The 143,096-nt window shown below is 39.6% G+C and overlaps 1 protein-coding gene and 1 long non-coding RNA gene across 3 annotated transcripts; one reads left to right on the forward strand and one right to left on the reverse strand.

Annotated features, from left to right (window-relative positions):
• Nucleotides 1-40,690: 40,690 nt before the first annotated feature.
• Nucleotides 40,691-106,304, reverse strand: MKX (mohawk homeobox). Of its 2 annotated transcripts, XM_045874220.3 has the most exons (8): nt 106,089-106,304; nt 103,603-103,869; nt 101,668-101,827; nt 93,853-94,006; nt 93,095-93,433; nt 45,272-45,305; nt 44,962-45,150; nt 40,691-40,997 (listed from the first exon to the last, which is right to left on the reverse strand). In XM_045874220.3, exons 2-7 carry the CDS (start codon nt 103,788-103,790, stop codon nt 44,964-44,966), a joined length of 1,062 nt encoding a protein of 353 aa, XP_045730176.1. In that variant the 5' UTR covers nt 103,791-103,869; nt 106,089-106,304; the 3' UTR covers nt 40,691-40,997; nt 44,962-44,963. The 2 variants fall into 2 exon arrangements, with proteins under 2 accessions (XP_045730176.1, XP_064447941.1); XM_064591871.1 differs by lacking the exons at nt 40,691-40,997; nt 106,089-106,304 and adding an exon at nt 104,855-104,977 and having other exon boundaries at nt 41,007-45,150.
• On the forward strand, nt 63,627-72,095 carry LOC129045803 (uncharacterized). The gene is made up of 3 exons (XR_008506032.2): nt 63,627-63,889; nt 67,148-67,233; nt 71,421-72,095. It is a non-coding gene; the product is annotated as an uncharacterized LOC129045803 (long non-coding RNA).
• Nucleotides 106,305-143,096: the final 36,792 nt, after the last annotated feature.

Raw genomic sequence — 143,096 nt, forward strand, 5'->3', positions numbered from 1 at the left:
CACATTTCCTGTCAGCCCCTAAGATGATGATGATTTATCTTGTGCCCAAACTTCAGGGCCGAGCACGCCTAGGCCAGAGGCAGGCCATGTACCCCAGAGCCCTCCTCAGGCTTCCCCAGCTGTACCTCCACTTCCCTCTGACTCCCCAGTATTACCCAGAGTCTGGCTCAAATATCTTCTCCCTCAGATCTCTCCGATTTCTACCTCCTCGATTCCAGTGGCTCTGGGAGTTTGTCAACTCACTCAGCTTAGATACTGTCTAAGTCTTTTGGGGCCTCGGTATGGGTACCATAGACTGGGTGGCTTATAAACAACAGAGATTTATTTCCCACAGTTCTGGAAGCTGGGAAGTCCGGGATCAAGGTGCTGGCAGATCTGGTGTCAGGTGAGGCCCTGACTTCTGGTTCATAGATGGTTGTCTTCTCCCTGTTTCCTCAAGTGGAGGAAGGAATGAAAGAGGTTTCTGTTACAAGGGCACTAATCCCATTCACGAGGGTCCCACTCTCATGACCTGATCACTTCCCAAAAAACCCCACCTCCTAATACCCTCACCTTGGGGGGTTTGGATTTTAACATATGAATTTGGGGAGGATACAAACGTTCAGTCCCATCCAAACGCATCAAGAGCCAACCAGTACCAGGATCTCTGCTCTTAAAGAGCTTATGAACCTCTGTGGGGGGAAGAAAGACAAGTAACCAATAGGGTGTGGTCACTGCTAAGGCCATAGTCAGCACAGGGGGAGGAAGAGGACCCAAAAGGGAGTATTTAGCTTGGTCTTAAGAGGTCAAGGAAGGCTTCCTAGAAGAAGGGGAGCCTAAGCAGGGACCTAGAGGACCAGCTCGGAGCCATCCACATGAAGGAGCAGGTGGTAAGGAGAATGAAGCTCAAAGCAGTGAGAACAGCATGTGCAAAAATGGGAGAAAGGCGAGAAGCAAGGTGGGAGAGATGAGCTGTGATTGGTGACCTTATGTCCCAGTTTGCCCTGGGGTAATCTCCACCTACATGTGTTGCCCCAGCATAAAGACCACCCCCGCCCCTCCTTCACTCACAGTGGTGATTGGCTTGGACACAAAAGTGATATGGTCACCCATTCAAGCCACATCAAAGAATCCAAATTCCATCCTGAAGAACCCAAGGAGCCAGCAAAGGCCTTTGAGGAGGGCAGAAACATGATCCCATCTGCAGTTTAGAAATACTACTTTGGTGGCATTAAAGAATGTTTTGAGGAAAAGAATACCGAAAGCAAGAGATATTTTAGATTACTGCTTTAATCCAAGGTAGAGATGATGGTGGCCAGGGTTAAGAGATTGATGGTGATGGTAGATGAATCCATGATATATAAGAAGTACAGAGAGAGAGGAATCACAAGAGCTTGGTAGTTTTATTTACTCTATGTTCATTAGTCATTTATATGCTGCCTTTGGAGATTTAAAACTGGATTCTGTTGGCAGCTTGGCGCTTGGGTTCCAGGAACACAGAACCCTTTGGAAAAGCTGGAAGAAGAGAATGACCAGCCCAGCGTGGTGTTTTCCCTCTCTGGAACGCAGAGCTTTCTTTTGCTGAGCCGGGTCCCAGCAGTGCCCTGGGGTGAAGCCAAGGTCAGGGCCTGGGCAGGGCGGTGCTGGTTCAGGGTGGTACAGACAGCTTGGTAGCAATGGGGTTCTCTGCAAAGACTTCGCCCTTTGACTGGGAGGCGGGTTCACATCCTGTAGGGTTGAGGAATGTTACAGGCTTGTGAATTACATTTTAAAAAATATTTTATCAACACCTCTAGCATAGAACAAACTCCAGTCAGTGCCACATGTGTTTTCCATGTGTGTTGCGACTGTAGGAAGTAACCAAACAACTCTGTATTGAACTTGTCAGAATATAATCAAAAATTCCGCTAACTACTTCAGCATGAAGCCTACCGAGCGCTCTCCCTTAATCATCAGAAGCAGGTCCTATTAGCGAGCACTGCAGCTCAATAACACCACTTTATTGTGTTTCTTGGACAACTGCAAAAGCCTATCTTTCACGCAAGGTTTTCTCATTTTTGGAACCTCTATCCCCATAACAGTCATCATTACTAACTACATCAAGAGTGTAGTTCTGGGAAAAGTACTGTGCAAAGAAATTCCTGAAATGGGAATGGACATTCATGTTGAAGTGGTGGTTTTGCCAGAAAGTTAAACTCCAGCAAATGAATTGATTTTTCTAGGCGGCTGGCTTCATTGCCTGAGAGCAGCGAACAAAACTCTGCCGTGTGTACATGCTAGTTAGCACGTTTGTTTTATCTCTGAGAAGCCAGTAATAACCACAGAACAAAGTTAAAGGAGCTCTGAGCCCAGGCAGAAGAATTAAGAGGCTTATAACATTTACAAAGAAAAACATTGTTTCTCTTTAATCTTTCTTGTTGTTCATTTCAGCTCCCTTTAAGCATCTGCGAGGTCTGAGGCTAGAAAGAGAAAGAAGAAAGAGAGGCAAGTGAAAGCAGGGAAAAAGAAAGAGTAAGTTCTCAAATAGAGAGAATGCATAATTATGTCTATGGATAGGAGAGCCTTAGTGCAGAGTCTGTAAGTGTTTATATTTGGTTTTTAAATGAAATATGGTAAGCCCCATTTACTATTCAGAAATCCAAATTTATAAAACAGATTTTTTTATTGTTGTTATTGTTGTTAGCGGGAAGAGGAGGTGGAAATGGGCTGGGATAGGAGTTTGTTCACATTGCATAAAAATTCTTTACTTTGCAAAATGATTCACTGAATGCTTCCTTTAAATAACAACTCTGCTGGTGCATTTAATTTACCAAAAAAAATCAATTTTAAACAGAACTTTAGGAATACAGTCTGTGTTATGTGGTGAAAATGCAGTAAGCATTTAAAAATAAAAACAGACTGGGGTGAATATTAAAATAAATTTGCATTCTTTGAATAAACTCTTACTAGGCAAGTATCAGGATGTGGCTTAAGACCATGATGGGAGGGTCAAGGCGGAGGGGGGAGTGGAGAAGGTTGAGGGAGTAAATTAGGTAGGATTAGGAAAGGGAAGATGGATTTATACTTTAAATGGACAAGAAATCATATAAGGAATGAGTTTTAATAGGAGACCTTGCTTCAGTAATTGTAAACAAGTGGATTTCTAGTTCAAGATGCAGATAAGCTTCCCTGCATTTAAGCACGCAGGTGATTTCCCCTCCCCCTCCAAATTCCCATTGAAATAAGCAAATAAATACACAACCAAGAAATCTGCATCAGTGTTTACCTAGTTTCTACAAAAGCAGGAATGACAGAAAAGAGCAGTGATGGGAGGGGCAGTGGATCCTAATATTTTAGGTTGCTACTCCTGGGAAGATAGATAGAAGTGACTTCAAAGGTCATATACATAATGTAAAAAAACCTAAATATTAGTAATTTGGGGGCACCTGGGTGGTTCAGTCAGTGAAGCATCTGCCTTTGGTTCAGGTCATGATCCCAGGATCCTGGGATAGAGTCCCGCATCGGGCTCCCTGCTCAGCAGGGAGTCTACTTCTCCCTCTGCCTCTGCCACTCCCCCCGCCCTGCTCGTGCTCTCTCTCTCAAATAAATAAATAAAATCTTAAAAAAATATTAGTAATTTGGGTCTAAAAGTTTGCATTATGTCAACAATAACGTGGAGCTGGGGGATATGAAGTAATAGGCTGTTTCGAGTCTTGTTTTACATGAAGGACAGCAAAGACTTCTTGCCTGTTTGTGATCAAGAATTTAGGTTCAAATATTAAAAGGCAACGTCCTATAAAATAAACAAGAATATAGAGATATAAAAAACATTATAGCGTAAGTCATGCCAAAAGGAAAAGAGAAGTCTTCATAATATACTATGAATATACATATAATATAATATGAATATATTATATATGTATATTATATATGTATATATATGAATATATTATATATGTATATATAATAATATAGAGAGACAATTTGGGGGAAAGACAGAAACTTAAAATCATATGCAAATACTTCGATGCTGGTAAACATAGGATCCAGAAAACATATGCCCCTTTTCTAGCACGCTATGTTAATGAGCTTTGGGGAGTTACAAGGCAAGCTGACTTGAATAGGGGTGAGAAGCTAACATGTTACCCAGGTCCAGTGAGAGAAAGAAGTCAACTTTACATGTTGGGAGAATAGTCACCTGTGGAGACAGGTGGCTCGTAAGAAGTGTCGACTGTCACGATGATCAAAGAACTTTTTTTTTTTTTAAGATTTTATTTATTTGTCAGAGAGAGAGAGCACAAGCAGGGGGAGTGGCAGGCAGAGGGAGAAGCAGGCTCCCCGCTGAGCAAGGAGCCCGATGTGGGACTCAATCCCAGGACCCTGGCTCAGTAGGTTAAGCTGCTGCCTTGGGCTCGGGTCATGATCAAAGAACTTTTAAGAAGATGTTTGCCCCATCTGATATTATGTTTCTTAGGCTGCTGTAATTCACTATCCCTTCATCACCTCCAGTGTTCAGTAACCTTTGCAGAAGGTTTAGAAGTAATTAAAAGCTGGGGCGCCTGGGTGGCTCAGTCGTTAAGCATCTGCCTTCGGCTCAGGTCATGGTCCCAGGGTCCTGGGATCGAGCCCCGCATCGGGCTCCCTGCTCAGCGGGAAGCCTGCTTCTTCCTCTCCCACTCCCGCTGCTTGTGTTCCCTCTCTCACTGTATCTCTCTCTGTCAAATAAATAAAAAATATTAAAAAAAAAAGAAGTAATTAAAAGCTTATGTAAGGTCTGGAGCGACAAGGACGTTGAGGGGATTAAAGGCAAAGGGATGGGCTCGGCTCCAGGAAGTGTTGCAAAAGGTATTGAGGGTGAAAGACAGACGATCTGAGCAAAATTCACCATGAGAATTTAAGTTCCTAGAATTTTGCCAAAATCTGGGAAGGGATGTTAGACTTCTCATTGAATGTGGTAGAGAGGGTCCGTGGTTTTGTTTTTAGATATAAAGGAGCCATGTGACAGCTCGGGTACATAGTGTCTATATTATTAGAGTTAAAAAGTTACATCTATGAAAAAATAAAATGAGCAACAGCCACAGTGCATTAAATAAGATACACAAGGTTGGATCAAATAAAGCAGTTTTCACATTAACTTACTATTAAATGACAAAGACTCAGAGACTTGGCATCACAGCAGGATGTAGTAGGTCACAGAAGCCCAATGTTCTCCCTGCCAAGAACTAGAAAGATCCAGAAAATTTCCAAGATTTTATGTTTTCTTTTAAAAAAGATTTATTTATTTTTATTTGGAGACAGAGAGCACGGGGAGGGGCAGAGGGAGAGAGAGAACCTCAAGCAGACTCCCCACTGAGCACAGAGCCCAACGCGGGGCCAATCTCACAACCCATGAGATCATGACCTGAGGCGAAATCAAGAGTCAGACATTTAACCGACTGAGCCCCCCAGATGCCCCTCCAAAATTATATGTTTAAAGACATAGCAGAGTTGTGGAGACAGACAGAACTAGATAGGTTGGAATTCCAGGTCTGAGGTGATCAGGCAATTACTAGCTATTCTCTTTGCTGAAACTATTTGCCAATTTGGTTAAAAATAAGAAACTGTGTGCCATTTATAAGAGACACACTTTAAGCAAAATACCATTTGGAAGAGACTGTATTTATAAGGACACAAGAAGATGGAAAAACCGGAAGAAAAAAGATATGCCATCCAAACACTAACCAAAACCTAGCTGAGGTAGCTGCATTGATAGCAAACAATAGGATGTAAGACAAGAAATGGTAATGGCGCCTGGGTGGCTCAGTCGTTAAGCATCTGCCTTCGGCTCAGGTCATGATCCCAGGGTCCTGGGATCAAGCCCCGCATGGGGCTCCCTGCTCCGCGGGAAGCCTGCTTCTCCCTCTCCCACTCCCCTGCTTGTGTTCCTGCTCTCGCTGTGTCTCTCTCTGTCATATAAATAAATAAATAAATAAAATCTTTAAAAAAAAAAAGAAAAGAAATGGTAATAGAGACAGAGGGATTTCCATAATGACACAAGAGCCAATTCATCAAGGAGACATAATAATTTTAACTCTGTATATACCTAATAGTTATAAAAGATATAAAACAAATGTTGATAGAACTAAAAGTAGTAATTGATAATCCACTATTTTAGTTGGAGATTTTAATACATCATTCTCGATAACTGATTATAATTGGTAGTAATATGTAGAGAAAAAAATTAACGAAAACATGGAAGATCTGAACCTAACTGACACATATAGAACATCACACCCACCAACTGCAGAACAAGCATTCTTTTCAAGGTTACATGAAACATTCACCAAAATAGACCATATGCTGGATCATAGAGTAAGTCTCAAAAAATTTCAAGGGACTAAGGATATAGAGAAAATGTTTTTTGACCACAGCAGAATTAAACTTGAGACGAATAATGGAAAGTTAAGAAGAAAATCTCTAACTTTGAATAACACATGTATTGAAGAAGAAATCATGGTAGTAGTTATGAGATATTTGGAACTCAAAAATAAGAATGTGGCATATCAAAACTTGTGGAATGCCATTTCTGACCAAAGAGAAATGTATAGTTGAAGTGAATATATTAGAAGAGGAAAAATCAATGATTTAAGCCTCCTTTTTAGGAAATAAAGAGCAAATTAAACCCTCAGAATATGGAAGGAAAAATAAAGCTAAAGCAGAAATCAGTGACGGGAAGGAAAGATACAGCAGAAAGGAAATCAAGTTACAAGTACACACTAAGAAAACTTCTTAGCGATATCTATTAAAGCTAAATATGTGTATATCCCATGACCCAGTGATTCCACCCCTGGGATACATACTAAGAAAAATGAGTTCTTGTGTCCTCCAAAATTGGATATATGCACAAGGCATGGACTAGGCAGATCCTTTCCCTGACCTCACAGGTCGTGTCTCTACTTCTCCCTATTTTCAGCAGGAGATTGGAGGTTTTCTCCTGGGAGAGGGCGAATCTGACAGATTCTAGATTTGGCACACCAAGAAAGTGAGTGAGGTGCCATAGTGAAAATAGAAGGTCAAAGGAAAGTTGACAGTGTTTGTGAAACCTCTGGTCCTCTTTCTTCATTTGGATCTCCGAAAACCAACAGCCAGCTTCAACTCTCTAACAGAAAATTGACTCCTTCCTGAGAAAACCTCTTAGCTCAAATGAAAAGGCTACTCCAATCCTTTCTTGCAAGAGCTCTGTGTTCTTAAAGCCCAAACAACGGGCTTTCAGCGGGACCCCAGTGAGTTAGTCAGCTGGAGTCTAGGCAATTGGTTCTCGACATTCTGCACATCACCTGGGGGGCTCATAACCAATATCCCAACCTGTCTTCGAGGGCTCACCTAATCTGGGGTTCCCACTGCATTTGGGGGAGGAGTCAAGACAATTCAATTTGAAAGGTAAAAAAATGAGCAGAGTGTAGCTGACATCTGGATTATACCTATATGAAGAAAACAGTAAAAAAAAAAAAAAGAATATTTAGAAAAATAAATAAAATTGCAATGACATTAAGTGCACCCTAATTTAATAAATAAGCCCTAATATAGGTGTTTAACAAAAGCAGTCCAATGGTTCTAAATTTCACCGAGAGTAATATATATAAAGGACAGTGATTTTTAAAGGGCAAGGAAAGTAGACTTATTATATAAGATATTAAAATTAATCATAAATTTACAGGAAGTGGCATTTTACATCAGTAGGGAAAGAATTGATTGTCCAATGAATTGTGTTGATGACCACCAGAAAAAGGAAAGAGTAATGATTTTATGTCTTTTTCAGTGGTTAATTAATGAAGAGTTTATGAGAACACTGGCCATCCCCAGTCAAAGATGGTAACCGCGACAGCTCCCAGTTTGCCTATCTGCAAAGAACCCGGGATTGACATGGTTGCTTGCTAAGATCCCTCTCAGCTCAAATCTAAACTAAGATGGTTCTGCATTTGTTTGTCTTTTTTCAAAGCTCAGTTGAGTGGTGGCATTTGGTAAATGAAAATAGAAAGACAAAAGTAAAAATAAACTTGTCTGGCTTTCTCTCTTGAAAGAAGAGGAAAGATGTCTGAGATGGCCCACTCTGGCCTCGGGGGCCCGAGGGACTCCTGGAGCTTTCTGACATGCACTGTTTGTTTTCAATGGGAAATTACTCAAAATGTAATAAGGAAATATTTTGCTGAGTAAATAGATTCGTTTACATCTTGTGGTGTGGACGGCTAAAAAGAATCCTGGCCTTTTAGTTCCCTTGGCTGAAATCCCTCGTGGAAGAGAGGGATTTCTCTTTTCACTAGTATTTCTTTCTTTCCAAGGGGTTCTTCCTCCTCCTTCTTTTGAAATCAGATATTTTAAGACACTTGAAATCCAGGGAGGGAAAAGAGACTTTATTCTACTGTAATGGGGAAGAAAATTGTTAATGTTTTGTGGTCACAGCCTTTCCCGGACCTCCTGGGCCTCTCTCAAGAGAATTCTAGCTTTGTCAGCTCAGAGCCTGGGTTTATGATGCAGAATGGAGGCGGAGACAGACACACAACCTCCTGTTGATGCTGGAAAGGACAAGATTATTCCTGAGATGAAAGGGAGGAGGGGTGGACGTGGAAGATGAGGAGTAGCGGCCGACTGGGCCACGGAGAGGAGCTGAGAGGGAGGGAGCCCTGGTGGGGTCAGCTGCCATGGGTGTGGGGGGGTGAGCACTGAGCGTGGGCAGCCGCCAAGACGGGGTTCCAGGGCTCTGCATGACCGGCCACACTGAGAGAGTAAGCTCTCTCCACGTTTCTTGGCAATTTTTCTGTAAGTGAAAGTTGGAACTGACTTCATTTATATTTTTCAGCAGAGTGTGGTTCTTTGAATCAAAACGTATGTGCCGAAGCAGGGCCAAGTAGGTTCCAGTTATATTTGGGTTACGCCACAAAAGCCAAAGGTTGGATCACTCTTGGCCCCTGTCGCTCACTTTTCTCTTGGCCTTGCCCCATCTTTTTGCCTCATATGACGGTTCTCCCGTTCCTTGCTCGTGGGCCTTCTCCCTGTTCCAGCTGCCCTTCCCTGATTCCTTTAATCCCAGTACAGGTAAAAATACATTAAAAAAAAATCAATCTCAAATACTACCAATGTCACCTCATCTTTGTCCTCATTTGCAGTCTCTGAAGAAAATTTCTGTTTGGAAATGATTAGTCGTTTCAAAATGACTGCAGGATGCTCCCCACCAACTGGCTATCTACCAACATAACGATATTATTTTTGCATTGCAAAACCCAAGTCTCCCGTGGAAATGCGCGATGCCGGGTCCTTGCTTCCTCACATATCTTCCCTCTGCTTCCAAACACACAAGCACTCACTGAAAGGCAGTTGTCAAGTCTGACGTGCTATATGCACGCATCAGTTCCACAAATGGTCATTGGAAGTCTGGGTGCCAGCCACTCTCCTGGTGTGAGGATACAGCCGTACAAAAAGACGTAACGAAACAGGCCGAAGGGATCCTGCTGTCCTGTGTTTACAGTCTGGTGGCTATATAGGAGACAGATTGTCGTGAGTGCTGAGACTGATGACTGAAGCAGGTCTAGAAGCTATCAGGATGGATGGCTGTAGTTGAAATGTTCGATGGGGTGGCCAGGCGCGTTCTCACCAAGGAGGTGATATTTGAATAAAGACCTGAGGGACACGAGAAGGAGAGCATCTCAGTGGGAGGAGCTTGGGGGAAGGCTGTGAGGGAAGAAGGTGCCTGCCAGAGTGACTGGGGACACAGCACAAGATGATTTCTGAGAGGTTGTGGGGGTTGGGGAAGATCACCCAGGACCTTGCAGGTCATAGCGAGGACTTGAGCTTTTCATTTATGTGAGATGGGAACCCACTGGAGGAATTTGAGAAGAGAAGGGACATGATGTGGTAAATTGTAACAGGATCGTTTTGGCTTCTGTTTTGAACACAGAGTGAAGACGAGGCGAGGCGGAAGCGAGGAGACCAGCTATGGAGCTACGGCAGTGATTTAGATGAAGCAGGCTGGAGGCTGGCACCAGGGCACTAGTCGTGGAAATGGGGAGAAACTAGATCCTGATGCACTTCTAAGGAAAAGCTGATGAGACCTGTTGACCATCTGAATTCAAGAGTGATTCTAGATTTTTGGTGGGTTAGAGTCGCCCTTCACCGAGAAGGGGGAAAGCTCTGTCTGGAGCAGACCTGGGTGGGAATGTCAAGAACTTGGTTTTGGACATGTTAAGTTTTAAGTTATTTAGAAGACATCACATGGAGGTATCAGGTAGGTAACTGTTCAGATGAGGTCAGGGCAATGGTGTGGGCTGTGGGTATAGATCAGGGCGTTGCCATTACATAGTTGCTATTTAAAGCCATAGGACAGTTTATGATCAACAGGGGAGTGTCTGCAGATAGACAAGAGAAGATACCCAAGGATGGGGAACTGGAGCACATCACTGTTTAGAAGTCAGGGAGATGAGGAAGAGCCAGAAAAGGAAACTTAAAAAGTCTGGCCGCAAAGAGGTTGTCTTGGAAGCCCAGTAAAGAAAGCACTTTGGGAAGGACCACATGATCAGATGTCAAATGCCACTGGTGACTCAAGAAAACTTGAGGATGAAAAGTTTGACCATTGGATTTAGCAAAGTGGAGATTGTCAGTGGCATGGACAAAAGCAAATTCAGTGGCATGATATGGGTGAACATCTTATTGAAGTGCTGCACAGAGAGAGGAAAATTATAGAAAGAGGGAAGAATTGTTGGAGCAATGTCCTTTCATACTCAAGGGAAGGCAATATCAAGCGGACCAGTAAAAGGGTTGGCTTCAGTTAGGTGTATGATCCTCACAGGAGAGAAAGTAGAGAATATGGGAACAAAAGTAAGTTTGTGGTGGTTGGAACTAGGGGAAGATCTTTTTGATTGCTTTCTTTTTTTTTTTTTTTGGTGAAATAAGAAGTAAGATCATAAGCTGGGAGGGAAGATGGAGAAAGCATGAGGTGGTTTCTAGGTTTGCTGGGATAGTGGGAGAGTGAACAGACTGAAAAAAAAAAATTTGTTTAACCAACAGACAACATGTTAGTGCTCACGAATTAAAACAAGACCAGTGAACATGGTGGTGCTTTTTAAAAAATCTACCCCCGGACAGCTGTTCCAAATAGCTAGAGTTGGATTTAACCACAGTTGGGATTTTGCCACGGGAGTACCCTGAAGTAAGAGAAGAGCCAAGGCATTGTGGGTATATATGAGGGTGTGAGTGAAATTTTAGTTGACTGAAGAGCAAAGTGAGAACATGAAGGAGAACAGTGGAAAAGATGGTGGAATTCATGGATGGAAAGTTCTACTGTCTAAGAACTTGCTGGTTTGGGGGCAGCTGGGAGGAGGAAGTGGAAGGAGGGGAGTTGTTGGATAGAGGGCAAGAGCTTTGAACTTGAGAAAGAGGATTTGAAATTTCTGTTAATGCCAGGGTAAAGCACGTGACCAAAGGAATGAGTGACTGAGATTGGGTGGTGACAAGACCACTGGAGACGAGGCACTGAAGGAACTGGATTACAGGGCTTTTGGAATGATCCTGGTAAGGATTGAGGGTTAGGGAACAGGGGGAGAGGATGGCTGCAACAATGAGGAGTAGGAAGAAGGGCTGTGGGAAAGATAGCAGCCACCCCCCTGGGACACCCCCCTTCCCGCCCAGGGTCCTCAGGGGAGAGCCAACTTTTAGAAAGAGGAAGAAGGTGAAGAAAATGTCCATAGAAGAGGCATAGGGCTGAAGGAGCTTTGCTGATGATTGACCTTGAGTTCTAGAAGATAGGGATGTAGAGATGTGGGAGGTGGGAGATGGGCTCAGAAGGGGCAGTTTGCAGAGAGAGATTCATGTCCGAAGGAAGAGGGAATACCTGGGGGTCTTGTGGTGACTGACATAAACAAGGATAAGGGGTATAGGAAGATGAATCCTGCTGGTGCCAAGGCAGCTGTGAGTGCTAGTAGGAGCAAGATGTGGGGTCCAGGTTTCCAGGAGCTCACAGAGTTGTGGGTAGTGGTGTGCCGGAGATCTCTAACTAGCTCTCTAAAGAAAAGTATGCATGGATGTATATACATACGTACATTTATTATAGATTTTACTCACATAAAGGATATGTAGTAGTATACAATTCATAAAGCATAATAAAATATAAATATATAATAATATAAAAATATTCTTTATTCTAAATTACATTCACCTGTCACTTCAGTGTGACCTTTTTATCCTGCAAAATCTACTATCAGTTATTTTTTTTTATTTTTTATTTTTTATTTTTTTAGATTTTATTTATTTTTTTGACAGAGAGAGATATAGCGAGAGCAGGAACACAAGCAGGGGGAGTGGGAGAGGGAGAAGCAGGCTTCCCGCAGAGCAGGGAGCCCGATGTGGGACTCGATCCCAGGACCCTGGGATCATGACCTGAGCCAAAGGCAGACGCTTAACGACTGAGCCACCCAGGCGCCCTCAGTTATTTTTTATTGTGGTAAAATATACATAACATAAAATTTACCATTTTAATCATTTTTCTAAAGATCTATTTATTCATTTGAGAGAGAGAGAGAGTGAGTGGCGGGGGGGGGGGCAGAGGGAGAGACAGAATCTCAAGCAGACTCTGTATTGAGTGCAGAGCTGAACTCGGGGCTCAATCCCACAACCCTGAGATCACAACCTGAGCTGAAACCAAGAGTTGGACGCCCAACTGACTGTGCCACCCAGTTGCCCCCCCATTTTAATGATTTTTAAGTATGCAGTTCATTGGCATTAAGTACATTTACATGGTGCAACCATCACCACAATCCATCTCCAGAATTTTTTAATCATCTGATACTGAACTCTATACCCATTGAATAATAACTCCCTATTCTCTCCTCCCTTTAGCCCCTGGGACCATTGTCCTACTTTCAGTGTCTATGAATTTGACTCTTATAGGTCCTAATATTAGTGCAATCATACAATATTAATCTTTTTGTGTCTGGCTTATTTCACTTAGCATAATGTGTTCAAGTTTCATCTGTTTTGTAGCAGGTGTCAGAATTCTATTCCTTTTGTAAGGCTGAACAATATTCCATTGTATGTATATATCACATTTTGTTTAGTCACCCCTGAATGGACATTTCAGTTGTCTCATCTTTTGGCTATTGTGAGTAACGCTGCTATGAACATGGGTGTACAAACATCTGCTTGAGTCCCTGCATCTGATTCTTTTTGGTAAATATACAGAAATGGAATTGCTGGATCATATAGTAATTCTGTGTTTAGTTATTTGAGGAACCAACATTCCATTCACCACAGCAACTGTACCATTTTACAACCCAACCAGCAGTGCACAAAGGTTCCAGTTTTTCTACATGCTTGCCAACACTTGTTTTATTTATTTATTTATTTATTTTTGGTAATAGACAACCTAGTGGGTATGAAGTGGTATCTCATGGATTTGATTTGTGGTTCCCTAACCATTAGTGATGTTTACATCTTTTCACGTGTTTATAAGCCATCTGTATATGTTCTTGGGGGGGAATGTCTATTCAATTCCTTTGCCCAGTTTTAAATTACATTTTTGTCTTATTTTGTTTTGTTTTGTTTTGTTGCAGGAGTTCTTGATATATTCTGGTTATTAATCCTTTTCAGATACATGATTTGCAAATATTTTCTCCCACTCTGTGGGTTGCTTTTTTTCTCTGCAGACATGTCTTTTGATTCACAAAAGCTTTAAATACTGATGAAGCTCTGTTTGTCTATATTTTCATTTCTTGCCTGTGCTTTTGGTGTTATACCCAATAAATAATTGCCAAATCCAATGTTCTGAAGCTCTCCTTATATTTTCTTCTTAGAATTTTATAGTTTAGCTCTCATATTTAGGTCTTTGATTCATTTTTAGTTAGTTTTCATATATGGTGTTAGGTAAGGAACCTACTTCATTCTTTTGCATTTGGCTATCCAGTTTTTTCCAGCACACTTGTTGAAAATTTTGCCATTAACTGGTCTTGGCATCCTTGCTGAAAATCATTTGACAGTGTATGCAAGGGTGATTTCTGGGTTTCCCATTCTGTTCTGTTGGTCTGAATGACTGTCTTTATGCCAGTATCACACTCTTTTGATTACTGTAGCTTTGTACTAAGTTTTGAAGGCAGGAAATATGAGTCCTCCAATTTGTTCTTTTTCAGATTGTTTTGGCTATTGAGGGTCCTTTGAGAATTTTAAGACGGATTTTTCTATTTCTGCAAAAAATGACATTAGAATTTTGGCAGGGATTGTACTGAATTTGTAGATTACTTTGAGCCATATTGATATCTCGACAATATTAAATCTTCTATCCATGAACATGGGATGTCTTTCCATGTATTGATGTCCTATTTAATATCTGTCAGCAATGTTTTGTAGTTTTCAGTTTATAAATCTTTCACCTCCTTGGTAAACTAATTCATAAGTATTTTGTTCTTTTTGATGCCATAGTTAATAGAATTGTTTTCTTAATTTCCTTTTGGAATTGTTGATCATTAGTGTTTAGAAATGCAACTGACTTTGTGTGTTGATTTTGTATCATGCTGAATTTGTTTATTAATTCTAGCAGTTTCTTATGGAATCTTTAGGGTTTTACATACATGATTACATTTTCTGCAGAGATAATTTTATTTCTTCCTTTCCAGTTTGAATGCCTTCCCCCCTCCTTTTTTGTCTAATTGCTCTAGCCAGAAGTTCCAATACTAAGCTGGACAGAAGTGCCAAAAACAAGCATCCTTGTCCTTGTGTTAGAAGAAAAGACTTCAGTCTTTCACCATTTAGCATGATGTTAGCTGTGACTTTTTCATATATGGCCTTTATTATGTTGAAGTAGTTTCCTTCCTTTTCTAGTTTGTTGAGCGTTTTTATCATTAAAGAGTTTAAGTTTTTCAAATTTTTTTTTCTGCATCCATGGAGATGATCATGTGGATTTTGTCTTTCGTTCTCTTAATGTGGTGTTTTACACTGATTGATTTTTGTAGGTTTAACATCCTTATATCCCAGAAAAAAATCTCACTTGGTCATGCTGTATAATCCTTTTAATATATTGCTGGCTTTAGTTGCTAGTACATTTTTGAGGATTTTTGCATCAGTATTTATCAGGGATATAGGTCCATGGTTTATTTGTTTCCCTTGTAGTGGTGTCTTTGTCTGGTTTTGGTATCACAATAATGCTAGCCTCATAGAATGAATTAGGAAGTGTTTTTCCCTCCTCAGTTTTTTAGAAGCATTTGAGAAAAATTGGTATTAGTTCTCTTTATATGCTTGTTTTACTTCACTAGTGAAGACATCTGGTGTGGGGAAATTTTTATTACTGGTTTTATTTCCATGGTAATGATAGGTCTATTCGGATTTTCTATTTCTCATCAGTTAGTCTTGGTAGGTTTTATGTTTCTAAGAATTTGTCATTTCATCTAGGTTATCCAATTTGTTGATATACAACTGCTCATAGTCCTCTCTTATAATCCTTTTTATTTCCATAGAATCAGCAGTAATGTCCTTGCTTTCATTTCGGATTTTAGAATTTCTGCCTTACCTCTTGTTGCTTAGTTGTGTGGTTAAAGTTTTGTCAAATTTATTGATCTTTTCAAAGAAACAACTTGGTTTTGTTGATTTTCTCTATTGTTTTTTTTAGTCTCTCTCTTATCCACCCCCCCCCTTTTTATGGTACAAAGAATTTTTTTTTTCTTTCCAAAGAAAGAAAAAAATTTAAATTCTAGTTAGTTAACATTAGTGTAATATTGGTTTCAGGAGTATAATTTAGTGATCACTTACATATAACACCCAGTGCTCATCATAACGAGTGCCCTCCTTAATTCCCATCACCCATTTACCCCATCCCACCCACTTGCCTCCATCAACCCTCAGTTTGTTTTCTATTGTTAAGAGTCTCTTAGGGTTGGGGTGCCTGGGTGGCTCAGACAGTTAAGTGTCTGCCTTCGGCTCAGCTTGTGATCCCAGGGTCCTGGGATCGAGTCCCGCATTGGGCTCCCTGCTCTGCGGGGAGCCTGTTTCTCCCTCTCCCTCTGCCCCTGCTGCTTCCCCTGCTTGTACACTCTCTCTCTCTGTCAAAAATAAATAAAATCTTAAAAAAAAAAAGAGTTTCTTAGGGTTTCTTTTCTCTCTCTTTTTTTCCCTCTTCCCATATGTTCATCTGTTTTGTTTCCTAAATTCTACATATGAGTGAAATCATATGGTATTGTCTTTCTCTGACTGACTTATTTCACTTAGCATAATACACTCTAGCTCTGTCCACATTGTTGCAAATGGCAAGATTTCATTCTTTTTGATGGCTGAGTACTTTTCCATTGTAGATGTATACCACATCTTCTTTATCCATGCATCAGTTGATAGACATTGGGCTCTTTCTGTAGTTTGGCTATTGTTGATAATCCTGCTATAAACATTGGTATGCATGTACCCCTTTGGATCTGTTTTTTATTTTATTTTATTTTATTTTATTTTATTTTATTTTATTTTATTTTATTTTATTTTATTTTATTTTATTTTATTTTATCCTTTGGGTTAGTACCAAGTAGTACAATTGCTAGGGCATAGGGTAGTTCTATTTTTAACTTCTTGAGGAAACTCCGTACTATTTTCCAGAGTGGCTGCACCAGTTTGCATTCTCAACAGTGTAAGAGGGCTCCCCTTTCTCCACATCCTCACCAACATCTGTTGTTTCTGTTGTTGTTAACTTTAGCCATTCTGACAGATGTAAGGTGGTATCTCATTGTGGTTTTGATTTGTATTTCCCTGATGATGAGTGATATTGAGCATCTTTTCATGTGTCTGTTAGAATGCTGTCTTCTTTGGAAAAATGTCTGTTCATGTTTTCTGCCCATTTCTTAACTGGATTATTTGGTTTTTGGGTGTGAGTTTGATAAGTTCTTTATAGATTTTGGATACTAATCCTTTATCAGATATGTCATTTGCAAATATCTTCTCCCATCCCATAAGCTGCCTTTTAGTTTTGTTGATTGTTTTATTCTCTGTGCAGCTTTTTATCTTATGAAGTCCCAATAGTTCATTTTTTATTTTGTTTTCCTTGCCTCTGGTGACGTTTCTAGTAAGAAGTTGCTCTGGCCTAGGTCAAAGAGGTTACAGCCTGTGTTCTCCTCTAGGATTTGATGGTTTTCTGTCTCACATTTAGGTCTTTCATCCATTTTGAATTTATTTTTGTGTATGGTGTAAGGAAATGGTCCAGTTTCATTCTTCTGCATGTTGTTGTTCAGTTTTCCAACACCATGTGTTGAACAGACTATCTTTTTCCCATTGGATATTCTTTCCTGCTTTGTTGAAGATTAGTTGACCATAGAGTTGTGGGTCCATTTCTGGGTTTTCTATTCTGTTCCTTTGATCTATGTACCTATTTTGTGCCAGTACTCTACTGTCTTGATGATGACAGCTTTGTAATAGAGCTTGAAGTCCGGAATTGTGATGCCTCCAGCTTTGCTTTTCTTTTTCAAGTTTCCTTTGGCTATTTGGGGTCTTCTGTGGTTTTGTACAAATTTTAGGATTGTATGTGAAAAATGCTGGTGGTATTTTGGAAGGTTTACATTAAATGTGTAGATTGTTTTGGGTAGTATAGACATTGGGTAATATAGACAATGTTTGTTCTTCCAATCCATGAGCATGGGATGTTTTCCCATTTCTTTGTTTCCTCTTCAATTTCTTTAATAAATGTTCTATAGTTTTCAGAGTACAGGTCTTGTTTACCTCTTTGGTTAGGTTTATTCCTAGGTATCTTACTGTTTTTGTGTAATTGCAAATAAGATTGATTCCTTGATTTCTTTTTCTGCTGCTTCATTATTTGTGTATAGAAATGCAACAGATTTCCATACATTGATTTCATATCCTGCGATTTTGCTGAATTCATGTATTAGTTCTAGCAATTTTTTGGTGGAATCTTTCAGGTTTTCTACATAGAGTATCATGTCATCTGTAAATGGTGAAAGACTGACTTTTTCCTTTCTGATTTGGATGCTTTTTTATTTCTTTTTGTTGTCTGATTGCTGAGGCTAAGACTTCCAGAACTATATTAAATAGGAACAGTGAGAGTGGACATTCCTGTCTTGTTCCTGACTGTAGAGGAAAAGCTCCCAGTTTTTCCCTATTGAGGATGATATTAGCTGTGGGTCTTTCATATATGGCTTATATGATGTTGAGGTATGTTCCATCTATACCTACTTTGTTGAGGGTATTTTTTTTTTAATCAAGAATGGATGCTGCATTTTGTCAAATGCTTTTTCTGCAGCTATTGGGAAGATCATATGGTTCTTATCCTTTCTTTTATTAAAATGGTGTATCACGTTGATTGACATGCAAATATTGAACCATCCCTGCAGCACAGGAATAAGTTCCACTTGATTGTAGTGAATAATTCTTTTAATGTTCTCTTCGATTTGATTTGCTAGTATCTTGTGGAGAATTTTTGCATCCATGTTCATCAGGGATATTAGCCTGTAATTCGCTTCTCCTTTTTAGTGGGGTCTTTGTCTGGTTTTGGAATCAAGGTAATGGTGACCTCATATAAGGAGTGTGGAAGTTTTCCTTCCATTTCTATTTTTTGGAACAGTTTGAGAAGAATAGGTATTAACTCTTTTTTAAATGTCTGGTCTCTTTTTGGAACAAAAGAAGGTGCTCTGGGATGTGATGAGAAAGGAGACAGTAGCCTTTCATCCAGGGCTTGCTGTCTCTAATCTGAATCTGGTCAACTTCTTTGGAAAAGAAAAGAACCCTGGGATGTGAAGAGAAAGGAGACAGTAGCCACACACCCAGTAAAGGAAGAGGTACAGATACAAGAGTGAGAAATTCTACAGAAGTCTGATGAAAAAGGGACCAGACAGATCATTCCAGTTATCAAATTTTCCAAGGTTCAATATTCACATTCACGTAGAGAGGACTCAGCATGATTGTGGACTATCTTTTTGTGAAAAATAAAATCCAACATACTCACTAGTGTCTGCCATGTTCCTTTGCATAAAATGTACAATGTATGCTCCGCAATTATTAATGCTTTATCCACTGTAATGTATTTAATGTTCTTGATTCTATGTGTTAGTGTTATTACTATTGTCCTTTTACGGACAGAAAGGATTTAGATAAAAGAAGGTTTAGTGAGCCTCTCAATATTGGTAGAGTCAGTGTTTAAATATGGATACCCTAAAAGTCAACATGGGGCAGCCAGCTCAGATGCCCTTCCAGAAGGTGACCTGTGTTTGGATTCTCTTTCCTCTTTAAAATTCAATGATTCACCCAGACGTCTTCACACAGAACAGCTTCCATGAACTGAGACTTCAAACTGAAAATTCCAGGCCACACTACACACATATAGCCTGAGTGGCTTTCTGGTTGACTACTCTAAACACACAGGAAAGGCCCAGCAATGAGTCCACTTTCACACCTGGAGAACCAAGACTATATACCTGTGTATCTGACTACATTTTGATAAGGCTAATACCTTTATGAAGAACACAACTATAAATATGTCCTCAGACATTGGTTCTCAACATCTCTTCCCTAGACAGGCACCTGAGATTGGGTAAGAAAGGTAAGTTGGGGCGCTGTACCCCAGAACTATTGACATGGTAATGTGGGGATAGGCACAACAATCCAAGATTTACAGATCCTCCAGGGGAATCTGACTCAGGCTAAATTTGACAACCTCTGCAGGAACTAAGTCACGGCCAATCTTGAGTTATCCAAACAGAAGTCACTCTTAGAAACCCTCTATGCTTGGGGGTGCCTGGGTGGCTCAGTCGTTAAGTGGCTGCCTTCAGCTCAGATCATGATGCCAGGGTCCTGGGATCAAGCCCCGCATTGGGCTACCTGCTCTGCAGGAGGTCTGCTTCTCCCTCTCCCACTCCCCCTACTTGTGTTCCCTCTCTCACTGTGTCTCTCTGTCAAATAAATAAAATCTTAAAAATAAATAAATAAATAAATAAATAAATAAATAAATAAATAAATAAATAAATAAATAAATAAAGTTTGGTAAAATTCCCCTAGGAAGCCATCTGGCCCTGGACTTTTGTTAGTTGGAAGATTTTGATTATTGATTCAATTTCTTTGCTGGTATGGGTCTGTTCAGGTTTTCTATTTCTTTCTGTTTCAGTTTTGGTAGTTTGCATGTTTCTAGGAATTTGTCTATTTCTTCCAGATTGCCCAGTTTGTTGGCACATAATTTTTCATAATATTCTCTTATAATTGTATTTCTGTGGTGTTGGTTGTGATCTCTCCTCTTTCATTCATGATTTTATTTATTTGGGTCCTTTATCTTTTCTTTTTGATAAATCTGGCTAAGGGTTTATCAATTTTATTAATTATTTCAAAGAACCAGCACTAAGTTCCATTGATCTGTTCTGCTGGTTTTTTGTTTGTTTGTTTGTTTTGTTTCTATATTGTTTATTTCTGCTCTAATCTTTATTATTCCCCTTCTTCTGCTGGCTCTAGGCTTAGTTTGCTGTTCCTTTTTCTAGCTCTTTTAGGTGTAAGGTTAGGTTGTACATCTGAGACATTTTTTGTTTTTTGAGGTAGGCCTGTATTATAACATACTTCCCTCTTAGAACTGCCTTTGCTGCATCCCAAAGGTTTTGGACTGTCATGTTTTCATTTTCATTTGCTTCCATGTATTTTGTTATTTCTTATTTAATTTCCTGGTTAACCCATTCATTCTTTAGTAGGATGTTCTTTAACTTCCATGTATTTGTGACCTTTCCAAATTTTTTCTTGTGGTTGACTTCAAGTTTCATTGTGTTGTGGTCTGAAAATATTCATGGTATGATCTCAATATTTTGTACTTGTTGAGGGCTGACTTGTGACCCAGTATGTGATCTATTCTGGAGAATGTTCCATGTGCACTTAAAAATGTGTATTCCACTGCTTTAGGATGAAATGTTCTGAATATACCTGTTAAGTCCATCTGGTCAAGTGTGTCATTCAAAGCCATTGTTTTCTTGTTGATTTTGTGCTTAGATGATCTGTCCATTGCTGTTAGTGGGGTGTTAAAGTCCCCTACTATTATTGTATTATTATCAATGACTTTTTTAAGCTTGTTATTAATTGATTTGTATATTTGGGTGCTCCCAAGTTGGGGGCATAAATATTTATAATTGTTAGATCTTCTTGATGTATAGAGCTCTTAATTATCTATAATGTCCTTCTTCATCTCTTATTACAGTCTTTCATTTAAAATCTAGTTTGTCTGATGAAAGTATGGCTACTCCAGCTTTCTTTTGATGTTCATTGGCATGATAGGTGTTCTCTATCCCCTTACTTCAATCTGTAGATGTCTTTAGGTCCTAAAATGAGTCTCTTGTAGGCAGCATATAGATGGGTCTTGCTTTTTTTTAATCCATTCTGATACTCTATGTCTTCTGATTGGAACATCACATATAATAATTGTGTAGTTTTTAAAGAAACTATCTAACTTTTTCAGACTGCCTGTACCATTTAGTTTCCACCAGAGACTTATGGGAAACTGAGTTTCTCCTCATCCTCACCAGCATTTGGTATTGCCTTTTGTTTTTCATTTTTGTTTTTGTTTTTTAGCTGTTCTACAAGATGTGTAGTATTATCTTGTCATGGTCTTAGCATTTCCCTAATGGCTAGTGCTGTTGAACATCTTTTCATGAGCTTATTGCCATCTGTATATGTTCTCCAGTGAAATGTCTCTTTGTCTTTTATTCATTATGTTCTAATCAGATCACTTTTTTTTTTAAAGATTTTATTTATTTATTTAACAGAGAGAGACACAGTGAGAGAGGGAACACAAGCAGGGGGAGTGGGTGAGGGAGAAGCAGGTTTCCCACAGAGCAGGGAGCCCAATATGGGGCTTGATCCCAGGACCCTGGGATCATGACCTGAGCCCAAGGCAGATGCTTAATGACTGAGCCACCCAGGCACCCCAACAGATCACTTTTTTTAATGTTAAGTTTTGAGAGTTCTTTATTCTCTTTAGATTCAATCTCTAAAATGACTGAATATGTAGTATGCAAGTATTGCCCCCTTCTGTAAGTTGTTTCTTCATCCTTTTAGTAGAATTTTGATAAGGTCCACTTTATCAATGTTTTCTTTTATGGGTTTTTTTGTTTGTTTGTTTGTTTGTTTTTAAAGATTCATTTGTTTATTTTAGAGAGAGAGAGTGCAGGGGGAAGGGAGGGGCAAAGGGAAAGGGAGAGAGTCTCAAGCAGACTCTGTGCTAAGTGTGGAGCCCAATGTGGGGCTTGAGCCCATGACCCTGAGATCATGACTTGGGCCGAAACCAAGAGTCAGATGCTTAATCAAATGAGCCACCCAGGAGCCCCTTTATTTACTAGAGATGGATTTCTGGAGATTCCTACTCTTCCCTGACATCAGTCCTCCACTGTCAGGTTTTGTACCATTTCCAGCAATATCATCACAAAATCAGGCTAGAAATAATGCTTGAATACTGTATGATTTAGCAAAGAAATCACTCACATCATTAATGTTGGTTGATATTTTTGTTTATTTTGCTTAAGAAGAAAGTGAAGCAACAGAAGTATGACAAAACTTCACTTGTTTGGTAACAATGTGAAAGATTTCTTCATTGAATTGGGTAATAGTTTCCAAATACTGCGAAACTATTTCCTCATTTTTTGTGCTATTCATAATGTAACACTAAGAGACACAACACTCTTAATTTTAATGTTTAAGAATCTGCATTTTTAATATTTTCGTCTCATTTTCCTAAATTTAGACCAGATCAGAAAACTATTTCTGTAAAGAACCACATAGTAAATATTTCTGCTTTGCAAGCCATACTCTCTCTGTGGCAATGACTCAACTTTGACAACATAGCACAAATTAATGATAGACAATACATAAACATGGCTACGTTCCAATACAGCTTCATTTATGGGTGCTAAAATTTGAAATTTTTTGTAATTTTCACGTGCCATGAAATATCACTCTCTTCTGTGAAATGTATGAATTAAACATTCCTGACTACTCTTCTAACTGAACACCCTGCCCCAGCTCCTCACATTCTTCCATAAACCCTCCATTCATAGTTCTTCATACTGCTCAGCACAAGCTGAAATTATTTTGTTCATTTATATGTTTTCTTGTTTACTCTCTTTCTCTCCACATTAGAATGTGAGCTTGAGAACAGAGAGACCTTATCATTTAGCTTCTTATCTCTAGCATCTATAAAGGTGCCTGGCATCTAGTAAGTGCTTATAATTCTTTTTTTCTTTTTTAAAGAAAGAATGAAATTCAGTAGTAGATTCGTATTCACCTTACCATCACTTTTATTCTGGCATGTATTTTTATGTAACGGAGCCAAAGAATATTTCACATTACAAATGATGTGGAGAATTCCAACTCCATTTTGTTCCTAGAAAAGCTGCAAAGAGCCATGCCCTTGAGAGCATGCTCATCTCTGCAGGAGGTCCTATAGGAGGTCTCATAGAACGAAAGCAGTGTTTCAGCCAGGCCAGCTGTATAAGGCAATGCTCTGTTGGAAGTTGGTTAAAAAATATTTGTGAGAAATGTTTTCCTGAGTGTTCACAGCTTAATGGAAAGTTGTTATTTTAAAGGTGCTGTACGAAGCCAGTCATGTTCTGCGAACGGGTTCTCTATGAAACAGCTCTAAATGAGTTTCAGGCTCCCTGGGGACTTTTTTGATAGAGACCAAATTTCACAGTTCCTGACTTGGCCATGTTTGCTCAGGGAGACAGTCTTGTTTGTCCTGCTCAGTAATTGTGAGGCAGAGCTTCCTGAGAAACCAGCCAGTTTCACGAAGGACTACTGTGCACATGGCTGATGCTTCTGCCTCCTCTCAATGGTGTGTGTGTGCATGTGTGTGTTTAAAGATTTTATTTATTTATTTGACAGAGAGACACAGCGAGAGAGGGAACACGAGCAGGGAGAGAGGGGGAGGGAGAAGCAGGCTCCCTGCTGAACAGGGAGCCCGATGTGGGGCTCGATCCCAGGACCCTGGGATCATGACCTGAGCTGGAGACAGACGCTTAACGACTGAGCCACCCAGGCACCCCTCTCTCAATGTGTTTTAAATCTGTCTTCTGCCTCAAGGTGGATCTGCTGACCTGTGAAACTTTGAATAGCTGTCACTACAGGACACACTCTAATAAAAATTGCCATCTTTAAAACTGACCTGTGTCCCTGTCATGATCGTGGTGGAAACATCTGGAATCATATCCAAATAGAGCATTTTCAGTATTCTTTGCCATTTGTATCATACATACATAGAATTTATAGGGTAACACAATCTTATTAGTTGGAACGTCATTACCCAGATGAACAAGCATTCTTAGAATTTGTAGGTAACAACTGCACTCCAGAGCCATTCTAGCTTAAGCAGATTTTCCACAGTGTTTCAGACTCATTAAGTTAGAAGAAGAAGGAGGAGGAAGAGGAGAAGGGGGAGAAGGAGGAGAAGGAGAAATCAAATCTTCCCTCCCAGTCCTGCTGACCTGGTTTCCATTCAATGCTTGCTACCTCAGTCTTTCTTTTATTCTTCCGGTCACCCAAGTCAGCAGGGCCACAGTGCTGTTCCAGTGACTACTCTCTGACATCCCACATCCAATAAACACTAAGTGCTGTCCTTGCTCTGGAACCATCCATCAGAGGCTCCCTACCTGCTCAACTCTCTGCCCCTCTCCCGCCCCACAGACCCGCCCTCACTCTGGCCTTTCTGCCACTTTCAGGCCTCTGTTGATGCTCTGCCCTCTACCTTAGAGGCCCCTCCTTCCCCTGTGCCTCCCTTGTCCAGCAGTAGTCCAACCTGCTTCTGCGATTTCCCTCAGGTCTCCCCTCCACAGTCCCCACACGGGAACCTTCCCTGACCACTGCACCTCTCCTACCTGCATCCTCTGTTTAGCTCTTCTTCTTCCTCTTTGTTTCCCTGCTTCCTGGTGGGGCAGGGACTTTGCTCTGTCCATTTTGTGTCCTTGGCGCTTCATGGAGTCCCTGGGTGTGATGGCCTTGCAGAAAGTAAATAAGAGAGGATCTCAGACTGCGTGAATATCCTCTGCATCCAAGGGCGAGGAGAGGTGGCCAGAGAAGGGGTAGCTTGTCACAGTATTTTGGCCAGCCTAAAGACGGTTTGGTCCCCCGGCCCCGGACAAAGGCAGCCATAGTAAGGGCCGCGGGACCCGGACAGCAGCGTCGGGGGAGGAGGCCCCTGCAGAAGCGGTAAGGGTCTTCGGCTTCGGAGCTGGGGCAAGGCGAAGTGTGTGGTTCTGGGAGCACCGCCAGGCCATGGTCTGCGGTGGGCATTACAAGGTTTCTCAGGCTGCAGCAACAGGCAGAAGGCCAAGCAAAGAGCCTGGCTGGGCTGGGAGGCCGCGGACGCGCCGTGGCCCGCAGGGGCCAGCGGCGGCCGCCGAAGAGGCGGCCTCGGGAGGAAGCTCAGACACCGGGCAGCTGGGGAGCCCCGAGCCGGAGCCCGGCGGAGCAGCTTCGCCGGAAGCAGACGGGCGATCCACGGCCAGGAGCACCCCAAATCCTGTCCACAGCCCCCCTACCCCACCCCGGGTAGCGAAGCGCACCAAGCTTAGGATGTAAGACGCCTTCCGAGAGGAATCCTTTGGGCGCAAATACCAAGCCTGTATAGAAAGAACCCTCCTTGTTCGAGAAACAATGGAAAGGAAACAAAAGCAGCCAACACTGTGCAGGTCGTTTTTTCCTGCTTGCTCTCAGATCCTGGCCCCAGGCGACTGCTCCGTATCTAAGGCGTTCTTGCTCTCCCGGAGGCTCCGGCCAGAGCCCGGAGGGCGGGAGGAAGGGAGAAGCCAGGACATTCCCTCGAGGCTTCAGAAGGCGCCCCGGCAGTGACCCCTGGGGCTCCAGCTCCCACCGGACAGGTCGTCCTGTCCCTCTGTGGTCCCAGCCCCCGATGCGGCCACTGCCAAGGAGCCTGGGCTCTCATCTCGTCCCTCACCCCTGCAGCCGGTTCCCTGGATATAACTTCCTTATTTAAAATATCCAGGGTGTTTACGCTTTCCTGATTGAACCCTGACTCATACAGGCCTCGGGAGAAATTCTCCAACACAAGAAGGAAAACTTAGTACTCAAAAGGCAGAGGGAACATAATTTTGTAAAAGATTTACTGCAGAAAAAGGAAGTCGTATGTAGGCAGCATCTGCTATGGACCCAATCAAATTTAAGAAAATATGGACTTTATGAAATGGGACTGAAATCAGTCATCCAGCTAAGATTTTCTTTTTAAAGATTTTATTTATTTATTTGAAAGAAAGAGTGAGTGAGCACCAGCGGGAAGGAGGGGCAGGCAGAGGGAAAAGCAGGCTTCCTGCTGAGCAAGGAGCTTGATGTGGCTCGACCCCAGGACCCTGGGATCATGATCTGACCTGAAGGCAAATGCTTAACGGACTGAGCCACTCAGGTGCCCCAAGATTTTCTTGAAAAGCTAAATGGGATGAGGAAGGAATGCTATGAAATACAAAATGAAATAAAACTCTGAACTGCTATCTTGGAATACCAACTTAGTAATATGGAAGACAGGCTTTACAAAACACCTTCACAAACTCAAGAGAAAAGGGGGAAAAATATTCTGAGAGGCGAAAATAGTTTTAGAAGCCATCTTTGTAAACTTAGTAAAGGGTTTTATATTTTGGTAAATACAAGATGGATCACTTATTATAAAGCCAAGGGACATTTGGTTAAATTTTTTTGAAGTTGGATTTTGAACAAAATATAAATGTGTGTCATAGTTGGTATCAGGAATTCTAAAAACCCGTTGTGAATCAGATTCACCTGAGAACTGTTGAACGAACAAAAATTTATGAACCTTGTCCTCAGACCTTTATTGAATAGGTCTGGGACAGAGCCTGAGAATCTGCAATTTAAAAGATTATCTCAGTTCATTCTGACACAGCCGGTCCTGCCCGGGGTTGTAAAGCTACTGGTTTGAACAAAAAGTTAAATTACTGCACCACCTGGCGGCAGTATACCCTAATTGCAAATTCTGTGTGTCTGACATGGTGGGGGTGGTTCCTGGCTAGAATAGGACCTGATCTTTATAGTATTCCTCTTCTTCTTTTTAAAGTTTATTTATTTATTTATTTTTAGTAACCTCTGCACCCAAAATGGGGCTGGAACCCATGACCCAGAGACCAAGAGTCCCATGCTCTTTCCACTCAGCCAGCCAGGTGCACCAGACCTGATTTCTTTTAACTGAATTAATTCAATTGAGCAAAATTTAGTAACTGGCTGCAAATGTGGGAAGGAAGAAGGAGGTTATTAAATGAATTGGGCATGAAAAGGCAAAAGAAGTACCAACTGCCATAATGAATTGAGGCCCAAATACTCTTCAGTTGGTGTTAGGATGGACTCTCTTTTTTGAGGGAAGTCCTAAGCCTGTCTCTACCACAGACCCTCCTCTGTAGGGGCATGCTGACCCCGGGGACTCATTGCATCCTTAAGACACTCGGACCTAAACAACGTCAAAGAGGTGTTTTCTTGACTCCCTGAGAATAATCCTTTAATCACTGACAGGTAGAGTGTGCGGCCCAAAAGTCACAGCCGCTGGTGGGATATCTGACTACCAAATCCAGCCTTGTTTTGAGACTTTCCTTTCTAGGTGTCAGTTGGAAAGTGCCATATTTAACAGCCACCATTCAGGAGTGGGGTCTTCCTCCCCCGCAGACGTTAGACCCTGTGATGTCAAGACCAAGAAAAGCTGAACCCTATTTCACACCTACATAGGTCCATGTTCTTGGTTCCAATTTCCTTTTTGAAGCCAAAGCTTCTTTCCTAAAAAAGCTGGCCCAGGAATCGCTCCATCTTTCCAGTGAGACTCCACCTACCAACGAGGGTGTAGTCCAGCCCTTGTAGATTCAACAGTAAAACCATGTTAAAACACACGACCATGTCATTTTCATTCTACAAGATACCCAAATACCGTAAAGAGCTGTTTTCAGAAAGAAGTTTTCACATCGGGGCTGTTGGTGTGTGTGTGTGTGTGTGTGTGTGTGTGTGTTGTTTGTTTTTAGTATCAGAAAGCTGACTTCAACTCAGAGACAAATTACCAAGTAGCTACATGAAGTTAAAAAAGGAGAGAGAAAGAAAGGGAAAAGAATGAATTAAAGAGGGCGCCTGGGTGCCTCAGTTGTTAAGCATCTGACTTCAGCTCAGGTCATGATCCCAGAGTCCTGTGATAGAGCCCTGCATCGGGCTCCCTGCTCAGCAGGAAGCCTGCTTCTCCCTCTCCCACTCCCCCTGCTTGTGTTCCTGCTCTCGCTATCTCTCTCTCTGTCAAATAAATAAATAAAATCTTAAAAAAAAGAGAGAGAATGAATTAAAGAGGGGTTAGAAAGTAAAACAAAAGTGTGGGGTCCGGTTGGAGAAATCGTGTGCTTGTCTAGGATATTTCTGAGGACAACAATGTCAGAAGAGTGAAATGTAATTCCAACTACACTTTGAGCTAAGAGTGCACTGCAGGAAGCAGTCAGCTCCGTTCTGGTTTAACGTGATCAGGACCCTTCCCTCTGGGATGAGATGCTAAATCCACTGGCTCCTTTCTGAAAGGTCTTAATGAGCCAGCTCCAAGCTGAGGCTGTTTCTCCATTGGTCAATAGCAAAAGTATGGAAAATTCCAGACAGTGGATAAACAAAAACCTTCCAATGTATTTGGCTTTGGGGGTGCATGATATACGATGGTAGAATTTTCAGTAGCAGATTTCCTTCCTAATGCTGTTTTTCTTAGGCTAATAAGGCAGTTCCCCTCTATGCACCAGCACACTTGTGGCTGCACCAGCCTGCACTGCTCAGAAGTTCTGTCACTCTGGTTTTTGCCTCTGTCACCTGCTCATGTGCAAGTTCCTCTGATGATTCTTAACACATGTAAGCAGATAAATGCAGTTAAGCTCTGCTTCTCGTGTTCCCTGGAACCTGGAATTGTCTGTTGTGACTAGGTAAAATAACTTAAATATTTGGTATATATATATATATATATATATATATATATATATATATATATATGCGTGTTATCTTTCTCTCTTGCTTGTGTCTATGTGATGAGTACTATTTTCTGAGAAATCTGAAAATAAACTTTATATGAACCATTATCGGTTCTAACTGGGAGTCACTGGGTGGAGACTCCCATGACCTGAAAGCAAATTCACTAAACATCAATTCACTTAGTGACCAATTTCCTCAATTGGTGAGGATTTCTCCCCAAGTTCGGTTTTGCTTTGGCTTTTCCACAGGTCTCTGACCCTGCCCACCTCTGTCCTTGTCCCTGCCATTTTGTATACGAATGGGTGCTTTTCAGGTAACTACACAAGACGCTTACTGTCTTCTACACCAACGGATTTTGCTCCTGGCCTGGTTTTTGCGTTTTCAGCAGGATCTGTCCCTGCCTCTATAGTGTTTTAGAAAGAGGAGCGATCTTTCCTTAAATGCTGTTTGGGGCCTTCTCCATTTTTGCTGATTCGGCCATGCAGGTACCTGTACCTGTCCCCTGCCTCTGGCAGTGAACTGGTCACCTGGCGTGAGGGATTAGGGCAGGGCAGGGGTGACACCCTCCACAGCTCACTACGTGATTTGGAACACTGGTTGCATGCTTCCTAGCCCGCCACCTGCCTAGGTTGCTGCCCTTCCCGGTCACAGCTGCTCCGAGAGCCATTTCGGCAGGGGCTGCAGAATGATGTCCACTGCCCACACAGAACCGGGAGCATGCTTTTGTTAAATCTCAGCTGGTATTGGTGGGAATTGTCACACCCACCTTCCACCGAGGGGAGGTCTGCTGAAGGGGGTGTCACAGCCTGCAAGTCCGGCAGAGGGACCTGGAGTCAGACTCTTCCCAGAGAGAGGGAGGGAGGGAGAGGGAAGGCAAGGCAGCCCCTCCAGGAGGGGGGCCCAAGACTGGAGAAACGAGGAGCCGGGTGGAGAGGCATCCACCTAGACATAGTCGAAGGGCCTCCCATTCTGCGTGAGGAGAAAGGATTCCTGGGCAGGACCCCAACGTCATGCATTTACTCAGGTTCGCTCAGACAAGGTAAATGTGGAGGAAGTAGAAGTCCTGAAGTTACTTTCTGATTTCTTTTTTAAAGAGTAATATATATCTTTTTTTAAAAGCCATGTAAATACCATTTCTAAGGGTACAATTAAGTGGCATTAAGTACATTCACAATGTTCTACAACCATCACCACCCTCTATCTCCAGCATTTCATTACTCCCAAAAAGAAACTCTGTACCCATTAAGCCCCTTCCCCAGCCCCTGCCAACCTTTAATCTACTGTCTCTGTGAATTCATCTATTCTAGGTACCTCAGTTAGGTGGAATCATACAATTTTTATCCTTTAGCGTTTGGCTTATGTCACTTAGCATAACGTCTTCAAGGTTCGTCTATGTTGTAGCATGTGTCAAAATTTCGTTCTGCTTTATGGCTGAATAATATTCGATGTCTCTTTTTTAACCACTGGATTTCTCCCACTTTGCAAAAACACAGAGTGTTCCATGGCATACACGAAGCCATGCGTCTCATCAAAGGCTTTGTCTTAAAAAAGACACCAGGGCTGTTGGAGAAGTGGCCTCTGGCAGCTTAGGCTGGGAAAGAGAAGAGTTGCCGTCTTAATGAATCCACTTTTTCTTTCCACGGATGTCTCCTCCCCATCAAGAATTGACCACATTTAACCTTTTTGAGTTGGACAAACTTGGAAGAATGACCCGGCAAGGAGTTAAATATATGGAGCAAGATGATTCAGCATCCATTTTAATTTTTGCCTACACCTTAAAGGAAAAGAAATGTTCCTAATTTGTGGTTATTTACAGCACTGTAAATCAAGCAAATGCCATGAAGTGCCAATAAAAATTTTTAAAAATCAGCCTTAAACAGCTAAACTCTCAACAGCAGCTCATAAAGTGAGGCTTGGCAGTTGTTAGGTAGTTATGGTTAAATTGACAGTCCTTTGGGGAGTTAAGATATCCAAAAAGCAGAGGTAGTTAAGACTATAGTGATAAATGGTTGGGCTTGTTGGTTGAGGAGATTTTATAGCACACATTTAAGCTTAACCGCCTGTGAGAAGGTGAACAGGAAATCGAGGTTATCACTTCTTCACAGCCACTCCGTTCATTATGGACCTCAGGGGGTCTTACAGCACACTGGGAAAGGCAAGATGGAGGCTATCTAGAGGAGGAAATCATTTCTAGGTAATATGATATTGTCAGGCAGAGAGAGATACGCGGAGGGACGGAGGGACGGAGGGAGAGAGAGAGTGAGTGGTGCAAATCTAGGAAAGGTACCAAAAAAAAAAAAAAGTCAAAAAGAAAAGAAATATCACAAAAGGAATTTTAAAGACCACAATAAAGAAAAATAACAAGAATGTAATTTCCCCCGAGACTTCTGACAGAAGATGGAGGTGCAAAGTTACACTTCCTCCACTCCCTTTGCCAGAGCCTCCCCCAAGTACCAACAAGAAGAAAAGCAGAGGGCAAAGTTCCATATTTGATGAAACTTGGCTTGGGCTCAACCACCGAATATGATGAATATCTATTGTAGGCAGTGACATTTTGGCCAAATGAGTTCGGCATCTCAGGCAGGGTATAGATTGCTCTAAAAGTAAGTGAAACAAAATCCTAAAATAGCCAACCGACAATCCCTTACTTAGAAAGACAAGGACTTGGGTCATGAACAGACCACAGGAAAAGGGGTAAATCCTGATGGGCATTTATTTTCTTAAAGAGGGAGAGGGTGCTGCAAGACTTATTTTCCCCTATCCAGAAATGGATTAGAAGTGAGACAGGCCTGAAAAAAAGACAGAAAGCAAGACCTGGTTTGCAATTGCTGACCTGAGTCAGTGGAACAAAGAAGTGATCGCTGAGAGCTGCCATATTTCACTCTGAGCCTTTCCAAGTCCTGCCTGGGAGACATGGTCATCCCAGAGAGAGGAGTTCTGCCCTCAACACGGACAAAGAGCAGATTTGTTGAGAAATATGAGCATGGTGTTGTTTTGAAGCAGATACCTGCACTGAAACTGCCAGGGACACTGTGCCCTCCCCAGTCCCACAACCATTTTTGAGCAAAGAGTAGCAGTAAATATAAAGGCGGAACCTGAATGTTATTTTCAAAAAGGACAAAATCAAACATAACAAGCAAAAAGCAAATGAAGAACCTATATGAAAAGAAGTTTTCCAGGAAAAGAATACTTATGACAAATATTACTCTATGTTCTCTATCTAGATGCTAAAAAGAAATAGATTTTGAAAAGCAATCTCTAAGAGGACATAAACGATTTAACTATTACAACAGAGAGTAATAAAGACATGAAAAGTGAGCCTCCTAAGGGCAAGAAAGAAATACCAGATAATTTAAAAAACAAAACAAAACACAGAGATGTGAAAACAACAAAAGGAAAACTCGATGCCACTAAACTTAGGTATGAAAGACTGACACAGGAGATTTATCTGGAATTCTACTCTTCTGCTAGTACTGATACCCAACACCTAGCAGAGTGTCTGGTGTAGTACAGGTGTATAGTTGAATAAACGAATAAGGCAAATGGCAATTTTAAAGAAGCAAACAGAAAAGGGAACTTAAAAAATAATTTAGATATAAGAACTTTTTTCCTGAAATAAATTAGATTTCAGTCTGTAGATCCAGAAAACATGGAATGCTCCACAATACGTCAAATACATTCTGAACATTAAGTATAAACAAAGAGTTGTATGGGATTTGGGCAAAACCAAAACCAAAATCAAAACACGCAACGTTTTGGGGGGAATATAAGGCTGCACAGAGTTTCCCACAACAACATCTAATTGGTCTGTTAGTGGTGGAGCAGTAACAAGAGTTCCAAGCGTGAAAGTAAGACTCAGACTTGCATGCTTTTCTAGGTTTTATAAATGTATGAAGGACAGCTTCAACCTCAGGGAATACAACATTCATGAGCTCATCTTAAAAAAACAATAACAACGTCTATCCAATCAAAAAGTAAACCAGAATAGAGAACTCAGGAAGGGGAAGTAGCGTATGAAAGGACTCATACTAGCCCCATTTCTGTAACAGTGGAGGTTAAGATTTCAGAGAATAATTTAAGTAGCACAAATATCGACAATGCAAAATTAATAAGAAAATTGTTTAAATGGCATGTGAGAATAAAAGGAAGCATAAGAACTTTAGGGACTTCATCTTTCATATTGAGGATTCAGCAGGAAGTACTTAGAGTGTGTAGCTTGAGAAATAGAGATGGGGAAATGGCAGTCCATGTGTGCATCTCAGCTGCCCTGTCCCTCCCTGCCAGTTCCTATTCAATGCCTCAAGAAGATGCTCTTAAGTCATTAGGCAGAACCTATGGAGTTAAGAGGACAGAGAGAGAGAGAGGGGAGTGCAAGGAGAAGAGAACCAAGAAAGAATAGGAAGGGGAGTAGAGAAGGAAGATTGGAAGAAGATTATTTATTTGTTTCCTTTTGTCCAGACTAGAAGTGGAGAGCTGTAGAGAAGAGCCCCAAAGTGAGCATGGAGCTCTAAGTTCTTAGAGAAAGTGTAACTTGTGAAAATAGATCTCTGAGAAGAAGGCAGCTTAGCCAGGGTGCCGTGCTGACTCTCAAAGCGCTGTGGGACTGTTAAGCAATTAGCCAAGGTCTTCCTACTTTTTGCAGTTCTGCAGGTCTGGAGAGCAGAAGGGATGACTCTGGGTGCCTTAACAGGGGATTCCAGCTTGCCAGCTGGTCTAGCTCCTGATCACGAGGGCTGAAAGCATCTGCCCCACCCCCCTCCCTACTCATAAGCTTTCCACTGCCTAAGATGAACTTGGGCTTCATGTTAAAGAAAATCTTGAGCACACAATGAAAATGGTGATTGAACAGCCGGAGAAAGAATAACAAACACAATAAACAGAACAGGCAGTTTCTACTGAAATGATGGATGGAGGAGAACTATCACAACTGGATAATAGACAAACAAATGCATTTAAAGAGATTCAAGCATAGTATTTTACAAGATATTTTCTGGAAGATACTTGCTATATACACACACACATACATATGAGCACGTGTGTATGTATACATCTGATAAAGTATTAAGAAATACTTTGAAAGTAAGAAAAGAACAGACGACCCAATACAACAATGGGCAAAAAAGTTGAACAGGCACTCCACAATATCCAAATAGGCCATATATATCAAAACCACAAATTACATATTAATTAAATTTAATATTACATAGTGTTAATATTAAATAATACAAATATATTTAATATTATCTTGTTTTAATGTTAAAAACACAAATTAAAACCACAGTGAGATGCCTCTGCAAATCTACCATAATGGCTAAAACTTTAAAAACTGCCAAGTTTGCACAGTGATTTGAAGGGGCACCTGCACTCCAATGTCCACAATAGCCAAACTATGGAAAGAACCCAGATGTCCATCAACAGATGAATGGATAAAGAAGATGTGGTATATATAATGGAATATTACTCAGCCATCAAAAAGAATGAAATCGTGCCATTTGCAACATGACGTGGATGGAACTAGAGGGTATTATGCTAAGTGAGATAAGTCAATCAGAGAAAGACAATTATCTGATTTCACTCACATGTGGAATTTAAGAAACAAAGCAGATGATCATAGGGAAAGATGGAAAAATAAAATAAGACAAAATTAGAGAGGGAAACAAACCATAAGAAACTCCTAACCAAAGGGTACAAACTGAGGGTTGCTGGAGGGAAGGTGGGTGGGGAGATGGGGTAACTAGGTGATGGGCATTAAGGAGGGCACTTAATGTAATGAGCACTGGGTGTTATATACAACTGATGAATCACTAAACTCTACCTCTGAAACTAATAATATACTATATGTTAATAACTGAATTTAAATAAAATAAATATAATAATAAATATATAAAAAATAATTTAAAAAAACCTGGCAAGTTTGTGGAGCAAGTAGGTATCTCATATCCTACTTGTGGAGATGTAAACTGGTATCACTATTATGGAAAATTGTTTGAATATATTCACTAAAACTAAAATATAACTCAACAAGTCCACTTCTACCTAGCAGAAATACATACATAAATTTATCAAATGTATAAGAACGTGTTTATAGTAGCATTATTTGTCATAGCTCCCCAAATGGAAAACAATCCAAATGTCAATCAAGAATAGGGTGTATTAATAATTTGTGGTATATTCTTATAATGATGTAGTAGTATATAGCAATAAAAAATGAATTGCTGCTGTATGCGATGAGATGGGTGAATCTCACCAATCCAATATTTTTATTTATTTATTTATTTATTTATTTATTTTATTTTATTATGTTATGTTAGTCACCATCCATTACATCGTTAGTTTTTGATGTAGTGATCCATGATTCATTGTTTGCATATAACACCCAGTGCTCCATGAAATACGTGCCCTCCTTAATACCCATCACCGGGCTAGCCCATCCCCCCACCCCCCTTCACCAACCCAATATTGAGCAAAAGAAGGCAAACAAGATTATAACTCTATGACTCCATTTATTTGAATTTCAAAAGTAGGCAGAAGTCAGAAAAATGTTTACCTTTAAGGGGGATTTCTGGAATACTTCTAATGCTTTTTATCTTTATCTCTGTGTTGGTTATACAATTATATTCCCTTCATAAAAGTTTGTTGAATATACATCTGTGATTTGTGAAGTTTTCTATGCTACAATTTAATTAAAATGTTTAGAAAAAATTAACATCTGTTTATAATAAAATCCTCTAGTAAATCAAGAATGAAAGTATATTGTTTTAAAATATAAAAAAGAGTAACACCTCAAATCAACATCTTTTATTACATATAATATTTAAACACTAGAGGTGAGACCATTAATGGGAGAAAAAATACAAGAAAGCTCACTATCATCTCTATCCTTAAAAAATTATTCTGGAAATGTTAGTCAATGCCACAAGGGAAGAGAAATAGAGTACAAATATTAGAAAGGGGTCAGTAAATTTTATTATTTAGAAATAATATGATTGTAGGCCAGGAAATCCAAATGATACATCTGGAAAATTAATTTGAAGAATAGAATCCTAATTGAGGTGACTGTGGCTAAGAAAAACATTTAAATATCAATAGTTTGCCTATAAAAATGATAATTAAGATTATAAAAAATGGAAAAATCCCATTCACAATATAATACAAAAATAAATACCAATGAATAAAAATTAAGATACATGAAGGAAAATAAAACTGTTGAGGATGAAATGAAAGAAGAAAATTGGACAATAAAACTCAGTATTGCAACATGTCAATTGACCTATATATTCATACAATCCACAAATGCCCACACAATTTTGAGGGGAGTGGGGATCTGGTAAAATAGTTTATCATGTATATCTTTAAAAGTTAAGATGAGGAAAGAGGCAGGAAAATCATAAGAAGGAATCATAGAAATGAAGGACTCTATACACACTGCCATAATAAGAAACTGAATAAAGACTTCAAAAGTAACTATTTAGATCAGTGGATTATCTAGCAAATAATTTTGAGACACCAGCTATGTTTCCTTCTGCAGGATGGAGGCGGGGGTGTTCAGTGAAGAGCCAGAGAACTAGTACATTTTTTAAAATAAAAAATTTTTTATTTAGACTTTATCTTTTTTTTAAAGATTTTATTTATTTGTTTATTAGAGAGAGAGAGAGCACAAGCAGGGAGAGTGGCAGGCAGAGGCAGAGGGAGAAGCAGGTTCCTTGTGGGGCTCGATTCCAAGACCCTGGGATCATGATCTGAACTGAAGGCAGACGTTTAAACGACTGAGCCACCTAGGTGCCCCATAAACTTTATCTTTTTAGAACAGTTTAAGTTGACAGCAAAACTGAGAGGAAGGTACAGAGATTTCCCACATGCCCCATGTCCCTATTTTTATTTATTTATTTTTTAATTAATTTTATTTTATTATGTTATGTTAGTCACCATCCATTACATCGTTAGTTTTTGATGTAGCGATCCATGATTCATTGTTTGCATATAACACCCAGTGCTCCATGAAATACGTGCCCTCCTTAATACCCATCACCGGGCTAGCCCATCCCCCCACCCCCCTTCACCAACCCAATATTGAGCAAAAGAAGGCAAACAAGATTATAACTCTATGACTCCATTTATTTGAATTTCAAAAGTAGGCAGAAGTCAGAAAAATGTTTACCTTTAAGGGGGATTTCTGGAATACTTCTAATGCTTTTTATCTTTATCTCTGTGTTGGTTATACAATTATATTCCCTACACATGCATATCCTCCTTCATGTTCAACAACCTCCACCAGAGTGGTATATTTGTTAAAACTGATGAACTGGCATTGAACACATCACTGCACCCAAAGTCCATAGTTTACACCACTCTTGGTAGCATTCTGGGGGTTGGACAAATGTGCAATGACACCTGTCCATCATCATGGTATCACACAGAGTATATTAAATGCTCTAAAACTCTTCTGTGCACTGCCTATTCATTCTTCTTCAACCCCAACTCCTGAAACCATTGATCTTTTTGCTGTCTCTGTAATTTCACCTATCCTAGAATATCATATTGCTGGAATCATACAGGTATGTAGCCTTTTCAGATTGGTTTCTTTCACTTAGTAATATACATTTAAGTTTCCTCCATGTCTTTTCATGTCTTGATAGCTCATTTCTTTTTAGCACTGAATCATTCCACTGTCTGGTTATACCACAGGTTATTTATCCATTCACCTACTGCAGAATATTTTGGTTGCTTCTAAGTTTAGACAATTATGAATAAAGCTTCACCTTTATGTGTAAGTTTTTTGTGGACATAAGTCTTCAACTCCTTTAGGTAAATAAGAAGGAACATGATTACTGGTTCACATGGTATGCTTAGTTTTATAAGAAACTGTCAAACTGTCTTCCAAAGTGGCTGTTATCATTTTGCATTTCCACGAGCGATGAATGAGACTTCCTGTTGCTCCACAGTCTTGCCAGCATTTGGTGTGGTCAGCATTCTGGACTTCAGCCATTCTAATAGGTGTATAGTGGTATCTATTGCTGTTTTAATCTGAACTTCCTGATGACATATGATGGGGCCCATCTTTTCCCATGTTTATTTTCCATATGGATATCTACTTTGATGAGTTTTCTATAAAGGTCTTTGGCCCATTTAAAAACAGATCAAGTTTTCTTATTGTTAAGTTTTAAGAGTTCATTGTATATTTTGGATAACAGTCATTTTTCGGATGTGTCTTTTGCAAATATTTTCTTCCAGTCTGTGGTTTGTCTTCTCTTTCTCTTGGCATTGTCTTTCAAAAGTTTTTAATTTTAATGAAATACAGTTTACCTTTTGTTTCATGTATTGTGCCTTTGGTGTTGTATTTAAAATGCCATTGTCATCCCCAGGGTCATCTAGATTTTCTCCTATGTTATCTTCTAGGAATTTTATAGTTTTGCATTTCACATTTAGGTCTGTGATCCATTTTGAATTAATTTTTGTGAAAGATGTAAAGTCCGTGTCTAGATTCATTTTTTTTTTGCATGTGGATGTCCAGTTGTTCCAGTAATTCTATTTTTTGAATTTTATCTTTTCTTTCAAAAATTCTTTTTGAATTTTACCGTTTTATTTTTTCTCCATTGTATTGTCTTTGCTACTTTGTTAAATATCAGTTGTCTATATGTGTGGGTTCTGTATTCTGCTTCATCGTTGAATTTGTATAATCTTTCACCAATACTATGCTGCCTTGATTACTGTAGCCTTATAGTAGGTCTTGAAATTGGGTAATGTCAGTCCTCCAACTTTGTTGTTTTTCTTCAATGTTATATTGGCTATTTTGGGTCTTTTGTCTCTCCATATAAACTTTAGAATCAGATTGTTGATATCCACAAAATAACTTGCTGGGATTTTGAGTGGGATTGCATTGAATCTATAGATCAAGTTGGGAAGAACTGACATCTGAGAAGTATTGAGTCTTTCCATCCATGAACATGGACTATCTCTCCATTTACTTAGTTTTTTAATTTCATTAATCAGAGTTTTGTCATTTTCCCCTATGGTTCTTATACACGTTCTGTTAGATTTATACATAAAGATTTCATTTTTGGGGGGTGCCTAGCTCATTTTTTATGCCAAAATAAATTTGCCAATGGATATAAGGTTTAAACATACAAAAGTAAATCATAATACTAACAGCAGAAAAGATGAATGGATTTTTTTTTTTACAAACTTGGCACTGTGTAAGTACAAGGTACTATGATTATAAGTGCTTTATAAAAAATAACTAATTTAATCCTCACAACACTATCAAGTAATTATTATAATCCATATTTTACAGATGAGGAAACTGAGGCTAGATAGGTTAAATGTCTTGTTCAATATTGTAAAAACAGTAAGCAGGAGAGATAAGATTTGAATCTCAGAAGTCTAGCTCCAGAGTTCATGTTCTGAACTACTATACTACAAATATATGCAGTACCCTCCTAGACAATTCTATGCATATGTACAGATTACATTTAAGCTTCTGAATTTAAAAATATTGTAAGTGAAGTAAAAAGAATATAAAAACAGTCTTGGAAAATATTTACAGCATATATTATAGATGGAATAGAATAGAATTTTAAAATATACAAATAATGTACAAATCACTAAAAAATGGATGAAAGGAAGGAGAGAAGGAAAAAGAAAGAAAGAAAAAAACAAAACAAAACAAAAGACATGAATAAGCAGTTCATTGAAAACAAATACCAATGACCAATAAGCTTATGTGTGTCACTCATCTTGAAAAAGTACCAGTTAAAAGAATGACAAAATACCACTTTTGCCTATCACATTGTCTAGTATTGAAAAGTTTAATAATACTCAATGTTTTGAACAAGGTGAAGAAAAATGGACACTCACATCCTACTGTTGAAAGTGTAAATTGATAGACCTTTTACTTGGTAATTTGGCAGCATCCATCAAAAAATTTAATTTACCTATCATTTGACCCATTAATTCCACTTCTAGATATTTATTCCATAGACATATAAGTGGCTGAAGACACATATATACAAGAATGTTCACTGCATCAGTATTTGTATCAGTGATGTTGATATATGGTCTGTATGATGATGACAATTCACCAATTGTTTGTTATTAGTCTGTGAGGAGATAAGGGGTCAGAATATAAATCAACTAAAAGCACTGTGAGTTCAGGTGACAATTTTTATTCATAGAAGTTTTTCTTGTGGTATGCTAATTTATATTCTGGTGTAAGTTCCTTATCTCAATGTAAAACAGCACTTTAGAAAAAAATTTTTTTAAAAGATTTTATTTATTTATTTGACAGAGAGAGACACAGCGAGAGAGGGAACACAAGCAGGGGGAGTGGGAGAGGAAGAAGCAGGCCTCCCACTGAGCAGCGAGCCTGATGCAGGGCTCGATCCCAGGACCCCGGGATCATGACTTGAGCTGAAGGCAGACGCTTAACGACCGAGCCACCCAGGCACCCCATAAAACAGCACTTTGAATAGCACTAGTTTATAATAACTAAAAATTGGAAATAATCCAAAAGTCCACCAAGTAGATATTTGCTAATTAGAAAAGATCCGAAATAAAATCCTATGCATTCATTTAAATAATGAAATCTACATATATATAGATATGATACATATATATACATACACATGATGGAATGGAAAAAATATTGCAGAATAGTATTAATATGGTAAGAAATGCAAGATGAAAAAGTACAAGTTTGTATATGCATAGAGTTTCTGGAAATAGACACAAGACATTGTTAACCATGGTTATCTTTGGGATGTGGGATTGAGATCATGGAGAGATAGGGTATGGGTTTTTTTTTTAAATCTTATGCCCTCCTACACTGCTTAAATGTTTCTACTGCTAGCATAAGTTATGTTTATACTTTTTCAAAACATGAATTAAAATTTTAAATTTTGTTTAAAAGTCATGAATACAAGTCAGATTAGACTCACTGCAGATCAAATTTCCAGAAACTGGCTTTGGGCTGAAATTTATTTCAGAAGACTTACTGAGACAAACTTTACATGAATTTCCATGGCGTCATCCGTGTAAAGATGTAAAAAGCACACCAGCTTGTTTTTCCAAACTTAGAAATTGGTTTTTCTTACCTTAAAAAAAAAAAAGAGTTTATTATGGGCAATACATACACTTCTCAAACCAAATTTTTAGTCTACCTCTAAGATGTGTCTCCAACCTAGGAAGTGATGAAGTTAGGATTCTGTCCCTGCAGTGTAACTATCAGTCACCTAATTCTGACCGTAACTGTTAAAAAGAAGTAAAGGACCAGAAGACTCTGCTCAAGAAGGCCCAAAGATGGTAGATCACAATATGAACTTGACAGAATCTGGGGGTCTTATATGCTTCATGGAAACCACAGTTTATATTGCCAAAAATATGGGATATTTGGCCTTACAGAGTCATCTGGAACACATTAATAATCATTAACATTTGTACAGTACATGCAGTTTGCAAAGTACTTTTATATTCACTGCCTTATTTAATCCTCACAATAGATCTTTGGAGTAGGTAAATTTCATAGATCAAATTTTATAGATGCAAACACTGGGTACACAAGATTTATGCTTATTCCCCAAAGTCACCAAGCAGTGAAGAGGCAAAGCCAGGTTATGCCAGTCCAAGTCCTTACCACCACCCCACACTGCTTTCCAAGGCATGGCCGACCTAAGCTGCCCCAGACAGAAGAGTCTGGGTGGCTTGCTTACTCTCTGTGTTTATTTGCATGATGTTATGCTGTTGAGCTGGCTGAGTTTAAAAGCAGACCATGGCTGTTGCCACTGTTTGTTAAACATTGCTACTTGGAGCAGGCAGGGATACAGACAGCAGCTTGAGTTCTTAGTCATTTTCAACAGGATCAAGCAGGATGAATAGAGGGAAATGCAATTCTGGTTGATATGGATGAAGGAAGCTCTCCCACATGCTATGTCTTCTATTGGCATGTCTGTTCTTTCCTACCTTTGTTATACTTTATCCTTTTCTCTAGGAAGTTCAAGGTAATAATAATAAAATGATCTTTCTTGAAGGTCTCTCCAACTCTGATCCCAACTATTATTACTCCACAGCAGTCTTTCATGTCAGATATCTTTCCTTTCCCAAGGCTCTTCATTAAATTCTCCATATCTCATATGCTATGTGTATTTCTACTTTCTTGCACACAAACCCTATATAGAGGAATTATAATTATGTGATAATACCTTCCACTTATTAAGCACCTATTAAATGCCAGGCATTGTGGTAGGCACTTCATGTATTGTATGTGATCTCTAAACCTTGTAGCAAATCTACAAGGTATGACTCATTCCTCTCACTTTGCAGATGAAGAAAGCCAAGCGCAGAGTGACTGAGTCTGGATCTTATGCAGTGAGTGGCAGAGCTGAGATTCAAACATAGATCTGTCTAACTTCAAAGCCAGTAATAATGCTTATTGTATTAGCTTCTCAAAGAAGGTGTTTAGTGAAAATGTTCATTTTAAAGCTATGTATTTTAACAGTTAGCATCATACTCTCTTTTCCTCGGCTCTTAAAAGGTAGGTTGGTGGTCTAAGGTGATGAAAATCAAACCTAATACAAATGCAGTGCTCCCATATCATATCCCTTACCAACCTAAAGAGACTTACAGCATATAATGGACCCTTCTGTTCTACTTCTTTCTCCACCTGGTCAACTCTCAAAGGAAAACAAAATTCATATGATCTTGAGGTCTAGAAATTAACTTTTATTTTCAATCTGTCAAGAACTCCTGGCAGTTATTAATTTTATTAAAATGATTACATATGGGAAAACAAAGAATAGAGGTAATTCTATTTCTCTACAACATAAATTATGAGTTAGATTCTTAGCTGCTGGCTCAGCATTGTTCAAGATTCTTTTAAAGGATTGGGGGGACTTTAATTTCCAGAAAACGTTAAAGCAGCAAAAGAAAAAATAAATTAAAAGTAATTGCAATTGGAGATATTGCCAAGGATGTGCTAATTATAAAATCTTCTTGATGTATTTATAGGCCAGATTCCAAGCTTTGGTATTTAAAAAAAAATCATGTGAAAGCTCTCCTATATTGCCTTGTCATCCATAGTTTATAACATAGAACAAATTTGCTGATTCTTTTCAAAAAGATGGCAAAAATGAATTATGACTAATTCAAATAAAAAACAACCAGCATCCATTCATCTAACTGAAATATGTCAAAACAAAATCAATTTTATTAAAATATTTAATACCAGAATAACTTATAATAGTATGAAAAAGAGTGAAGTACTTGTCCTTAGCTTTCTTTGACATGATCACATTTTGACAAAATTCATTTATAAAGATTCCAAAGTTTTTATCATGGATCTCTAACTATTTAAGGATGTAAACCAAAAGAACTCATACTTCATCTGATCATACAGTCATAACTTAACATATCTTGCTTTGCATTTACTGTTACTGCAAACAGCAATTTAGAAAACAAAGTAAAAATATATATATACAAAATATTTTTATATCAAATTATTTTCATTACACTAAATAAACCCAATCCCCAAATGCTATGTTACATGAAAAAGTGTCCTACAATTTATATCAAGATTGATATTGTCCATATATCAACTATAGCAGCCTTTGGTTTTAAAAGCGTTTTGCAAAATAAAGAAAAATATCACCACATGGCTGCACTATTGGCTCTCATTCACACTCACAAAAAAGCTTTCCAGTTTAAAAAAAAAATTACAAAATAGATTACATACCCAGAAAAAACATCCCACCATAAGAGTCAAATCCTTTTTACTTCTCTGTAGCACATATACTCTGTTATATTTGGCATCTCCACTGTTTATTCAAGTTTCAAGTCTCCCCAAGCTGATTAGAATATTATTGTCTGATTGAAAACTATATTCTTCTTTCTTGATATTGATTATTCTCACTCAATGATAGTTTAATTTAGAAACAAAATGTTCTTTCTTTTAATGCGTGATTTCACTTAATTTTTACTTATTTAATGTCCTACTTGGCAAAATTCAAAGACTGTCAATGTTTTGTTTTCCATATGTTTTAAATTTAAAGACCAATTGTGTGTGTGTGTATGTATATTCACAGAGATACATTTCTTTCATTGTCTTGTTCTCGTTGCAATACAAATTGTCCATTAGCAATTATAATTTGAAATGAACCAACTAAACGGTTTTTCAACCATTCCGTATGAAACAGTTTCCATCACAAAAAGCACTGAACTCTAATGCAAACAGGATCATGTGTTAAAACTAAACTATAGGTTTAGTTCTACACAGGAACATTTTGAGTTATTTATATAATAAAATTTTTAAAAACTTCAGCGAAACTTAAGAAAAAGAAAATCCAAATTAATTCTAAAAGGGCATTGTGGTATTTTTCCAGCAATGCTTGGAAAAAGTTTTTCAGATCACAATGTATCACTGGGATTCTTCTTACGTGTACATATTATGTGATCGCCGCTCCTTTTGTTTTGGACCTTTGTTGTGTGTCAGATAGGCAGGCAAGAGACATGCATGAATTTCTCACTGTCACTCTGAAAAGCATGCTGAACAATTTTAAATGCAGAAGGTTTTTTTTTTGTTTTGTTTTTTTTAGAGGAATGTTTCATTTGGGCTGAATAGACTTCCAAGTTTTAACATGTGAATTACTGAATACATCATGAGGGCTTTCAGCGAGTGTGGTTTCAGTCCTGGAATGGTTACAGGCCCGTCTGGAGTGACACACGCAGACTAACAAGCATGGTGGTGCTGTCATTTGAGGCATAGCTACTCCGCTATGCCCACGTTGTTGCTGATTTTTGGGAAGCAAGGCACTTACTGTAATGGCAATGCAGACACTTGATGCATAGTTTGAGTAACATAAAATAAGTTACTATTTTTGATTAAAGTGAGGTTTTTATAATTTATATGTCTTTTATAGAAGCAACTAAATGATCTAGTTAGGATAATTAAAAATAAGAAGTGGTTTGAAAGGGAGTCATTTCCACTTCTGCTTCGGCTCTTAAGGAGGAGGATTTAGGGGAAAACACTGACGTGAAGAACAGCCATTGGTCTGAAAAGCGACAAACCCTTAAAACTGCTGGGCCAGTGGCACTTTGACGGTCTTTACTTCTGCTATATGTGACGACTTCTGGATGATGCAGCTGGTAGTTCCCTGCAGGGTGTCTTTGCCCTGTGCAAGATTGGTTAAGGCCATAGCTGCATTAATCTCCTTCCAGTAAGTGTCATCCTTGCTTGGTCCCTTCCTGTTGGCTGCACTGGATTTAAGCAAAAAAAAAAAAAAAAAAGAAAGAAAGAAAATGATCAAACTCACTGCAGTGTACATGGAAAATGCCATCAGTGAAAAGCACAAATGGCAGATAAAAACATATTTCTCACCTGTCGCCCTTATTGGATCCATTTTCCAGAGTGTCTGTAAAGACAAGCAAAAATTCAATTATTTTTCTTTTTCTCTTTCTGTTTTAATCTCTGGAGTTGCATCATTAATGAGCGGGAATAGAAGCTCATCAGGAAATATGGTTGAAAATCAGTTAATTTTTTTTTCTACAAAGATAAAGTAGTTTAAATTAAGATACAAAAGAAATCTCTCTGCAAATGAGAACAGGTAATATAAAGTACAAAATAGCTTCCGTAGATACACAAAAGTCTGACGTTGATTTATTCTGAGAAATTGGGCTCTTTCATGAGGAGGCAAACAGTATAGGGACAAGAACGCTAACTTTTCCTGTGGTCACTGGTCTCACTTCCCCACTCACCTGCTGTGTACCTTTGGACAGGCTATGATGCTCCCACAAAGTCTGGGATGCAGTTTCCTCAACTATAAAATAAGGGAGTTCCTAGAACTTCAGGGTGCCTCTGGTTCAATATTTTATGCATGACTTCATATGGGAATCAAACCTTTCTCTCAGAAAAAGTACTGACAAATAGTTCTGTCTGGCTAGCTAGCAAATGAGCGACAGATTCAATGTAGCAGCACAGGACTTCTGGCCCTATTAGAATAATAGGGCACCAGCCTTCTAGTGGCAAAGGAACCCCTCATATTGCAGGAAATGAGCATTACGGTGTGAGCTTTGCTTATGCATTCTCTCTTTTGGTGTAGATTTCCTCCCTCTCTCAAGCACTAATGTCTACCAATGCAAACATCAATATCAAGAAAGACGAAATGGGCTATTGATCTTGATTAACTCTCCCTAGGTAGCTTTTAGGCTAAAAGAATATGGTATTGGGAACACAAAAATAGACATGCTGGAGGGAAAGATATAGAGAGGGTGAAGAGGATCTGCTAGCATGGCATGGGAAGTGGGGACAAAGGAGCAGGGTTGGGACTCCCCATCAACCTACAAGACTCCAAAACTAGGTTAAGTCATGACGACCACCACCACCACCACCACCACCATCATCATCAAAAACAACAATAAATATTACCAAGTAGTTACAGAATGAGGCACTTTGCCCTACACAGGAAACATGAAAAACACAATATTTACTCAAGGCCTTCTACTGGTTCTATGGCTTTTGGAAAGCTGTCTTTCCTGCCCTCCATCCTCTCCCTTTGTTTTACCTTCCCCAACCCAATATATTTGAAGGCATTTTTCCCCCCTCTACAATACCCAAGGCTAGTAAGGCCAGGCCGCATAATTTTCCAGTTCTGGGCTCTAAGATAGTCATGGGACTTGAGAATAAGAACATCAACATGATCATAATACAGTGTAACCAGGGTAAAATTTTCCAAGGAAGATATGGTCAAGAGGAAATCATTATATGTCCATGGAGATGAGGCAGCTAAACTCCTGTGTCCTCTAAGGAAAAGAATTAGGAAAGCCTGTTAGTGCATACTGAGTCAGGCATCCTGGTGTGGACCTGGGTAAAATAATGGGTCACTATGGGCTCTTCGTACAACCTTTCCCAGGGACCCAGGGAGCTTAAAAAAAAAAAAAAGAAGGCAGGCAAACAAAACAAAAACAGTGCATAATTGACAAGGCTGTTATGAAGAATAAATGAGTTGCTATGTGTCTGGCCCAAAACAGAACAACAAACATTGTCCCTTTCTTTGATATCCTTTCATTTAGGGGTCCTTTGAGGGAAACAGCTCAATCTGTGAGAAGTTGGATGGTCACCCTCTGGATCTTCTGGTCCCTACTAGGTTGGCCTGGATGGTTAGCTATATTTCTGCTGCTCTTGATATTTTTGGAATCATACAATTACTTATGTAACTGAAGGAAGAGAAAGACAGTTTTTAATTCACAGAACTCTAATAATCCTAGTTTACAGATCACTTCCTATGTGCCAGGCAGTAGTCTAAGCACTTTGTGTCTTAGCTTATTTTGTATTAGTGACTCTGTATGTGGATAGCATGTCTCTGTTGTGTCTGTTAAGTCATTCTTTGTTTCGTACTATTATCTGTAAATCTTTACTCAGGAATGACAGAGTCAAGGCCTTTGTTTAGGAGGAGGAAAGCCAGCAACACTGGCTATTTTACAGAAAAAAAAAAAAAAAGAGTTAAGCCTTTGCTCAGTTTTGCCCACAAATTACAACAATTCTGTTGCCAAAGTGAAGCAATAGGTTATGGAGATATTTATTCAATGGAAAGACTTGGCAAAAGCAGAATAAGTTCCATGAAGCTTAAATAACATTAGGGAAATAACAAAACATAATTTAGAAAAGACCATGTAACTGATGCTCTGGCTTACAAACAAAGCAGTCTCACATATTCAAAGGGGACCAGAGTTGGATTCCCTACCTGAATGGTCAACCCGAGAGTGATTACCGCACAGACGACAAGAAGGAAGCCTGTGGCTATCAAATATGTAATGGGTTACAGAACCCAGAAATGCCATAAGTGAGTGGAGCCTGCCTGCGAAAGGAGAACATGGAATTCACTGTGAAGGTCCACGGAGAGCTTCTATTTAAGAGGATGCATGAACTTGCATGTCCTGCAGCCCCATCAAAGGCGGCTGCTTCCCTGAACTTGTTCCATGGAGAAACAAGTTGACTACAGCCAACTGTGAAATTATAAAATTCTGCTTACTCCTTGGGTGTATGTGTTTTACAGTGTGGTGCCTATGAAAATACCTTTGAAGTGTAAAACATAGATTCCAATCCCTGTTCGGGTGTTCTTAATTAGTTTCACAAATTTCAACAATGTCCCCAGCAGCGTTCAAAAGATTGCATCCTGCGTTTTATTTCTAAAGCTGACGGGTACATTCAATGTCATTAGGTACGGATTCAGGTTCTTTTCCCAGCAATGGAAGAAAGGTCTTCGTAAAAAGCAATGAATAGAAGAGACATTTTGCTTCTCTATCAATAGCAATGCGAAAACAGTGTGTAACAAAGCTCAATGTCAAACATTTCAAACCAACAAGAAAGAGGTGACTACTACTATTTGGGGCGGAGGGGGGTGGGGAGAGTCTCTGTGTCCAGGGTGCTTTTGGTTCAAAACATAAACTGGTGTTAGAAGGGCATGCTTTTGCTGTTGCTGTTATTGGTGGGTTGCCCGGTGTCACTAGGATATTAGGCGTCCAAGAGCCACCTCCTGCAGAGTAGTGTGTTCTAGTTCCCAGAAGAACTAGCAGAAGGAAGATAGCAAACAGGGGCCCTTTTACTCTGAAACATTTGTGCTTTTGCAGGAAAGCAAAGGACAATAAAGATCTGGTGGTTTGGGAAGATTATTTTTCTAGTCCTTATGCTGGGATGAAATCTGGGGAAATACCCCAGCTATTTTAGAGAACTGATATCATTTGAGGGGAACTCAGAAAATGTACAATCTAACTCCTTATATTAAATAACTCTATTAAATGTGAAGACGTTTTTTTCTTATGCTTTTTTTCTTTTTGAAGTGTAAACTTGCTGGCTCTTATCTGATCCAAGTATTTTGTGTCTTTTCAGCCAATAGATAGGTGTGGTGGGTCTACTGACCCACCACCAGTGCTCAGGGGGCTCATACCACTTCTGTCCACTGCAGACAGGTGGTCTCACTGGCTCCTGTCCAGGAGCGGCATCCAGTCACAATCTGACAGGAGAGGGAAGGATTCAGAATCCTGCTGAAAAGACAGAAATCTTAAGTCTGAGTAAGAGCAGACGTTTCACTGCTGTTAATTAACATGCACAGACAACTTAGGGTCTGATTGCCCTACATTCAGCTCAGCTGTATCTCTCACTCTGCAAGTAGCTTGGCTGGGCCTCTCCGAAGTCTGGGCTATAAAATGCCTTTTTAGATTCTAAGGTTCCAAAAATCAGCTACGCTGTCAATTACCATAAAAGCAACTGGTTGGCAGGAACAACTTATTGAACCAGCCAGAAGAGCATGTTTTAAGACCAAAAAAGAAAAGGAAAGAAAAAAAAAGAGGTGCGTAGTTAGGAAAATCTTGGATGCCATAAAACCCAAACCATGTTGAAACTTAAAGTGGGGCTATCCTCAGTTTGGACATGTGTTTCCTTATAAAGTTACGTTGAGAAACAATTATACGGAAAACCACTTCTATTGCAATTCAAGACGTGTAAGCACCAAGCTCTGTGGGCAAAGTGTCCACTCAACTTTGATAAATGCAATTTAGAAACATATTAGTTCTGATATATATTCCTGAAGTAAGAGTTACCGGTCATAGAAAGAGACAAAAATATGGCCAAATATGTTTCTCTGAAATTTTTTTTTTCAAATTTAATCAATAAGCCCTAAAGTTAGGAATGTTTAAAAAATATTCCACAAATGTGGAGCAATAACTCACATCACTGAAATGTAAATAAAGAATATGAGGATTTTAAAAAATTAAATAATCTAAAAATCGCATACTACATATTTCCCTAAATTGAAATGGAGTGAGTCAGAGCTCCAGACGCTTGACAACTACGCCCCCTCACACTGTGTCCGTTTTGGGGTCATCACTAGGGACAGCTGATGTGGACAGCCAGGGTTTGGTGTGTTTCTGATCTCAGAGGTCCCAAGAGCTCCCAGGACACCAGATCAATTTCTGGAGTTATTTACATACTTGGAACAGTTGAGATAAAGAACAAGACTCTGGTGAACCGGGCAGATGGAAAACCTCTCTGAAGCTTACGAAATGCCGACGGCTCTAAATCTACAGGACCTTACCCCAAATGGACAAAGCGATCCCTGGGGTTCCCTGCTCCCACCTCCACAGTCTCTATCTTTATCTCCCCGCATACTGGATCCAGGCGGGGGTCACACACACACATACAGATTGGTTCCACTCTGACTCTACACTTTCCTTTTAAAAATAGCATATGCTGTTTCTCTAATAAGAAGGTCATACAGGTTCACTGCGGAAAATCTGGGGAAAAGTGTAAAAGAGAAAATAAAGGCAATTTAGGGATAACTAATATAATATTTGAATATATGGCTTTTCAAGCAAGTTTATATATGTTTTTAAAAATAGGGTCATTCTGTACATGTTTGCTTTTTTCACTGAACTTCGACTTTCGCCTTATTAATAAATAAGATAGTAATCTTGTTAATAAATAAGGTAGTAATTTACCATGTGGCCTTCCCTGATGTGGCAGTGGTTTTTGCCTGTGAAATACAAACAGACTGGAAGAATTCAAATCCAGCTTCATCCAGTTTAAACTTGAATATTGAGAGACTCAAGTGTTACAAGAAGGGGTTATCTTTAAAAATAACAATTACTAACATTGATTGGATGCTTATTCTTATGCCAGGCACTATGCCAGGAACTCTAAAATGTTATCTGGTTAAATGCCTATAATAACCCTGTGAAATGCACCATGGGCCTAATTTCCAAATGACACTATAGCTTAGAGGGGTCCAGAAACTCACAGAGGACACAGTTTGGCAATGGGGGTGGTGAGTATCACATCAGCCGACTCTGAAGGTCATGTTTTTACCTACTGCATTCAATTATTCGAGTGGTCTCTGTTGACAAAGCCACCTTCCGAAGACCGCGACAAGGCTTAATGCACTGTTTACATAGAAAGCCCGTCGAATGACAACCTATTAAAAATCTACTAAGCACCTTTTCTGTTCTTTTTGTTAGTATTTTAGATCAGAGATGCAAAAAGAGACTTTTTTTCTGCTTATGATTTAATCTATAATATAAAAAAAAATCTGTCCAAATCACAGAATAGGGACTCTAAGCTCTCTTGAGCTCTCTCCCATGCTTTAATTGGATTGACATTTTAATAGACGTGATATCCCTATAATCACTCTTCTATTGCCCAGAGTGAATTACTGCTGAGTTACTCCTAAACAGCTGTGGCTGCATCACTTTTAGAGGAAATTTTTGTGGTTAGCCTCTCTTTGGGGTAGGCAGAGCTTCTGAATGAATAACAATAAATCATTCTAAGTGATGTTTGCCCCAGCAGGAAGGAGAGAAATACCCAACAACCTGCAACATGTATCTTTGATGACGGAACTGCTTCTTCCAGTTCTACTACAACCAAAAGTGAGTTCTACTTTAAAACTTGAGCATGGCAGGAAGAGATTGCAGTTGAACCTGGTGAGTATCAAGGACACTGCTCGCAGAAGAGTTACTGGAGCCTGAGTTTTGACAGCCTTGAGACGGGAGGTGGGGGGAGAGTTTTGCAAGCTTTCTGAATAGTGAGAATTATAAATGAAACCCACCTCATCTTCGTGGACAGAGTTAGTATTTTTTTTTTCCTTTTTGCAATATACTAGCTCAATTATTTATCCTGAGGCCTTAAAGCATGAATGGCTTCCAAAATCATTTCAGAGTTTGAAGAAAAATCTTTTCCAAAAATTAAGCCAGTGTTTCCTCCAGCCATGACTTCGACCATCTGGCCAAAGGTTCTTTTCCTTCCTGCTACCTCTCATGTGGGCTGGCCCCTCACTATGGCTAATGATGCCCAGATGTCCTGGATCCACAGGATCCCCACCTTCTGCTGCCTCTCTGTCAATGCATCATCTCCTCTAACTCCTGCCAGGAAATAAAAATTAGAAACCACACCCCTCTCTTCTGGACCAATAGCGAAGAACTCCTCTGTGAGAGTAGGGGTAAGCTGACATCTCAAAGCTTTCAGGATAGGTTATATTTCCATTAACAACAACACTCTTTATTGTTCCAGTAGTAACCCATGTCTGTGTGCAAACCTGTGAAAGTGTGGCTTGGCTCCTTATCAGTTACGGAGTAGTGGCCTTGATGGCTTTCCTTATTAGGCAGAGCATAAGACCTTGAGACTAATGACTCCTTGTTAATTCCAAGTGGTACCTTTGTTACTGTAAAATGCACAGGTATTCTGACCTCATCAATCTAGGCTGGAGGACTAAAGGTGTAGGAAATGGGATTTATAATTTGAAAGTAACTTTTCAAATAAGCAGAGTACCACCCAGTTACAATGTCTCAACTTCACTTTCAATCTTTTTCACTAAATATATTAAATATTCTTGATGCTAAGTTGTTCTGCATGATCCCATCTACCAAGATTGCTCCTCTGTGATCTCAAAGGCTCCACCTTCCCAAAGTCTAAACCTTTCAGTCTGAAGCTTCACTTTGAAAATTAGAATGCAGTCTGTGGGGGAGGAAATTGGTGAGTGACCAGAAAGGGGGTCTGGAAATGTTAAATATTCTCATTTCTGTTCTTAGCTCATCGTTATTAACTACGAGGGTGGTCTGGTATGAGGCACAGAGGCAGCCTAGGGCAGTGGTTGGAGCCCAGACCCTGGAACCAGACAGCAGGAGATGGACCCCTGCTCTACCACTTACTGTCTGTTTGACTGCTGACCACCTGCTTGACTTCAACTTTCTCACCTATATAAGGGGGCTAATAGTACTATAATGATACGTTTCTTCTGAGGACAACATGATTGAATATTTTTTAAAACAGATGAGAGCTTGAGCACGTATACCAAGCACTATATGAACCCTCATAAAATAAAATAAAAAAATTAACCTCCTCTCTCACTTTACTTTTTACATCTAGAATATGGGGTTGAATGTAGTCACCAGAAAGATTAGTATTGTTCAGAGATTTAATAAGAAAACCATTATGTAAGAACAAAATATTTTAACTCTGGGCAAAGCCCATCAGCTCAGATTAATGGATTAAGTGTGCAGAATCTATCATCTTCAAGGACAAAATGGCTTTTCTGATGCTATTTTGTGCCAAACTATCACAACATGCCAAGACAAAGAATACTGGAGCCACATGAAAGAAGAGCTGCAAACTTTAAGTGTCTAATGTATCTCATTACTTCATTTTTCTCAAGGGGAATACTGGAGATGTTACCCAAAATGCTTCATCCATGAAAGCTAGGTTTCCAGCCAAAGTCTCAGAAAATGACTTCCTAACTATGCATGAATAACTTCTGTGTGTGTCTGGGTGTTGCAAGGAGCATTAATTGTTTATAAAAGCACTCCTTTTGCATGCCAGTTGGGCTACTAGTTTTGAAAACTGGATGGACTTACCAATTCTTAGCTTACCTTAATTTTGGCCCAAAGTTGATATTGATATTCATCCCCTAAGTTCTTCAATAGCATAAGAACTCTTTCTCCTGAGATCAGTTTTATAGCTGCTACATTGCAGTTCTAGAAGGCTGACTTGTTTAATGAATATATATCTGTATAGTGTTAGGTTATGAAGTATTAATATGTCTTTCTTCAGCAACAGGAAATGAAAAATATGCATTTGTAATAATCTAGAAACTGGCTGGAGAGTCTGGCTCCATCTATGTATTTTCAAGCTCTTCAGTATCTCTGAAAAACCATCAAAAAGTATTTTTCCTTGGATATATGAACCGTAGTGTATCTTTGAATTGGCTCACATTTTTGCCATGTTTTTCAAATTCCTCAAATTACCATCTCCAGAAATGGCACTTGAGATGAGGAGACCTTACTTTTAAACCTGTCTGACTGCATTAACACCAGAAATGACACAATAAAAGAGATGACGCTCACAAACTTCTTGGATCTTTCTGAGGAGTAGCAAATGACCGCTTCTCTACCCACAGTTCATCTGCTGTATTTATTAATAGAAAAGAAACATATTTTAGACATAAGATGAACAGGATTACCAGTCCTTCTACTTTTCAAATACATTTTCAATGTTCTTAATACACTTAAAATGTTAAAACTGTGCTTGGCATGTCAGTGTTCTATGTTCACACATTTAGGCTCTGTGATTTTCTGCTTTTCATTTCAGAAACAGTCATTTAAAGTCTAAAGTAGGGGCGCCAGGGTGGCTCAGTCGGTTGGGCATCTGCCTTCGGCTCGGGTCATGATCCCAGGGTCCTGGAATCGAGCCCCACATCAGGCTCCCTGCTCAGAGGAGTCTGCTTCTCCCTCTCCCTCTGCCCCTCCCCCTGCTTGTGCTTGCTCTCTCTCGCTCACGCTCTCAAATAAAATCTTTAAGAAAAAAAAAAGTCTAGGGCGCCTGGGTGGCTCAGTTGGTTAAGCGACTGCCTTCGGCTCAGGTCATGATCCTGGAGTCCCTGGATGGAGTCCCGCATCGGGCTTCCTGCTTGGCAGGGAGTCTGCTTCATCCTCTGACCCTATCCCCTCTCAGGTGTTCTCTCTCTCTCATTCTCTCTCTCTCAAATGAATAAATAAAATCTTTAAAAAAAAAAAGTCTAAAGTAGGGTGAGGAGGGGCTTTGAAATGAAGATTGGGAAGATTTTTGCTGATGGTATTGAAGGGCATGCGAATTTAAAAAAGGAACTAGGTGTAAAGGGGAGATAAAATGCCTTCCAGGGCCTTGGTTGCTGCTGGAGGTCCCAGAGTACTCCTAGTCTAAAGGTCTTCTGATGACCTGTTTTGATCAAGGAAATACCAAATCCCTCCCCCGCCCCATTTAAATCTTGCCAGAAGTATCTACTCTAAATTTTGCCCAGGAATCTATACCCCAAAGCATTTATTAAATTCTAATAGCATACAGATCCTAATACACTATTATCACCTGAATTTAGAATACAAGAGATTTCCAGGAAAAAAAAAATGGGGGACAAATGGCTGAACAGTAACAAGTTGCTCTGTTTGGAGGGAAAACAAAAACATGGATAGATCAAAAACCATCTTTTTGTACCACAATTTGTAGAAGCACAGGATGTGTCCTGGGACCACAGGAAAATAGCCGACTCACTAGGTACGTGACCTTGGGCAAGTTAGTTGTGCACACCTGCGTCTAAGTGTCTTCCCCTACAGAATGGGGACAGTGGTAACACTTACTTCCCCGGGCTGCTGTGAGGGTTAAACGAGGTCGTGAGTGTTGAACTCTTGGAACAGTTCCTGGCCCATAGTCACGATGCCCAAAGTAAAGAAGCAACACTGTCTGTCATCCTTAACCAGTCACAGGGGCTGCCCCAAGTGCCACAGAGGTGCTAGCCTCACGTGTGGTGTCCGCTATCACACCCTAGCCTCTAACCCATCTTCTTGAAATGCTGTAGAGAGGAGAATAACATACACAAGGGAACTTCTCAAAAGGGCAGGCTCTTGGATCCCATCTCGGACTGCGATTCTGTAGGTCACAGAGATACTAAGGAATGTGCCTTTGAATGAGCTCCCGGGATGCTCTAGTGTGGATGAGGAATGGGCTGCCCCTGGAGAAAAACTGCTGTGGGGCATTAGACTGTGTTTAGTGCTAGAACTCTTGGGGGTTCACTCCAGGGTAGCAGCATAAGGCAGAATTTAGTCGGTATTTTTCAAAAATCATTACGGGTTCTTAGTATTTCAACAAGGGTCAAATAACAAGGCTGTATTTAACAAACCAAGTTTTTGAGTCTACCTTCATGTGAATAGGAGATATAGCATTATTGTTGGAAAATATTGTTCAGAAATGGGTTTCAGAGATAATTTTCATTGTTTCGATTTTTGCTGAAACATGAATGTAATACCACTAAGAATGGCTTTTTGTGGGGGCGGGGGGCGGTAAAACATTTTACTTTCTTGCATTGCTTTTCCCCCGGTTATTATAATTTTTAATATACTATGACACATAATTCAGGGACGGTCATTACAAATACAAACTGGAGAATAAAGAAACCCAAGATTTTCACTGTAATATATTACAGAATACTTCAGAATAATCAAATCATCCTCCTTCTTCTAATTGGAACAGCGATGGTAACAATATACTGTTATAAGATCTCTGTTTTCTGTTTTGAAAATAAACATGTTGGCCCAGCTCTATATTGCTGTGATGGTGGGGTCTTTTATTTTTGAAACTCTTGGATTTTTTTTTATCTTTCCTTTGGGAAAACAGGGTGACAGATAGTAATCCACATGGGGTCATCAAAAACTAATTATTTAACCTAACATAGAATTTTTTCTTTCTAGGGTAAGATAATAAGCTTTTTAAAACTAAAGTAAACTCAGTTTCTGCTGCCCTTAGTAGAATGTTTTATTCAAGCCTGCCTCAAAAAGAACAGAGCACTATTTTATTATACATCAACATTGTGATGAGGTTTTACAAACAGTTTTTGGCTATTTTTAATGTTATTTTTACAGCAACCCTGAGACGTAGCTGGAGCTATATGATCTCTAAAGAGGAACAAGGATAAGGGGTACAGAGCCACTATGCAAAAAGTAGGCCACCACCAAGGCCAAAATCACTAAAATTGAACGCAGTGGTCATGATGTTGAATACAGTTGTGAAGAAGGATTGAGAGGATCCTGTCCAGGCCTGCCGATGGCTTTGCTCTTAAAGAATGGCAGAATGTCAGAGCACCTTGGACCAAAGGGCTGAAGAGAACCAAAGTACTCATGGTGGTGGATGGGCAGGCTGAAAACTGAGAACAACTCTTGGCTGGGTGTCTGCAGGAGGGTGAGCCGAGAATGTTCTTTCCCCAGAGCACACAGACCCATCCTATGCTGAGACCACCACTGCCAACGGCCTACCAAAATCAGACGTAGCAAGTCTAAAATAATAAGGTTTCACACCCACGCTTAGGAATGTAATATGCAAGAAGGGTACTTCTGTGAGCGTCACAAGGTATTAAAAATATAGTACTTAAGCATGGAAACAAAGAAATGATAAAGAGAAAGTAAGCACCCTTATGATCATACATCAAACAAAACAAAACAAAACACCAGAGCTCAATGACTACCAGGAAAGGACAGAACAAGTATAAAATTCTTGCAAAGCCATTTCAGGAAAATGTAAATACAAAAGAATGGCATGTTTCCATGATTTAAATATATTTAAATGCAAGCAGCTGCCATACATATTGTCTTATAAATGTCATATGCTGTTATAAGTAAATAAGGCACCTGAAAAATAAAAAAGAAAACATTTACCTTAGTCATTAAAAATTACTGATTTAGGGGCGCCTGGGTGGCTCAGTTGTTAAGTGTTTGCCTTTGGCTCAGGTCATGATCCCAGGGTCCTGGGATCGAGCCCTGCATAGGGCTCCCTGCTCGGCGGGAAGCCTGCTTCTCCCTCTCCCATTCTCCCTGCTTGTGTTCCCTCTCTCGCTGTGTCTCTCTCTGTCAAATAAATAAATAAAATCTTAAAAAAAAATTATTGATTTAGAGAAAGGAACAATGAACCTAATACTTTCTCTAGGCTAAAAGTAATCCTCTCCTATTCCTTATATTTTCTACCTTTTCCCATACTTTTTGAGACTTTAGAGAGAAATGTACTGTTTTAACAATCAATAATATAAACCAATTTTAAACAAAAGAGAGAAAGGAAGGGAAAAGGCAGAAGGCTGTGCAAAAAGGAAAAGAAAGCAAAAGTTACATTTCCAGAACAAACTAGATCCACATATCCACATTTTTGTTTCTGGTGATGGAATACACTATACATTCTCAAAAATAATTTAAAAATTAAATTCTCTAATTCTAAATTCTCTCCAGACATCCAGAAATATATGGTGAATCAGCAAAGAGAAAAAGGAAGTAATTATTGCCTTGAATCAAAGTAGTATAAGGAACCTGGCTCTCATACATAAGAGTAAACAAACTATATCGGGCGCCTGGGTGGCTCAGTCGTTAAGCGTCTGCCTTCAGCTCAGGTCATGATCCCAGGGTCCTGGGATCGAGTCCCACATCGGGCTCCCTGCTCCGCAGGAAGCCTGCTTCTCCCTCTCCCACTCCCCCTGCTTGTGTTCCTGTTCTCGCTGTCTCTCTCTGTCATATAAATAAATAAAATCTTTAAAAAAAAAGAGTAAACAAACTATATATAATTTTCATCATGAAAACACAAAAATATTACCCTTTTGGGGGGTTGGGGGTAGGGAAGACTAATAACAGCCAGGAAAACCATACATTCCTTTATAAGATTTCCAAGCTCTTGTAGGTAAGCGGCTCTCTTCCCTTCCTAATAGATGTGGTAGTTCTAGTCACTTTTCCACATTCAGGAGGTGGAAGCAAGAGGGGTTGGTATTCAAGGGCAGACTAGTGTTTCACAAGAAACCAAGAGCTGTGAAGGCCCCTGGCCTTAGAAAAGTGCCACAGCACCACTGTTCGTGACATCTATTATTTCAGATGTCTACTTAGAAGCACACCCAGGTAATGCCCAGCATGAGTGCACCACTCTCTGTTATGCATACAGTTCACACATGGGTCCAAAGCCAAAGGAGCTGAAGCATAGGAGGAGTAACCATCCTTCCCAGGCCACCCACAAAGGGAGCTGAACACAGGACATTACAAAACACACATGAAGAAGTGAGCCATTGTTTCAGGCTTTAGGGCAGCAGTTAATTATACAGCCCTCAGCATAAGATGAGAATAGGAGGGAAGAAGGTGGAGTTGGCCAGCAAAGCTTTTTAGAAAAAGTATTTCTCTTATTTTCCAAACTTGAAGTAGCTGGATACATTACCCAGTTGATTTGCAGCCTATGTTAGGAGGCTTATAAAAGCCATTCTATAAAATGGTTTATTAGACAACATAATATATTGATTCTTACTTGGACAAGAAGATGGCCAATAATAGTCTCAAAGTGAAAGAAGCAAGAAATCTGTATTTGAGTTGACTTACAGGAGCTCCTAGGAGAAGAATAAAGAAATGAAAGATGAGCAGTGATAAAAAGCCCTTGGTGAAAATGCATTTAATTAATTATTCACACAACTAATCCTTGTAATAATAAAAACTGGCAGGGCTAGGAAAAGCAGAAAGTGGGTCCAGAAATAGAAAAGAGATTATTTTTACACTGAAGAAAAGAGGAAGTAAGGGGAGTTGCATGGGGCAAGTGCTGGAAACATCTATCAAAATTTTGCTTTAGAAACAGGAGTCAGAATTTATGATTAATTGAAGAATTTTTCAAATGGAATTCCAAGCTAATTTTAGCAGTCTTTGAGGCACAGAAATAAACCGTTACCTAATTCCTCCAGCTGCTTTTAATGGGATTCGTGTTTTTGTTTTGGTTTATCATGAATTGAGTACACCTGTTCTCTGCTCATCAGTGCAAACTGTGGAGGGTACCTTCACTTAACCACACTTGATTCCCCAACAGTAAGGTACGCTGGAAGGAGAGCAGATTTGGAAGCAAAGAGCTTGGGGTCTGAATTGGTGTTCTGCTGCATATTAGCATGTGGTATGGGGCAAGTTACCTAATCTCTCTGAGCCTCCTTTTTTTAAATCTATATAATAGATACAAAAAATATTGAACAATGAGGACTCTTGTAGAAATTAGAAATAATCACTGTAAGAAGACGTGGCGTGCCCCGCCGCGCGTCGGGACCAGGGTCCGGTGCGGAGAGCCCCTTGTGGAGAGCCCCTTGTCCCGGGAAACGGGGCGCGGCCGGAAAGGGGGCCACCCCCTCGCCCGTCACGCAACGCACGTTCGTGGGGAACCTGGTGCTAAACCATTCGTAGACGACCTGCTTCTGGGTCGGGGTTTCGTACGTAGCAGAGCAGCTCCCTCGCTGCGATCTATTGAAAGTCAGCCCTCGACACAAGGGTTTGAAAAAAAAAAAAAAAAAATCACTGTAAGACACAAGGCACCCAGTAATACTCACTACATAACAGCTACAATTATTCCACAATTGGAAATACTCTGTAGTGGCAGCAACTTTTGACGAATGTGGAAAATTTACCTTGAAGTGGAGCAGATAACAACACAACAATTCAAAATAGCTTTTGTATTTGAATTATCTAAGCTAGGTCAAGGCCAGCCATGTTATGTCTATGATGCTCGAGTGTGGAGAATTATCACAGGAGCAAGACTGCATATTATGAAGGCTTCGCTTTTGCAATGGCTTGGAGAATATCACTTCAGTTGCTTGGCAGCCATAATATGCAAAACATGAGGATGGAATCTTTGGTGAGAGTGAGAATGAGCATACCAAGGCAAATTCCAGGATTATGTCAGCAACTGGTCTTTTGCTGCTCATTTTGGGGCTGACACATGTAATAGCTATTGGACCAGTGGCTTACATGTGTTACCCATGCAATCATACAGGTATGTTGTAGTGTTTACTCTTAAATTCTTGGAGAAAGTTTTACATGTGAAGGCCCTTACTCACAATAGAATATAGCACTTGAATTTGGGGAAACAGCCTTGGAAATTCCCAATTCTTATAAGCTACTTCTCTAATATTTGTCATTAAGAATTTTCTATGAAGATCTAACTGGTATACCTGTCCTTTTCACAAGGAATAAAATAACGACTTAAATCATATTTAAAAGACCTTAATTGTACCACAGCTTCATCTTAAACAGCTGTACTTGATATCTTTAAATTCTTGATTGACTGGAGCAAGAATGTATAGATTATTCTAAATACTCCTGATATTTTACAAAGAGACTGATAATTATTAAAAAGTTCTTCCCACTGCGTGGCAGAATGTGAGAAATACTTGATTTCTCTTGAAAAAATTTTTTTGCCATCTTTGGATGGCTGGCACTTTGATAGAGAATGTACAACTACATTACAGTGAATGTGAACTTATCCAAGTGAAAACCAAATTATCTTTTTGTGTCAAGTGGAAAATTATACTTTATATATATCATTTTATCCCCACGAATCCTCCCTGCCATTTTGGGGCATAATTAAGGGCTAGGTCACGTTAACATAATTCAGTTGATGATAATATTTATTGAACACTTGTAAGTCATAAGTGTGCAATTTATCTCATTTCCTTTTTGTGTATACCTATCATTTCCCCCATTTTAGAGTATGGAAATTGAGACTGAGAAAAAATGACTGATAGGTCCAAGGCCAAATTGTTAGTAAACAATAGGGCCAGTACTAGAAGCCAGATCTTTTAATTTTAAGTGTAACAGAATTTGCTCTTCTCCAAGTTGTCTTTACTTGTTCATGAGTCCATGGGTCACACAGCAAACATTTACTGAACGCATCTTATATGCCAGGCACTGTGGTAGGCCCTAGAAATACAAATTACTAATGGATCTCATCCCTAAGCAACTCACACTTTGAGAGAGAAATGACAACAGCTCCTTGTGGGCAGTGCTGTGGGAGGGAGCAAAGGCAAGGGCAGGGAGTGGGGGTCCTGAAAGGAGAAGATATCCTTAATACATCCTGCATTTGCTCTGAGAAGGAAATGTATACCCGAAGGGCGAAGGGGAAAAAATAGTTTCCTTAAGTGAAAGAACGGGAAGAGAAGAGGATCTATCTGGCCGCTCGCCAGTCTGAGAATATTGAAAAGCTAGACGTTTCCAGACAAATCTCCACTAATCCATCTTTTACCGAAGTTCTCACTTAAAGTCCACTTTTTGACATGAAATATTTAATAGGAACTTATTTTAGCCACAAAGTGCCCTTAAAAAAATATAATATTGGACCCCATACTAGGCTAAAAGAAGAAGGTATTAGGTGACTGAAAAGAAACTTGCATTAAAAAAAAAAAAAAAAGGAAAAAAAGGACTTGTGGAAAGCCTAAAGCAGTTAATGAGAGTTACTACTGAAAACTGAAAGTTAATGACAAAACAGTTTCTTTGCTATTGAGGACAGATGCTTCTTAAAGAATGGGTAAATCAATAAAGTTCATTTTCTAATGGCATCTGGAACCACAATTTTAATCTCTTGAAATGGCAGAAGGACAAAGAACAAAATACAAATAAACACGAAAAAGTTTTCTTTTAGAAAGAAGCCCCATTTAATTGGCTTCCACCCTCGCAGTTTATATTCAGCTCCCTGACGGAGAATATAACTCCCTCAGGAAGGTGGCTTTTTGTTGGGTGCGTGCATGATGTTTATTCGTCTTGCATCTAAAAATTAGAACATAACAAGCTTCTAATCATCACTTGTTAATTCTAAACAAAAAGAATTCTTTTTTTTTTTCCATTAAAAGCAGAAGATTGTAGTAAAAAAAAAAGCAGCATTCTCCAAGGTCATATGCTGTTGGCAAAGCTCAAAAAAACCTTGTAGTCCAACTTGCTTATGTTCAGCTGTGTTTACTTAGACTTAACATGACAAAGTCTGCCTCTGATTATGCTATGCAGTCATCTGCCCACAGATAAATAGATATTACACAAACTTTTGGAGAGAATGACATTTGGCCTCCATAATTTTGGAATAATTTACTATGTACCTTCAACTTAAAACACCAAAATGATCCACAATATGTTTTTGGGAATGAAACATAAATATTTCATTTTACAAAGGGAGCAGTCTCCATGACCTTTATGGAGTTTAGGTGATTTACTAACAAAGTATGGTACTGGTTTGGAAGGTGTGGGGTAGCTCTGCCTCAGGCAGTTTGAGGCAACATTTATTTCAGTCTTTTCAATAACCATCAAGATTTCAAGGAATTCCTGTAAACAAACTGTCACTTAAAGAGAATAACTTTCCATCAATTTTTGCAACAAGTCTCCAGAACAGAACATGCATATAAAAATAAGAGTTAACTAAATTATTTCCAGAGACTGCATCTTGGAGTAATGTTTACACTATCAGTAGAAAGCAAAAGCTCAATGTTTTACCACCATATCTTACACTAAATGCAAAATTTTGCTTTTGGGGTAATGTAAACCATTTCCACAGCATACAGTCTGTTCCTGATTACCTAAGAATTGATTCTGGCCCATCATATTTACTTTGCTTGCTGTTGTATTTACGTAATAAAAGATACTTTCCTCAACAAACTGAGATTGTTTCAAAGGTGGAAGTACTTATTATATTCCCTGGCTATCAATCAATAAACCAATCAATCAACAGATCTTTACTGCATTTTGCTAACAGCTGGTAACACAGTAGTGAACGAGAGGGAGATGGTTCTGTCTTCTGAAATGTAGTAATGAGAAAAATGACAAATGGAACGCATGCTGTCACTTTCTGGGTTACTCAGCTTAATTTGCAGAATTATGAAGAGTTTTCCTCCACGGAAATGAGTCTATTTTCAACCCTGAGTCTTGTTTTATTATTGAATTAACTTAGGGATGGAGCCCTTCGTTGGGAGTGCTGGTGGTCTGTGAAGGGAGCCATGAATATTCTGCTTTGCCAGCTCTCTTTAGCAGTGCAGGCCATGTCTGTGAAAGGTTTAGTTTTTGACTGATTCATTTAATGCTTTCTAGTGTGGCCTTTATTCTAATTTTCTAAATTTGCTTTGAGAAGCGCTCCATAAAGTGGACTAACATACAGGATGGCAATGCTACTGTTCTAGCAACTGCCACTTACATTTAATAAGCGAAGATTTCTAAAAGCCTTTCCCTCTAAAAAACTGAATGGATCCATGTACCTTATGCCACGTCCCCCCATTGTTTTCTCTTACTGACTTTGAGATTCACAAAAGATATATATATATAAAAGAAGGAATATGTTTTCCAGTGTGCGTGCCTCTAAGGACAGCAAAGAAATCTATAACATGTGCTGGAGACTAGTGTCCTACTCATACCAGTCTCTGCAAGAGCATACATGTAGGCCTCATTAGCTTTTAATGCAAAACTGCGTCCGCAAGCCATTCTAGAAAGGGCAGATTCCTCAGATTCGACATGTAGTCAGAGAACTGAATCCAGGAAAATGAGGGAGTATGAAATTCTCTTCTGAAGCCCAGCCACATGACCAAGCCACTGATGAAACAGCAAGCCCAGTGAGGAAGGCTGTTACTGCTAGAAAGAAATTACTTTCACAGCTTGAATCCGAGGTCCTATGAGAGCTGCCTCAAAGAGGAAGGTAAGTGGTGTTAGAAAACATGGGGGACAGACAGATTACTGCACAGTTTACTTTCCGGGCATGGGGGCTGTGGGGCCAGTTGATATATTAAAGTAATGAAAACCCTTTAAGTTACGGAGCCACTTGCTGGGGGATTTCTTTCAAAGGAAAAGTAAATTTGCCCATCTTATTAGATTGGACCGAGGCATAACCCTGCACAAAAACTAGTGCAGAAGCTCATTTTTAAAAAGGAATAAAAAAACCCTATATGTGCAAATTATCTGACGTTCAGTCAGGGCTATCAGGCAGCCGTGTTATGTCTTAGAAAGGAATGGTAGCCATCAGTATCTCCGACCACGCAGTCCACGCTCTAAAACACAGAATTTAACACAGAAGAAAGTGTTAGTTAGCGGATCACTTGACAGGAATGAGTTTGCCGAAGTTGTGAAGCTGAATCAAACTTGGATGGCTCTCTCAATGTTAACCAAAGTTGGAAGAAGAAAAAAAAAGGAAAGCTTTCACAACCAAAAATCTTGAAAAATTTCCTATATTTTTTGGTTTCATTTTTCCCAGAACTGAAACACCACAAAATACCACCACCTCAGTGCACTCATTTCCAGCTCAGTCAGGAAGTGCTGTGGTACATAAACATTTTTTATTTCACTTTTTTACAAGAAGGTGACCAACATTTTCTTAGCCTTCCAAAAAGCTTCAGGTTTGGAATACATTTTGGTTAAATGTCAGCAAAGGAATTTGTTCATCGTTCAAAAAGCACTTTTTCTTTCCAGCCTTGGAATATACGTAGAAACTGTGTAGTCAATGGAATTACAAAAAAGGCTCGGAGCCACAAAGGGAAACCCAGTTTTACAATTCCAAAAAGAGGTATGTAGGGAGGGACTCTATACAGGAGGAAACAGGAATAACAAGGGACGTTCATATTGCATAGCTTGTCAAGTGCTTTCACGACCATTATCAACAGCTCCCTCATTTTACAGATGTGGAAATAAATCAGAGATGTTAGATGACTTACCTAATGTTTTTCAGTTAGTTAGTGGTAGAGAAAAGAATATCTGAACCCAGAGCTTCAATGTCAAAAGCCATAATTGGAAGGCATGGATTGAAAACTAAAAGCCAGCATTGTGCATAATGGGAAAAAACTAGAAGTGTTGCCCTGAATGTCAGAAGCAGGATAAGAATGTGCACCATCATCACTATTATTTAACACTGCACGTGGAGGTACAAGTCAATGCAACAAGGCAGGGCAAGAATCATGGCAAAAATTTCAGCAGGAGGTAAAACCATCACTGTTGGCATGTCATGTAATTGTATTACTAGAAAACACAAGGAAGTCAACCAAAAAACTGCCAAAAACAATAAGCAAATTTATGGTGGTAGCAGAGTATAATGTTAACATATAGAAATCAATGGCATTCTCGTATAAAAAACAACAACCAGTTAGAAAAATGTGATGAAAGAAAGGACTCTACTTACAACAACAAAACAACAAAAAGATAAAATACCTATGAATAAATTTAACAAGAAATATGCAAGACCTATTTAGAACATATTAGAACTCTACTAATGGCCGCAAAAGAAGACGTGGATAGACATACCAAATTTTTGGATAAGATGATTCTACATCCTTAAAATACCATTTTTCTGTAATTAATTTGTCAATATAACACAATTCCAATAAAACTAACAAAACAGTTTTTTTTAGTCGACCAGTTGATTCTAAAATTAATGTGGAAAAATAATCAAACAACAATAGCTAGAAAAACTATGAAAAAAGAAGAATGAGAATAAACACAGCCAGATATTAAACATATTCTAAAGGCTCAATAATTAAAACAGTGTGGGACTGGAACATGAGTAAAAACAGAAGTCGGTAGAGGAGAATAGAAAGATAAGACAGGCTCAGTTTAAAATGTGGTTTATTTCCACCAGGGAAGAAGGAGAAAGACAGATAGATCACTAAATGGTATTAGGATAACTGAGTAGCTATGTGGGGAAAAAAAAAGAATATTTTTTGAATATTTTTTTCACATCATATGATACCATATGTCAAACTCAGATGCAGTCCAAATAGATAAAAGATTTAAGGTAAACATTGGGACCCATAGAAATATCAGAAGAAAACTTTTGACACCCCCTTTAAAGTTGTGAAGTAAGGGGCTTCTCTCTATCACTTCAAATCTAGAAGCCATACAGAGAAAGATTATTAAACATAATTACAGTTTTTTAAAGGCTACCTGGGGAAAAATCAAAAGGAAAATCACAACATATATAGTTAATCGGGACAAAATATTTGTTACAAGTGTCTCCCTACTCCATAATGTGTTCTTCAAATTAATAAAACATTATCCACAAGAGAGTCCCATAGCAAAAAGAATATGAATGTATATACACACAGGGAGAGAATGAAATTTTGTGACTGTCTTATTTCACTTAAAATCATGTCTTTAAGCTTCATCCATTTTGTAGAGTGCGTGTCAGAATTTCCTTCCTTCTTAAGGCTGAATACCATTCCATTGTATGTATACACCACGTTTTCTTTATCCATTCATCTGTCAGCAGACACTGGGTTGCTTCCACCTTTTGGCTTTTGTGAACAATGCTGCTATGAATGTGGGTGTTACAAACAGCTGTTCGAGTCCCTGTTTTCAGCTCTTTTGTGTATATACCCAGGAGTGAAATTCCTGGATCATATGGTAATTCTATTTTTGCTTTTCTGAGGAACTAGCATACTCTTTTCTATAGTGGTTGCACTATTTTATATTCCTATCAGTAGTGTACAAGGGTTCTAGTTTTTTCACATCCTTGCCAACACTTGTTAATTTCTGTTTTTTGTTTTTTTTTTTAATAGTAGCCATCCGAATGGGTGTGAAGCAGTATCTCATTCTGGTTTTGATTTGCATTTCTCTAATTAGTAATGTTGAGCATTTTTTCATGTGTTTATCGGCCATTTGTGTATCTTCTATGAGGAAATGTCTATTTAACTCCTTTCCCCATTTTTTAATTGAGTTGTTTTTTGCTGTTGAGTTGAATAGTCTAACTTTTATATAAAATAGGGAAAATAATAATTTACATTCGCATTTGCTTTTAAATATTAAGGAATCTCTGTAAGGGTACATTAAAAGTTAAATATTTAAAAAATATACTTAGATGACATCCCCCAATTACATATTTATAGTATCCTGTATTTCTTTGTAGTATTTGGCATACTTCTTTGTTCAATGCTTGTCTCCCATATGCTGTCTGTCATGTTCATTGTTTTAGGTATTAAGGAGGGCACATATTACATGGAGCGCTGGGTGTTATACACAAACAATGAATCATGGAACACTACATCAAAAACTAATGAGGTACTGTACGGTGACTAACATAACATAATAAAAAAATAAAATAAAATAAAAATAATAGGCAAAAAAAAAAAGCAAACCAGTACATAGCAGAAAAGATTCTCAATGATTATTTGTTACCAGACTCACTAACCGATGAAGAGAGAGTAATTTATCATGTTAGTACATATTACGTTATTGGGATGCTAGACTGCCAGATTATAAAATAGTCATGCTGGAAAGCAGAAAGAAGGACCTGAGGGAATTAAGCAGTAGGCTCAGGGCTGCATTATAATTTTTGTGTGCTCTAGATACTTTTGTCTTTGCACACTCTTTCCTACATTAAAAAATGTTAAAATTATATTTTATGACTACATCAACATATAAATGTATATAATCCATGTTTGCTATGTATTCATTGTGATTATGTTCATTTTTCTTTTATTTTAAAAGAAATTAAGATGGAAGTATTTCCATGGGTCCTAGGAATTGTGTAACAGAGGGAAGTTGCCCTCAGAGAGGTAACCAAGGAAAAAGCAGTGGATGTGCAAAACTAAGTTTTGAATTTCAAAGATAATGAAAAATAAAATAGAACTTTCTTCCCACCCTACTCTAAAATGTTCCTCTGGTTAATTCACTTGAAATTTCAAGAGGAATTTATTAAGAGAAAACCAACTCTACTTTTCTAAATGGAAGCTTATATTCTATAAAAAAAATTCTATTTGAAAGCAGTGACTCATGTCGTACACGTGCAGATTAAGTTAAAACTGGCCTGTGCGTTATTCTATCAGAAATAAGCAGCAATAGGGTGCCTGGGTGGCTCAGTTGGTTAAGCGACTGCCTTCGGCTCAGGTCATGATCCTGGAGTCCCAGGATCGAGTCCCGCATCGGGCTCCCTGCTCGGCAGGGAGTCTGCTTCTCCCTCTGACCCTCCTCCCTCTCATGCTCTCTGTCTCTCATTCTCTCTGTCTCAAATAAATAAATAAAATCTTTAAAAAAAAAAAAAAAGAAAGAAGCAGCAATAAACCAAGGTCAACTTTGTACCCTTAAAAAAATGGAAAAGTGGATAATGCTAGCTTTTGCAAATTTTCCAAATAATTTTCTCCTACAATCTATCCATGAAGAGGGAAACAACTCTCTTCATTGATTTAAAGAATTTCTTTAACCTAATTCTTCCAACCAGAGAGTATTAAAGTATTTAACAGCTGGTACACCAACCACTTAGAAGACAAGTTGGCTATAAAGATAGGGATCACTGGTGCACACTGTCGAGTGTTTAACACTTTGTTGTAGAAAAAACTTGGCTTCCAACTTCACATGCTTTTTCTCTAATTTGGTCCACTGACCATCGCAAGGTCTTTGATCCTTTACTTGGACTTATATTTTTCTTGCGCACCATTCATTTATTTAGTCATTCATTCATCTACACATTTTCTTTATACCTTAACACACAGAGAAAATCAACTACAGACCAGCTTGTTGGGTGTGGGGATCAGAATCTGTATTTTAGGGAAGTCATAATCTAATGAGGACAAAAAACTAGTTCTTTCCTTCACACTGATTTCTGGCAGCTCTGGTGGCGATAACAAAACAAAGGTGAGCGGATACAGATGTGGCTCTATGCCAGAAGCACGAAGGACCTTGAAGATAGCAGGGTTTCCTTAAGAGTAGGATTCATTTCTCCTCTGGAGTGGGACTGAGGGAATATCAGCCAGTTTTCAACCGAATAGAACTTTGACTTCCTTCTCCTTGATGTCTCTTCCTCAACTTTGACAAAATTGTGATGAGAAGCTCTTTCCCTAACTTGCCTCTTACCACCACCACTCTTGTCCAAAAGAATCACAATGTGAGCCACACATGCAAACCACATAAGCAATTTTAAATTTTCTAGTAGACACACTTAAAAAAGCAAAAAGTAAAAGATAAAATTTTTAAATATGTATATTATTTTTTTTAGAGAGAGAGCACGTGCATGCAAGTAAAGTGGGGTGGGGTAGGGGGAGGAGCAGAGGGAAAGGGAGAGAGAGAATCCCAAGCAAGTCTCCACACCCATCACGGGGTGTGACATGGGGCTCCATCTCACAACCCTGAGATCATGACCTGAGCTGAAATCAAGAGTTGGACGCTTAACTGACTGAGCCACCCAGGCACCCCAAAGATGAAATTATTTTAATAAAATATTTTATTTATCTCAATATAGCCAAAAATATTATCACTTCAACATCTAATAGAAAAATTAATAATATATTTTCCATGCTTTTTTTCCCCCCATACATTTAAACACATCTCAATTGGGACTAGTCACATTTTAAGTGTTCAGTGGCCTCATGTGACTAGAGGCTACCATATTGGATGGCACAGTTCTAAGTGACTCTAGATAAAATGCACACATGAACCACTCTATGAGCCATTCCTTAACTCTCATAGTGATATAGTGAATTTTGAAGAATCTTTGAAAGTACTGAAAATGTCCATAGTTTCCTACAGCATTCCTGTGAAAGCAGACGTTTCTAGAATTGTCCTACAACAAAAAAGTTGAAGATAAGATAGGGCTTGACTGTGGCCATGTATTTTGCTTTCCATTCTTAATCCCTGGTTTATAGAAACCTCTTATTCCAGATTCACTACTAATTGGTCATGATGACCATTTCCCCCTTTTACCAGCTCATCTTCAGTTTCTGTATTAGCATGAGGAGGAAAGAATCCTTGATGTTGCTGACTCCATTCACACTTTAACACAGTTTTCCCCCCTTAACAGTACGTTTTTATCTTATTTATGGGACACTGGGAGAAGACTGAACGAGGCTTATAAAAAGCTTACACATAAGTCCCACAGTACTCAATAAATAAAGATTACCAGTTTAAAGACTCACCCCACACTACTCAACATGGAATCCACAAATTCCTTCAAGAGCCCATTCAGGCCTAACTTGTCAATAATTCCTGCTTTTTAAAAATTCTCTGATCCTTTAGCATGCAAACCCTGATGTGAAAAATCTGGAAATAAGAGTCATTCCTCTGTTCTATTCTGATTTTCCTTTCTTCCTCTAGCTGTCTCCTTTCTCAATCCAAATAACTTTTCAAATGTTCTTTTTCCCACATCACTATGAAGTAGGTTTTTTTTTTTTTTGATGTTTCTCATCTAGTTTTTCTTTCCTATTACACATTTCTTCTGTCTTTCTAATTCTGATATCATTATTTCTTATACCTGGCATGTAATCATATTTATACTATCTTTCTAGATGATTCTCTCTCAAAATCAGATTCTCTAGCTCTTTATCAAGATAGAGTTATCTGATCCATAGTCAAACATTAAAACAGTCCTTCCTTCCCAGGTAAGAAATTAATATATAATTTACCTCAAGTACCGGGGTTTAAATGATCGGTGATTAAAACAGAGGTGAACGAAGTGATTTTTGACCCTGGCTGAGTCCTTTTATGATGGCAGAAAGGACTTGAAGAGAACAGTCTAATCGTGATGACTTGGTTAAAGAAGGCGAAATGCATCTAAAATTGCCCCTTTGATTTAACATCCTCCCAGCCTTCCTCTGGTTGATAAATCAGAGTAAGCTAAGGACCAGGGACCACAGAAGGAACTCCAGCGCTGGAGGGAAGCATGGACAGGGCCTAATTTCCACTTTGAGGAGTTCTACCCCTTCAACACAACTTCAGAACTCTAGAGGTTATAATGACATTTCTGGTCTATCCCTAACTCCATACCTCTGCCAGTTTTTAACACTGTTTACCAGTGATATTTCTAAGTCATATCATGGGACCGAATGGGAAGCTTCCCTCAGAAATATGATAAACTATAGCCCAATCATATCACTGCTTTCAAGTAAGATGAAAATCTTTTTGCCCTGCTCAATCACAGGTAAGGACAAAACTATACATGCTAGAATACCCTGGAAATGGAAATAGAATGAAAGCAACAGTGCTTTGAAATCACAGACCATCACCAAGAAGGGAAACTCCATCACTGGAGAAAAGAATGTATCTCTTAGAATAACACAGTTGCAAATTTAAATCAAATGGAAGAAATTACCTAATCAACTCTTTTCCTAAAATCACTATCCACTTTTTTATACCAATTTCTAATCCTATATCATGTTCTTCACCTTTCCTGATAATACATGTATCATTTTCTTAATAGAACATAAACATGAACGAAAGTGTTTTCTGCTGGATTCATTGATTTTCTTTTTTCCCAGAAGCTTCGATGCCACCCTCAGTTTCCAGATTGGCCAGGAAGATGGAATGGGCAAATCCATTAGTATGGGCCCCTCAGCCCAGAAGTGACCTCCACACCAGCTGTCCTGACCTGGATTCAACCCTGCAGAGGTTATGAAAACACTCTGTGACTAACCACTAACTTTGTTCCAAAGAAGAAGCCCAAGAAATTTCTAAACTCACAGTCCCAAGAAGACTAGACACCCCAGAACTATCTCAAAACCTAGGGGGAATGATGGTTGGGTTTAAGGGAATCCTTGAAACCCCTAAAATTATAAACATGTATAATTGACCAAAATAAAATGCCATTTAATATCATAAATACTTTATAAAGAAAGTGAAGGTAATGAAGCATTTTGGTGGGTGGGTTTGAGCATGCAAAGGTAGGCCTGGAGCAGAGTTTGGGAGCTGACGCAGGAGAGAGCTGGATTCTACTACACTGAATGAAAGAACTTGGGAGATTTCGAGACAACTGGGGAATTAGAGGGTGAGTAAGAAAGGGTGGAAGGTGGAAACAAGGAACTAGTGAGATGCTGTGAGGCTGGGGACCATGTCAGGCATAGCAGGAAGAATCCTATGTGGGATGTCTAAAGGACACATAAGAATAGGGAAAAATAGTGCTCCATAAGAAGCTATGTGAACCGCTATGATATATGGCCCTCCTCTGTTCCCTCCAAATTGTCCATAGTCTACTACATGCCCGCATCTTCTGAGTGGAAGGATGCACTGACATTTGAGGAAGGGAGCACATTTCATATCTGAATCAATGTGTTGCAGAACAGGGACCACATATGTGAGATGGCAATGCGACCCATAAGCTGAACACAATTTGGGAAGTACGCAATGACATATTCTTGGAAGACAGAACCCTCGGGCATAGTCAGGAATCCTCAGAAGGGCCCGACCTTCCACACCATGAATAAAGTGTCCAAGAGAATCCTTTTTAGTTCTAAAGAATCAAAGAGACCTCTTCTGCTATCTGGGTTACACTACAGTGTGGGGTGGGGAGAATGGATGTGCGTTCCTCTGGACAAGGATCCAAAGCTTTTTGTCCAGTTTTCAAGGCAGCCCATGTATAAAAGGAGGAACAGCTCCAAATAAGTTAAGAGTCACTGTTTTGGAGAGTTCTACTCCATAAATGATTTTTTTTTATTTTGAGTATACTTGATGGAAAACACCGTAAAATCGAGTGGAAAAAGCCTGAACGAGGAGCTGAGAGACTCAACTTCTCTTTCTGGCTCTGCCATTAAGTAGCTGTGCATCAGTGGGTCACTCCCTCCCACCCTGCGAGAAAGCAGGAATAATTATCCTTATTTTTACCTCATAGAGTTGTAATGGCGATCAAATAAAATAACAGATGTTCATGTACTTTCTAAAGTCCATAGAACAACAATATATTATTAGATCTAATCTGGCATTAGATTTGCTAACCTAATACCAGAATAGTAAGTACAAAAATGACCTTAGTAAAAATATTTTTACAGTTCAATCATGGATATTATCCCCTTTTCTTGCCATAATAAACAATGGCATTCTGCTTTAAAGGATATTTTTATCGGTCATCCAACTTTTGGAGTCTCACTGTGTTCTAGCCTCACTTTACAGCTTCTATTTTGTGACTCTTCCTACCTATTGCCTTGCTCCTCTGCAGGTGAGCACATCAAACCTGTGGGGGGGGGGGGCGGGGGAGTGTGGAGAGGGGAAGGCCTTTGCTTGCTTCAGCTACACAGGGCTATGGGCATGACATTTGATCTTAACCCAGGGAGGAACAGCTCCAAAAAAACAACCAGCCTTGCTGGTACTACAACATCCAGAAATTCACAGTCGTTTCTGCTACAGTTATAATTTGTAGTCTGTCTGGCACTGAGAAATCCAACTGCAGTCTCTGTGGTTTAAATAAAATGTATCTACAGCAGCTTGGAGCCATGTTTTAAAATGTTCCATGTTATTTTAGTTCAAGGACAAGCTTTTAAAATTAAAAGAAAACTTTGGCTTTAATTATAGATTAAAAGTGAGGGGTTTTTTTGTTTTGTTTTGTTTTTTAGCAATGCTATTGAGTCCAACTTTTGGAGAAAGTATTTAAAATAAAAAATAAAATTAATTCTTCCCCTAAAGTAACAATCTTCATTAATATAGGAAGATCAAAAAACGGAGAGCATACACTCACACATAAAGACAACATTTTTGTGGTTTTAAAACTATGATAGTCACAGTTCATCTACTCGGTATGATATTTTCCAGTAATTTCAGTTACATTTTATGACCAGGATGCAATACTTTAATAGGTATTACTGCTGACACAATGACAGGCCTAATAAAGGGCAGTTAATATTGTTGTTTAACCTTAAATGTAAGAAAAACCCACTATCTTAGATTATAAACTTATGAAACACAGAAGTTGAGTTACATTGTTCATATAACCAAAGGAGTCAATGTAGCAGTATTTGAAGACACCAAATGTCTACACTGTCCTTAAAACTTGATTCAATTTAAATCTGTTTGTGGAATGTATCTATTCTGCAGTTCAAGGCACAACTGTTATTTCCTGTGGATTTCTAGAGAGTGGCTTGAAGTAGAAGCCTGAAGTCAACCACACTAGCAAGGGGCTGTCAGTAAAGCCTTAGACCCCAGCCTCCAGGCAAGTGCTGGTTCCTTGCCTGCCCCCAGTGCTCTGGGGCCGCTCAGGATGCTACAGGAAGGAATCTGACTGTAGTCCTGCTTTTTTTCTCAGCAGATTTGCTGCCCCTTCCAAGGGAACAGCTCCCCCTAATAAAGGGCCCCATCATCCTTGTTCTGTGTGATTGCTTTATCTACTTTCTCCACATGTTTGGACTCCATAGCCCTCAGGAAGATTGCTTCAGGCAGATGCCTGCTCCCCTCTGGCCACTGTTGTGTCCCTGGATTCCTTCTCCTCTCTATGGAGATGCTCTATGCTTCCTCCTGGAAGTCTATGGACTGTGTGCCATTGCCTGTCCTACCGAGAGGGCTCTGTCCTGATGGCATCATCTCCACCCTTAAATGCCCATACTGGGACTCTGAAAGAAAGAGCCTGCATTACGGCAAAGGAAGTGGTGAAAGAAATTCTGGACTGAAGGTTGTAATCAAAGATGAAGGAGCCACAAGGCTGATAATAATCTTCTGCAATGGGGAAATGATTAGGATGGCCCAGAGCAGCCAAGGGGGCTCCTTTGATGCTCTCACACATTCAGTCACTTAGAGACTTGCAAGTTCTGCTTTCAAAATTCCGTGTGGGAAATGGGGATGATAATGGTACCTACCTCACAGGGTTGTTATGAGGATTAAGTAAGAAAATGCATGTCAAGTACTTGGCACAGTGCCTGGCACTCAATAAGTGCTCAATAATTACCAGCTAATATTATTGTCATTATTATGCCCTAAACTATTTGGACCATGCTGTTTTTATCACCTCAGAGGTATCAGTTGTCCTGAGATAAAGGCCTGCATTAACTCTGGAGGACTGAAGGGGTAGACAGAATACTTACTATGATAGGTGGGTCACCAAGCACAGTGCAAGGATATAGGTTCCTTAGAAGCCAGGAGATAGAAGAAAGCTTAGAAAAGGAGGTGGGAGGATCTCTCAAAGATAAACTGCCATCTTTGTAACTTTTCCCAGGTTTGGGAAAAAGTGAAAGATAGTGGTCCACAGCAAGGTTTTAGAGTCAAACATATCTGAGTTTGAATCCTGGCTCTGCAACATCACAGCTTATGTGGGCAAATTCTATGTAACTCTGTTCTCTCATCCTCAAAAGAAGGGCAGTAAGACATACATCATAAAATTACTGTGGGGGTTAAATAAAATAGCACATGAGGGTAAAACACAGTGCCAGGCACATAGTAAGCACTCAGTAAATGGCAGCTATTGTTACTACGTGTAGTAAACATTCATCATCCCACGGCGAACCATCTAGGAATCTACCTTAGAAATATACTTGTCAATTCTCTGATTGCCCGCATGTTAAAATGCCAGCCTCAGGGCACCCGGATGGCTCAGTTGGTTGAATGTCCAACTTGTGGTTTCGGCTCAGGTCATGATCTCAGGGAGTCTGCTTGGGATTCTCTCTCTCTCCCTCTGCCCTCCCCCTGCTTGCATTCTCTCTCTCAAAATAAGTAAATAAAATCTTTAAAAAAAATGCCGGCCTCATGTTATGAGATAGAATGTATATCGTTAAGGAAAGCAAGACTAACCAAATGTATAAAGAGAATACATAATGTGTGACTTTTGTGCTCGTATGTAACTAATTATGTAAATGTCAACTAATTTATTTAGACACGACTTGATTTCCCAGTTTAAAGGCTATCCATATGAAAGCAGTATATTTTTTATACTTTATAATCAAAAGATCACACAAATGATAATGATTATTTTCTAAACTTTTGAGATTGAATGGGCAAAACCTTATCTAAATCCCCCTAAGTGATCTCTGCTGGGATAGGCAGAATTTTGCCCTCCTGACTTTTTTCCTAGTGTCACATCTGTGAATATGTTATGTTACATGTTTAAAGTGGCATTGCAGAGGTAATTAAGATTACCAATCAGCTGACCTTAAAATATGGTGATTATCCTGCATTATCTGAGTGGGCACAATTTAATCATATGTGCCTTTAAACTCAGAGCTTTCTCCTGTGGGGCTGTAGGACAGAGAGATTCAAGTGTTAGAGGGAATCAATGTGCTGTTGCTGGTTTGAAAATGCAGGGAAGGAATGGGGCAGCCTCTAGAAGCTGAGAGGCAAGGAAGTGGGGACCTCCATCCTATAATCACGAGGAAATGAATTATGCCAATATCTTAAATAAGCTTGTGAGTGGGTTCTTCCCCAGTGCCCCCAGGTAAAAGTCCAGTGTAACTGACACCTTGATGTCAGCCTAGTGAGACTCTGAGCAGAGAATCCAGTCATGAGTACCAGACTTCTGGCTTATAAAACTCAGAGATAATAAATGGCATTAAGCTGCTGTTTGTCGTAATTTGTTACGCACAAATATAAAACCAATACATAGGCCTAAGAACTGTTCTTCGCTTTATAACCACAGTTGTCCCTTTCAAATCTGTCATGGTTAAGTAATTAAAAAATACTCCTTTTCTGACTCTGGCATACAAGCTGTCTGTCCCTAGTAACATATGTGCCATGATCTCAAGGTGGCTTTCTGGCATTTCTCTTCTTCTTAGTTTCAAGGCCTTCACTTAATAGTTTCTTAGAATAAGTGCTTGGATATACTGCTGCCCATTAGCATCTCCAACAGAGGGTATGCAGGCTCATTGGAAAAGAAAGCCCTTCAAATCCCTATATTCCAGGAAAACCCTTGTGAAGGGATCTGCTGCGATGTCTGGCTAAGAATTAGTTCTGATATTTACTGTTTATTCTTTTTGCCCAACACCATATCAACCAGTGGTATTATGTAAAGCCCTTGGTCTCATAGGAATGATTCTAGTGCTTCAAAGGATATACCAAAGCATTTGCTATATAATCCAGGGAAAGACCCACTCAGTATAACAGGTACTGCCTAACACAATGACAATAAAGTCACCACAGGCAAAAGACTCTGGAAATGTTAGGTGCTCCCAATAAAAGAGGGTGATACTCTAGGAAAGATATTAGGAACAGTGACCTATTTTGAATTAATTACTGTATAAATAGCACAGTTTCCACATGTTGACAGCTGGACTATCAAGCATATCCCTGAGGGAAGAAAGAAAATTCATAGAAAAGTATTCTGTGGTCAGTCCACTCCTGCCCAGAGACATGGGAATGTGGCGAAATACTCAGCTCAGCCACAGTCGAACAAACCGAGGAAGAATCTGGACAGCAGAGCCCTGAACAAAGACCATGCACTTTACTGTTTAAAAAAGAGAGAGAGAGAAAGGAGAGAGGGAGGGATGAAGGAGGGGAAGGGAAGGAAAAGGAAGGAAGGAAGGAAGAAGGGAAGGAGGAAGGAAGGAAGGAAGGAGAAGCAAGATATTAGAGAAAGTTGAGATATTCTGACATTTTCAAAATAAATCAAATATGCAAATTTTAATGTGCAATCCATTAATATGATATTTTTGAAATATGATAACCCTTTCCCTCCCATGGTATCTCTTTATTTTGATGTATAACTTTAATCAGCTACATTTATAGCACTAGCTAAAAATTACTAAAGTAATCCAAGTACAAAAGGATAAAAAAAACAAGCCCTAACAATCTGAAGCATATGATTATTTAATGCTCCATTAATTGATAATTTTGCTTGAAGAAAAGATTGGAAAAAAGGAATGGAATTATTTTTTTCTTTAAGTAATGGAATTCTTAGCTCCTTGATTTTACTTAAAAATTCCCAATAATACCCACTCAAGCAAAGAACTTAAGTTTTCCAATGGAAGGGTGAAAAGAAAAGTCAGTTCTAGCATGCCCTGCCACATGCTTAACTACAGGGTAAAATAGTATCCATTAAGATTCTAATCACATTTCAAAACTGTAGTATTTATTAGGTCTATGGCTGCCAAGTACTACTATATCATATTATAATTACAGGCATTTTTAAATTTAAATTATATTTAGCTCTTTATTTCAAGCTAAATATAATATAATTTGGAAAGTCTTACCATCATAATGTGTCATGTTTATGTACATGAAACCTAGCAAAATTTTCCAGGAGTTCCCATGTTCCATTCTGTATATAATTACTCTTTATTTATTATTCCTTTGATATCCAGAATCTGTGCATAATTTTGAATGTGTGCAAATTCCCACTAAAAACTATCAGCAACAAACATCTTTTATGATAAAATCATTTACTGACAACAGTCTATATTACAGAGTTCCCTTTAAGATGGTACACTGAATAAGCTTTATTTACTTCTCTCTCAAAAGCTCATTAAAATTACAGAATGTAAATTTAAAAACAAATCAGTGCCTAGCAATGCTCGAAAACAATAAAGGGCACCATGGTCAAATCAAAAAAGTTGAGAAATTAATGAAAGATGAAATGCATATGGCATTAAATTGACAAGGAAATCTAAACAGAGAATCACAACTCAAAACAGGTGGAGGCCAAGACAGTGGCAGAGTGTGAGCTGCGTTTCCCACCAAGGAAGACACTGCAAGTCAGCAGTTCACAGAGACTAAAGCAGGCCATGGGAAGAATCATGAAGGTTACCAGTTAAAGAACAGACATCAGAAGAGCTAGGCCATGCTTTTCCTTCCTGAGCCTACAGAACACCTCTAGGTCACCTGAACCCAGGACACAGTTTCTACAAATGTTCTTTAAACAAGTTAGGGGACCTGGGGCGCCTGGGTGGCTCAGTTGGTTAAGCGACTGCCTTCGGCTCAGGTCATGATCCTGGAGTCCCGGGATCGAGTCCCGCATCGGGCTCCCTGCTCAGCAGGGGGTCTGCTTCTCCCTCTGATCCTCTTCCCTCTCATGGTCTGTCTCTCATCCTCTCTCTCTCAAATAAATAAATAAATTTTAAACAAGTTAGGGGACCTGTACAAAGACAACTCCTAGATTAAGGCCATGAAGAGATGCAGAGTAGAGATTCAGGTAACTTCTGATTTCTGTAGGTTCTGCTGCTATGAAAAAGGAGCTATAAGAAAAACAAAATGATGTTCTTGGAGAATAAAAACAAGATACCAAAATTAAAAGAAAGACTACAGTAGAAAGGTTGATCAATAGAATGGATAGGGCAAAGCTGAAGACCAAATGAGTGATCTGAAAAGGAAAATCGAGGTAACTGTTCATGACATGGAAGGGAAAGATGAAGAGCGTGAGAGGGAAAGTATAGAACCAAGGGATCCCAGGCCAAGATGACTTCACAGGTGAACTCTTTCCAGTCCTCAAGATATGCAGAAAAGCTAATCCTTACATTGTTTAAACTTTTCCAGAGTAGAAAAAGATGAAGTACTTTCTAGCTCATTCCACAAGACTGTATCAAAATTGTGCAAGGAGAGCATTAAAAAAAAAGAAAATTATAGACAAATCTCACTTGAGAATTTTTATATAAAATGATTAAATAAAATGTTAATAAATTAAATCCAGAAATATATTAAAATAATGATATATTGTGATGGAATAGAATTTTTCCCAAGAATTCAAGGAAAGTTAAACACTAGGAAATTTACTTTATACAAGTAGATTAAAAGAGGACAGTCAATATCTAAAACTAATGATGTAATGTATGGGGATTAACATAATTTAAAAAAAGAGGACAGTCAAAGGTCTTACAAATTGTGGAATTAGCATCTGATAATTATAATAACCTATTTAGTTATGTGTGCATTTTGGGAGTGGGGAGAATCTCTTATTAAATAATCTAGGAATGGAAAGAGAATCCCTTACCTTGATAAAGTGATTATATCAGAAATTTTCTTTTTTCTTTTTTTTTAAGATTTTATTTATTTACCTGACAGAGAGAGACACAGTGAGAGAGGGAACACAAGCAGGGGGAGTGGGAGAGGGAGATGCAGGCCTCCCGTGGAGCAGGGAGCCCAATGTGGGGCTCCATCCCAGGACCCTGGGATCAGGACTTGAGCCGGAGGCAGACGCCCAACAACTGAGCCACCCTAGGTGCCCCAATATCAGAAATTTTCTGCAAACATTATACTTAATAGTAAAATATAAGAAAAATTCCCTTTAATGATTGCCATCACTACTATTATTCAACATTGTTTCAGAAAATTTGGTCAATGGAATGTAATAACTGGAGGGAGGGAGGAAGAGAAAGAAAAGAGGAGAATAAGTACATAAAACTGTTACTATTTGAAGGTTGTATGTTTGTGCATACACTGACAATCCAATAAAAGAAAATATAAGACAATATAGGAAAACTACACAAAACCGAACAGATTCCCTATTTATCAGTGATAACTATTATAATATGTAATAGATAGAAAGTCATTCACAAAGGAAACAATAAGAATGACAAAATAAAACATCTAATAATTTAATGAGAAGCATACAAACCTTATGTAAAGAAAACTATAAAAATTTATTGAATGTCCTGAAAAATAATCAGAATAAATGGAAAAATATACTATGTTCCTGAGTGGAAAGACTTGATATAAGAAGGATAAAAATATTCCCCAAATTAATATATAAATTCAGTGCAATCCCAGATGAATTTCCAATGAAATTTTTAAAATGGAACTTGTCAATCTTATCCAAAATTCAACTGGAAAAGCAAATTCAAGAGCCTTGATGAGAATATTTTGAAAAAATTGAGAGTAGAAATAGCCTGCCATATGTCAAAATGCACAATAAGGCTATAGTCATGAAAACAGTGTGCTACTGATGTAGGGGTATTTTTGGTGGAACACATTAGGGTCTAGAAATAGACACATAGAAAGAAAGGTAGAGTATAATAAAGGAAGCATTTCAAATCAGTAAGGAAATGTGGAAGTACTCAATAAATAATTGTGTTGGGAAAAAACAGAATATAATATAGAATATATAATTTACAAAAAATTTTAGGGTGATTATAAGTGTATAAATGTACAATTAAAATAAGAGAAGTAGTAGAAGAAAATGTAAAAGCGAACTTTTCCCATCTTGGGATAGGTCTTCCTAAAAATGACACAACACATAAAGAACATATTGACATATTTAATCATAAGCCCTCTCCCCTCTTGGCCTCCTAACCTACCCTCAGGGCCCAACACCCTCCCTGGACAAAGTCCTGTACCTGCCACCATATGGCAGCTCCTTTGAAATGTTCCTGAGCTCAGAGCCCAAGTTGGGAGTGATAAAATGGGAGGCAGTTCACTATGACTTTCTGTCAACTGCAGGCTTCCTTTTCTCCCTATACCTTTTTTTTTTTTACAGAATCTCAGATTATCAAAGGTAGAAAGTACTTATGCACCCCCATTTTACAGGTGAAGGAACCAAGGCCCTGATTAATAAAGGGACTTGCCTTGGAACACATACCTAACTGCTAGCAGTTCCAGATGAATATGGTGCTCCTGGTTTCAAAGGCAATGCTTTCTGCTCTTTCCATATTATAACTTCCTGTGGCCTAATGTACACGTGGGTAATTTCAGGTCAGGGAAAGAGACTCACTACAGAGAAAATTTGAACCCAGCAAAGTAATTTTTCAAACCACATATGAAACAGTAGGAATTTAACTATAGTCAAAATACAGATTAAACTTGTATTGCTTCCCACAAAGTTCCTACTCAGACCTTGACACTATCATTTTAGTTAAAGCACCTGAGAGACAGGATGATGTCAATAGAACATCGATAGATCATTTGCCTTTATCTTTCTGTTCTGAGCTTCCTATGAGCATTTCACTGAGTGTGTCCGTCAGGGGGTGGGGATTAGGAATGGTTTTTGGGGGTTGGTAATATTCATGAAATCATAAAGTTGAGCTTTTTTATATTTTCCTAATGAGAGGAAAGTTATTGTAACTATAAACTAAATTTTACTGCTTCAATCATAGTAACCGTGAAATAGTCCTCAAACACCTTTCAAGATAGTTGAAAATTACTATTCCAGATGATTTATGTTTATACTTTTAAAAGTACATTTTAAGAAAAAAATATAAATAAAAAAGTCTTCTGAAGGATAAAAGTACACAGGTTAGATAAACCGGAGGCCCCATGGGTTATGAGAAAATCTGAATGGGTGCCATATTTCTGAAAAGGTCTAAAGTAAAGGAACCCAGGAGACACAATAAAAACTAAGACAAGACCAATTGCACGACTGACAAGGTTGTGAAAAAACTCCTTGATCCAGCTGGATAGATTTAGCAGCTCAGAAAGAATTAAAAGAGAAAGAGAGAGAGAGAGCGGAGTGGGGGGGCAAAAAACAAAAAACAAAAAACACAGAGAGAGAAAAAATGTGGTCAAGGCACGATAAAAGTAAATGCAAAACAACAATGGCACTCGACCTCAGTTGCAAACTAGTAAAAGCTATGTGGGTTCTCAAGCAGCCACAATATTGCAACCATCTAGCTTTGTGCTCCACGAAGACATCACACTAAAGGCACTTGGCACCAAATAACTTCTGGCCAGAGATTTTACATTTAGAAATGTAAGACCCAGTAACATTTAAGGAATTCTTCCTCTTGCCAGATAGCCATCCTCTTGCCCTGAAGCCATGTGACAAATGATCCTGAATACCACGTTGCCTTTTATACATCTGTTGTCTAAATCAGTGTAGAAACTGGAAGGAGAGACTGAATTCTGGCCCTTAGCAAAAGGGTACATTTTAGTGTCATAATGACAGTCTTGGCAGAACAGGGCATTCTTACTTGAAATGTCTCTGCCATACTGAGAGCTTTGTCCACCATAACCTGAGTCTGGCTCTGCTGAAGGGACTATCAGTTCTAAATTTTAAATACATAAGCAACTATGTGAAAATTTAAAGAGCAAACTGTTTCTTGGAAATCCCACTTCATGAATGATTGTCTCTGACCACCTTTCGGCACTTGAAAAGGTTTCATGTTCATTTGAGTTGTTTTCTGTTTTAATTTTATAGTAACAAAACATTCCTCTCAAAATCACCATTTAAAGCTTTTTTGTTCTCTTCATTTAATGACACTTGAGAAAAGGCAAAATTGTTTTTGTGTACTATGTGGTGTGTGTGTATGAGTGTGTCTGCAGGGTATATAATGGCACCACAAAGGGAACACATTCTTTTTGTCAAAGATGTTCACCTTGGTCACTGTATCACAGATGCTCTAAAGCACAGAAGCAGGTGGGCAAGAGACTGTTTTTAACCTTATCTGCAGTTCAGGGATAGTGGGAGACACCGCATGTGCTTGAGAGCATCCTGGCCACAGTGCCCTCGCTATGGGGCTGCCCAAATCTGTGAGACGGAGAAGTCTGAACTTTAGCTTTGTTTTTTCTAGGTACATCTAGCCATGTGCCTGGCCTGAGGAAATGCTGAAGGTGAATTCGACTCTGCATTAACTCGGCGTATCTTGCACCACGCTGTCCTACTTGCCTGAGAATAAGAGTTCATGGCTCTTTTTTCAGACTGGGAAGACCTCAAATAGTTGGAAGTGGATGAGCAATGCTGTTGCTTAAACCTGAGACTAATCTATCTTCCCCAAACCATTTTCCATTTGGGTTGTTATTATCACTCAGGTTTTTTTCTGACCACTGTCAGGTAAGGACTCAATGTTTCCAGGGTTCACACAAGGCAGAAGGAAGATACCACTGGTCAGTTTCAAAAGCCACTTTGTTTTCCTAACTACACGCAATTTCTATTACCACTATGAATACACACACATGCAGAGACACACACAAACCAGCGGTATTAACTTTTAGGCATTTTCTGGAAACTATTCATGTTTCCCTTAGTAACTAAAGGGTGACCCCTAGGTAATGATGTCTATTACAACCTGCAGTCCATAAACCTATGTAAGGATCTTTCTACTGCAGCCATTAACATAGAGAAAATTTTTTTAAATGCACACGTACCTAGACTAAGTTCTCAAAAGTTCAACTCTAATGACTTAAGTATTTACTTTTATTTATAGAAGTCAATTAAGTACCTGAGATTGCCCAAAGCATTTAGACTTATTGTGCCAAGGATCTGGATCGTATCTCCAAGCAAACAAGCAACTCATATCCAAAAAACTAACAACTTCAATGCCTAGGATAGAGCCTAAAGCAATTTTCTAACCTGCAAATTAAAGAATTGAACTAGAGGATCCTTTAAAGTTCACTGTTGGATTTATAAAAATCCTTGACTATTTCCTTCTTTAGTACAATGAAAATGAGAGAAATTGGGTAACAGCATTGTTAAAGGAGAAAAGGGACATTCTGCTGCTATACCTCAAACGTGCCATCCTTCACCTAAACTGAAAACTAAGAGAAAATTCATATTTTGTAAAAGAACTATTTCTCTTGTGAGTGAACAAAATTGTTAACTTTTCTGCTTCCTCAAAACTCACAATTACAAATGATATAATTTCTAACAGAAAACAAGAGCAGACGCTTCCAAAATTTAAAAGTACCAAAATTCTGGTCTGGAAGAAAACACGTATTTATTCTGAGTAAAAATTCTGTTACATCAACAAGACACATTTTGACATAGAAAAATACCTGTTTAATTTTAGAAACAAAGTAGGGAGGCAGAAGGGAAAAACTCACTGCAGCTAACCAAAAAAGAAAGAAAGAAAAGAAACCACTTCCATATTCATTAAATAGAATGTCTTGTTATTTTCACAGACAGTAAAAACTTTTTGACATCCTTTTTCGTCCCAGACTGGAGAGGTGTCAATGGATCTTATTTGGTCTCTTCAGTGTGTAAAGAGTTTACAAACCTAACCAAATTTAGAATTAGTGGGAGTTAGGCCCTTATGTTCCTTATACATAAGAGAAGAAAAAAAGGCCCTTTTATGCCAGCTTTGAATTGGGCTTGAATTTTTAGGACTTATTTAGAAGCCCTAGGGAATGAAAAAAAAAGTCTCTTTTTTTAAATTTTAAAAATTTTTTTAAAGATTTTATTTATTTATTTGAGAGAGAGAGAATGAGAGAGAGCAAGCACATGAGGGGGGGAGGGTCAGAGGGAGTAGCAGACTCCCTGCCGAGCAGGGAGCCCCATGCGGGACTCGATCCAGGGACTCCAGGATCACGACCTGAGCCAAAGGCAGTCGCTTAACCAACTGAGCCACCCAGGCACCCCAAAAAAAGTCTCTTAATGGAAATACTGACACAGGCTTAAATATAGTGACATGAACAAGCACGTCTATGAAACAGCACCAGGATGTGACTGACCACGCCAACAAGTTTGAAATGCAGACAGTTTCAGACAATCAGTGACAACTGACTGCATGCCAGGAAAAAAGGAATGGCGAGTTAGAGAGTCAAAATTTCGGGCTGATAAGCTTGTTTTTAACAGGAACATATGTAAAATATATGGGATCTTTACCCCAAAATATGGAAGAAAAAGAAAAATGTAAGATGTAAAATTTCTGCCTAGACTTCCTCCAGTTCTGTTACAGGATTAAAAATAGTCATTCTTAAAAAGTCAAAGCCGTCATATCAATCCTGAGAGATGTGGCAGGAGAGGTGAAATCAGTGGATCTAAATCTGTGCTTTGTTTCTCAGATCTTACTTACAAGGCTATATGCTAGATAGAGAGAGACTACAAATATTTGTTTTTGTCTATCTGCTACACTTTTTATTCTTTGGCGGATTTTTAAAAACTAGCTAATCTTTTCCTTGTATCATCCTTGCATTTTCCTGAAAGTCGCTTCTTTTACTTGAAAATCGGGTTAGTTTCATTTTATACTTCCTAAGTTATTATTTTGAATCTCTTAAACATCTCATAGTTTTCAGCTACATTTTGTTTAATATTTTCCTCTGGCTTTAACTTTTTTGCAATTGCCTTTCTTTAAAGCCGTTTAAGCTGATTTGAGATCATTTTTCTCTCTCTTGTCATGTCCACGGACACAGATCAACATATATCTGTGTACACTAAGATGTCTTTTATGGTTTGGAAGGCAAACAGACCCAATCATTAAAACACTAACTCATTTAAGAAACAGTTATGGGGCAAATATGAGGAAGACACTGTACTAAGTGCTAAGGGGGTTATAAAGTGAATAAAACACCACTTCGGGGCCTCAAAGAACTTTTAATACACATAAGGCAGTGAGTAGCATCACAAAAGAGAGACAGAATGCAGCTGTATTTCAGAAAAACAGTGTGTCTAACCTTCACAAACATGGGATATTAGCGTTGCTATCATTCTTAGGTACCGCATGGAAGAAACACAATGTGAAAGGGCAGAAAACATTAGGACCAAACACAGTCCTAAAAAATGGGTACATTTTCTAGACTAAGCTGCCATATCCTTTCGATTTACTTGTAAGCCATGCTGTTTGTAGGGGCTGTAGGTCTCAGTATTTACATCCAGGTTTTTCAGACTCTCATATGATACCAAATAAATAGAAAAGTGAAGGAAAAATCTACCCCTGAAGGAGCCAGCAAGCTGCTCATGCCAACAGTTGTTCTTTTTTTCTATTTTTGTTTGCCATTAGTCTCTCAGTTTTTAACAGTAGATGGAACATTTAGGCAATATCATTTAAATTTTTCAAGTGAATCCATAAGGGAAATTTAATTTTAAAAATCAAGTGACTTTTCAATAGTTTATATGAATGTGTTTGGTCTTCAACATCACTAATATTTAAAAATCTATGGTGGGGCGCCTGGGTGGCTCAGTTGGTTAAGCGACTGCCTTCGGCTCAGGTCATGATCCTGGAGTCCCAGGATCGAGTCCCGCATTGGGCTCCCTGCTCGGTGGGGAGCCTGCTTCTCCCTCTGACCCTCTTCCCTCTCATGCTCTCTCTCATTCTCTCTCTCAAATAAATAAATAAAATCTTAAAAAAAAAAATAAAAATCTATGGTGTTTAGAGTATCATGCTTAAGTTTTAATAATTCTAGAGTAACCCCATGCCTACCCAAAAGTCAGAACTTCTGTAGATCTCATTTATAAGATTATGCTTTGGAATCAGTAATTAGGAAAGAAACCCCTTTCAACAGGCTATCAGAAAGACATCATTCTTTATTCAAAGGTGTTAGGGGCAAGCTTGGGATTGTGGTTAATCCTAAAATTACTGATTTGAAAGGGTGGAATATCATATAAAAAGCAATAGGAGGAGGTGGTTTAGAGAAGAGAGGATACTGAAGCACACCCCACATGCTGTGATTAATATTACAAGCTTAGGAGAGCAGAAAATTCTGTATTTTTAAAATCAGTACTTAACTTTCTATCTGGAAATTTCACTTATGTGGAATACCTCATTGCCAGATGGTGTTTGATAGGTGAGGTATTATTGTAGTAAGGATACAAGACAAGAGATTGGATAACCTTTCAAGTATCCTTTAAATGTCACTAACTGGGCTGGTGATAGAGGGTTTTATTATGCTCTGTTGGAGTACATCAGCAGTCATTTGCATGCCAGGAAAAGAATGTCTGGAATAATCCAAAAGGGCAAAGCTTAGTTCTTTCACTAAAAACAAGGAAGTGACAGGCACAAAAAGGGAAATAAAAGAAGATAAAAGTATCCAAAGCAGAATTACTGGTCAACAAAATCCCATAGAGAACTAGCATGTACACTGAAACACATACTATTTTAACATTTGGCTCTTGACAAAGCCTTCTCTTGACTACCATGAAGCTTTCTTTAAGCTACCCACAAACGCAAAACCTAAAATTGATGAAACATATAAATTAGTAACGATTATTCACTGTTCAAAAAGATCTGCCAAGACAGCCCTTTAAATCTTTCTTCTGCTTCATTTAACTATGGTTTCTTTGATGAGCAGCCTAACACAAAACACAGGGCTCCAGTGAGCCTAGAACAGGGCCTGTGTAGAGTAGCTCTTAATAAACATTTCTGTATGTGGAATAAATGCATGAAAGAGCACCTCATATATGAGTGGACTGTATCTCAGAAATGCACCTGTGAAGTCAGCTTTTAGAACTGAGAGTGCACTTCTTCAAAGAAGTCATGCTATAAATTAAGGTTAAATCCCAGGGTAATCCAATGCTTTATTGAACTCATGTGCACACCTGGGTTTTACCACTGATAATGCCAGCCTGGATTCTAAAGTACATGCGTATGCAGGAAGAGAGAGAAAAGAGAACATCTCTCTCCTCTTGGGGGGCATTGTTAGCCGAGAAAAAATGTTTGGAAATGGCATTTAGCCTCTGGCATCCTCCCAAACTTACTTTCTACTTCCTAGTTCTTCCTTCCTTAGTAACCAAAATCCCTAGTTCTGTCATCTTGCTCCAAGTGTGGCAGGGCCATCCAAATGGACTCAACTTTCCAAAGAATTCCATGCACTAAGTAAGTGACTTCTTTCTTCTCTCAATCAAAATCTCCATTTCTTCAGGGATATTCACCTCAGTCAAGTGGAGGGGAAGCTAATCTAATTAATTCACACTAACATAGAAAAGAGTTCTATCTGCCTAAATGTTTTTGCCACACCAGATGTGTCTAATTAAGAGGGATTTTAGACAGTTTAACAAGATGAAGTTTAAACATTCAGCCTGTGGGAGCCGGTTAAATTTATGAATTATATACTACCAGAGCAGTGGGGCTCAGAGAATAACCATTCGAATGTACTAGCCATTTGTAAGTTGATCATTTGTGAGCTGCAAAAATAAAGAACATAACAGGGACTTGTCCTCAAGCCAAGCAAAAGAAGGAGGGGAAGTCCACACGTTTTATTTCAAGACTAGCCTGATTTTCCCCTCGTCAGTACACCTCTTAGAAACCTCCTCTCTCTCCTTTGGTAAAGAAAGAAATTTGATAGGCTTTTGAGGGTAAATCAAACTTGAATGCAAGTTAGGAAAGGCTCCAGTGAGGACACACTCTGTAAGGTGGCCCAGATGGCAGATGGCTCCTTCACGGATGGTCCCATCTGGAGAATATCAGTACTGATTCAATAGAAATGGAGGTGGATATTAAAGCCAGAGTCCTCATCCTGATACCTCAGAGAGCAGACCCACCTAAGGACTAGAGGACTTGAGGTCAGTTTGTAATGGTAATTCGCTCCATCAAACATCTGAAAATTGTCATCCATTAACCTAACATAATGAAAAGTATTGTAATTTTATTTATTTATTTATTTTTAATTTTTAATTTTTTTTTTTAAGATTTATTTGTGAGAGAGAAAATGAGAGACATAGAGCATGAGAGGGAGGAGGGTCAGAGGGAGAAGCAGACTCCCTGCCGTGCAGGGAGCCCGATGTGGGACTCGATTCCGGGACTTCGGGATCATGACCTGAGCCGAAGGCAGTTGCTTAACCAACTGAGCCACCCAGGCGCCCCAAAAGTATTGTAATTTTAAATCAGACAGCTTAATTCAACGGACAACACTGAGTGACTAACTTTTCTCGAGTATTATTTCATTGTATTTAGAAGCAATAACCTTAAAAATTCTAATCAATTCTAGGGGCGCCTGGGTGGCTCAGTCGTTAAGTGTCTGCCTTCAGCTCAGGTCATGATCCTAGGGTCCTGGGATTGAGCCCCGCATCGGGCTCCCTGCTTGCGGGAAGCCTGCTTCTCCCTCTCCCACTCCCCCTGGTTGTGTTCCCTCTCTCGCTGTGTCTTTCTGTCAAACAAATAAGTAAAATCTTTAAAGAAAATTCTAATCAATTCTAATATTATAATTTCTGCTATCAGAAATGCTTTAGCCAATATTTATTGAAAGCCTAGCATGCCCCCTGAAGAGAGAGCTTTTTTTTTTTTCTTTTTGCACGATGGGGAGACTGCAGATTACAGAGAAATATTTAATGTCTACATAAAATCAATAAAAACATGTTTGTATCTACTTTGATATTGTTAGTCAAGTGGAGAGGAAGCTAATCTGATTAATTCACACTAACATAGAAAAGAGTTCTATTGCCTATATGGTTCAATTAGGATTACTACATCATAATCCAGCAGGCTTCGCCCTCCTAGAATTTAACAAGAACAAGTGAAATAAAATTCAGTGAGACATTATCTTTCCACAAGCCAACTCTTTTCATTTGGCTTTTTGATTCTGTATCATTAGTGAAATGCATCATAAGATAGCAAAAATGGGTGGAAAAATGGATACAGTTGTTTTTAGCATAGATGAACTAATAAACTGTGTTTAAAGGCAATCTACTCTTGAAAAATAATTTAAAAGATGAACTCTTTGCACTACTATAAAAGTGGGGTGGGGGAGGGGAGTGGCGTTTAATAGCAGATTTAGAGGATTTCTATTTAGGTGAAGAAAGAAAGATATAACCAGAGGAATTGAAGGAATTCAGCAGAAGCCTGCATGCCAGAGAAAACCATAGCAGTTGCTCAGAAAGTATTTATTGAAATCCCCTGTTCTACTATTTATGCATGAATGGTAAACTGCAGCAACGTTGTTGCTTGGTTCCCCCAGAAGACAGCCATTTATTATTTCAGGCTAAGATTTAGCAAACCAGTCTTAGACCACCAGTCTTTCTCAATTCTCTATCCACAAAACCAAAAAAATGTATTCTGTTCTTTTTAAAGTTTATACACATGCATGCAAAACCAGAAATCTACGTGTCTAGGCTGCTTTCTCATTGCTTGCATAACTAAAAAATAGGTTTTTATTTAAAAATAGAACTTGGCAAAAGAATAGGCCACTGGATATTTTAATAAAAATAAATGGCCGAGATACTTAACTTAGAGAAGCCTCAACTATATAGGCATGCTATTCCCTCTTTGGTTTTCTATTTTATCACCTTTGAAAAGAACGTGCATTTTCAAAAGACTCATCACACTAGGTAAATTTCAAATTAGTTTTTACTGGGCAGCATAAAGAAATTTATAGGAAATTTAAAAAAATAATAGACCTTGAATTATCCCACCTATTCAAAATTAATTTTCATTGTTTCCAAAAATCTTCCTTGTTTTTTGTCTACACATAACTTGTACTGTCATAACTGCATTCAATGTTTCCACAATTTTAAATTGTTTTTCACTTAACCTTATGTTATCAATATTTCTCATGTTGCTTTGAAGTCCGTATCAGTATCATAAATAAAAATGTTGATTTTTATGCTATTCTAATCTGGTTTTGGATAGGATTACATTTACATTTTTAAAAACTGACATACTGGGCACCTGGGTGGCTCAGTTGGTTAAGCGACTGCCTTCGGCTCAGGTCATGATCCTGGAGTCCCAGAATCGAGTCCCATATCGGGCTCCCTGCTTGGCGGGGAGTCTGCTTCTCCCTCTGATCCTCCCCCTTCTCATGTGCTCTCTCTCAAATAAATAAATAAAATCTTTAAAAACAAAACAAAACAACAAAAAACTGACATACTTCCCATATTTTTACATGTTCCAGAAAAATGCATAAAGCGTGAGAATTAATTATTTCTTCAAAGTTTGGAAAAAAATCCAATGACTCTATCAAATCATGTGTTTTGGGAATGGGGCTTACTAAAAACCTTGACTTTTCCTGAATTAGTGGTATTTACAACTTTTCTCATTATAATTTTATAATTTAATTTGTGTGGATAATACCGATTCATTTCATCTACACATTTGCATATAGTATATTGTCAAACAACTGTGCATAGTACACCATAATTTTAAAAACTATTTTTAATGACTATGTATTGATTGCTATATCTCCTTTCTCACTTCCAACTTTAATCTGTGCCAATTTTTGCTTATTTTTTTAGTATTGCTTTCAAAGAGTCAACTCTTTATTTTGCAGCTTTCCATTTTAACTTTTTTGTTTTATTTTTATTCTTTTTTCAATTATCTGTACGTGAATGACTTGATTTCCTATCCTTTCTTATCACTGTAAATAAAATTCATGAAGCTCTGAATTATCTCCAAGTTCTGCTCTTGTCACATTAGCTAGATGTTAGTATGTAGTTTTAAATTTTTTGTTGTTAGCTAAATAGTCTTTTATTTCATCTTTTACTTCTTCCTAGACCCAATTATTATTTACAAGACTAATTTTGTATCTCAGAGAGTTTGGAGTTGTTTTCATTCTTGAAGTTGGAGATGCAAACAGAAAACGAGGTTAAGTCTTTAAAACTGTATTGAGATTTTCTCTGAATCCTCACAGATAATATATCTTGTACACATTTGTAGACACTTGAAAAGAAGATTTCTAGTTAAATAATCTGAAAAGTATATTAAACAGACCAAATTTAAATTCTTTTATAAAGCCCTACTATTCACATATTAAGCTCCTTACAAGGACTACATGCAGTATTGTTTGTGTAGTATTTAGTAGAGGGCCTAGCATATCATAACTACTGAATAAATGAGTGGTGGCAGTATACGTAATAATTAAGAATCATCATAGTCTGCTAGTAGTTACATTCCTCCTACCCCTTATGCAGGCTAAGCTGCACTACTAATCCAGGAAGAGTAACTAGCTATGTGTTCTTGGTCTGGGTTTTCTTACCTATGATATAACATGGCTGGACTAGATGCTTTCTGAAGTTATTTCCAACTCTAACATTTCTAAATCCCATTTGTTGGCATTTTCAGAACCTGGACTCTATCTACACCAGATGTAGGTCACACATATCCTTTGTTCTGAAGTAACTTGCTCAAACACTCTTTACGAGCAAAACTCTCTGGAAACTGAAGTGAAGAGAGAAATTTTTACCAAACTCACTACTCCATCAGAAAGTTTTGGACAGGCAGAAATCGATTTATTATTTTTGGAATAAAAGTAAAAATTTCAAAGCTATTTATCAGCCCTATTTGTGCTTTCCAGGAATAAAAGTAAAATTTCCAAAGCAATTTAAGCCAGACCTACACTTTCCCTTCACAAGAGACTTGGCACCCATGCTAATTTGTGTTCATTTTCCACCACTATTAGCAACCAAAGAATTTAAGAGAAAAGATGAAATACAAAGTGTTTGCATGGCTGCCTATAATTCAGGGCATTCCTCCTCCAAGAATATGTATCATTGAGATTAAAAATGAGTATTAAGGATGAAAATTCTCATCTTTATTATTAAGGGTGAAAATCCCCAGTAGACCATCACCTACTAACAAGCGTATCTGGTTATCAAAAACAAAAGCTTTCAAATTAAACTATGGGCTATACGTGAATAATCTCATACAAAAGCAATAAAAATTATGCCTTTATACCTGTTGAAATAGACCCCTTGCTGCAGTTTAGTTCTGTTTTAGACAAGGTATCATGAAAAGCACAGACTTACCTGTGCGATAGACAAAGTTGCCTTCAGTTTCTGATGATGAGGGAGACACCAATTCTTCCTCAAATTCATTGGAACTAAAAGATCCTGAATGGTTTCTTTGCCTTGTCTTTCCCATCATGGCAGCATTTGTGGCCATGACATGTCTCAAAGAGTCGTTAAGGTAACGATTCAATAAGCTGCTCTTGTATTTGGGGGGTGATACGTAGTCCTCACTGGCCCGTGACTCTGGCCTGATCACTCCAGCTTTTATGACTGAGCTTTCACTTTTAATCACAGGATGGTGAACTGGATTATTATAGCCCCCTTCATTTATGTGGTTTCTTGGAGGATTTTCTCCATCTAAGGGAGAAAAATATCAGTAGGTAGTACTTAATATACTTTTCCCCAGCCACCAAACTGTTACAGTTAATCATTAAATATATACATAAACACAGAGTATTTAGAGTGTATAAAATTATCTTTGATACTCAAGATTAATTTTTAGGCAAGGGAAGCAGGAATCTAAGTAATCTCTCCCTATGGTACTTTAATTTTAATGAATTTCACAGGAAATGTTATTCCGACACATGATAAATCTATAAACAGGAGGAAACAGCCATAATTCTGTTGGTCATTTACAGTATTGTAAAAGTGAAGTTACCTCATGCAGTAAAAAAGAACCATTATGGCACCATCATGTTTTGTGGGGTCAACCTTAAAAATAGCAATTGGGGTGAACTTATTAACAGAGGTAAAGCAAAAAAAAAATATTAACCAACCTTCAGAACATGAATCATCGCTGCTTACACTAAGCCGCTCAGCATTTCCTTGAACATACTTGTTGTACAATTTTATTCTTAAAGCCCAGCTTAAATCTGGCTGTCGAACAGTATTCTTAAGCCGACGTCTTGCATTAGCAAACCAATTTGACACCTATAAAAGTTTTATTTTTCAATTAACAAAACATAAAATATTACCCATCACATAATTACTTTCCCACAAGGGACCTACGCCTCTCTCAGTACCTCTGATCATTAAATATTCTCAGAATGTAATAGTACTAGACATTCATTCCATTCATTCACTCATTCATTCAACAAACATGCTGAGCACTTACTACAGAGACTGAGCACATACTGTATTCTGGGAATGAAAAAAAAAAAAGAACATCTCTTGCCATTAAATGCTCAGGCTAGCAAGAGAGGTAGGAGAGGGTACAAATAACTTTAACATAGGAAACAATGTGAGGAATGGCTTAGGAGGCATTAAAATAAAATGATGCAGGAGTCCAAAGGAAGAAGGGGTTACTTTCAAGACTTCATGAGGAATTAAGTGAAGTGTTGAAGGAATGTGTCAGGTATAACGGGTAGGGAAGTGTGTTCCCAGTAAAGAGGACATGGGAACAAATATGAGTCAAATTCCAGAGACACGTGGTGAGTGAGGAAGAGGGAAAAGTTAAAGATGACCTTGAGTCATCCCTGTGTAACCAAGAGGATAGTGCCATTTTGAGAAAGAAAGTAGAACTGTTTAAGGGATGTACTTGGTTTGGGGAATGATTAGTTTGAGGAACTAGAAAAGCATACAGGTGAGATGTGCAGCAAGAAAATAAAACTGATATCCGAGACTCAGGGAGAGGAAGAGCAGATGTGGGTCAAACACACAGAGGTGACAGCAGCAGTTTTGAGTAGGTAGAAAGAAAGATGATTGAAGACCAAATGCTCGAAACCTCCAGACATCAGAGGCAAGACTATAAAAGAGGAGCTAGCAGAACAATCAGACATAGAGCAATCAGACAAGCAGAGGGAGAAAAATGCCAATAACACCCAGCTTTAAGTTGCAAGTCAAGTGCTTCCAAAAGCAAATAGGTGAAGGCAAACAAACAAACACTGCAGAACAAAGGGAAGTTACTTCCATTGTTTTTAAAAGATGCTATTGGATTTCCAGAAGTTAAAATGGTGCTTGAGATTTCCTTTAAAATATCAGGCTATCATCAGAAAAAAAAAATGTAAATAACCCAAAGGGCCAATATTTGCTTTTAAAAGAATGAAATGTGGAAAGAGAATTACATCTTTCTGCCAATTTATTCTAGAACATGACTCCATATTACTGTAATGGTTTATGTGTCAAAGCTTGCACTGGAAATTTCTTTTTTCTTTTTTTAGATTTATAATATAAATATACAATTTTTACACATTTCTCAAGACCTAATTATTGAATGGACCTAGGGTGAATCCTACTTTTTAAGAAAACAAAACCACAATTCTTTTCCTCTTTGCCTCCATGGGTTTTTAAAACATGGTAGCTTTCCCCAATTATAAACACACATACACATACACACACATATATGTATACAGAAAATATATCATATATAATATATATATTCAGTATTATTACCTCCTTTGTGTCTTAGGTAATAACTGTCCTTTTAAATTTATGTGCATTGATGTAATAACTCACCATGGTATTCCAGAAGTCTTAGTCTACTAACCTTCTTCCTATCAAGTTCCCCTATAATAACTACGATTTAATCTGGCTTCAAATTATAAGTCTCCTCCAACCTCTAAAGACAGACAACTTCTGGGACTATTCATTCAATAAATACACATTGAGTAGCTCTTGTGCTCTAGCCATGGTGGTCAGTGATAGAAATTTTTAAGTGTTAGGATAAACTTTGTCCCTGCACACAGGGAACGATTGGCATAGAACTATGTATTAACTGTGATACATGGGTGAATATTCACTATGGAAGCACGAAATGCCTGGTCCAGTCCTCAAACCTCTCTCTATTCTCCAAGTCATGGCCGAAATATTCATCCATGCCTTGGATAGTAGTAACTGGGAATTTTAGAACATTCTTTTTCTGAACTTCCCTATCTTCCATTCTATGCACTTGAATGAATCTTCACCACCACCTTCAAATTCAAGTGTTGATGCACCATGATGATTTAATTGCTTAACTTCTTCAAATCGTCATTAATGTCCTATTGTCCTATAACTGTGGTATAATGGAAAGAAACCTGGTTTTCTGTTCTCAATTTGCCAAAAACATGTGTGAATTTAGAGAAGTCACTCAACTTTTCTGAACTTTAAGCCTTTCATCTGTAAAATGCATTAGATGGTACCTAACACTTACCAATTCTAAAAACTAAGATCTGTGAATATAGTCTATGCTCTCCTACAAAAGTGTTAATTTATTCCCTTTATAGCTGGTGCTAACCTACCTTCTGCTCTTGACCACCACCCTCTCGAGCAATCAGACACGTGTGTTTATGTCCCCTGACATGCAGAGGACAAACTGTAACTTCTCCTATGCCTACATCACTTATATTTATTAGAATCCTTCAAAACATTTTTACTACTTTCTTTACTAAATATCATATAATTCAGAGTATCCTTAAATCATAACTAAGCTTAAACTTTAGCACAACCATCACATAATACAGTGTAAAATCCAATTCTTAAGCAACTCTTCATTTTTTTTTTAAATGCAATAGCCTTCTGATTTCCAAAAACATTAACACACTATAATTCTAACATACAAAAAATGGGGACCTTTAAATGTCACGGTGAGATTACAAGTTTTCATACGCAGGGGTCATATCCTTTTTTGTGTTTTATATACTCAGTTCTTACCATAAGATATTAATTACAAATTAGAAAATTTTCCAGAAAGGTTTGCTGGTATCTAACATGGACTGTCTCTAACCTGATTTCCTAAGTATGACTGGCAAGCAATCTGCTAATATATTTACTCTGCCAGTATTTTATCACCAGAAATTTACCATACAATTTAAGGGCTGGATATAGTCCAAGGTGTTTAATAATCTGCTTGCGTTCAGTCATGTAAACAGCAAACAGTTGGTTAACAAATTTGCATAAGTACTGTTCTGCAAATTTTTTTGTCCTGATGAAATAATGCAAACTCCATCTGTTTCACAGAAGGTAAAAATACCAGTTTAGATTTTCTACCTTTAATTTACTATGGATTCTTTCAGGTTGTCATGCAAATCTCATTAAATTCTATTTTACATGAAACAGGCCTCCTTACCAAGGATAGGTTCTGCAACAGCATTTTGATGTCAAACTCAGAGCTTAAGAAACACTGTATTTTACAGTGAAAAGTTGGAGAAGCAAATATCCTAGAATTTGGAAGAGAAAACTAAGTAATTTTCATCCCTACTCTAACTGAGGTGTTTACATTCATCATACTGACAGAGCAATCATTATAGTAAACCCAAAGGGATAAGCTAGCATCTGTCCACCTTTGAACATACAGAATTAACAAACTTACTCTGAGTTACTCAACTGAAATATTGAGAACCTCATTTCTACACCATGTAGTATAACACCTGGAATAAAGACCAATCTGAGATTTTGTTGAATATTTAACAGGTGCTATAATCCTTGCAGTTGATAACTACATACATATCTCAGCAGAAACACTCACCCAGCAAAAATAGAGCTATGTCAACAGAGGGGGCAAAATCTTAGAACACAGCAGTTTTAACCAATTGTACATGGACATTATCATAAGAATGTGAAACTTCTATACGTAAAGGAAGCATCAACATCCAATCATTAAATGTAATCTCAAACTCCACGTGCATTGCACTCTGCATTGTGACCATGAAAGAAATCATCCCAAGGAGACATTTCACTCTTTATAATCCAGAAGAAATATAAATATATTAAAAATATATACACATGAACAATGGGGATCATTGAAACCAGATACAGCACCCATCTGCCCTTCTCTGAAAAACTTCTTCCAAGGCAATTATTCTGCAGTAAGCTCTATATCCTACAATAATACAAAATCCCAATTGCATACCACTTTATGTTATTCCACAATAAAGCTGTTCACATTTTGATAATACAGAGTATATTTTTTATAATATTTAAGCAATGGTCAGCCATAGAAATTAAGCACAATGGAATATTTTGGTTGGCTAAAGTACACACACACACACACACACACATCATTACCTGTTAATTTTATGAAAATGTTTATATCTCATTAGGAAGTAAGATGCCAGATTAACAATAAATAACTCTTTCTGCCTCATTTTTCAGGGACAAATACAATGTAGGTGCAGATTAATATCCTTAGAGCTTCTATTTATCAGAAAAAGTACCTTTTGTGGTCCTAAAAATATTTCCTCCACTAACGTTTCAGTTCCTTCCTTCTAGATTTAGTGGAGATTGCTGACCAGGTTTTATGTCCTTCTTTATCATTTTAAGAGTAACAGAACAAGGCAAAAGTACATTTTATGAAAAGTTTAACAGCTTGACACACAGTCAAAAGGAAAATGTTAAGTGTAAAAGAAATTCTCAAAATACAAGATACTCTCATAGTTAGGGAATAAAAGTTACGTTAACCACTTACTAACATCAGTCATGAGAAACAGAGATAGGAGGTACTGAAATAAACAGGAAATAGGACTTTAGGACCAGAAATAAGGGGAACACTCGTATTTGTCCACAGACATAAAAATATGACATATTTCCAGCTATATTGAAGATAATGAGTTATATTCATGCTGTTCTTTGGAACCATCATATAGCATTAAGGATAATGAGCTGCCCTCTGTGTATTCAATGGAATGGATTTTAAAACTAGAATATCTTCGATTTCAAGACATTCTCTAGTTTTCAGAATGGTGTTTTGGAAAGCTGCATGGTGATTATAATGGTATTCCCCAATTAGAACTTAGTCACTCTGTAAACATGTATGGTGCTGGAATGATATGAGGGTATGAAGATGACAAAGACATGATTGCTCTTCTCAAGAAGCTGACTCTACAAGAGAATTTATTCACTGGGAGAACTTGACTCATTCAATAGGGGTCTAATTTGCAGGGATGAAAAGTTTTATTCAGCTCATAGCTTTATATTTTTTCCTTCAGAAGTGTAAAGTATTTACATAATTTATTTGGTTCCCATACAGTCAGAATTTGCTTGGATGTTTAATGTATGTCTGACTTTCACAAACTCTCACATATATGTCAACATAAGTGCAGCTGACTCTTGAACAACACAGGTTTAAACCTCACGGGACCATTTATACTCGGACTTTTTTCACCAAATACAGTACAATACTGTAAATGTATTTTCTCTTCCTTATAATTTTCTTAATAACATTTTCATTTCTCTAGATTGCTTTATTGTAAGAGTACAATATATAATACGTATAACATACAAAACGTGTTACTTGTTCATGTTACTGGTGAGGCTTCTAGTCAATAATAGACTATTACTAGTTATGTTTTTGGGAAGTAAAAGTTATATGTGGATTTTTGACTTGCAGGGAGGGTTAGCACCTCTAACCCTGTGTTGTTCAAGGGTTAGCTGTAAATAGATATGCATGCATACATATATACACATATATACACATATATATGTATATTCTTACATAGATACCCTATTATGCCTAATTGAAAATAAGCAGAGCCAAATTGGATTACTATGTTTAAAGGTCCCTTGGCTATTCTATACATTTGATTTTTTCCATTTATCACTACAACGTTCCAGAAACCAACTTCATTTATTATAAAAATTTGGAAATCATTAAGCAGGTATCTTATTATTATAAGTAATTATTACTCCAGTTAAAAATTAAATAATTCTGTGGCATTTTTATTTTCTGAGGACTAGTGTAAGAAAAAGAAAACATAATAAGAATATAAGATATAGTTAGAAAATCGTAATAGCATTACCAAGATCTTAACGCAAAAAGAATGGTTATTTGTATTTGAACTATCATTACAGGTAGGAAATAATTTGGTTCTGTATTAAAATTACAACTACTTGTATTGCATCCCAACAAAACTACTGTACACAAAAATTTAAATGTCTCTACTAATGACAATGTTACTTTTCATAATTAAAAAATGTTCTAAATATGTCATATTTTTTGTTTTCTGTATGAAAGAATGACAAGCATTAAGTATGAAACTGTATGATATACAGAATTAGTCTAATGTTTTATTGCTGACATCACTATGAAACATTCAAATAGCTCTATAAACTAGTGTATTTTCAAAATAAATAACATACCTGTTTAAACTGAAATTTGAACGTATGCATTTATTTTCACAAGTCAAGTTTTTCTGACTGGAATCACTGAAAATTCATAGTTTTATGTTAAACAGATATTAAGCCAAGAACACTAAATAAATTTTCCCCTCCAGTGCTGCAGCAAATCACTATTAATACCATTGCCTGTTAACATGAAGCAAAACAGATGTTTTTCTCTACAATTGTATTCTGAATATAAGCAGACAAATGCATATTATAGTTTTAATAAGCTTCAATACAAGTCAACTTTCATGCTTTGTCAAACTTTCCAGCAATTCCTAAAATGTCAACCTTAAATACTCTGGAAAGCAGCTTTTATTGTATCTAGTAGTTAAATATTATCTTTCATTTGGGGCCTCTCTCATTATAAATTTAATGGAATGACCAAAACTTCACAAATGCAGTAATGTAGTGCTACTATAATATATGAAACTTCTCAGCTTATTTAGCTCCTCCTCCTTTCTGAATAAATTTGTTGTTTGCATGTATAAAAGTTCATGTCATCAAATTTATTAAAGAAGTCTGTGGTGTGTTGGAACCAGCATTTGATCTGGGATTACATTATTTCCAGGCCTACCTCTACCCCATACTAATACTTAACTGCCACAGTGCCTTGGTCACATCACCTGTAAAATGCTTATTACTGCTCTACCTCACCGCATTTTTGTGAATACCAAGTAAGACTATGTAAGGAAAAAGCTAGTCAAATATAAAGGAGTTTGTTCACTAGAGAAGAAACAAACTTGCACCCTTTCTCTGCACTTGACAAAATAAACTAACCACTTGAAATTGGCCTCTTCTTAGACCCAGTAGAAAAATACCAGCAGCAAAATTTTGTGGATTCTAGCTAATGCTCAGGATGCCTCTTATTAAAAAATAAAAATAAAAATAAATCAAAACCCACTTCTTGCCCTTCCACCCTACGTCCTAGCTTTGTCAGTAAAGGTAATTTTTAAGTTATCCTGTACTTGATCTTTAATACAGGTACCTAATATTGAAGTGCCTTTCTGCATGGTTCTCAAAGTTTCATCCAGGGTCAGCAGCTCTAGTATCATCCTGAGAACTTGTTAGAAATGCAAAATATTGACCCCACCCCAAACCTACGACTGAACCAGAAACTCCGGTGTGGGGCCCAGCAATGTGACTTTGAACAAGTCCTCCAGGCTATTGTGATGCACACTCAAATTTGAAAATCACTGCAGGGAGTCCCATCTGTACCCATCAATACAGGGCACACGAGTCCAGATTCCCAGACACCTTTTCGTAACTCTCAGTTGACTTTTCACTGCCCTCCCTAACAAAACACCGTGCAGTCCCTCCTGAACCTAGCACGAGCACTGAATTGATAGATAAGATTGAGAGGAAACCCAGAAACTTCCTACAAGCCCTCAGCATCCTCTGAGGCAGGAGCCAGAGCACCAGGACCGGCCTCCACCAGCCCCATCCTTCCCCAGCGGGAGGCGCCAGGTGGAGATCCGCGCACACACGACGCGGGCCGGCTCCTCCGCCGCGGTTACCTGCACCAGCGTCATCTGCGAGCCGAGCGCCAAGAGGATCTTCTCGGTCTTGGTGGGGTACGGGTTGTCACGGTGCTTGTAAAGCCACTGCTTGAGGGGCCGCGCCATGTCTTGCAGAGCCTGCCGCTTGTGCCTCACCTTCCCGCCATTCTGCCTGGCCCTGGACACCGGGAGAGGAGGAGGCGGCTCGGGTGAGCGGCGCCGCCTGGCCGCTGCCCCCAGCATCCCCCCACCGCTGGACACCTTTGCGCCCGCAGCCGCGCGCCCCCGGAGAACGGCCGCCGCGCCCGCGTCCGGTTCTGCAGGGCGTCCGGCTCCGACCGACGCGCCCGCCCCGCGCCCCCAGGCTGAGGTGAGGCAGGGGAGGGGGCAACACGACTTCTGGGCGCGAATACCGTTCCCTGGGCGTCTCTCTTTGAAATGGCCTGGTTGTCGCAGGGGGTCATGTGGCGGTGACCGACACTAAGTTTATCTTGAAAGGCGGGCTAGCCTGGAGCGAGTAGCCAGGAGTTAGAGGTTTAGGTGACGATGGTGAAATGATCTGAGGGAATTTGTTATTCAGGCTATAGATCTGCGCAGCAGGGCTGTCGCCCTCTCCTCGCCCGCCTGCGCCGGCGCCCTGGAGTGCCTCTGGCTTCGTGGGCCGGGTCAGGCTGCTGCCCGCTCTAGGGAGCTCATGCCTGCAGCTCGGGGCTTCCCGTCGCCCGTGGTCAAAGGAAAAGTCGCCCACTGGACGGCGGGAATAAGGCAAGGGATGATGGCCGTCCCGCCGCCCTGGTTCTTTCCTTTGATCCTCTGGAAAAAGGGGAAACTTTCCAAGCAAGTGTTTGTGGAGGAAGGACGCAGAACCTTAAAACAAACAAACAAAAAACCACCACTCGAGGGGCCTTTTCCCGACTGAAGGGAGAGTTTTAAAAGTATGGAAAACTCCGTCCGTGAGGAAAAGCACCTTCAAAGGGGGAAGGGGCCGAAGCAGCCTGGAGTCCGAGGCTAGGCGCTGCGCTCCCCCGCGGCTCCGGGAGGTGTCGCCGCGCGGCCGCCGGCGCGCCCCACCACTCGGGGAGGCTCGCGCGCCTGCGCCGCAGCCTCCAGGACTTTTGCCTCTTTAAACACTTTGATATGCAACTCCATCCGAAAGGACTGGTAGTAACATTTTGAGGAAACCTAATCTCTATTTTCCTAACCAACAACGCCGCAGAACAAGCAGCTGATGCAATCTTTCAGGTGGAGACTGCCAGGACGGCTGCCCCTCCCCCCGCGGGGCGCTCAGGGAGCCGCCGCCACGCCTCTGCAGCCGGAGCTGCTGGCCCACCCGCGAGTTCTCGCTCCCCAGCAGCCCCTCACCCGGCTAGACCGAAACCCGGCCCGGCAGGCCCGCGGCCTCCCCCTCCGGGCTCGCAGCGGGCCCCGCCGAACCGCGCGCACGCGCGTCCGGGGCGCCCTGCGGAGAACCGACCTTGCCAACACCTTGGCCGAGGCGGGGCGAGCTTCGAGGCCGTGGCGAGGCCCTGTCGTGACATAAGAGGGGAAGCCCACGGGGCTGGCCTGACCTGGGAAGCCCCGACTGCTTGGCCCTGCCCTGTTCCTAGGCATCCCGCTCAGTCCTCTCCGCTTCGCTCTCAGCCGCGCGTCTGCACCCATGGTCCGGAGAGGGGCAGGTAGCCCCCTACCCTGAGGTCCAGGTATCAGGGGACTGAGGAGCCGTTCCACGTGTCCTCAGTTTCCAACAAGCCTCTTTTGAGCTATCCTGATGAACCGATTCCCCAATATTTTGAGAAACTAATGCCTTAAAAAGACAATGCACGAGACCTGCCCTCCCGGGAACTCTGCGCCCCTAACCCACTGGCCCCGGCTGCCACTCGCACGCCCGCGCCGCTCACCGCTCCCACCCCTCCGGGCTGCAGGCGGGCAGGGGTCCCGGGTGCGTGAGCGTACCCAGTTCTCCGGTGTCTCAGGCCGAGGTTGTCCTTGAGGGGCGGGCCGTCCGGAATGCCCACCTCAGGGCGGGCGTGGGTACTGTCCAGGACGCCACCATAGGGCCGGCTGCCCCGTTCCCGTTCCGCAGCACCGCGGTCCTCAAAAAGCACGGCGCCGCTGAGCTTGTTGAAGACGATGGTGTTCATGGTGCCGGCTGGCTGGGGCTCGCCGCGCGGCCGCAGCGCCTCGAGGCCTGGCCGCTGGGAGCTCCGCAGGGCTCGGGTTCTAGGAGAAGAAGATGCATCACGTTACTCGCTCAGTGCTCACATCCCTATTCGTCCTGAGCCCCGGGCTTGGCCGAGGCTCTGGGCCGGGGAGCCGAGGGGAGCAGCGGCGCCGCCGCACCTGGACAAGGGACCCCTTGCCTCTCCCGACTTGGCTACACCGCTTCCCCCCTCCCCCCAACTCCCCGCAGCTCCCGGGACAGGTCCCTACCCTCCTCCTTGCCCTGGCGATCGAGTTCCCAAGGAACCTCAACCAGGAATAATTTACCTGCGTAGGCAAAGGAAAGTAATTCCTAAACGAGTTCTTTTCTTGGTTTTAATCTGGAAGAACTGCACTCGGGTTAGCGGAGCGGAATATGCGCGCGCGGGGGGCCGGGGGGGGGGGGGTTGCTCTTCAGTCACAACGGAAGTCTAAAGCATCTCGGAGCTCCCACTCGGGTTTTAAGGAGGGGTTGGAAGGAAGGGAAAATTTTGGGTAATATGAACAACTGCATCTCCATCCAAGTCCCGGTTAATGAGTCCCAGGCCACACCGGGATTCCGGGGATTTTCATGTTTTCTAGATCCTGGATGGTTTGGCTGAAACCAGTGTTCTAATTCCGGTTAAGGTCCCTCGGGGTCGGGGTGAGGGCAGGGAAAGTTAGCTGACTCCGGAGCTAGAAAGTTAAGTGGAGTCAGGGACAAATGCACCACATTGTCTCCCTGGCCCGGAGTCTTCCTCCCATCCCCCAGCCCGCTCCAGGATGCGCAGGGTCCCGGCAGGTCAAAGGCGCCGGAGTCCCAGGCCTCCCAGAGCCCGCTGTCAGTGCTGTCCTCTTCCGCAGCGTGGGTGTGAGCCTCGAGCTCAGAGCCCTTCCTCCCCCGCCCCTTTCTCGGGTCTCGGGGAACCATTTGAGGTTGCATAGGTGTTAGGAGAGGAAGGAAGCATCGCGGTCCGCGCACCACCGAGCCTGCGGCTGCCATGGTTAAAGAAAGCTTTCAGCTCACCTCCCGGGTCGCGGCAGCCGGGAGCCTCTGGCTGTAGAGCGCGGGCCTCAGGTTCAAGTCCGCGCCGCCGCCGAGCAGTCGAGTTACCGCCCCCATCACCCCGCCTCGCGCCTCGGGGTAGCTCCTGTTTCTTCCCAGCCGCCTCGGCACTGCTGCCAGCGCCCCCTCACCCCGCCCCGCCCAGGCGTGGGCTGCCACACCAACACGTACGGATCTCCTGCCTCGCAGATTGCCCACACTTACCAACGCCCCCTGCCCCGCCCTCCAGCCACCGCAGCAGCGGCCACGGGCGACATTTAGGGCCGTGACCATAGCGATTAAGCGACAGCTACCGTCAGTATTCGTGGGGAGGTGAAGTCAGACTTCCGCTGGCTGCCCGGTACACCGTAAGGCTGAGTCCTCCCACGCAGACAGGTACGTGTCTGGAGTGTGCACACAGCCTCGCCAAAAAGTGTCAAAGCAAATTTCCGTGCTCGAAGCCCCTGTTCTAAGGTCAGGACTAGCCTTGGTTTTGTTTTGTTTTGTTTCTTTTTTCTTTTTAAATCAGTGCGCTTAGTGCTTTGCGTTCATGCTGCGTTATTTGTAAAAGACACCCTTTTCCAGTCCCACAGTGTTTCCCCACCCCAGTCCTGTCCTCCCATATTCAACGGCGAGTTTTTCTTAGCGACTCCGCCGAAAGGTTTGCTATACCGGACCCTTCCCGGCTGTCCCAAGCCCACACAGAGATTGCAACCACAGACACCCGTAGTGGTCTGGGTCTGCAGGCAGCAGGCGAGGTGGGAGGGGGCTGCAAAGATCCGAGAGCTGGGTCCTGAACGGAGGGGTTCGGGGGGGTGGGCGTGTGAAGCGCGGTTCCTGGCCCTCACCCGCGGCCCAAGCGCAGTGTCCAGCGCCTCTTCTCTGCTCCTGTACTCCCCCACTTACCCTTACCCAGACTCACTCCAAACTGTCGCTTGGGGAGATCCCCTCCCTGTGGAACTACCCCGCCCAACGCCCGCGAAGAATTTTAAAGGCAAGGAGGAGCGGCCAGGTGGGCTTCCAGGCTCCTCGCAGACCCTCGGGCCAGCCTCGGCCACCACCAGGGCGCGTGCCCACTGGACCTCGGAGGGGGGTGGGGGAAGGGCGGGGAGAACGGAGGCGCCGGGGGGCAGGGGGGAAACCAGCAGCTCGGGAGCCAGAGCGAGCCTCGCGTCCCGTGGCCCGGAGCAGGGACGCCGAGACCCGAGGGCTGTACCTGTGGCGGTGGGGCCGGCGGCCGGCGGCAGGGCGGCTGGCTCTCCCGCGTCGAGGCTAGGCGCACTCCCATCCCCGCCGCATGTTCTCGGCGCGGGCTCCAGCGCGGCTCACCGCAGCCACCGCCGTCGTCTCGGCTTTATTTACCCAGACGGGCGCGCGCGGCCCGGGAACAGGAATACCGAGGCCTTCTCATGTTTCTTGACTGCCCCGCGCAGCCGGCGAACATCCTGCGGGCGCGGTATCCACGTTCCCGGGCCGGCGAGAGGAAGCCTCGGCACCCACCCGGCCGCGGGGACTGCTGTTAACCCTCGCAGATGAGCCGCCGTTGCAAGCGCCGCCGAGGAGCCCCCCCGGCCCGCCCAGCCTTCCCCAGCGGGGCCCGGCTCTCAGATCCGCCGGCCTCGCAGGCGCAGAGCAAAAGGGGCTATTTCCTTCGCATTTAGGGGAGAAATTGGAGAAGCCGCAAGTAGCGCCCGGCTCGGGCTCTGGGAGCTGAGAGGCTGCGGTGCAAATCCCGCGTTTTAGCTGGCGGGAGAGCCGGAAATTTAACCACGCGTGGCTAGGCACCAGAGAGCATTGGGTCGCGCCCTTTATTTTCTTCGAGATTAGCGGGAGTGAAGTTAGAGCTCGGGTTTGTGCCTATAACGCGCGAGCATGTTACAGGAGGTGCTTGCGCCCCGGGAGCTTCTTTTCTGGTGTCACTGGACTTCTGAGGTCCGGGCTGTGTCAAATCCAGGCACACGTTCACCGTCCGAGGCCAGCGCTGGAGAGGCTGCGCTCGCCGCGGGACGTAGGGGTGGAGGGAGGCGAGGCTAGGTGCCCAACCCACTGTGCCCCAGGTAAGGAAGAGAAGGCGAGCCCTGGGCCAGGGAGCTGCATGGAGGAAGGGGGATGGAACTTGGAAGAAGAGCTGGGATACAGTGCAAGGATAGAGAATGCCTCTCAGATTCTCTTATTGATGATAGTCCCCAAATATGAGAGTAGCGAAAGCTGTGATTTAGGTGCAACTGCAAGCTCAGGGCTTCTGGCAGCCTTGAAGATCCTCAAGGCGCCGAGCACGAAGCCGCCCGCGTTCTCGCCGTGGGCCTTGCCGCCGCAGCGACACCTTCATCTTTTATAAGAGCGAAAGTAGATTTTCCCAAACCTGTAAGTTAGGGCATCATTTGTTCTTTTCTCCTTCAAGGTGGCTGGCCAACTCTGCGGCAGGGGTCCATCTAAGCATCTTCCTTTTATGTGGCCTGGAAGTGGTTAAATATTTATATATATTGAAGCTATTATTTCCAAGACTAATCACACCTTTGAATTTTCCATTATATTATCTCCCAAAATATGCGACGGCAAACTGGGCAGTGGCACAGTCTAAAGCAGAAAAGGATGAAGGTTTAAGTTTTTGCGCATTAGACAAATATTATCATTTGATAACATTTCCCAATGTCCTTGTTTTCCTTTATTGTATAATTTGCAGCTGGAGCGTTCGCATTTTGTCGTTGGCGCTGCACTTGACTTGCTGTAGTGTGAATTCAATATACGCATCGGTCTACAGTCCTCGCTGTGGGATTTAAAGTCAGGGATACATCATAAAATTTCAGCCACAGACTTGGAGCCACTAAACTTCACAACAATTGATAATTCAGAGGAAGAAAGAGACGGATTCTGTCCTATGGTCTCTATGACTGATGGTGGTCACCAGACATTATAATAAAATCAGCTGTCAGACGCCCCTCTGACATATATTTTGGTCAGCTGTGCTGGGTAAAGCAACAGGCATGTATGTAGTTGCTTGCAATTTCATAGTACAATACTGACTCATGGAGCAATATGCTGTAATGGAGGCTAGCATAGGACAAATGCTGTTTTAGTCTTTACTGCATTTACACAATTTTAAAATGCATTTAGAGGACTTTGACTTGAGATATATTTACACGTAAGATTTGTTTTCTTAAAATCTGATATAAAATATACAGCGAAAAATCTTTCTGCAAAACATTTTTTATTTGGTATAGGAATAGCATACACCCTAGTTTTTAAGTCACTGAAAAAGTAATGCAGAATTACTTTAGATTATAGTTTAGTAATTAGAGTACATTTTAAAATGAAAAAAAAAAACCAGTGAAGGGTTGATTTTAAAATGAAATAGTAAGGAGAATCCCTCTGTAATATACAAATTGGCATGTATTTTGTGATAGACCAAAATTTTATTTTTGTAAGTTTCATCCTCTCTACAAGAGTAGTTTCTTCATTTTAACCCACAGTAGAGATACAGTTATCATTATCTTAAACTTCACCTTTTCTGAAGATGAATTTTACTGAGCTTCTAATGCTATATTCTAATCTCAGTATATGAAATGCTGTATTATAATCCTCAGAAGTAAACCCTGAAGTTTTAGAAAACATATCAGAAGATTTAAGAGAGTATGTAATTTGTGGGAGATAGCCATATGCAGGGAAAAGAAAAAACAGCTTAGGCCAGAAGTCAGAAAATTTGAGTCCTAATCTTAATTCTGGTTAATTTGATCTTGGTTTAGCCTGAATTTACTAAACTATAAAATGAAGATATTAAGTTTTCCACAAATTTGCCATATGCTATTATTAAGATTTTTTTTTTAAAACGTGAAAGTAACGTGTTGCCATTGCTAAAGCTAGAAAAATGTTAAGTAAGAACATTTGGCAGAAATCTTAATTCATTCTATTAGACCTAGAGTGTAATTATAAATATAAGTAATTTTTACTTTCAAATAAAAAAAAGAAGTCTTTATTTTAAGCATTTTGATATTTTATGAAGGAGCCTGACATTTCAGAACAAATATTGGTTAAAGTTTTTGAAAATAAGGATTGCTTTTAAACTTTCTTTCCTAGTTATTACTTATAGGCAATGAAATAAATTACAAAGCCAAGGAATGACTGTCACTTCCTGTCCAAATGTTATAAAATAGTAAATTTATGAACAAATAGCAGGTTCACCTCACACTTGGCCATTGTGACTTGCAGAGATACATGTTGAAGTGCCTAAGTGGAACAACGGAAGGAGTAGTGAAAATCACAGCTGCAGAAACATTGTGGGCAAACCAGGAGAATGGGGGGGGGGGCTCTCCCAATTTCTCACAAGGCATTTGTGCTTTGTTTGTAATTTAACTTTAATTGCATAAATAATGCAGGCTAAATTCTCTGGGAGAGGGTCTTCTCCCTAAGTTCACTCACAACCAAGGGATAGAGTACAAGTGAAAGTTCCTCTTCAGCCAGCTCCATCCAATCACGTTCCTGGGAGGCAACCACCAAGAGGTGGCCACTGCTGGTTTGATGTGTAGACTTTGGGTCTTTTTTCGCTGCGTTCATATACGTGAATGCAAACAAAACATTATAGTTTTGTTTTATGACCCTTTGAAAGAGATGAGACCATACTTATACCCTTGTATAAATGTACACACTCACAGACACCCAGAATTAAACTAAAACATGCCTTTTCATTCAACTTCATAGAGAACTTTCATATTAGGACATAAATGTGTAATTCCATATTTTTAACTGTTACATAATGCTCCATAATCCATTTAGCCATTCCCCATCCTCATTGTTGCCTTTTCAGTTTTCACTATTATGAACATTAAACACCCTTGTTTAGTATTATTTCTGCACATGTGTAAACATTTTTCCAGGAATAGCTACACCGACATAGAATTGCTGGGTTGGAGACATGATTTAAAAATTTTGATAGATATTTCTAATTTCTCTCCAAACTGTACCCCCCACAAAGGCCCCATTTGCTGACATGCGACACCACATTTCTTATGTTTGGATTTCATAATGTTTGCCAGTCTGATAAGTAAAATAATGTCTTATTGTTTGAGAACCTTTTCATTTGTTTATGAGCCATTTGTATTTCTTAATTGAAGAAACTTGCTTATATCTTTATCAGATGCCTTGTTAATTTTATAAAGTCCTTTATTAATCATTTTTTCCATGATATATATGCTTTATATATTACAGATATGTTATCTGGTCTGACGTGCCTTTTGCCTATTTTGTTTTTGTCTTACAGAAGGTTTAAACATGAATATAGGTCAATAGGTCTGCATTCTCCTTTATGAATTCTGGGTTTTGTGTCTTCCTTACAAAGGCTTTTTTTTTTTTTTAAGATTTTATTTATTTATTTGACAGAGAGAGACACAGCGAGAGAGGGAACACAAGCAGAGGGAGGGGGAGAGAGAGAAGCAGGCTTCCCTCGGAGCAGGGAGCCTGATGCGGGGCTCGATCCCAGGACCCTGAGATCATGACCTGAGCTGAAGGCAGACGCCTAACAACTGAGCCACCCAGGCGCCCCGGCTTTTTTTTTTTTTTTTTTTTGTATTTTCTTCTAATGCTTTTAAAAAATTGTTTTCACTTGGCTCTTTAATCCTCCTGGAATTAATCTGTATATGTTGTGAGGTAGAAATCTAATTTGATTTTTTTTCTTCTTCAGATTTTTTTCTCCCACTGATTTGAAATTACTTTCTTGGTGTACATGGCAAATTCCTTTCCATGTGTAGGTTGGTCTAAGAAGGCTTTAAGAGATGTTGCAAAACACCCAATAGACTGTAATAAATTTAATCTTCAAAAATTTAAAACCATCTTGCGCTCCAAAGACTTCCAATATTATTCTGTTTCTAATTTCAGAGCATGTCAAGTATCGAAATAGTAATATGCATGGCCTGGTTATGGTTCTAATTTAGAAGGCTAATTCAATACTGTTCTAGGACGAAGTTGCCGTTCATTTTGTCGCCATCCTGCTCGAAGCAGGAGAGCAGTTTCAGGCAGCCATATTCTCCAGAGTGGAGTACGGGCTGCACAGAGCTTTGTAAATGCATCACATAACCAAGTGGTAACTGATCACGAGCAATATAAGGTTATTTGTCAAAGTGATGAGTCCCTGCCATCCATTATTTGAAAAAGTAAAATGAATCTCTTTTTTCTTGCTCAATTCTTTATGGAATGTGAATGACTTTTTTCCACAAAGCAACCAGTCAAGATGAGAACCTTCAATCTGATTGCATATTAGCCAATTTCACTCTGGACAAAAATGCAAATATTTTGTTGCCACCATTTCCTCAAAATGTCAGCTACATAAAAGTACAGACAGTCAGTAGAGCTGAGATCCAGGTGGGTTAATGTTTTTTTTTTTTTCTACTTCAGAGAGCTTGAGATAGGATCTGAAGTAACCTTGGGACACTGGTACCTCATGTCTTCGCTTAATTCCAAAATATCTCCAGTACCCACAACCAATAGTCACGGAGTCTCTACTCCGTTACACACATGAAAATATACTATATGCTGAGGTCCTGAGGGGAATCTGGAGAACATTTTGTCCTCAAAACGTGCATTGAAATACAAGAATTTCTCCCAGGAGACTATTCTATCTTGAAAATCAATTTGTTTGCACATCAAAATGTGACCATTTAAATAAATATAAGACTTTTGATCACAAGCTAGTATGACTTGATGTTTGGAGCCTAATGGACTTCAGGTACTCAATTTAATTACTATATGTACTTCATGCTGTATCAAGCTTTCGGCTGACCCCCCACCCCATCCATCCTCCCCGCTTTCATTTTTATCCCGTTTTCATCTATGTGTAGGATATTTGAATAAGTTCGTCAAAGGAATGCATGTGAGCAAAAGTGATGTGTTCAACTTTTGCTTAACCTGCTTAAAAAGAAAATGCTTGTCCTCCTCTTTAACTCTTCCCTGTTACCAAAGACTGGAACACGGATGTGGCAGTGACCCACATCTATTGATCAGATAACAACTCAAAGAACAGCAGAGCCACAAGATGAAAGGAACTTGGGGCCTCGAATGGACCACATGGGTGAGAGCTTCCGGGCCTGGGCTCAGCTAACTCTTTCTGGAAAGGGTCGAACAGTAAATGTTTTAGCTTTTGTGGGTCATAAGGTCTCTGTTCAACTCTGCCATTGCAGTATGAAAGCAGGCATAGGTAATGCTTGACTATGAATGAGTCAATGAATGAGTGTTGCTGTGTTTCAGTCAAACTATTTAATGGCCACACAATATACTTCCTCTGACTTTTTTCCCAGCCATTTAAATATGTACAAACTATTCTTGCCTCAGAGACAGAAACAGACCGCAGGCTAGATTTGACTGGAGGTTGTGTTTGCTGGTCCCCTGGACCTGGGCTACTCAGCTCTGGACTCTTATGAGACAAAAAGACCTCCCCTTCTTGAAGTCACTGTATTTTGGGGTTTCCTGGCCAAGGGAACTTAGCCTGTACCCTCCAGAATGCACACCTGTATAAAGTTACCACCAGTGGGCTTAAGCAAAGGGCTTTTTAGATGACTAGAGGCTTTCACAAACAAAGAGAACTGGAAAGGGGATGTAAAGAAAGCATGCTTTCTCCCCACTCCTCCTGAGAATGTGTTATATGTGTTTAGAGAATTAGCCTAATTATTTTTACAATATTTTTGATGCTGTTCTTTTTATATTTTTACCCCTTTTAAAAAAGGTATTGACATACCTTTAAACACAGTATTGGTGTTTGGGTTTTGATGCTTATTTTTTTTAAGTCATGGAAAAAGGTGATTAATTTATAAGGATTACTGTTTTCTGGCTTACCTCCTCCTGCCTCTCCCCAAAACTCCACAAAATTCAAACTATTTTTTTCATTGTTTTCTTTTTAAATCATCAACAGTAAATATTTATGGGACACCTGCATGCAAAATCCTGTGCCAAGAACTGCATAGAATTTGATTTAGAAGACATGATCTTTGCCCAGCTTATAAACTTAAGAAAGCCTGGGAAAACAAACATACCTCATCTAAAATGTTCTAAGGTGTCTGATATAAAGATTGCTTGAATCCAGTAAATCTGTAAATCATCTGTAGAAATGCATGAGGGAGCTTGAAGACGATAGAAGGGCCATTTTATGCGTCTGCTAAAAATTTTGTAACCATATTACCAACATCCTTCCCGAAAACATGCAAAAAGATCATTATTTCAGAAATTTGAACCTGATTGAAAAACAGCATTTTCACCTCTTACATCAGACTTTTCAAGTTTTATGCCCCAAACCTCTGGGTTTCAAGAGAGATTTTTAGGGCTTCCATTGAAAAAAAAAAAATACAGAAAGAGTAAACACACGGGCTAGCTCATGATCTTTCCTTCTTCCTTCCCTTGTCCAGGCCTTCCTGCAACCTGCCTCTGGCCTTCCACCTTACCCGCCTTTGGAAAACTGTTGAAGGGAGAGGAGGATTGGAGGAGAGGAGTTTCGTGAATAAACTTGTCATATGTGGCTGTGATGTAATTCTTTTTTTTTTTTTTTTAAGATTTTATTTATTTGAAGAGAGAGACACAGCGAGAGAGGGAACACAAGCAGGGGGAGTGGGAAAGGGAGAAGCAGGCTTCCTGAGGAGCAGGGAGCCTGATGCGGGGCTCGATCCCAGGACTCTGGGATCATGACCCGAGCCGAAGGCAGACGCTTAATGACTGAGCCACCCAGGTGCCCCCAGTGAGGTAATTCTTAAGGCTTGGAGAGAGAAGCCCCCACCACTCCTCAGCTTGAGGAGACTAACTCTTGCCCAAGTGTCTGGGCCCCAGACCCCCCCAATTCCCACAGGCATGTCTGTGGGGGCAGAGTCAGGTCTGCACCTAGAACTATGCAGTGAGCCTAAGTAATTGATTAGCCATCCGTTTGTTTTGATATTCGTTATCTTTGCTAATTTGATGCTGTTGGCTACCACAAATCCTGTTTAGAAGGGAGAGTGGGCTATACAAGAAAGGGAAAAGGAAAAAAGGTGTGTATGCCAATGAATTGTGCAATCTAAAATAGCCCAGAGTCTAGGATAAGAGAAGCCTTACAATACCCAGATGTCACAATTTTTTCCTTGGACCTGCAGTAGCAGTCAGCTCAAGACAGAATGTCCTAAGACGGCTCTTCTGGACTCTTATAAATCGGGGCATAATTACGGATTTTGTAAAAATTTACATGATATGCACACAGCACTTACTACACGCCCATGTACTATTCTAGGCACTTAACTCATGTAAATCTCACAGCCACCCTTTGCGGTAAGCACCCATTAGCACCCATTTTGTAGAAGAGGACACGTAGGCATAGAATTGCCCTAAGTCACGGGTTGATCCCTGGTGGAGCCAGGATTTGAATGCAGTCAGGCGAGTGCCTGACTATAACTCACTGCCTCTTTGAAGGTACCTAGGAAGGGTAGAGAGAAAGAACTTGAAAATACTTGACTGTGTAATTGTAGGCACAGCTAAATATGTGGTTGCACACTTTTGGCTCCTCACATAACAGCAGGAAATTCAATGCCAATGTGTTTGCTTTTCTTTCTGTATGTGACCTTTTTCCTAGGTGGGGAGCCGGTGGGATCTCAGTGTCACCTAGAACGTGACGACTTCCCACAGCTCCGACATCATGGTAAAAAGCTCTATTTCCTGTTCATCTTCGTGTGTGGGTTCACACTCAAAAGCCAATAAGTGCTGACTCTTCTGTGGCTTCTCTAAATCTGGAGAACATCCTTCCTACCAGGCAGTGAAGTGATTCAGCAATGGAAAAAAAACAAACAAACATGCTTTGGAATAGTCCCAGCAATTTGGAAATATTGCTTTATAAGAGGAGTAGACACAGCATGATTGTAAGTGGCGTATCTCAAGTGGGGTGAAAACCAGTAGCTTTGACTGAGAAGCCTACAGAGATGATAGAGGTTCATACAATGTCATGAGCTTCTTCTTGCTGTTTTGTCTCTGTTTTGTTTTGTTTTGTCTTATTTTCATTTGTGATAGTTTGTAGGCCTGCCTCTAACATTTGTGTAGTCCAAGGCAAGAGTACAAATGAACGCCTACACACCATATGTCTAAATATTTAAAAGTTACAAATCAAGCTAAACCACTGTTCAATAAAATATGTCACATCCCTCTACCTTGACAACTGTACTATAATCAGGAAAAGTCGAAAACTATGTAAAGTTATGATTTTTGTTGGGAAAATATCAAAGACTAGTTGGTTTAATTGTTACTGCACATGTCTGGATGTTTTGTTGTTAGACTGGCAATGTTAGATGAGTAATAAAATGAAAAAGACATATTTCATAATTTATTATGTATTTATTTAATGAAATTTATTTTTCTGGTCTTCATTTCAGTAAAAATCACTATATTATTATAATCAATATTCTCTCACAATTTGTGTTCTGAAAGAATTCAAATAAAAGGTAATTCTACTAAAAGTGTCCAAAATATATTGAATATCTGAAACATATGAATATATTTTCATCAAGAATATACATTAAAACAAATATAGAAAACTTTAAATTTATTTTAATATATATTATTACAAAGTGCTATTTTTATTCTAAAATTCATTATATATAATATTCAAATAGAAAAGAAAAATTAATAATTAATGAATACTATATTTTAAAGCTGAAATTTTATTTACTATTTTGAAAAATTAATTTAGAATATTTTATATAAATAAAATTATTTGTTAATGCTAGTGTTCAAGGCACACTGGTTGTCAATGTAAAACATTCATTGGTAACCAATTTTGTGAATGATCTGTCTGTATCTGCACACTTACCAATCTTTGAGTGACATGAATTGTTTAATATTGCAAAATGTTCTTTTGCTGCCAGGCGCCACCATTGCAGAGATTTGCTAAACATTGAATACCTGCAGAACCATGTATTGGAGAAGCAAGAAAATGATGGCAGGCACTCCTGGAAAACAAATACTGCATGAGGTAAGGCTAGATAGCATTCAGGGAATTTGCTGAGGTGATTAATTTGTCTTTTCTCCCTGCTCTTGGAAGTAATGGTCACCTCCAATGCTCTTAGCAGGATAACCCAAACTTTTACAGTTTTTGGATGTGATCACCTTTTACTCTGAGGATGCACAGCAAATGATGTATAGAAGCATTTCTATGGGCCCTGAATAGTGTAGTCACGACAGCAGATTTTTGGGTTTTAAGTTGCACTGTGTTCTAGTGAGTGCTAAATCCTACACAACAGAAGCACCCTGTGTTCTTTAATACAGTTACCTGCATGCGTGTGTGTGATGGAGGTCCTTTAAAAGAAAGGTTTGGGGCAGTGGCCTTTTGCCTGGGTCTAAGGGTGATATTGGTCGTTTTGAGTGCTTTTCAATTTTTATGTATTTATTTATTTACATACTTACTTCTCTTTTTTTACTTTATTAAACTTGGGCCCTCTGATGAATCAAAATGAAATCACACTTACCGAAGCCTTTCCATCAGTGTATCCTCTGATGATCCTACAATGATTAACACGCAGGACGACACCTGAAGTGACAGAAAGCAGGGTCATTTTTAAAGCTGTGCCAGGGAAACATACATTTTTTAAAAAAGATTTTATCTATTTATTTGACAGAAAGATAGAGAAAGAGCCAAGCAGGCAGAGCGGCAGGCAAAGGGAGAGGGAGAAGCAGGCCTCGGTCCCAGGGCCCAGGGATCATGACCCAAGCCGAAGGCAGACACTTAACCGACATTTTTTAGCAGGGGCAATTATTACAGAGCCATCCTTTGGGAAATAATGTCATCCCTGAAGGTCGGAGAATGATACACTTGAGCGAAGTCAGCTTTGCAAAGTATTTCCCTTCAGATGTACGAGGAGACAGCTGATTATGGGCACTGCATCTGGCTACCACTTACTTGCCTTATTCACAGGCAATCATGAGCTCCACAAAATGCATTTAAATGTCCTTCAACACCATGTTTTTCAACATGTAGCCTATGAACTGCCTTAAGCAGGGGTACTGGTTAAAAATGCACATTCCAGATTCCAACTATACATGGGCTTAGGCCCCATGGTGATGCTGACAAGGTGACACAGGAGTTTGTCAAACCATGCTTGAGAAAAAAATTGATCTAGGGCAATTTAATCTTTTTTAACTATACACCCTGATGAGTAAAAATATTTTGGGCAGGTATCTCTGATATATAATCATTTATTTGTAAATAGTGTATGTGCATTATTATGCTATTATATCATGTAAATTGTAAAATACAAAACACCATAAATTTGTCTAAAAGGCAAAGGTAAACAATATTTTAAAACAACTGTTTTATCTTTCAGTGATACAAAAATACTTTTTGCTGCAGCAAAATATAATTGTTAATAAAGAAATATTTATTAATATGATTAACAGGCTATTTTTAGTGAAAGCAATATAATGTGAATTGCCTCAGACTTTAAAAAAATCTTGGCTTAATAATTTAAAGGTTGGGACTCAAGTTCAGGTTAATCAGAGACTTGTTTTTCGTGTCATCTCTAAAAAAGGTACTTCAAGACAAGACAGGTTCACACAGAACAGGTCGATTTCTGACTGTATTTACCATTTGTTTTCAGCCCATCTGCAAATTATAGAAAGAGTTTGCTTAAAATTATGCTTACAAGTCTTCCTTGATATTAACCAGTTTTTGTAAATTAATCACAACATGTTACACTTTTATTTTCAAAAACTGACTTTAATAATTCACTGAAACTCTTTGAGAGATTTCAAAATTCTGTTTTCAAATTTTTGAAGTATGATAGGAGTTTCAATAGGCAATACAAGTCATTTTCAGGAACAAAATCACACAACGATGGGTACATTTCTAAATCATGAGTGTCTTTTGGAAAGCAGTTACTTTCTCAATTATTGTTAAATGTCATCTTTACCTGAAGGGGGCAGATGAACAGTGTTCTATGTTTTTTGTTTTTAAATAACAGTAAGGTAGATTCCCATTGAAAGTCACATCCTTAAGACAATAAGCAAATGACCGTGACTTAAAGCTAAGGTTTCCGACGTGTAAAGGAAATGGTGAAAATCATGAGCCTGCCAAGAAATGGGTGAAGGCTAGATATTGGGAGGACTGTATTTTATGCCCATTGCTTTCATTTTCATTTAAAAATGGAGCAGTCATAAATGCTAATTGTGGACATCGCTGATTCACTGTGGGAGGGGCAGGGAGGCATCTGGGATGACTCTCAGCCCTGAGTAACTGGGTGTGTAGTGGAATCCTTCACTGTGAGAGAGAATAGCAACAGTAGCAAAAGCTGACAATTAGGAAAGGCACTGTCCAGGGCTTTATGTGAATCACTTCATTTCTTATTCACACAATGTCCTGGGCACAGTTCTAGTATCAGGCTTTTATGGATGAGGAATCTGCATTCGAGGTCATATAGTTACTAAATAATGGAGCCAGGAATCTGGCAAGTTTGGGGACTTCATTTGTGGACCTGAGGAGTTGAAATGCAGGTCTGGCCCCGGACCTATGATTATGACAACTCTGGCTTCCCAGTAAGATGGAAGAGGTACTGGAGGGTGCTTGGGGGCTGCATGCTACATACTCGGGAAGCAGACCTCCCTCCCGCGGAAGGTGCCCTCTGCAATCTTAAATCTGCAAACAGAGTAGAGGCTAGAATATCTGAAATCATCAGCTGATCTTGTGGAGCATTGATTTCCAGAAGTCTACAGCCTTCTTGGCAGGAATTCTCTATCTGGTTGTTTTGGATATCATTAACTTCAGAATGTGTTTCTTTAATTTCTGTGACATATAGAGATTTCGTATTAGTGGCTAGGGCACTTTCTAATGTTATAAATATTAGTTTGTGTTTTCTTGGAGCGCTTCTTCTGAATGAGTCTATATATAAGCATCCATTCTATTCCAGGCATTGTGGTAGATTCTTGAGATTCAGGGGTTTCAAAAATCAGTCCCTTACTCTCAGTCTAGAGAGAAAGAGGTGAGTGGGTAGGTAGTTAATATAGCATGTTGAGATTGTTTATATGGCTAAAACGGCTGTGCACAGACTTGGGGAGACAGAAGGCTTCCCAAAGGAATGATAGGAAGTTAGCTAGGTGGAATGGTAGGGGCGGCAGAGGAGGTTCCATTCAGATGTGTATCATAGTACTTGAAAATAGATATCATGTGCTTCCTCTTTCATGTCTCACCTCTGTCCTTTGCCGTTCCCCTCTTCACAAACTTCCTTTCATTGCTTGTTTTTTGTTTTTTGGTTTTTTTTCTTAATTCCTTCCTTCCTTTAAAACAGAATCACTTTCTTATGTTCGGAAGACATATTATTGGCAATAAACAAAAGGAGGATGAGCAAATCTTCACCAATAGTCCTTACCTAGGATTAAAAGTTCTCTGTTTAAAGTCATCGAAAATTATTGCAGTAATCAGTGCTAGGTACTAGAACGGTCTAAAACTCTAAGGGCATTGAATCATGGCACTCCCACCCTCAGTGCATAATTCTTACAGTTTTTTAATAAAGAAACATTTTATTGTTACAAACACTGCATAAGTACCTTGAGAAAGCTAGAAAATTAGATAAGCAAAAATTAAGAAAAGCACTATATTCCTGCTACTGGGGATTATCTTTAATATCATTTTGATTTGCTTTCAGATACTTTATATTTATGGATGTATTTTTATTAAAATGAGATAATACTTTGCATGTTGTTCTGTACCCTGGTTTTCTAATGATCTTTCCCTTTATGAGTCAAAATTTTAATCTTATCTAACAGTCTATCTCTAATCAGATTTTCTCAGTTATCCTCATAATACCCTTTAGAGCTAGTTAGTCCTACATATTGAATCTAGTTTTTATGGCTCTCAGTTTTCTTTTACTCTAGCATCATCCTTAACTTTTTTCCCATTGTACGCTGACTTGTTGAATAGACCAGACCAAGGATCCTAACAGAATGACTCATCTTAATTTTGTCTGGGTGCCTTCTGGTGCTATCATTGAACTTCCCCCATCTACCCTATAGTTTCTTATGCTGAAAGTTAGGTCTTTTTGCTGGGTTCATGTTAAATATTTTGGCTAGGATATGCCATAGGTGACGGTTTGTAGTTTATTGTGCCACATCAGGAGACATAATATTTAATGGCTCCACCATTCATGGGGCTAAATTTGCGCACTGGATTTGGGTGATGAAAATCTGATCCCCCTACAAATGTACACTTATGTTTTTCTCCTGTGACTAGAAAGAAATCTTTGTGGTATTACTTTGGCTCTCGGCGAAAGTCAGATTCCCCATAAATCATGCACTTAATGCTTTTAACACTACTTGACAATCCTTGCCTGGGTCAATAATTTCATTAGGGATCAACAGTGATTAAAATCTAATTCAATCCTTCCTTTTCTCTTAGTCGGTGACATTCTTCTATGAGATAAAGTTTTTCCTCATCAAGTGGGGTTGTTTTGTTTTGGTTACTCTGTAATATAGTCTAACTGGAACTGCAGAATAAATGTTTAATATTCCGTATTAGATATATGTTTTCAAAGGAAAAAGCCTACTTAATAACTCCCTCAAATGATGACATCTGGGGTGGGGGGAGAAGGCTTTTTTTTTTTTTAAGTATCATTCTCGATTCATGGATTTGCTTTGATTCAATCAATGTTCCTATATCCTCAAAACAGTTTTTGGAACTAAAAGTTTTAAGTTGAGTAATTCAGCATCAGTTGTTTTACACTGCAGTGCTATTTAAAAGAAACAGATACAGCCAATTCTACCATTTTATGAATATTTTGAAAAAATAAGATTGACAAGATGGTGAAAATCCCTTTCATTACACATGACAAGCCACCTGGCTCGGAGTATGCCCTCCACCCGTTGCAGTGTGTGAAGTTCTGTCTGTCAGCTTCGCAAGACGAAAATGAATTTACTCTTGGAAAAATGGATTTACCAACGCCGAAAGGAAAGCACCATTTCAGGAGCTGTTCATTGTACCATAGTCGAGATAAGATGTCTCTATTTGGGGAATTTTTCTTTTCTTTTCTTTTCTTTTTTTTCGCAGATACTGAACTTCAGATTTTTTTCTTACCCTTTTAAAAAATGAGTTGATAAACAGCTAACTACTGGCTTAGTGGCACAGTTCATTCCATAGCCCATACATTGAAAAGAGGCATATATTTATTTGCTTGTTATTTTGTCTTCTAAAGTGAAGTTAAATCCAGAAGAACATGAAAATTATAAATGTGTATGAGCAGGTACATATGAGGATGCACCCATGTGCGCACACATGCACACACACACACACAGAAAGATGTATTATTAAATTATAGAGTTACCAACTCTCTTGACTTCAGCACTGGAAGTCTCTTGTCACAGTAAACACTCCAGTCCCGGGCAAAATGGGATAGTTGGTCACCCTAAAGTTGCCATATAGAAAATGCATGGCATTCAACAACAGATCTCTAATGAATCTTGCTGTTCTTGACTCAGACATTTAATAAGGCCTTTAATTCAGACATGAGTTGATATATCAAACTGGCAAGAAAAGAATTACGTACATAAGAATATGAATTCAAAGAAGTATCAGGAATACACTAAAAGTCTTTAAAACTGCCAGTATGAAAGGGATCAAGAATCTTACTACTTATTTCTTCTTCAGAAGAGGTAATATAGCTGCCAGTATTTCTGAATATTTCAGCCAAAGCTTAGAAAACAGAATGGCGGAAGGTATAAGGTGCTTGAGTTGATTTTCACTATGGCATTTTATTTATACAGAGACTATTCAATAAATGTTAAGTTGAAAAAGACCTTGAGGAGTTATACAATCTATCTTTCCACATCTAGTCGAGGCCACAATTAGATCATGATGGGATTCTACCCAATATATTTTTAAATACCCTCAAAGAAAGAGATATTCCATTATTAATTTTATGCCTTACCTGAAACTCTCATCCTTTATATGGAACTAATTTTTTTTCTGGTTGATGTTAGAGATTGTGAACAGCCAGAAACCATTCTTTGACAAAAGTTAGAAGATTATTTTTCAATTTCCTTTAAGTATTCTAATTCTAGAAGCTTTTAACTTTTCTTCCAAGTTTGTACTTTTAAACCTTTGGTTACATCTGTGCTCTCCTCCAAATCCCTAAAGCATACATTTGGGTATGTTAACCAGCATAAAAAAGATACAAATTTTTATATTCTTTCATTTATAGCACTCATGAAACTGACATATTTGTAGTGAAAAGAGTATTATGTAATAGCCTATGTATCAGGACCTTAATGAATTGATGTTTCAAGAAATAAAACCACTAGTTTTATTTATCAGAGTTTAATAGACTCTGTAGGATCTCCAAATAGCTTTACAGATAGCTTTACAGATATGGCATCTTATTGTTAAGGATTTATGTCTACAATCTCATTCTTCATCCTCAAGACCTGAGATAAGCCTAATCCTAGGTGCTTTACTAGTAAAAAGAAGTGCTTTGAGATCACAGAAGGGAAAGAAGGTGATCCTATGAGACATATATTTTAATTTTAGTTCTTTTTCTGGTTTCCTGATATTTGACCTGGGTTATTGTGTTTGGTAGGTAGTTTAGGAATGCAGAAGTATTTTACTTAGGTTGTTGGGTTTTTTTGAGATTGAAAGAGCTAACAGAAGTTAATTTATTTTTTATTTTTTTTATTTTTATTTTTTTTATTCTTATGTTAATCCCCATACATTACATCATTAGTTTTAGATGAAGTGTTCCATGATTCATTGTTTGTGCATAACACCCAGTGCTCCATGCAGAATGTGCCCTCCTCAATACCCACCACCAGGCTAACCCATCCTCCCACCCCCCTCCCCTCTAGAACCCTCAGTTTGTTTTTCAGAGTCCATCGTCTCTCATGGTTCGTCTACCCCTCCGATTTCCCCCGCTTCATTCTTCCCCTCCCGCTACCTTCTTCTTCTTCTTTTTTTTTTTTTCTTAACATATATTGCATTATTTGTTTCAGAGGTACAGATCTGAGATTCAACAGTCTTGCACAATTCACAGCGCTTACCAGAGCACATACCCTCCCCAGTGTCTATCACCCAGTCACCCCATCCCTCCCACCCTACCCCCCACTCCAGCAACCTTCAGTTTGTTTCCTGCAATTAAGAATTCCTCATATCAGTGAGATCATATGATACATGTCTTTCTCTGTTTGACTTATTTCACTCAACATAATACCCTCCAGTTCCATCCACGTCGAAGAGCTAACAGAAGTTAAAGGATATTTGCTACTGGATTTCAGTGCAAAAGAATTAAAAAGCAGTCTTTTAAAATTGAACATGCATACAAAGTCACCTGGGGGAGCTTATTAAAAATCAGCTTATGATACAGTGTGGCCCAAGATTCTGCATTCCTAACTAGCTTCTAGGTGGTGCTAATGGTCCAAGGACCATACTCTTGCTTGCTTGCTTGCTTAATTGAAGTATAGTTGACACACAATGTTACATTAGTGTCAGGTGTACAACATAGTGATTCTGCAACTCTATATGTTATGCCGTGCTCACCACAAGAGTAACTACCCTCTGTCACCATATAACACTATTACAATACCACTGACTATATTCCCTATGCTGTAACTTTCATCCCTGTAATTTATTCATTCTGCAACTGGAAGCCTATACCTCCTGCTCCCCTTTACCCATTTTGCCCATCCCCCACTGCCTTCCCCTCTGGCAACCACCAGTTTGTTTTCCGTATTTATGGGTCTATTTTTGCTTTTTTGTTTGTTTGCTTTTGTTTTGTTTTTTAAGGACCACACATTGAATAGCAAGGTTGTAAGAGTTTAGTTAGAGCTTACTTCAGATTTTTTTTTAACCTAGAAAGACAAATAGTACCCAATGAGATACTCTCTTTATAGGGAGCAGTGGGGAGATGGATAGAGATGGAAAAATTATTTTAATTGTATTATTGGTATAGAGAAATATTTGTAAAAACTAATTAAGAAAGCTATTTCTGTAGCACAGTGACTAAACTGTGATGTAAATACAAATACTATATATAATGGCAGCTTATCCTGTAATTAGTGAGTGTTTTAGTTATAAATTTTTAATTCACACTTTATAACTAGATTTAGACTTGTTTTACTCCCTTTTGATGAAATTAATTTTTCTCTATTTCATATCATGAATATATGAAATTACTTTCTACAAAGAAAGTTCATATACAGGAATGTGGTATTGCAAATACCATAAACCAAGTACATTTTTACATTTTGTAGTTAAAGTTAACATTTAGATCGGGGCGCTTGGGTAGCTCAGTTGGATGAGCGCCTGACTCTTGATTTTGGCTCAGGTCATGATCTTGGGGTTGTGATTGAGCCCCGTGTTGGGCTCCACCCTGAGCATGGAGTCTGCTTAGATTCTCTCCCTCTGCCTAGTGCCCCTCCCCCACCACCACTCCCACCCCTTGTGCCTGTGCTCACTCTCTCTTGCTCAAAAAAAAAAAAAAAGGTTGACATTTAGGTCTTTTTTTTTTTTTTAAGATTTTATTTATTTATTTGACAGAGAGAGAGAGACAGCGAGAGAGGGAACACAACCAGGGGGAGTGGGAGAGGGAGAAGCAGGCTTCCCACTGAGCAGGAAGCCCGATGCAGGGCTCGATCCCAGGACCCTGGGATCATGACCTGAGCCAAAGGCAGATGCTTAATGACTGAGCCACCCAGGCACCCCAGGACATTTAGATCATTTGAGCCAACCCCTGACAGCCTCATTTCATGTAGTGCCAACTTCAATTCATGGTCATTTAATTCAGTAAAAATTATTTATTGAGCAGCTCCTTATTTATTGACTGTGCTTTTTGAATTCTTGCTTGATCTGTTAGGATTGTTTGTGATTAACAGAAAAAAAAAACCAAAGTGGTTTAAACTAGATAATAGTTTACCTCTTTCTTATATATTCAAGAGTCTACCTGACATTCCAAGATGTCAAGGATCTAGTCACCTTCTGTCTTGTTACTTCTCTAAGGCATGCCTTTCTGTCCTGAGATGATTATCTGGTCCAAGATGGCTGCTGGAGTTTTCAGCCATTGTGACCACATTCCAGTCAGCAGAAAGGGAGAATAGGAGACAGAAATGCATGCTCCTTCTACCCCCACACTACTTTTTGTATCCTGCACATCACATTTAATTGCGTGACCACACTTAGCTGCAAGCAAGGCTGAGAAATGCAGACTTTATTCCAAGTGGCCATGGTGCCCATCTATAAAATTTAGGATACTATTACTATGGAAGAAGGATTGGCAAACTATGACCTGCAAGCCAAATCTGGCCGCTGCCTACTTTTGTAAATAAAGATTTATTAGGCCATAACCATGCCCATTCATTTACATAATTTCTGTTGTTGCTTTCACACTACAATGGCAGAGCTGAGTACTTGTGAAAGAGAGCATATGGGCCACAAAACCTAAGATATTTTCTGTCTGGCCCTTTACAGAACATGTTTACTGATCCCTGCTATGAAAGAAAAGGAAGGATAACCTGCAGCTTCTGTTACTTTTCTAAGGCTATTTTCCCCTCTACTCTCATCCTTAGTCTATTTTTAGCTCATTTATTTATTTATTTTGTTAAGATTTTATTTAAGAGAGAGAGAGAAAGAGAGTACGAGCAGAAGGAGAGAGGCAGAGGGGGAGAGGCAGACTCCCCACTGAGCTGGGAGCCCTATATGGGGCTGGATCACAGGACCTGAAGATCATGACCTGAGCCGAAGGCAGACGCTTCACCATCTGAACCACCCAGGCAACCCCATTTTTAGCTCATTTATAAAAACCAGTAGTGCATACAAAATGCTAAGAAAATAGGGTTTGAGTGAGAATTGCACTTATCCTGGTACAGGACATTAGGGAGACCACTTGAGTAAGTAACTAAAATGTCCCCACATGGCTATCTTTTTCTTTATTTCATCAAGATAAGGTTTACAATTGTTCGACATTTGGGTCTTATATCAGGCAGGACTTAGTTGATGTAAACAGAATCTACTCTAGCTAGTTTCATCAGGAAGGAATTAAATGACATAGAAAATCATTAAGAGCTTAAGAGTGGGCAGGAGAGGGGCTCAATAAGTAAATTCTGGGTAGATTTTTAAGAAATGACTCTCCAAGTTCACTACAGAGCAGGACCACCAAAAGAGCTTCCATCTCGTCCCTGATCAGGGAGCTACTAGTGCCAGGACACCACCAGCCCTGTGTCATAGTCAGCAATTGCAGTGATTAAGAAGCCACCACTGTTGGGGCGCCTGGGTGGCTCAGTTGTTGAGCAACTGCCTTCGGCTCAGGTCATGGTCCCAGAGTCCTGGGATCGAGCCCCGCATCGGGCTCCCTGCTCTGTGGGGAGCCTGCTTCTCCCTCTCCCACTCCCCCTGCTTGTGTTCCCTCTCTCGCTGTGTCTCTCTCTGTCAAATAAATAAATAAAATCTTTAAAAAAAAAAAAAAGAAGCCACCACTGTTGCTGGCTCCAGAGCTATGACTCACTCAAACAGCATCAGTGTCCTCCACTGTGCCTCTGGACACAGTGGACCCATGGAACTTATGTGTGGACACTTGGAACATCTGCTGAGGGTAGCATGAGAAACTTCGAATGTCTCTGGGAGGAGGCCTACCAGAAGAAATGGCAAAACTGGGAGGCGAGGCCTCTACCTTACTTCCAAATGCCAGATCTCATGCAGAACACGTCTGATTTGTCAAATCTAGATCGCATTCAGAATCCAAGCTGCAAGGTAATCTGGAAAACGTAGGCCTTAAGTCTCTAGTCTCGGTAGCCCGAGAAGGCCGACTAGAAAAAGGATGGAATGAAGGGTGGCCACCAATAGTTGATGCCCTGTTCTAGAACTATTGTTCTAGAGTGGAAGCTCAACATCTATAGAGGATGATGTCCTTTTTTTGTTGCTTCTGACAAGGCAGCACATCAGTCTATCAACAGTCTTCCTGAACTTGGTCAAACCATAAAAGTTTTATATTCTCAGAAGCATACTAGAATGAGACTATCTTAGATTTGAAATAATCATTTTTATTTTTGGATCAATGCCTTCATATATATATATTTTTTTTAGCCAGAAAATGCATTCTTCAGGTAAAATATCCCTTGGAAACATTATACATAAGTAAATAAATAAATAGCAGCTCTCATCAAAGCAGCGGTAGGGCCTGTGGCAGAAATATTTTGTGCTCCCTGTATATTCAGGGGCTTGCTTATGACGTCCAGATTCCCTTGAAGTTAGGTTGAGACCATGTGACCTCATTCCTGCCAATGAAACGTGTCATTTCGCTGGCCCTAAAGCCCCTGTGGGACCTCCTTTTCTTTCTTCCTATTACAGCAACAGTGGAGTCCATGTATTGATATAGTAACATCACACCATGATGACGGCCGGACCCTGGGCTTCCCAGATGGAAGAGAAGGCCTTTCACCCTACACTGGTGTTTGTGGGGAGAGAAATAAACATTTGTGGTATGATGCCATTGAGATCACAGGCCGTCACAACCTAGCCTGTCTCTCTTGACAAATATGGGCCTGATGTCCTACAGTCACCACCTCTCATTCCTCCAGTGCCAACCTCTGTACCTCTCCTTTTTTCTCTGCTTTCTACCCACCTCCCAGGGCAACTCCACATAGCTACTTCTGGGGACACAGTTTGGAAACCGTTACTCTGGGCTTTCCAAGTACCCTCTCCTCTGGTTTTGGAATATAAACAACCGTACAAAAAATTAGTATTACTTTACAGATAAATGGGAGTGGGGAAGGAAGGTGCTGATCTCTCATTGAGCTTCATTGAGAACAGCCCTGAATTTATGTTTTACACATAGAACTTGCACTGCTCAGAAAGAGTGTGGAGACCATTGTTTTCAGGTGTAGAAATTATTATATATGGAATCCAGCTTTTCTGGAAACAGCATTGTTTGTCCAAGTGATACTTGATATCATTTTTGAAATGATATCATTTGAATCTGACTTTTCAGTAGAAACGTAGTTAAAATAAGCACAATGGATCCTGATTGAAATTCCAATTTCTTTTTTTTTTTTTAATTTTATTATGTTATGTTAGTCACCATACAATACATCATTGGTTTCTGATGTGGTGATCCACGATCCATTGTTTTTGTATAACACCCAGTGCTCCATGCAGTACGTGCCCTCCTTAATACCCATCACCGGGCTAACCAATCCCCCCTCCCCCCTCCCCTCTAAAACCCTGTTTGTTTCTCAGAGTCCATAGTCTCTCATGGTTCTCTCTCCCTCCAAATCTCCGCCCCATTTTCCCTTCTTTCTCCTAATGTCCTCCATATTATTCCTTATGTTCCACAAGTAAGTGAAACCATATGATAATTGACTTTCTCTGCTTGACTGATTTCACTTAGCATAATCTCCTCCAGGCCCATCCATGTTGATGTAAAAGTTGGGTATTCATCTTTTCTGATGGCAGAGTAATATTCCATTGTATATATGGACCACATCTTTATCCATTCATCTGTTGAATGGCATCTCAGCTCTTTCCACAGTGTGGTTACTGCGGACATTGCTGCCATGAACATTGGGGTGCATATGGCCCTTCTTTTCACTACATCTGTGTCTTTGGGGTAAATACCCAGGAGTGCAATTGCTGGGTCATAGGGTAGCTCTATTTTTAAATTTTGAGGAACCTCCACACTGTTTTCCAAAGTGGCTATACCAACTTGCATTCCCACCAACAGTGTAAGAGGGTTCCCCTTTCTCCACAACCTCTCCAACATTTGTTGTTTGTTTCCCTGTCCATTTTTGCCATTCTAACTGGTGTAAGATGATATCTCAATGTGGTTTTGATTTGGATTTCCCTGATGGCTAATGATGATGAACATTTTTTCATGTGTCTGTTAGCCATTTGTATGTCTTCTTCAGAGAAGTGTCTTTTCATATCTTCTGCCCACTTTTTGACTTGATTATTTGTTTTTTGGGTGTTGAGTTTGAGAAGTTCTTTATAGATCTTAGATACCAGCCCTTTATCTGTAGTGTCATTTGCAAATATCTTCTCCCATTCTGTGGGTTGCCTCTTTGTTTTGTTGACTGTTTCCTTTGCTGTGCAGAAGCTTTTTATCTTGATGAAGTCCCAAAAGTTCATTTTTGCTTTTGTTTCACTAGCTTTTGGAGATGTATCTCGAAAGAAGTTGCTGTGGGCGATGTCAAAGAGGTTACTGCCTATGTTCTCCTCTAGGATTTTGATGGATTCCTGTCTCACATTGAGGTCTTTCATCCACTTTGAGTTTATCTTTGTGAATGGTGTTAGAGAATGGTTGAGTTTCATTCTTCTGCATGTGGCTGTCCAATTTTCTCAGGACCATTTATTGAAGAGACTGTCTTTCTTCCATTGCATGTTTTTTCCTGCTTTTTCAAAGATTATTTGACCATAGAGTTGAGGGTCCATATCTGGGTTCTCTATTCTGTTCCATTAGTCTATATGTCTGTTTTTGTGCCAGTACCATGCTGTCTTGGTGCTCACAGCTTTGTAATATAGCTTGAAATTGGGCAACGTGATCCCCCAGCTTTGTTTTTCTTTTTCAATATTTCCTTGGCGAGTCGGGGTCTTTTCTGATTCCATACAAATTTTAGGATTGTTTGTTCCAGCACTTTGAAAAATGTCATTGGAATTTTGATCGGGATAGCATTGACGGTATAGATTGCTCCGGGTAGCATAGACATTTTAACAATGTTTATTCTTCCGATCCATGAGCATGGAATATTTTTCCATCTTTTTGTGTCTTCTTCAATTTCTTTCGTGAGTGTTTTGTAGTTCCTAGAGTATAGATCCTTTACCTCTTTGGTTAGGTTTATTCCGAGGTATCTTATGGTTTTTGGTGCTATTGTAAATGGAATCGTTTCTCTAATTTCTCTTTCTACAGTTGCATTGTTAGTGTATAAGAAAGCAACTGATTTCTATGCATTGATTTTGTATCCTGCCACATTACTGATTGCTGGATGAGTTCTAGTAATTTGGGGGTGGAGTCTTTTGGGTTTTCCACATAAAGTATCATGTCGTCTGCGAAAAGAGAGAGTTTGACTTCTTCTTTGCCAATTTGAATACCTTTTATTTCTTTTTGTTGTCTGATTGCTGTTGCTAGGACTTCTAGTACTATGTTGAACAATAGTGGCGAGAGTGGGCATCCTTGATGTGTTCCTGATCTTAAGGGAAAGGCTCTCAGCTTTTCCCCATTGAGGATGATATTCGCTGTGGGTTTTTCATAGATGGATTTTATGAACTTGAGGAATGTTCCCTCTATCCCTATACTCTAGAGAGTTTTAATCAGGAAAGGATGTTGTATTTTGTCAAACGCTTTTTCTGCATCAATTGAGAGGACCATATGGTTCTTCTCCCTCCTCTTATTAATGTGTTCTATCACATTGACGATTTGCAAATGTTGAACCACCCTTGCATCCTGGGGATAAATCCCACTTGGTCGTGGTGGATGATTCTTTTAATGTATTGTTGGATCCTATTAGCTAGGATTTTGGAATCCATATTCATCAGGGATATCGGTCTGAAATTCTCCTTTTTGATGGGGTCTTTGCCTGGTTTGGGGATTAAGGTAATGCTGGCCTCATAGAATGAGTTTGGAAGTTTTCCTTCAGTTTCTATTTTTTGAAACAGCTTCAGTAGAATAGGTATTATTTCTTCTTTGAATGTTTGGTAGAATTCACCAGGGAATCCATCAGGCCCTGGACTCTTGTTTTTTGGGAGGTTTTTGATCACTGCTTCAATCTCGGCCTATTCAGGTTGTCAATTTCTTCCTGTTTCAGTCTTGGCAGCTTATAGGTTAGTGTATAAGGCTTATAGGTTTAGTGTATAAGGCTTATAGGTTTCCAGGAAGGCCTCCATTTCATCCAGATTGCTCAGTTTATTGGCATATAGTTGTTGATAATAATTTCTAATAATTGTTTCTATTTCCTTGGTGTTAGTCGTGATCTCTCCCCTTTCATTCATAATTTTATTAATTTGGGTCCTTTCTTTTTTCTTTTGGATAAGTCTGGCCAGTGGTTTATCGATCTTATTAATTCTTTCAAAGAACCAACTTCTAGTTTCATTGATCTGATCTACTGTGTTTCTGGTTTCTAATTCATTGATTTCTGCTCTAATTTTAATTATTTCTCTTCTAGTGCATGGCTTAGGTGTCGTTTGTTGCTTTTTCTCTAGTTCTTTAAGGTGTAGAGTTAGTTGGTGAATTCAGGATTTTTCTATTTTTTTGAGTGAGGCTTGGATGGCTATGTATTTCCCCCTTAGGACCGCCTTTGCAGTATCCCATAGGTTTTGGACCGATGTGTTTTCGTTTTCATTGATTTCCATGAATTGTTTAAGTTCTTCTTTGATTTCCTGGTTAACCCAAACATTCTTGAGCAGAGTGGTCTTTAGCATCCAAGTGTTTGAATTTCTGCCAAATTTTTTCTTGTGATTCAGTTCCAGTTTTAGAGCATTGTGGTCTGAGAATATGCAGGGAATAATCTCAATCTTTTGGTATTGGTTGAGACCTGATTTGTGACCCAGTATGTGGTCTTTTCTGGAGAAAGTTCCATGTGTGCTCGAGAAGAATGAGTATTCTGTTGTTTTAGGGTGGAATGTTCGGTAAATATCTATGAGGTCCATCTGGTCCAATGTATCATTCAAAGCTCTTGTTTCCTTGTTGATTTTCTGCTTAGATTACCTGTCCATTGCTGAGAGTGGAGTATTGAGGTCTCCTACAATTAACGTATTGTTATCAATATGACTCTTTATTTTGGTTAACAGTTGGCTTATGTAGATGGCTGCTCCCATGTTGGGGGCATAGATATTTACAATTGTTAGATCTTCTTGTTGGATAGACCCTTTAAGAATGATAGAGTGTCCTTCTGTGTCTTTTATTACAGACTTTAGTTTAAAATCTAATTTGTCTGATATAAGAACTGCTACCCCAGCTTTCTTTTGAGGTCTGCTGGCATGGAAGATGAATCTCCATCCCTTCACTTTCAGTCTGGATGTATCTTTAGGTTCAAAATGAGTCTCTGGTAGGCAGCATAAGGATGGGTCCTGTCTTTTTATCCAATCTGCAACCCTGTGCCGTTTTATGGGAGCGTTTAGGCCATTCACGTTGAGAGTGATTATTGAAAGATATGAATTAATTGTCATCATGTTGCCTGTTAAGACGTTGTTTTTATAGATTGTTCCTGTAAATTTCTGTTGTAGATCACTCTTGGGGTCTTTCTCCTTTTATAGAACCCCCCTTAATATTTCTTGCAGGGCCGGCTTAGTGGTCACATATTCTTTCAGCTTCTGCTGGTCGTGGAAGCTCCGCATCTCTCCATCCATTCTAAATGAAAGCCTTGCCGGATAAAGTATTCTTGGCTGCATGTTCTTCTCACTTAGTACCCTGAATATGTCTTGCCAGGCCTTTCTGGCTTGCCAGGTCTCTGTGGATAGGTCTGATGTTACTCTGATGTTCCTCCCTCTGTACTAAGGAATCTCTTCCCCCTAACTGCCCTTAAGAAGGTTTCCTTGGTTCTAAGATTTGCAGGTTTTACTATTACATGCTGGGGTGTTGGCCTGTTTTCCTTGATCTTAGGAGAGGTCCTTTCTGCCTCTAGGACTCGAATGTTTGTTTCATTCCCCAGATTAGGGAAGTTCTCAGCTACGATTTGCTCAAATACATCTTCTAGTCCTCTCTCTCTCTCCACTCCCTCTGGGATTCCAATTATTCTGACATTGGAATGCTTCATGGTGTCACTTATTTCTCTGATTCTCTTTTCATGGATTCTGAGTTGTTTTTCCCTGGCCTCCTCTTTTCCCTTTTTATCTATTATATTGTCTTCCAGGTCGCTTATTCTCTCTTCTGCCTCAGTTACCCTAGCTGTTAGATTATCTAGATTGGATTGGATCTCATTGATAGCATTTTTAAGTTCTGCCAATTCACCTTTTATTTCTGCCCTTAGAGACTCTATGTTGCCATTAATTGATTTCTCCATTCTAGCCATTGTCTTCACATTTGCTAGCCTGAATTCCATCTCTGACATCTTGGTTATATCTGCATCCATTTGTAAATCTGCAGCATAAGTCATAATCTCTGAGTCTTTTCTATTTTGGGGGGCTCCTCCTCCTAGTCATTCTGTTGATGGGTGTTTGAGGGAATGTATAGAGTCCAAATTGTTGACCAGAACCCCAGCAAGATGCACCTGTTATCTTGGGACCTTAGGGTTGCTGGCCTCTTGTTTCCCCAGCCTGTCTTCTGAGGAAGGGGCCTGCCACGCTGTTACTCAGGCAACCCCGTTTGGGTGGAGTTGCCCTGCGCCCCTGTGGGAATCAGTTTTGGAGGCTTTTGTTCTCTGGCGGCTTTCCCTGGTGGCTTTCCGCGTCTCTTTCGCCAGTCAGAGCAGAAGAGATCATTTCCAACCCTCTGCCTCAGAGCAGAGAGACCGCAGTCTGTTCTTCAGTGAGCTCTCCAGGCCATACTGTCTCCGTTTCTGTCCGTGCTGCTATAAACTGCAGCCTCCTGGGTTGTGCACCCCTCCGCAGCGCTCCAGTCCTGCCTCCAGTTTGGGCACGTCTCTGCCCTTTGTGCTTCTAAAACCGCCAGCCGCTCCCAGTTTGCATGCGCGCGTGACCTGCCACTCGGGGTTTCCACCCCAGGGGCTGCCCTAAAGTCCTTTCCCCACCGCTACCGGTCTGCGAGTCTGTGCCCCGTCCACAGCGGGCGAGGCTGTCACTCACCTGCGGTCAGGCACCCTCCCGCTGCCATTTATCCTCCGATATCTGCCCGCGGAATCACGGCTCCCAGCTTTGGACCTCAAAACCAACCGCCTGCGATATTCTGTTTGTAGAGATCCAGATCTTCTTACATCTCAGGCTGGTTTCGTGGGTACTCAGAGTAGTCTGGTGGATATCCAGCTCAATTTCGGGGACCAGTTGAAATAGGGTCTCCTACTCCTCCACCATCTTTCCCCCCACCCTGAAATAAAAATTACTACAGACACTATATTTAACCAGCTGGAAATAGTGTATTTGATTGGCAATAGAAATAAAGTTATAGCCTGGTGGTGGGTATTGAGGAGGGCACATTCTGCATGGAGCACTGGGTGTTATGCACAAACAATGAATCATGGAACACTTCATCTAAAACTAATGATGTAATGTATGGGGATTAACATAAGAATAAAAAAATAAATAAAAAATAAATAAAAAAAGAAATAAAGTTATATTGTTCAAATAAATGGGAGCTGTATTAACCAATTACAGAACATTTTATTTAATAAAGAGCATTATCATAGTACACTGCAACTAATTAATCAGCCCATGAAAAGCAATCTCAACAAATAGTTCACAAAATTCAGAAGGGCTTCTCTGAAAGATTGACAGGTTTTTGGGGGAACAGACCTATGGCATGCCTCACCCAGGAATTTGGTGACTTTCTTTTTCTCATCAAACATTTCCCTGTAATGATCTTAGGCATCAGAGATCAAGCAGCTGACCTTGGAGGTCAGACTGATCTATTGGAGGTCTGACTGTTTCTGTCAGCTTCTCTCTGAGATCTTTGGTGTCCATGCATATCTGGAAGGTCAGGAAGAAAAATGTGAGTGGACTGTATGGGATCTCTCTGCTTTTACAAAGCGAGCTTCTAATCCATTCAGGCATCAGTTCAGATGCCACCTCTTCCGGGAGATCTTTCCTGACCACCTTATCTGAAATAGCTATACCTTCCTCCCCCATCACTTTCCAGGCCTTGCTTTACCTTATTTTCCTCATACCACTTATCACTAATTGAAATTTTGTTGTTTATTGTCCTATTTCTTCACTAGCATATAAGCTCCATGAGGGGAGGGGTGCCTGGGTTTCTCAGTCGTCTGAGCTTCCAACTCTTGGTTTCAGCTCAGGTCATGATCTCAGGGTTGTGAGATTGAGCCCTGCATCAGGCTCCGTGCTCAGCACAGAATTTGCTTGAGATTCTCTTCTTCTCCCTTGCCATCAGCCCCTCCCCTTGCTTGAGTACTCTCTCTCTCTCTCAAATAAATACATGTAAAAAAAAGGCTCCACAAAGGGAGAGCTTTTGTTTAACACCACTGTAACTCTAACAAATACATTGCCTGGCACATTACATAGTAAGCATTTAATATTTTTTAGGTTTCTCTGCCAGACACAAGAGGGGAATTTTCTCTGATATTTGCTATGAGAAACTGTTAGGGCTCTTAGAGGTAAAGCTCATAAAAGTGCCACCCACCTTTCCAAGGCCGGATCCCACTCTGGAGTTTTTAATTCTCAAAATTGTCCGCACAGAGCCTCCAGCAATTTGTCAATTACAATTTAGGTTTCCTACCCCATTGCTGAGTCTTTGGAGGTTTTCCTGGTGGGATTCACCTGTCTCTATAATTTTGGGGGCAGAAGTTTGCCCTGTGACCTCAGTTCTCTAATGGATTCCAAAATTGTTGTTGATTTCAGTTCATTCAGCTTTTTTTGTGTGGATAGGAGAGATGACTTCCAAGTTCCTTATGTGCTGGACTGGACACTGGAAACCATTCAACATTTTAAATAAATGCTGAGTGAATAAATGCTGTAAGAATGTACAGCTATCAGCTGGCTCACTACAATTGTTTGTTCTAGTTTTGTAAATCTGAACTTTATTTTAATCAATCACAACATAATTGTATGGGAAGAGATGAATTTGCAAACCAGTGAATGGCATTCCTCTGATGATTGAACTTTTTTACTACATCGGATTGTTTGCATAATGCAGAGAGTGGTACATAAAAGTTACATTACCCATTAATCATTAATTCCTTAAACTGAAAGCAACATATTCTAAATGTATTGATTATGGTATAGGCCAAGCTGCAATAACAGATACTTCCATAAATCATTGGTTCAAATATAACAGGAGTGTATTTCTCTCTCACGCAGTCTGGGGGGAAGTGGTGGCCCGGGTTGGGTGGGCAAAAGATCAGGTAGAGACCCGGGCTGAGTTTAAAGAGAATATGTAATCCGGATGCTGGCTATTTAGTTAGGAAGGACTGCACATGATCCAAATATTAAGTGTGTATATGTGTGTGTATATGGGGTTCAGTGTATATATGTGTGTGTATATGGGGTTCAGAGGAATCAATTTAAGCATAGCATTCCATTTGAAGAAATATATACTCCAGCAGCCCAACAAATTAAAAGACATTTTAATATTTTATGTGCATTTCTCAAGAACTGTTAGGGAGATCTGTGCCATAACCCACAACAATACTTTAAAAAATATCATCTCTCCTCCACGCTTCTTTCATACTCTGTATTTGTTCCAGAGTCTTCTTACAATCCCCCAATTCCCCTGACACCCACCTTTTATGGCTTTTCTGTCTTCTTCCTCCTGCCTCCACCTCAAGCTCTTTATTATTTAGATCAATTTAGAATTGAACTTCTTTTTATATGGTTTCATTTCTGCTTTGCTCATTACCTGGATTCTCCACAAGAAAGAACCGAGGGCTGACCCAGAAAGCAAATATCCTTTCCCTTTTCTTCACGCAGCTCTGGCCCAATTGCTCTCCCTGTCTTCAAATTTTGCATTACAAAAATACCAAGAACTAGACTGGCAAAGAAAGACCTGCTTAAGGTGGTGGGAGAAGGGTAGAATCTGCACAGACAGGAATGGGGAGGCAATGAATACTTACACGTTAAAACGTCTTGTTTCCATCACACATATATCATTAAGAGCTCAAGTGAGGATAATGTGGACTGCTATAACTCCAAAACAGATGGAAAATCTCTCAGTTTAAAAATATTCACAAAGCTGGATTTATGCAGATGTTCCACCTGAAGGCAGAGCTGAACAAATTAATGCTCACAGTGGACTGTGAAAGTCTAATCTATAAAGTGAAAAGGGAAGGGAAGGAAACTGAAAATTACTGAGCACTTACTCAATATTGTGTTAAGCTCTTTAAACAATGTCATGTCATTTAAAACCCCCCATAATCCTTCAGATCAGTGTTCTCGGCTTGGGGATCTGCAGACCATATTCTCAGTAGTACGTGAGTGCTGAGATTGAAAAATGCTTGTGTTTTCCTACCAAAAATAACATGAAAATGTTTAACACGATATAGTGTGAGTGCCTGACATTAAGCTTTTTTGATTGTAATGTAAGTGCCTGACATTAAGCTTTTGATTGCTGAGGGATCCATTGCAAATACGTCCATCTCGAATAAACACATTGCCAGCTGTATGACACAGCTACTAGCTAAACAACTAAGCTAAGGAGTTAGGCTGCCCCCACCTGTGAAGGTCGCTTTTCGGAAAGTCCTGTGTCATCTAGATAACTGACTGCTTGAGGCACCCTGCTTTTTCCTTCCTGCACCCCAATTCCTGCCCTTATGTTCAAATTCGCCAATAAAGAGTGAACCCAAGAAACCCTAGGGACCCATACTTGGACGCCAATAAAGTCAAAGCTCCAGGTCTACCTTCCCTCCCTCTCTACCTGTGACCTCACTATGTGGCCCTTGTATATGCTGTGCATCCTCCAGGACCCCCAATGTTCCCTTCTGGTTGTTACTGAGGTGCGTCTTCCAATTGTAAGAACGCAAAGGGCTGGTATAGCCACAACCATTGGCTCTGGTCAGGGAAAATGTCTATGGGAGCTTGCCATAAGTAATATGGGTCCAGGTAATTGGCTTTGGGTATTCCTGGCCCAATGCATTACTAACGATTGGCTGACACTGACAAGAACACAGGGGCATGTTGTAGATCATCAGAAGGATTACCTTATAATCAAATAATTATAACCAAAGAGTCACACAGTATCTTATTGCTACCTTAATTGAGGTAGGCTAATGAGAAAGCACAAAGTCAGACTTGATATGTAAATGACACGTGTCTGCCAAGTAGAGGCCAAAAGACCTCATACTGTATGAAATGAATGATGACTTTGCAGGAGTTCAAATTCAGAATTGGGCTAAGAGATTTGAGTCATCATCTGGCATATGGTAGTAAAGTCATATTCTAAAGAACATGCATCATAGCAGTATTAACATTTGAGCTGTGATTTGGCATAAACAAGAAAATGTCATCACATTTGTTAATGCTGTTTCCTTGAGTTTTGTTGTTTTTATGAGTATTTGAACAAATTTTACAAATGTGTTTTGATTTATATCAGTGTGGTAAATTGGGTTATTCTTCCCAATTTTTCACTCTTTCTCTATTCTTATAGCCAACTTGTGTCCTGTGACTTTGCAGCACCTCTCACTAGAGAAGGCAGAATGTTAATAGGAGGCTGGAAAAAAGGCAACTTGTTTATGTGGCAGCAAAACATTGGTAAAACTGTTGCTTTCAATGGCACAAAGGCAAAAAAAAAAAAATTGTACCTAGTGAACCTGTGGCATTGGACAGGGAGGTTCTCAATCAGAATGTTGATAATGTGAACAGGCTGCAATTTGCTGCATTTGAAAAGGTACAACAGAAAGTGATGAGCTCAGGAAAATTGGCCAGTTTGTAGGCAAAATTGAGAGGGAATGTAGAGAGCCTAGAAATTCCAGAAGTTGTAGGGTTGATAAATAAAATTGTTTCTCATTTCCATTCAGTAAAAGATAATATTGAAAAATACCTTGTATTTGAAAGACCTACTAAAATAGCCTCCTGGAAATGACAAAATCCAGGCACAACCTCGTTAAGACAAACCTTAAGACCATGTCTGGCAGTAGATACTTTCACCTGGACAAAGTGACTTTGAGAAAAGTGGTTATGAACCCAGAGTACTTGTAATTAAGTCTAGAGAGAGACAAGCCTCACAAAAATTACAGTGTGGATTTTGGCACATGTATTGGCTGTAATTAACTGCATCAAAAATCCAAAGGTTTTTGAGAGCCGTGTTTGCAAAAACACTGCCATGCTAGATTAAGAGACTGACTTTGAGATGGATTAAAGAGCTCTGGGGCGCCTGGGTGGCTCAGTTGGTTAAGCGACTGCCTTCAGCTCAGGTCATGATCCTGGAGTCCCGGGATCGAGTCCCACATCGGGCTCCCTGCTCAGCGGGGGGTCTGCTTCTCCCTCTGACCCTCTTCCCTCTCGTGCTCTCTGTCTCTCATTCTCTCTCTCAAATAAATAAATAAAATCTTTAAAAAAAAAAAAAAAGAGCTCTGGGCTCCCAACTTTCTACAGGTAGCAAGTAGGAGAGAGAGCTGCTCATATTCTGCAATACTATTTTAGATGTGGCCCAGAAGGGTGGAAAAGGAAGGTCATGCCTGAGGCAGAGCAGGGCCATTGAGAACGGACTGGGGCATTATTCCCAGGGAGCCGTGCCAGGGCCTTAAAAAGGACTGCTCCCTACCCTTGTGGGGAAACTGGCTAATACCTTCCTGTTTCAGAGTGTCTATGGACCAGTTGACCCCTTCATGCCTCCCAATCTTCCCCTTTTCAAGCCTTATTCACCCACCAATAAGGCTGATATTAACATTAAAGTGTGCAGCCTGAAAAAAAGAGAATCCTGCAGAATTAGACTAGGGATGAGAGGCCCTTGGGGAATAAAAATGCAGATTACAAAACAAGTAGAATCCTGTAATGTTCAAAAGAGATTTTCTTGTTGAAGTTTTCCCCACTAGACCATAATTTGAGTAGCTTTAGAAATTAATCACATCATGGAGGGGTGAACCCCCCCACCCCCGCCCCCAGAGATTTATGTTTTTACGTGGTTCATTGTTAACAAGTCTTTTTATACATAGAAGAAACGTGAAAGCTCCTCGGGGGTTTGCACAAACTGTCCCTAAGATGGGCCATTTGGAACCCCATGGTCAGTGATGCCATGAAAGCCCTTGCTTTCCTTAAGTGATTGCCTCCTTTGGGTGAGCAGAGACCAAAAGGCAACAGCCACTGGAGCAGCTCCAGCCCTCTCTGTCTATCTAGAAGGAGCTATGGGGACTACATGCATTGCTCTCACACAGGCAAGCAGATCACAAAAATGTGTTGTTTATGAGCATTACTTCCTTAAGGAGTGTTTTGGGGATACTAAAGTGGTAAAAAGAAGAAAAGGGAAAACTAATAAGGAAAGGAGGTTAAATCCTCTACCTCCAGCCACCTGTAGCCCATTTCTCACTTTAGAAAACTTCATTTCTGAAAGCTCTTAATATTTGCCCACTTCTGAATTCCCTGGCCATCTCTTGGGTAGAAGAACTCACCTCCTTCATATGACACACTGGGACACAGTTGCTCTGGAAGCAGTTTGGAATCAGAAAAGGATGGCTACCCCATAAATGCAGGGTCTCTTTCAGGAAATAACGCAGGGTGGTTCAGGTTCAGGTTCAGGAGGTGACTCCTCTTAGAAAGGTCATTCTTGCAGACTCATGGTCCTGCGAAGGTCACTCTGGTTTGGAGGTTCTCAGCAGGTGCCTGTGTCCAGGCTTCTTTGTCATTGATGGCCTTGGGGACAAAGAGAGCAGCTGTTTAGCAAGGTCAAACTCTGTTCTGCAACACTGTGAGGAAAATAATACTTCAGACAAATCAAATTCACATCAAAAAAAATTCACAGACTTTTGGCCAAATGTTGACTTGCATGATTATCTTTATTCTTGGTTGATTGACTGCTCTTTCCATGATCATGGGTGAGACCACTTTATTTCCATCTTTTCTTTTTCTACATTCCCCCCAGCTCCTTTTTTGGGGGTTGCTAATCCAATTCTTGGTGTTGTGCGGGTGGATGTGGAAAAGGAGAGTGGCTGCAATTTTGGAAGGAGTGGGGGTATGGATCTTATTCTGCAGTTTTTGCAGTAGACTTTCTTTAAAAACCACATTGAGTTAAGATGTTCAAAACAAACTGATATGAGCAAGGTGGATATAAACAATGATTTTGCCAATTTTAAAAAGTATTTGAATTTATTAATTAAATGAAATATCAAAATACTCTCAAAAGCCTGAAGTGACATGTCTAATTTCTTAAATTGAATTAGACTTTTTGTTCTCTCTAATCCTAAAGTTAGATGTGAATTGATTATAGTAACTGTTAGATACCTGACAAGATGTGACATATTACTAATACATAAATCTGAAATTAGATATAGTTATGTCTTATGTAGACCACTTTACATATCCTTAGTCTTTAGCAATTAATTTTGGATAGATATATTAGATTCTTTTCATTTTAAAATTCTTTTAAAACCAGGAAAATGAATCTATTTTAGCAAATTTATTTTTTATCAAAAAAAATAAAACTTTCTAAATAAAACATAGGCAGTAATTTATTTGACATTGGCCACAGATACAATTTTCTAGATGAAACAAAAGCAAAAATAAACTATTGGGACTACATCAAAATAAAAAGCTTTTGCACATTGAAGGAAACCATCAGCAAAACAAGGCAACCTACTGAATAGGAGAAGATATTTGCAAATGATATATCCAATAAAGGGTTAATATCCAAAATATGTAAAGAAGTTATATAATTTATCACCAATAAACCCACAAATAATCTCATTAAAATGGGCAAAGGACCTGAATAGACATTTTTCCAAGGAAGACATACAAATGGCTAACAGACACATGACAAGATGCTCTAAATCACTAATCATCAGGGAAATGCAAATCAAAACTACAATGAGATGTCAAATTATACCTGTCAGAATGGCTAGAATCAAAAAGACACACAATAAGTGCAAACAATAAGTGTTGGCAAGGATATGGTGACAAAGCAACCCTCTTGCTTCCACAGCCACTGTGGAAAACAGTATGGAGGCTTCTCAAAAAATTAGGAAGGGAAGTACTGTATGATCCAGTAATTCCACTACTGGGTATTTACCCAAAGAAAATGAAAACACTCATTTGAAAAGATATATGCACCCCTATGTTTATTGCAGCATTATTTATCATAGCCAAGATATGGATACAACCTACATGTCCATCCATAGATGAATGGATAAAGATGATATAGTGTGTGTGTGTGTGTGTGTGTGTATGTATATATGTATGTATATATATATATACACACATGTATATATACACAATGGAATATTACTCAGCCACAAAAAAAGAATGAATCTTGCCATTTGCAACAACATGGATGGACCTAGAGGGTATTGTGCTAAGTGAAATAAGTCAGAGAAAGACAAATACCATATGATTTCATTCATATGTGGAATTTAAGAGACAAAACAAATGAACAAAGAAAGAAAACAGAAAAATAAAAAAACAGACTCTTAACTATAGAGAACAAACTGGTGGTTGCCAGAGGGGAGGTGGTTGGGGGAAAGGGGATTAAGAATATAGACTTATCATGATGAGCACTGAGAAATGTATAAAACTGCTGAATCAATATATAGTACACCTGACACTAATATAACATTATATGTTAATTATACTTCAATACAATTTTTTTAAGTAAAACTTTTTTGTTGAAATATTTCTTTTTTTTTTTTTAAAGATTTTATTTATTTATTTGAGAGAGAGAATGAGATAGAGAGCATAAGAGTGGGGAGGGTCAGAGAGAGAGGCAGACTCCCTTCCGAGTAGGGAGCCCGATGCGGGACTCGATCCCAGGACTCCAGGATCATGACCTGAGCCGAAGGCAGTCGCTTAACCAACTGAGCCACCCAGGCGCCCTTGTTGAAATATTTCAAGTTATTTAGAGATACATAAAAAATATCCAATATCTCTGGTAACAGTTTAATACTTTGGTGTATATTCTCCCAGACATTATACATACCTCCATACATAAATGGCCTTTTTTTAAGACTTTATTTATTTGAGATATATGTATATATATATATAGAGAGAGAGAGAGAGAGAGTGCATGCATGCACACAAGCAGGGGGAGGGGCAGAGCGAGAGGGAGAGCAGACTCTCCACTGAGCAGGGAACCTGGTGTAGGGCTCCATCCCAGGACCCTGGGATCATGACCTGAGTCAAAGGCAGATGCTTAACCGACTGAGCCACCCAGACGCCTTCATAAATGGACTTTTAACAAGCTTTTCTCCCTCTACTTTTCATTGACATTGTTTCCAAGTCTAATGTAATTTAATTCATTATTCTACACAATTATATAGTATTGTATATACTAGAATTTAACCATTCCTCTATCAATTGGGCATTGATTTGTAGAAGATTGTTACTTCTAATTAAATTTATATTATAAACAATGTTGAAAAACAACTATGTAGAAATACATTTTTACTCACTTAGAAAATTCTCTATAGGAAAGATTCCTGGAAATGATATACTTGATTAGACTTTGTGCTTTTAAAATTTTCATAGATGCTATCTAATTATTTTCCAAAAACCTTTACTAGTGGACAATTGCATCAAAAATAG

Source organism: Mirounga angustirostris, unplaced genomic scaffold (assembly GCF_029215605.1).
Source record: "Mirounga angustirostris isolate CCGP_5_RB_7025 unplaced genomic scaffold, mMirAng1.0.hap1 SCAF_5, whole genome shotgun sequence".
NCBI lineage: Eukaryota > Metazoa > Chordata > Mammalia > Carnivora > Phocidae > Mirounga > Mirounga angustirostris.

Bases quoted from the DNA above. Each gene is read 5' to 3' on its own strand.
- MKX (XM_045874220.3), bottom strand. From the start codon at position 103,790: ATGAACACCATCGTCTTCAACAAGCTCAGCGGCGCCGTGCTTTTTGAG. The intron at 93,434-93,852 runs GTTGGTTAATAT...TTTCTCCCTTAG, and splicing joins CGATGATTCATGTTCTGAAG to ATGGAGAAAATCCTCCAAGA. The intron at 45,151-45,271 runs GTGAGAAATATG...GCTTAAATCCAG, and splicing joins GGATCCAATAAGGGCGACAG to TGCAGCCAACAGGAAGGGAC.